At 40.1% G+C, this 144179-nt stretch overlaps 8 protein-coding genes and 2 pseudogenes across 8 annotated transcripts; 4 read left to right on the plus strand and 6 right to left on the minus strand.

Moving 5' to 3' along the window:
• Positions 1 to 4065: 4065 nt before the first annotated feature.
• On the minus strand, positions 4066 to 10456 carry LOC149985365 (uncharacterized). Its single transcript, XM_090236960.1, has 5 exons — positions 10031 to 10456; positions 9035 to 9036; positions 4654 to 8406; positions 4369 to 4439; positions 4066 to 4239 (listed from the first exon to the last, which is right to left on the minus strand). Exons 1-5 carry the CDS (start codon positions 10391 to 10393, stop codon positions 4094 to 4096), a joined length of 4335 nt encoding a protein of 1444 aa, XP_090093086.1. The 5' UTR covers positions 10394 to 10456; the 3' UTR covers positions 4066 to 4093.
• A 5578-nt stretch (positions 10457 to 16034) lies between these two features.
• On the minus strand, positions 16035 to 22555 carry LOC118936726 (uncharacterized). The gene is made up of 5 exons (XM_090182613.1): positions 22347 to 22555; positions 22076 to 22112; positions 21535 to 21956; positions 16566 to 19824; positions 16035 to 16328 (listed from the first exon to the last, which is right to left on the minus strand). The coding sequence occupies exons 1-5, from the start codon at positions 22511 to 22513 to the stop codon at positions 16035 to 16037; spliced, it is 4179 nt and encodes a 1392-aa protein (XP_090038739.1). The 5' UTR covers positions 22514 to 22555.
• Positions 22556 to 22611: 56 nt separating this feature from the next.
• On the plus strand, positions 22612 to 31885 carry LOC149985366 (protein ANKUB1-like). Its single transcript, XM_090182618.1, has 3 exons — positions 22612 to 22620; positions 27061 to 27204; positions 31658 to 31885. The coding sequence occupies exons 1-3, from the start codon at positions 22612 to 22614 to the stop codon at positions 31883 to 31885; spliced, it is 381 nt and encodes a 126-aa protein (XP_090038744.1).
• Positions 31886 to 33459: 1574 nt separating this feature from the next.
• On the minus strand, positions 33460 to 40464 carry LOC118936706 (uncharacterized). The gene is made up of 7 exons (XM_090182622.1): positions 40298 to 40464; positions 40027 to 40063; positions 39486 to 39907; positions 34727 to 37775; positions 33992 to 34279; positions 33735 to 33822; positions 33460 to 33605 (listed from the first exon to the last, which is right to left on the minus strand). Exons 1-7 carry the CDS (start codon positions 40462 to 40464, stop codon positions 33460 to 33462), a joined length of 4197 nt encoding a protein of 1398 aa, XP_090038748.1.
• Positions 40465 to 40562: 98 nt separating this feature from the next.
• LOC149985367 (protein ANKUB1-like) lies at positions 40563 to 49920 on the plus strand. Its single transcript, XM_090182625.1, has 3 exons — positions 40563 to 40571; positions 45052 to 45195; positions 49693 to 49920. Exons 1-3 carry the CDS (start codon positions 40563 to 40565, stop codon positions 49918 to 49920), a joined length of 381 nt encoding a protein of 126 aa, XP_090038751.1.
• Positions 49921 to 59585: 9665 nt separating this feature from the next.
• Positions 59586 to 80959, plus strand: LOC149985368 (protein ANKUB1-like; annotated as a pseudogene).
• A 9010-nt stretch (positions 80960 to 89969) lies between these two features.
• On the minus strand, positions 89970 to 94185 carry LOC149985369 (uncharacterized). The gene is made up of 3 exons (XM_090237033.1): positions 90764 to 94185; positions 90515 to 90602; positions 89970 to 90166 (listed from the first exon to the last, which is right to left on the minus strand). Exons 1-3 carry the CDS (start codon positions 94097 to 94099, stop codon positions 89991 to 89993), a joined length of 3600 nt encoding a protein of 1199 aa, XP_090093159.1. The 5' UTR covers positions 94100 to 94185; the 3' UTR covers positions 89970 to 89990.
• An 18703-nt stretch (positions 94186 to 112888) lies between these two features.
• On the minus strand, positions 112889 to 119680 carry LOC118965988 (uncharacterized). Its single transcript, XM_036987289.2, has 6 exons — positions 119568 to 119680; positions 119302 to 119338; positions 118773 to 119173; positions 113671 to 117310; positions 113423 to 113510; positions 112889 to 113081 (listed from the first exon to the last, which is right to left on the minus strand). The coding sequence occupies exons 1-6, from the start codon at positions 119645 to 119647 to the stop codon at positions 112903 to 112905; spliced, it is 4425 nt and encodes a 1474-aa protein (XP_036843184.2). The 5' UTR covers positions 119648 to 119680; the 3' UTR covers positions 112889 to 112902.
• Positions 119681 to 121073: 1393 nt separating this feature from the next.
• LOC110513387 (protein ANKUB1-like) lies at positions 121074 to 129876 on the plus strand (annotated as a pseudogene).
• A 2971-nt stretch (positions 129877 to 132847) lies between these two features.
• On the minus strand, positions 132848 to 139940 carry LOC110514907 (uncharacterized). Its single transcript, XM_090237162.1, has 7 exons — positions 139869 to 139940; positions 139521 to 139639; positions 139261 to 139297; positions 138723 to 139129; positions 133640 to 137264; positions 133385 to 133478; positions 132848 to 133043 (listed from the first exon to the last, which is right to left on the minus strand). The coding sequence occupies exons 1-7, from the start codon at positions 139905 to 139907 to the stop codon at positions 132865 to 132867; spliced, it is 4500 nt and encodes a 1499-aa protein (XP_090093288.1). The 5' UTR covers positions 139908 to 139940; the 3' UTR covers positions 132848 to 132864.
• Positions 139941 to 144179: the final 4239 nt, after the last annotated feature.

The raw sequence follows: 144179 nt of genomic DNA on the forward strand, positions 1-144179 counted from the left end.
CCCAATGGCAGAATCTAACCACTGTCTTCATGTCAAAGACTCACTTAGTAGTTAATACATGGCCACAAATAATGAGGGGTTCAAATAGATCGGCTGGGGACTTGACCCTACAAATGACTCCATGAATGACGCCTGACCTGCCCCATAACAAGTTCTTTCTTAGTAGTCTCTCTCTCTTAATCTCCACACAAATATCTAACTGGACAGAGTGTAAGTGGCCTTACCTGACTCTCTCAGTGTCAGAAACATCATAGTCTTGTTGCTCTATGTCATCCAGGGACATCTCAGCTACAGCAGACGGGGCAAAGCCCGGGATGATCTCTCAAACTGAAAATAATGACTGTTTATGTGAACTGAACCATTTACAGTGGCTTGCGAAAGTATTCACCCCCCTTGGCATTTTCCCTATTTTGTTGCCTTATAATGATTTTTGCACTGTCAACTGTGGGACCTTAGGTATGTGCCTTTCCAAATCATGTCCAATCAATTGAATTTACCACAGGTGGACTCCAATCATGTTGTAGAAATACCTCAAGGATGATCAAGGGAAACAGGATGCACCGGAGCTCAATTTCGAGTCTCATAGCAAAGGGTTTGAATACTTATGTAAATAAGGTATTTCTGTTTTTTTCCGTTTTAAATTGCAAAAATGTCTAAAAAACTGTTTTTGCTTTGTCATTATAGGATATTGTGTGTAGATTGATGAGGAAAATGTTGTATGTAATCCATTTTAGAATAAGGCTGTAATGTAAAAAATGAAATGTGTAAAAAGTCAAGGGGTCTGAATACTTTCCAAATGCACTGAAGCAGTCTATAAGATATATCTTATTACAGTTTAGGCCTACCTTGTTATTTTATTCCATCTGGCAATATCATATTAATGGATTAAATCTATTTAGTTTGTTTTGTTGCTAGTATTTTTATTAATTGTTTGAAAATACAAGTATTATCTACTTTCTGAAGGACAGCCAAGTTGATAGGCAACATAGAACCTACAGACAATTATGACATCATTGGAACACATGCACGTGTCACAAACACCTTTAGCCCAAAAAAGCAGTGTAGCAGTGCTGCCCAAGCTGGGGGCGATACACTTTTATTAGGCTTTTATTCAGATTCACAAACAATGCTCTACTTGAAGTCAATGAGTAAACATTTAGCAACATGGCTGAGCTTTAACGTGTAAGTAGAAGTTGACACTAACCATATGTATAATCCTAAAATGCTTGCCCTAAATACCAGTCTAGAACCCAGGTATGTCTCCTGCTATTTATAGTATCTTTCAAGTACATCTTATTACAGTTTAGGCCTATCTTATTATTTTCTTCCATCTAGCAATATCATTTTAAGGGCAAATACACACACGTGTTGTAGGCCAATGAACTCCATAGTTTTAATCAGAGTTTATAATAAGGAAGGGGAATTCTGTAACAGTAAAGGTATGGCAGCTATGGAGAATCATTTTCAAAACAATGTCCAAAGCGGGAAATCATTGGATGTGATTCATTCGATTCTATGCAATTTCATGTTTGAGGACTGACATGGAAGCAACCATTACACAACCCTGAACTCAATAACCCCACCCCAGTTTCAGAAGAGATATCAAACCATATCTTGTCATTCTGTATTACATCCACTGTGCCTGGACAGTGATGGATGGCTATATGGAGCATCCTTGTCCATCATGTTCAGTGTGTTAGTGCTCTCACCACAGCGAGGCAGCAGAGTACCAGTTGAGGTAGGTGCAGGCAGAGCGTAGTAATTAAAGGCAGTGGTAGCCTATCCATCCCCATATCAACACCTGCAGCATCTCATGACACGCGCTCACACTCCCCCATTTACCACAACTTCCAAACTAACTGGACTTAAAACAATGTGTAACTTCGTGGCCATTCCAAGTCAGGATCACACCTAATACCAAATAGCTAAAGAGGATAAACCACAAATAAATTCATGTTTCCTAAAACAATGTGTAACTTCGTGGCCATTCCAAGTCAGGATCACACCTAATACCAAATAGCTAAAGAGGATAAACCACAAATAAATTCATGTTTTGTAGGGGGGAGTTGACGATTATGTGGTGGTTGTTTCACTATCGATGATGAAATTGCATTAAATCAAGAGTCAGACCCAATGATTTACTGTTCGTAAGGACAGAGTGACTAGTAATATTGAACATTAAGTCGAAATGTAGCTAGGGGAGTTCAAGATCCAAGATCACATTTTCTTTCTATGGATTAGCCCATCTGTCAAGTGTTGGTTGTCCAGTAAAAAACTCAAACTTCGAATTAAGATTATCAGTCCGATTCTGTGATCAATGTGAATCTGTGAACAGTCTTGTGAATCTTTACTAGAGTCCCCATTAGCTAACGCTATAACGTTTGCTAATCTTCCTGTGGTCCAACACCAATTGATAAGACATTACAAACAATTACAAATGAAGACTTTACAAACATTTAACAAGTAGACAATACAGACAATTAAAATACCTGACATTCAACATTCAGTTGATGCTTTGTAGGTGATGCAATAGCTGTAAACTATAGAGCTCGTGGCCAAGGTGAGTTAAGTGGCTAGAGTGGTTTCCTGTATGCCCATGCTGCACATAGCCCACCCCAATGCACTAGTTAGCCTAGTAAACAAGCCTATACACCGCGGGTAAATTGCCACTATTCACTGTTACAGTGGTCAGAGATCACAGTCAGAAGCCCACCACTACCAACGGGCTACAACTGTTCAGTATTGTTGTCTAATTTATGGACATCGTCTATGTGACTTTTTTTTAAATTATCAAGTAGGCCCAACACAGCTTCAGAAGATGTAGGTACATTTGACCAATATTCATGTATCCATTTTTCAGTTAGCATGGTCATGTTTCCTTTCACGTGAGAAATATTAACCAAAGCATCATTTTCCCTTGCTTATCTCCTTCAAAATACTGCAAGCTACAGAGCTATATAAATAATGACTGTATTGGCATGAGTCCATACCTTATTATTGACTTCAATTGGAGGTGCAATTCACTCCTTTTGACGAGTAGGTTTGGTCCTCATTTCCAGAGAAAATGTGCAACAGTTCTACACACACATATTTAACTGTCTGTTTTCATTACATCATCAGCTACCTTTGTTACATCACAAAGCCAGCTGGCTAAATCTGGCACATTTACAGAAATACAGTAGATTGTCCCTGTCAAATACATTTGATAAAAAATAAATGTCCAAAACAAACAGTGGTGGAAAAAGTCCTCAATCAGTCAGTTGTAAACAGTATGACTCAAGTAAATGTGAAAGTTGTGTGAAAATTAAGCAAAGCAGACAACACAATTGTATTGCTTTTTTTTGAATGTAAGAATAGCCAGGGGCACACTCCAACACTTAGATATAATTTATAAACTAAGCATTTGTGTTTATTGAGTCTGCCAGATCAGAGGTAGGGGATGTTCTCTTGATAAGTGTGTGAATTGGACCATTTTCCTGTCATACAAAGCATTCAAAATGTACTTTTGGGTATCAGGGAAAGTGGATGGAGTCAAAAGTACATTTTTGTCCTTTATGAATGTACTGAAGTTGTCAAAAATATAAATAGTTAAAGTACAGATACCCCCAAAACGGTTTAAATCATTTTTACTTAAGTACTTTGCACCACTGAAAACAAACCTTTTCTAATGTCTCTATATCACTGGCTTATCATCACCTAGATTGCCCACCCTAGTCACACCCTGACCTAACCAAATAGAGAATTAAAAAGATCTCTACGGTCAGGGCGTGACACTTTGCCTGTTTGATGGTTAGTCTGAGGGCATAGCAGGATTTCATATAAGTGTCTGGATTAGTGTCCCGCTCCTTGAAAGAAGCAGCTCTAGCCTTTAGCGCGGTGTGGATGTTGCCTGTAATCCATGGCTTCTGTCGGGGATATGTACATACGGTCACTGTGGACACGACATTGTCGATCCACTTATTGATGTAGCCTGTAACTGAGGTGGTATACTCCTCAATGCATGTGGATGAATCGCAGAACATATTACAGTCTGTGCTAGCAAAACAGTCAACATATGACAACAAATGAATGCAATCTCATTTAATGAGGAAAATTATCTTGGGTTGGAGAAGCTTCTAGTGATGGCTCTATACATTCTGGTGAAAAGGGAGGGTTTGCGACTCTTCTCTTCAGGTGGGAAGAAATATGCGATGTCATTTCCCTCTGGAGCAAAGGAGCCATGAGAATTTGTCCTCGACTCTGCAAAGAAAGACCATCCAGTATGTCATGGGTAACAATTCAGAGCAGAGTGCAATGTCTTTCCAAATGAATTAGTTGAACGCTAAAGTAATAATATCTTAGGCTTGAATGAGCAGCAGCAGGGCTTACCTGTAAAGTACACAGTAGGGGAAGTGTTCTGAGGCTGGTACTCCAGAGACTTTTGAGGACAGTGGTCCTTTCTAACTTTCTTGGAACCCTGGTTGGTGGGAAAAGGCACATTAAAACAAACTGTTATATATCTTAAAGTACAGTATATCAACTGGAAAAAGGCAATACAATGCTAAAATACTGAATTATATAAACAAATAATATCTCATACATTCAAAAGCAGTGTTATTCATGAAAAATCTGTACTTGTACTATACCTTTATGTTAAAGCATATCTTGCTGAACATGGTTTTCTTGCTTTTCTTGGACTTGAAGATGGGGATCTGCTCTCCAGTACTGCTGGTGCTATCCCTTACCAAATCCAACATCCCTTCTACAATGTCACTGGTGGCCATGCTGGTACCGGACTCAAAATAACATTTGGCATTGGCTTTGGTGATCATTTGATGACTTGAGCCAACTGATAAGGCATCCATAATTTTGTTGACCATGACCTTCGTGAGCTGATTCATTGTGTCACTATCATCTGGCTTGCTCTGATTGAGCTGAATAGGAAAGACCATGCAAGTAGAGGTGCTTGGTTCATTCTGGACTGAAACATCAATGTTGATATTTTCAGACTCATCTAACCACTGTTTTAGGAAGCCCTTCACTGTCTCTTCAGCAAATATCTGGAGAAACTGAGAGGAGAGCTTCCTGGATATGGCACATTGTTCCTTTCCCCATTTCAGCCTTGAAAGAATGGAGTCTGAAGCACTTCTGGCTGCTGCCAATGTTAAGACCTGTGGAGTGCTGTGGCTGTCCTGAAGGGCTATCACTTTATCCACAAATTCATGACTGAAAAGGTGGATGGTCCCAGTGGAAATTATTTTTCTCAATTTCCTAACAGCAGATCGGAGGTTGTCAGGATGAGAAGCACCCTGTCCATCTTCCTGTGTGTTCTCAACACTTTCCACCATTTCGTCCACTACCACCCCAGCAGCTTGCCTGACTTTGTCCACAAAGGATGGGGGAAGTAAGTTCTCTGTGTGAAACAAGTCCTGAATGATCATGTTTCTTACAATGGGAAAGTCACTCTGAGCAGATAATTCAGTGGGGGTGGGAGTACCGGGCAAGGTGAAGTCCCATTCTGACTGCTTTGATTTTGAAGTAGGTGTTAGAGAGATGGAGGAGCGTGAAGAAGAGGTATTTCTTGTATTTTGGCTGTCAGCACTCCTACAACGGATCGTGTCAATATCCTCCAGCATGGATCCTGAGAGCTTAGTGGTTTTAGGTAGTAATTTGTGCGGAATGTCCACACAGGCATTGTTTCCACCAGGTGTAACACTGCTCTGGTTGACCTCAAGATGGCAGAGACTTGCTCTTTGTGAAGCAGGACTGCTTTGATATGTAAATATTTGGATTGAACCAAGTGTTGTGTCTGACATTTGAAGATCTTTTCTGAGAAACTCCGTAATCTTACTTTGCAGACTGTAGTAGATGTTACGAGCAACAGACCAGATTCTTTTCTCAGAAACCTGTCCAGTGGTGAGCAGGGAGGTTCCAGATACCATGTCAGATGATTGGGTGGTCTGGGTGAGCTCCTGCAGATCTTTCACTATGGTTTGTATAATATCAGTAGATGTGGTGGATGTAGATACAGACTGGAGGTACTTATCTGTTGTACCTTCCTCCACAATGTTAAATGATCTAGAGAGGACCTCACTCACTCCTTTCTCAGCTTTGGTTTGGAACTCATGACTAGAGAGTTTTTGGAGGCTCTTTGTTGAAAGACTGTGGGAAGATGCAATGCCTTTGGAGGCAGCCGTGCTGCAATCTAGACTTACTGGAGAGGTTCGCTCAGGAGAACCTTGGAGACGTTCAAACATGTCTTCACATGGTGTTGGGGACCTTGACAAGGAGATGTCCTTCAGCTGAGACAGAACACCACCTACCAACATGTTGACCTCAAGGGACATATCAGATATTTTCTTTCCTACTGTGGAGAAGCAAGGTGCATTTGATGTCTGATCCTCGCATGAGGTCAAGATTGTTGAAATGACCTGTTTGGTACTATTGTTCATTAGACCCTCGTCTGTTTCAGTCCAGAGAAGTTTTGAACTCTCGCTGACACCCATGTGTAGAGTCACTTCCTGGTTCAAACTGGGCAAGTGAGGCACACTCTTACTAGCTTGCGTCAAGTTCTGGCTTGCCAAACCAAGGTACTCCTTAGTCCCAAGATGTCCAGAGTCCTCTGTGGGTGTACGGCTAGACATTCTTCTCTGCACGTCTGACCTCCGCCGGTGAATGGTGAAGCCCTTTAATGTCTTCTTAATATTTTTATATAAACTAGTGGTAGCAGACCAGATCCTGTTCTTTCGCTTTTGTCCATTTTCCTGGAGGTCAGGTTCTCTCTCCTCTACTTCTGCAGGTTGCGCCAAGCTCTGCAGGTCTTCCACAAATGTGTCAATGATGCCAAAGGCAGCAGAATCCGCACAAATATCCTTTGACAAGGTTCTCTGGTTTTGAACGGAACAAGACTTGGATGCTACAGAATAAGCAGGCTGTGCACTAGTTAAGCTACTGTTGGACTTTTTAACTAGGAACTCACTCACTGCTTGAGTGGTGTCTCTCTTGAATTCCTCACTTGAGAGTTTTTTCATGCAATCTAATAGACTGGTCAAAGCTGTGGCCTTACTTCTGCTCTCCTCAATTTGACAGGGGAACTCATATACTATTGGTGATGAGGCCCTGGAATGGGAGATATCCCCAAGCTGAGCCAGAACGCCCTCTACAAATTGTTGTCTCTCAATAGAGAAGTCTGATCCTTTTTCTCCAACAGTGTACAGGGGGTCCTCCTTTGACATCTCAGTGTTGTACAAGACCAGAAGCTCTGAGACGACTTCTTTGGTGCAAGTTGTCAGAAGGAGCTTGCTTTCTTCTGACTCAGTTTGTGCCCAAAGAAGTTTTGAGCACTCACTTAGGCCTCTTTGTAAAGTAACTTCACCAGTGGACTCTGGCAACTGAGGCTCACTCTTACTGGGCCTATATTTCATGTCTAAGCAAGGAAGTGGAACTGTCTCCTTAAACTCAGAATTTGTGATGTTGTCATCAGATGTGACAATGCTCTTTAGGGCAAATCTCTGAAGCTTGCCGAAATAATCTTTCAAGTTGTTTTGGATGCTGTGGTAAATGTGAACAGCAGCAGACCAGGCACTCTTCTGTTGGGGACTCTCTTCAGATTCAGCCAAGGACTTCATATCTGACACGAAAGTCTTAACAACTACTGACGCTGCTGAGCCCACTGGGTGAATTGCCTCTGTCTTTACAATGCCAGACAATGTTTGACCTGATACAGCAGCTGTTAACTCAGACTGAACGACTGAACTAGGAAAGCTCAAACTACTGACTTTTTTGGCAAGAACTCCACTCACTGCTTGTATTGCTGATGTTTGAAACTCCCGGCTGGAGAGTTTTTGGATGCTCTTAGATGTGAGCGTGCAGGAGGAACCAGATTCACCAATATTGTAGCTGCTCTCGTATTTCCTTATCAGGGCATCAAGATCGTCAATGAAGCCAACATGCGATGCCAAAAACGTGATCTTGTCCTTCAGATCTTTCAGCAAATTATGTTGGTTCTCGTCAACAAAAGCCACCATTGTGTCAGAGATCATGGTCATGACTTGCCCTGTTAGACTCTTGCTCTCTTGGTCAACTTTTTCAAGTTTAGCAGCCAGCTCTCTCACCATGCTCTCAGTCACCTTGGTCTGTGAGTCTCCCCTTACCGGTGTCACTTGAGAGGTTTGGCTAGCGGAGGCACTCTTAACGACCACTGATAAGGCCGACTTGACATCTTTAATCACTTCTGCCATTACAGCAGGGGTCATCTTCGGAGAGCCTGCACTTCCAGATGGAGAATTGGACATGCATGCAAGTTTGGAGAGAGAACCTTGCAGGCTGTCCTGCACACAGGTGACGAGGGTGTCCTCTGAGACACCTAAGAGGACTTGTAGCGAGTCAGAGTTGGTTGTCTTCTTCTGCACATCAGACAGAGAGGTTCTTGAAAAAAAAAAACAGAAATCATCACAGTCAAACAAATAATATGTAATGCTGTGAGGAACGTTGCTCTGGTGGAGGTGTGTCAACCACATCTAATGATAAAAAATAATAATTTATTCAACTTCTATAGTTCTTTTCATTACAGAAAGATAAATGAGAAAAGCCTTTAAAGCCTTTAAACAGCTTGGAAAATTCCAGAAAACGATGTCATGGCTTTAGAAGCTTATGTTAGGCTAATTGACATTATTTGAGTCTGTGGATGTATTTCAAGGCCAACCTTCAAACTCAGTGCCTCTTCGCTTGACATCATGAGAAAATCAAAAGAAATCAGCCAAGACCTCAGAAAAATAATTGGTTCATCCTTGGGAGCAATTTCCAAATGGCTGAAGGTACCACGTTCATCTGTACAAACAATACCACGCAGCCGTCATACACTCAGGAAGGAGACGCGTTCTGTCTCCTAGAGATGAACGTACTTGGGTGCGAAAAGTGCAAATCAAACCCAGAACAACAGCAATGGACCGTGTGAAGATGCTGGAGGAAACAGGTACAAAAGTATCTATATCCACAGTAAAACGAGTCCTATATCGACATTACCTGAAAGGCCGCTCAGCAGGGAAGAAGCCACTGCTCCGGAAGCCGCCATAAAAAACCCAGACTACGGTTTGCAACTGCACATGGGGACAAAGATCGTACTTTTTGGAGAAATGTCCTCTGGTCTGATGAAACCAAAATAGAACTGTTTGGGCATAATGACCATCATTATGTTTGGAGGAAAAGGGTGAGGCTTGCAAGCCAAAGAACACCATCCCAACCGTGAAGCACGGGGGTAGCAGAATCATGTTGTGGGGGTGCTTTGCTGCAGGAGGGTCTAGTGCACTTCACAAAATAGATAGCATAATGAGGATGGAAAATAATGTGGATATATTGAAGCAACATCTCAAGACTTCAGTCAGGAAGTTAAAGCTTGGTCGCAAATGGGTCTTCCAAATGGACATGACCCCAAGCATACTTCCAAAGTTGTGGCAAAATGACTTAAGAACAACAAAGTCAAGGTATTGGAGTGACCATCACAAAGCCCTGACCTCAATCCTATAGAACATTTGTGGGCAGAACTGAAAAAGCTTGTGCGAGGAAGGAGGCCTACAAACCTGACTCAGTCATACCAGCTCTGTCAGGAGGAATGGGCCAAAATTCTCCCAACTTATTGTGGGAAGCTTGTGGAAGGCTACCCAAAACATTTGACCCAAGTTAAACAATTTAAAGGCAATGCTACCAAATACTATTTGAGTGTATGTAAACTTCTGACCCACTGGGAATGTGAAGAAAGAAATAAAAGCTGAAATAAATTATTATTTCTTCTTCTATTATTCTGACATTTCACATTCTTAAAATAAAGTGCTGATTTTAACTGACCTAAAACAGGGAAATTTTACTAGGATTAAATGTCAGGAATTGTGAAAAACTGAGTTTAAATGTACTTGGCTAAGGTGTATGTAAACTCCGAATTCAACTTTATATGGCCATATCTATACTCTAAAAAAAATGTGAAATTGCTATAAACATCAAATACTGTTTAAGGACAATCATAAATAAAAGGCAGTATTGAAGAATGGTTACAGACATACCTCATGGCTGGCTTGGGCAATGGTTTTGGGCAGTAGCTTCCACTGCCCAGACTGCCCATCTCCTTAGTCAGGTAAATCTCCTTGAACTTAAGTTGTTGTGATTCCTGCTCTTCTTCCTCTTCCTGATCCATACAGTTGGAGGAAGGGTAGGGAGTCGGGATGCGAAAGCTATTGTAAGACTTTCGACTGCCTGGCCTCTTAGATACACCAGCCTCAGTAAATCTCACGTGGGACTTGGTGTTAACCTTATCGTCTAACAGACTGGTGAGTGACGCTGTGAGAGATCTCTGTGACAATGGAGAGGAGGCAGCATCTTGGATGCCCAGTAGTTCGTAAAGACCTGGGATGATGATCTGCATCAGCTTGTCCGATAAAAACTGGACAATCCTCAGACACAAGCCGGCAAGCTGTTGTTTTGTCAGCTGTATTCCAGAAACAGAAGAAGTGTTTTAAAATGTTGCATAGTGCGTCTTTCAAAAGCTTATGAACAAGGCTAAACATTCAGTGATCATTGTATTCTAAAGAAGCTTTCAGATCTTACCGGGTCAGAAATGCCATTACGAATCCTACTCCATTGCCTGAAAATTATGCATATGAATCATTCATATTAATAGTATTAATATTGTCAGAAATGTCGGTCAGTAGAGTCATCAGATTAAACAGTATTTTACACATGCTTTGTAGCAATTGTTTTGACAACATTGTGGTGTGATGTAACTTTTTCCGCAATGGAAATGTAGTTGATGAATCTGCTTTCATACAATCCTTTACAGGTTTGATAGTAGTACTGTACCAAAGAAAATAGAACATACTCCTCAGTTAGGTTCTGCAGGAAGTTGATAATCAGTGAAAAAGACTCAAGATTTTTCGCACTGTTGAGGCTCTCTTCTTCTGTGGTTTCCACAGTGCTGCTTTGCTTCTGGTAGAAATAAACATTATGAGTCTCAAATAATGGCACCAACAGAGTCAAACTTAACATATACAACAAATATCATACTGAAAGAACTTATGAACCGTTAGAGAGTGGAGGAGCATTGGCAACGTTGGACAAATTTAAACAACTGAAACACAACAGAGATGGTTGTGGTACGTCAACATTGCCAATGATAGCATCACTACAACATTTTATTGGATTAATGTTGTAATATGAAATGACAAGGTCAACTTACCATCTCATTGACAGCTTCAGAGGTCAGGTGGTCATCCATCACACAGACAGGCAGGTCTAGAGACTGGGACAAGGCTCTATGGTCATAACCAGGAGAGAATGGAAACATCAGAGCAGTCCCAATGGCAGAATCTAACCACTGTCTTCATGTCAAAGACTCACTTAGTAGTTAATACATGGCCACAAATAATGAGCGGTTCAAATAGATCGGCTGGGGACTTGACCCTACAAATGACTCCATGAATGACGCCTGACCTGCCCCATAACAAGTTATTTCTTATTAGTCTCTCTCTCTTAATCTCCACACAAATATCTAACTGGACAGAGTGTAAGTGGCAATACCTGACTGTCTCAGTGTCAGAAACATCATAGTCTTGTTGTTCTATGTCCTCCAGGGACATCTCAGCTACAGCAGACGGGGCAAAGCCCGGGATGATCTCTCAAACTGAAAATAATGACTGTTTATGTGAACTGAACCATATACAGTGGCTTGCGAAAGTATTCACCCCCCTTGGCATTTTCCCTATTTTGTTGCCTTATAACCTGGAATTAAAATAGATTTTTGCACTGTCAACTGTGGGACCTTAGGTATGTGCCTTTCCAAATCATGTCCAATCAATTGAATTTACCACAGGTGGACTCCAATCATGTTGTAGAAATACCTCAAGGATGATCAAGGGAAACAGGATGCACCGGTGCTCAATTTCGAGTCTCATAGCTAAGGGTTTGAATGCTTATGTAAATAAGGTATTTCTGTTTTTTTCCGTTTTAAATTGCAAAAATGTCTAAAAAACTGTTTTTGCTTTGTCATTATAGGATATTGTGTGTAGATTGATGAGGAAAATGTTGTATGTAATCCATTTTAGAATAAGGCTATAACGTAAAAAATGAAATGTGTAAAAAGTCAAGGGGTCTGAATACTTTCCAAATGCACTGAAGCAGTCTATAAGATATATCTTATTACAGTTTAGGCCTACCTTGTTATTTACTTCCATCTGGCAATATCATATTAATGGATTAAATCTATTTAGTTTGTTTTGTTGCTAGTATTTTTATTAATTGTTTGAAAATACAAGTATTATCTACTTTCTGAAGGACAGCCAAGTTGATAGGCAACATAGAACCTACAGACAATTATGACATCATTGGAACACATGCACGTGTCACAAACACCTTTAGCCCAAAAAAGCAGTGTAGCAGTGCTGCCCAAGCTGGGGGCAATACACTTTTATTAGGCTTTTATTCAGATTCACAAACAATGCTCTACTTGAAGTCAATGAGTAAACATGTAGCAACATGGCTGAGCTTTAACGTGTAAGTAGAAGTTGACACTAACCATATGTATATTCCTAAAATGCTTGCCCTAAATACCAGTCTAGAACCCAGGTATGTCTCCTGCTATTTATAGTATCTTTCAAGTACATCTTATTACAGTTTAGGCCTACCTTATTATTTTCTTCCATCTAGCAATATCATTTTAAGGGCAAATACACACACGTGTTGTAGGCCAATGAACTCCATAGTTTTAATCAGAGTTTATAATAAGGAAGGGGAATTCTGTAACAGGTTATGACATCAAAGGTATGGCAGCTATGGAGCATCATTTTCAAAACAATGTCCAAAGCGGGAAATCATTGGATGTGATTCATTCAATTCTATGCAATTTCATCTTTGAGGACTGACATGGAAGCAACCATTACACAACCCTGAACTCAATAACCCCACCCCAGTTTCAGAAGAGATATCAAACCATATCTTGTCATTCTGTATTACATCCACTGTGCCTGGACAGTGATGGATGGCTATATGGAGCATCCTTGTCCATCATGTTCAGTGTGTTAGTGCTCTCACCACAGCGAGGCAGCAGAGTACCAGTTGAGGTAGGTGCAGGCAGAGCGTAGTAATTAAAGGCAGTGGTAGCCTATCCATCCCCATATCAACACCTGCAGCATCTCATGACACGCGCTCACACTCCCCCATTTACCACAACTTCCAAACTAACTGGACTTAAAACAATGTGTAACTTCGTGGCCATTCCAAGTCAGGATCACACCTAATACCAAATAGCTAAAGAGGATAAACCACAAATAAATTCATGTTTCCTAAAACAATGTGTAACTTCGTGGCCATTCCAAGTCAGGATCACACCTAATACCAAATAGCTAAAGAGGATAAACCACAAATAAATTCATGTTTTGTAGGGGGGAGTTGACGATTATGTGGTGGTTGTTTCACTATCGATGATGAAATTGCATTAAATCAAAAGAGTCAGACCCAATGATTTACTGTTCGTAAGGACAGAGTGCCACTAGTAATATTGAACATTAAGTTGAAATGTAGCTAGGGGAGTTCAAGATCCAAGATCCAAGATCACATTTTCTTTCTATGGATTAGCCCATCTGTCATGTGTTGGTTGTCCAGTAAAAAACTTCGAATTAAGATTATCAGTCCGATTCTGTGATCAATGTGAATCTGTGAACAGTCTTGTGAATCTTTACTAGAGTCCCCATTAGCTAACGCTATAACGTTAGCTAATCTTCCTGTGGTCCAACACCAATTGATAAGACATTACAAACAATTACAAATGAAGACTTTACAAACATTTAACAAGTAGACAATACAGACAATTAAAATACCTGACATTCAACATTCAGTTGATGCTTTGTAGGTGATGCAATAGCTGTAAACTATAGAGCTCGTGGCCAAGGTGAGTTAAGTGGCTAGAGTGGTTTCCTGTATGCCCATGCTGCACATAGCCCACCCCAATGCACTAGTTAGCCTAGTAAACAAGCCTATACACCGCGGGTAAATTGACACTATTCACTGTTACAGTGGTCAGAGATCACAGCCAGAAGCCTACCACTACCAACGGGCTACAACTGTTCAGTATTGTTGTCTAATTTATGGACATCGTCTATGTGACTTTTTTTTAAATTATCAAGTAGGCCCAACACAGCTTCAGAAGATGTAGGTACATTTGACCAATATTCATGTATCCATTTTTCAGTTAGCATGGTCATGTTACCTTTCACGTGAGAAATATTAACCAAAGCATCATTTTCCCTTGCTTATCTCCTTCAAAATACTGCAAGCTACAGAGCTATATAAATAATGACTGTATTGGCATGATTCCATACCTTATTATTGACTTAAATTGGAGGTGCAATTCACTCCTTTTGACGAGTAGGTTTGGTCCTCATTTCCAGGGCAAATGTGCAACAGTTCTACACACACATATTTAACTGTCTGTTTTCATTACATCATCAGCTACCTTTGTTACATCACAAAGCCAGCTGGCTAAATCTGGCACATTTACAGAAATACAGTAGATTGTCCCTGTCAAATACATTTGATAAAAAATAAATGTCCAAAACAAACAGTGGTGGAAAAAGTCCTCAATCAGTCAGTTGTAAACAGTATGACTCAAGTAAATGTGAAAGTTGCCCAGTAAAATACTACTTGGGAAGTATTTGGTTTGAAATATTCTCAAGTATCAAAAGTAAAAATAATTTTAAAAATTAAGCAAAGCAGACAACACAATTGTATTGCTTTTTTTGAATGTAAGAATAGCCAGGGGCACACACCAACACTTAGACATAATTTATAAACTAAGCATTTGTGTTTATTGAGTCTGCCAGATCAGAGGTAGGGGATGTTCTCTTGATAAGTGTGTGAATTGGACCATTTTCCTGTCATACAAAGCATTCAAAATGTACTTTTGGGTATCAGGGAAAGTGGATGGAGTCAAAAGTACATTTTTGTCCTTTATGAATGTACTGAAGTTGTCAAAAATATAAATAGTTAAAGTACAGATACCCCCAAAACGGTTTAAATCATTTTTACTTAAGTACTTTGCACCACTGAAAACAAACCTTTTCTAATGTCTCTATATCACTGGCTTATCATCACCTAGATTGCCCACCCTAGTCACACCCTGACCTAACCAAATAGAGAATTAAAAAGATCTCTACGGTCAGGGCGTGACACTTTGCCTGTTTGATGGTTAGTCTGAGGGCATAGCAGGATTTCATATAAGTGTCTGGATTAGTGTCCCGCTCTTTGAAAGAAGCAGCTCTAGCCTTTAGCGCGGTGTGGATGTTGCCTGTAATCCATGGCTTCTGTCGGGGATATGTACATACGGTCACTGTGGACACGACGTTGTCGATCCACTTATTGATGTAGCCTGTGACTGAGGTGGTATACTCCTCAATGCATGTGGATGAATCGCAGAACATATTACAGTCTGTGCTAGCAAAACAGTCAACATATGACAACAAATGAATGCAATCTCATTTAATGAGGAAAATTATCTTGGGTTGGAGAGGCTTCTAGTGATGGCTCTATACATTCTGGTGAAAAGGGAGGGTTTGCGACTCTTCTCTTCAGGTGGGAAGAAATATGCGATGTCATTTCCCTCTGGAGCAAAGGAGCAATGAGAATTTGTCCTCGACTCTGCAAAGAAAGACCATCCAGTATGTCATGGGTAACAATTCAGAGCAGAGTGCAATGTCTTTCCAAATGAATTAGTTGAACGCTAAAGTAATAATATCTTAGTCTTGAATGAGCAGCAGCAGGGCTTACCTGTAAAGTACACAGTAGGGGAAGTGTTCTGAGGCTGGTACTCCATAGACTTTTGAGGACAGTGGTCCTTTCTAACTTTCTTGGAACCCTGGTTGGTGGGAAAAGGCACATTAAAACAAACTGTTATATATCTTAAAGTACAGTATATCAACTGGAAAAAGGCAATACAATGCTAAAATACTGAATTATATAAACAAATAATATCTCATACATTCAAAAGCAGTGTTATTCATGAACAATCTGCACTTGTACTATACCTTTATGTTAAAGCATATCTTGCTGAACATGGTTTTCTTGCTTTTCTTGGACTTGAAGATGGGGATCTGCTCTCCAGTACTGCTGGTGCTATCCCTTACCAAATCCAACATCCCTTCTACAATGTCTCTGGTGGCCATGCTGGTACCGGACTCAAAAGAACATTTGGCATTGGCTTTGGTGATCATTTGATGACTTGAGCCAACTGATAAGGCATCCATCATTTGGTTGACCATGACTTTCGTGAGCTGATTCATTGTGTCACTATCCTCTGGCTTGCTCGGATTGAGCTGGATAGGAAAGACCATGCAAGTAGAGGTGCTTGGTTCATTCTGGACTGAAACATCAATGTTGATATTTTCAGACTCATCTAACCACTGTTTTAGGAAGCCCTTCACTGTCTCTTCGGCAAATATCTGGAGAAGCTGAGAGGAGAGCTTCCTGGATATGGCACATTGTTCCTTTCCCCATTTCAGCCTTGAAAGAATGGAGTCTGAAGCACTTCTGGCTGCTGCCAATGTTAAGACCTGTGGAGTGCTGTGGCTGTCCTGAAGGGCTATCACTTTATCCACAAATTCATGACTGAACATGTGGATGGTCCCAGTGGAAATTATTTTTCTCAATTTCCTAACAGCAGATCGGAGGTTGTCAGGATGAAAAGCACCCTGTCCATCTTCCTGTGTGTTCTCAACACTTTCCACCATTTCGTCCACTACCACCCCAGCAGCTTGCCTGACTTTGTCCACAAAGGATGGGGGAAGTAAGTTCTCTGTGTGAAACAAGTCCTGAATGATCATGTTTCTTACAATGGGAAAGTCACTCTGAGCAGATAATTCAGTGGGGATGGGAGTACCGGGCAAGGTGAAGTCCCATTCTGACTGCTTTAATTTTGAAGTAGGTGTTAGAGAGATGGAGGAGCATGAAGAAGAGGTATTTCTTGTATTTTGGCTGTCAGCACTCCTACAACGGATCGTGCCAATATCCTCCAGCATGGATCCTGAGAGCTCAGTGGTTTTAGGTAGTAATTTGTGCGGAATGTCCACACAGGCATCGTTTCCACAAGGTGTAACACTGCTCTGGTTGACCTCAAGATGGCAGAGACTTGCTCTTTGTGAAGCAGGACTGCTTTGATATGTAAATATTGGGATTGAACCAAGTGTTGTGTCTGACATTTGAAGATCTTTTCCGAGAAACTCCGTAATCTTACTTTGCAGACTGTAGTAGATGTTACGAGCAACAGACCAGATCCTTTTCTCAGAAACCTGTCCAGTGGTGAGCAGGGAGGTTCCAGATACCATGTCAGATGACTGGGTGGTCTGGGTGAGCTCCTGCAGATCTTTCACTATGGTTTGTATAATATCAGTAGATGTGGTGGATGTAGATACAGACTGGAGGTACTTATCTGTTGTACCTTCCTCCACAATGTTAAATGATCTAGAGAGGACCTCACTCACTCCTTTCTCAGCTTTGGTTTGGAACTCATGACTAGAAAGTTTTTGGAGGCTCTTTGTTGAAAGACTGTGGGAAGATGCAATGCCTTTGGAGGCAGCCGTGCTGCAATCTAGACTTACTGGAGAGGTTCGCTCAGGAGAACCTTGGAGACGTTCAAACATGTCTTCACATGGTGTTGGGGACCTTGACAAGGAGATGTCATTCAGCTGAGACAGAACACCACCTACCAATATGTTGACCTCAAGGGACATATCAGATATTTTCTTTCCTACTGTGGAGAAGCAAGGTGCATTTGATGTCTGATCCTCGCATGAGGTCAAGATTGTTGAAATGACCTGTTTGGTACTATTGTTCATTAGACCCTCGTCTGTTTCAGTCCAGAGAAGTTTTGAACTCTTGCTGACACCCATGTGTAGAGTCACTTCCTGGTTCAAACTGGGCAAGTGAGGCACACTCTTACTAGCTTGCGTCAAGTTCTGGCTTGCCAAACCAAGGTACTCCTTAGTCACAAGATGTCCAGAGTCCTCTGTGGGTGTATGGCTAGACATTCTTCTCTGCACGTCTGACCTCCGCTGGTGAATGATGAAGTCCTTTAATGTCTTCTTAATATTGTTATATAAACTAGTGGTAGCAGACCAGATCCTGCTCTTTCGCTTTTGTGCATTTTCCTGGAGGTCAGGTTCTCTCTCCTCTACTTCTGCAGGTTGCGCCGAGCTCTGCAGGTCTTCCACAAATGTGTCAATGATGCCAAAGGCAGCAGAATCCGCACAAATATCCTTTGACAAGGTTCTCTGGTTTTGAATGGAACAAGACCTGGATGCTACAGAATAAGCAGGCTGTGCACTCGGTAAGCTACTGTTGGACTTTTTAACTAGGAACTCACTCACTGCTTGAGTGGTGTCTCTCTTGAATTCCTCACTTGAGAGTTGTTTCATGCAATCTAACAGACTGGTCAAAGAAGCTGTGGCCTTACTTCTGCTGTCCTCAATTTGACAGGGGAACTCATATACTATTGGTGATGAGGCCCTGGAATGGGAGATATCCCCAAGCTGAGCCAGAACGCCCTCTACAAATTGTTGTCTCTCAATAGAGAAGTCTGATCCTTTTTCTCCAACAGTGTACAGGGGGTCCTCCTTTGACATCTCAGTCTTGTACAAGACCAGAAGCTCTGAGATGACTTCTTTGGTGCAAGTTGTCAGAAGGAGCTTGCTTTCTTCTGACTCAGTTTGTGCCCAAAGAAGTTTTGAGCTCTCACTTAGGCCTCTTTGTAAAGTAACTTCACCAGTGGACTCTGGCAACTGAGGCTCACTCTTACTGGGCCTATATTTCATGTCTAAGCAAGGAAGTGGAACTGCCTCCTTAAACTCAGCATTTGTGATGTTGTCATCAGATGTGACAATGCTCTTTAGGGCAAATCTCTGAAGCTTGCCGAAATAATCTTTCAAGTTGTTTTGGATGCTGTGGTAAATGTGAACAGCAGCAGACCAGGCACTCTTCTGTTGGGGACTCTCTTCAGATTCAGCCAAGGACTTCATATCTGACACGAAAGTCTTAACAACTACTGACGCTGCTGAGCCCACTGGGTGAATTGACTCCGTCTTTACAATGCCAGACAATGTTTGACCTGATACAGCACCTGTTAACTCAGACTGAACGACTGAACTAGGAAATCTCAAACTACTGACTTTTTTGTCAAGAACTCCACTCACTGCTTGTATTGCTGATGTTTGAAACTCCCGGCTGGAGAGTTTTTGGATGCTCTTAGATGTGAGCGTGCAGGAGGAACCAGATTCACCAATATTGTAGCTGCTCTCGTATTTCCTTATCAGGGCATCAAGATCGTCAATGAAGCCAACATGCGATGCCAAAAACGTGATCTTGTCCTTCAGATCTTCCAGCAAATTCTGTTCGTTCTCGTCAACAAAAGCCACCATTGTGTCAGAGATCATGGTCATGACTTGCCCTGTTAGACTCTTGCTCTCTTGGTCAACTTTTTCAAGTTTAGCAGCCAGCTCTCTCACCATGCTCTCAGTCACCTTGGTCTGTGAGTCTCCCCTTACCGGTGTCACTTGAGAGGTTTGGCTAGCGGAGGCACTCTTAACGACCACTGATACGGCCGACTTGACATCTTTAATCACTTTTGCCATTACAGCAGGGGTCATCTTCGGAGAGCCTGCACTTCCAGATGGAGAATTGGACATGCATGCAAGTTTGGAGAGAGAACCTTGCAGGCTGTCCTGCACACAGGTGACGAGGGTGTCCTCTGAGATACCTAAGAGGACTTGTAGCGAGTCAGAGTTGGTTGTCTTCTTCTGCACATCAGACAGAGAGGTTCTTGAAAAAAAAACAGAAATCATCACAGTCAAACAGATAATATGTACGGCTGTGAGGAACGTTGCTCTGGTGGAGGAGTGTCAAACACATCTGCACCATTGAAAATAGTGGGGGAATCGTTGCTTTTGCTCTGGGAAAACACCTTAGTGTGGTGGAGGTGTGTCAACCACATCTAATAATAAAAAATAATAATTTATTCAACTTCTATAGTTCTTTTCATTACAGAAAGATAAGAGAAAAGCTTCTGTCGGTTTGGAGAAGAAAAAAAAAGACTAAATTATTCTGTTTTAAAGTCAAATAATATGATACATTAGAGTACTTTTTTTGTATAAGTAATTTGTATTTGTAAGTCGGAAGTTTACGTACACTTAGGTTGGAGTCATTAAAAGTCGTTTTTCAACCACTCCACAAATTCCTTGTTAACAAACTCTAGTTTTGGCAAGTCGGTTAGGACATCTACTTTGTGCATGACACAAGTAATTTTTCCAACAATTGTTTACAGACAGATTAGTTAACTTATAATTCACTGTATCTTAATTCCAGTGGGTCAGAAGTTTACATGCACTAAGTTGACTGTGCCTTTAAACAGCTTGGAAAATTCCAGAAAATGATGTCATGGCTTTAGAAGCTTATGTTAGGCTAATTGACATCATTTGAGTCTGTGGATGTATTTCAAGGCCAACCTTCAAACTCAGTGCCTCTTCGCTTGACATCATGAGAAAATCAAAAGAAATCAGCCAAGACCTCAGAAAAATAATTGGTTCATCCTTGGGAGCAATTTCCAAATGGCTGAAGGTACCACGTTCATCTGTACAAACAATAGTACGCAAGTATAAACACCATGGGACCACACAGCCGTGGGTGGGTGAGGATTGCAAGCCAAAGAACACCATCCCAACCGTGAAGCACGGGGTAGCAGAATCATGTTGTGGGGGTGCTTTGCAGCAGGAGGGTCTAGTGCACTTCACAAAATAGATAGCATCATGAGGCTGGAAAATTATGTGGATATATTGAAGCAACATCTCAAGACTTCAGTCAGGAAGTTAAAGCTTGGTCGCAAATGGGTCTTCCAAATGGACATGACCCCAAGCATACTTCCAAAGTTGTGGCAAAATGACTTAAGAACAACAAAGTCAAGGTATTGGAGTGGCAATCACAAAGCCCTGACCTCAATCCTATAGAACATTTGTGGGCAGAACTGAAAAAGCTTGTGCGAGCAAGGAGGCCTACAAACCTGACTCAGTCATACCAGCTCTGTCAGGAGGAATGGGCCAAAATTCTCCCAACTTATTGTGGGAAGCTTGTGGAAGGCTACCCAAAACAGTTGACCCAAGTTAAACAATTTAAAGGCAATGCAACCAAATACTATTTGAGTGTATGTAAACTTCTGACCCACTGGGAATGTGAAGAAAGAAATAAAAGCTGAAATAAATGATTCTTTCTTCTTCTATTATTCTGACATTTCACATTCTTAAAATAAAGTGGTGATTTTAACTGACCTAAAACAGGGAATTTTTATTAGGATTAAATGTCAGGAATTGTGAAAAACTGAGTTTAAATGTACTTGGCTAAGGTGTATGTAAACTCAGAATTCAACTTTATATGGCCATATCTATACTCTAAAAAAAAGGGAAATTGCTATAAACATCAAATACTGTTTAAGGACAATCATAAATAAAAGGCAGTATTGAAGAATGGTTACAGACATACCTCATGGCTGGCTTGGGCAATGGTTTTGGGCAGTAGCTTCCACTGCCCAGACTGCCCATCTCCTTAGTCAGGTACATCTCCTTGAACTTAAGTTGTTGTGATTCCTGCTCTTCTTCCTCTTCCTGATCCATACAGTTGGAGGAAGGGTAGGGAGTCGGGATGCGAAAGCTATTGTAAGACTTTCGACTGCCTGGCCTCTTAGGTACACCAGCCTCAGTAAATCTCACGCGGGGCTTGGTGTTAACCTTATCGTCTAACAGACTGGTGAGTGACGCTGTGAGAGATCTCTGTGACAATGGAGAGGAGGCAGCATCTTGGATGCCAAGTAGTTCGTAAAGACCTGGGATGATGATCTGCATCAGCTTGTCCGATAAAAACTGGACAATCCTCAGACACAAGCCGGCAAGCTGTTGTTTTGTCAGCTGTATTCCAGAAACAGAAGAAGTGTTTTAAAATGTTGCATAGTGCGTCTTTCAAAAGCTTATGAACAAGGCTAAACATTCAGTGATCATTGTATTCTAAAGAAGCTTTCAGATCTTACCGGGTCAGAAATGCCATTACGAATCCTACTCCATTGCCTGAAAATGATTCATATGAATTATTCATATTAATAGTATTAATATTGTCAGAAATGTCGGTCAGTAGAGTCATCAGATTAAACAGTATTTTACACATGCTTTGTAGCAATTGTTTTGACAACATTGTGGTGTGATGTAACTTTTTCCGCAATGGAAATGTAGTTGATGAATCTGCTTTCATACAATCCTTTACAGGTTTGATAGTAGTACTGTACCAAAGAAAATAGAACATACTCCTCAGTTAGGTTCTGCAGGAAGTTGATAATCAGTGAAAAAGACTCAAGATTTTTCGCACTGTTGAGGCTCTCTTCTTCTGTGGTTTCCACAGTGCTGCTTTGCTTCTGGTAGAAATAAACATTATGAGTCTCAAATAATGGCACCAACAGAGTCAAACTTAACATATACAACAAATATCATACTGAAAGAACTTATGAACCGTTAGAGAGTGGAGGAGCATTGGCAACGTTGGACAAATTTAAACAACTGAAACACAACAGAGATGGTTGTGGTACGTCAACATTGCCAATGATAGCATCACTATAACATTTTATTGGATTAATGTTGTAATATGAAATGACAAGGTCAATTTACCATCTCATGGACAGCTTCAGAGGTCAGGTGGTCATCCATCACACAGACAGGCAGGTCTAGAGACTGGGACAAGGCTCTATGGTCATAACCAGGAGAGAATGGAAACAACATCAGAGCAGTCCCAATGGCAGAATCTAACCACTGTCTTCATGTCAAAGACTCACTCACTCATTTGCTTTGTCAAACCTACCCCTTAGAATGACTTCGATATTAACACTGAATATATTTTGTTATTAAGAGATCTCTCAATAATAATTCTCACAATAGCATATTGGTAGTAGTCAGTGACATATTAAAGCTAAGCAGGGCTGGGTGTAGTTAAAACCCTGGATGGGGTTCGATCCCGGGCTGAGGTGCTGCCTATAGTTTTTTTCTGAAAGTGTATATAATGTTGAAAATCTGACATGGTTTCAAAGGTACAAATTCAACCTATTTTATACAAGGTTTGGCTATGCTGAATTTAGTTTACAATGATGACATCATCCTGTGGTTGAAATTTCACCCTTAAAACAACAGTTAGGCCTATACCCCATTATATCCACTACGCCCCTCCCCTCCCCCCCACACACACACACTTTATATTTTACCAATATATATGCAGCCCACCAGCCCTAAAGCATGAACATGTTTTTTTGCTAGAAAATGTGGATTAAGAGAAGAAAAATGATCCTTTTCGCTAGTTTCATCTAAATAGAAGGGCAACATGACATTGACAAACTTTGACATATCTGCTTTCACCGGGATTTAAAAACCAAGGCTTTCCGAAAATGTTTACCTCAGCCAGTTTAGAACCCAGGTGTGTCTACAAAACACATGTACTCCTCCATAAGGTTCATGGGTTCCCTATTGTTTTATCCCAGTACAAGAGGGGCAACTGGATTCAGGATTACACACATGCAGTCTTTAAGGTATATCTTATTACAGTTTAGCCTACCTTATTATTTTCTTCCATCTGGCAAAATCATTTTAAGGAATGAAATCTGTTTTGTTGCTAGTATTATTAGTAACTGTAGGAAAATACAGCTGTAGAGTACAAGAATCAGCTACTTTCTGAAGGGCAGCCAAGCTCATAAGCAATTTAGAACCTACAGACAATTATGACAAAATTGGAACGCATGAATGCGTCACAAACGCCTTGTGGTCACATGTTATTTTAGGGCGTGGCTCCGCATTCGTGACCGGGTGTCTTATTTCTGTTTCCCCGGTATCCGTTAGTGCTGGAATTTGCGATTAATACTTTTCTCATGCCGAAACCGGTAGTTAAATGTCAAAAATGATTATATTCGCAATGTCATTAAACAACAACAACATAAATAGCTACTACAGTACCATTTGTTTGATTTTGTGGACCCACGACTAGACTTTATCCATGTTAGCTAGTTGCTAGCGATGCTAGTCAGCATAGGCTGCTACGTGATAAACAGTTCGCGTTAGCGAATTAGCTACCTACCTAGCCAGCCTAACAAGCTGTCAAATCCAGTGGAAACCGATGCAACCCTGCAGCCAAATAAGGGCTAGCTCGATGACCCGTGGTAACAGTGGGGTCCCCATGAGTTTCAAGGCTTTAATAAGTGCTATCGTGCAGAAAGATAATAAAATACTGGTTGATGAGCTAGCTAAGTTAGCTAGCAAGACGGGTATGACCGTTAACAGCGTGCATGCACAAATGCATGACGACACATTGTATCTCAGTGAAGCAGGCATGCAGAACGAGATCGCCCCACCAAGCCAGATAGTAGAGGGGTACAACAACGCCGGGACACAGAGGCATAGCTCATACAATTATATTTTGTTCCAGTCAATGACAATACATGTTGAAAAATAAATACCTGCGTCAAATATATGGCATCGCATGCTAGTGCAAAGATAGCTTGAATGAATTTTAAAATAAATCCGGTGACCACTAGATGGCCTCGTATATCCACATTTAGATCAACTGTACTTGATTTTTCATCAGTACTGTGAATGACAAGCCCACTGAATCTAGTTTAATAATCTTTATACTCAGGTAGAGGCATAGGTACTTCAATGCTTCAGTGCTTAATTTGAGCAGGATCATGCCAGAACAGGATCCGGCACCGTTCCGTTCTGGACTGTTTTGTTCCGGAACCTACTTGGCCGAATCCGGTACCTCTCGTGCCATGAAAAATAATTTTCACTTTTTGCTATGTAACAATTATAATAAAAGCGATCAAAGTTCATTCGAGTTGCCTCTTCGTCAATTATCCTGCCCCCTCATCTCTCCAGAGTTGCACTTCATCATGTGTTTCCTTATAGAATCATAGCTGCATGAAGGGTTCTGGAGGAATTTTCTAAAGTTACGGAATTACTGCTGTCTGTTCAGAAATAAATTAAATCATTCAGAATAGCCTAATACGTCATGAGAAGCACTATAATTTAGCTACAGAGGACCAATAGCTTATTTTTTAAATAGCCTAGCTGCGGTTTGTAGCCCAATAACAAAGAATAGCCTACAGTCGGGAACGCGAGGCAAATCTGTCAGTGAAAAAACAGCACGCAGACAAAACAGGCCTTTTGCAATATTTCAAATACAATCGAGGGAAAACACAGATTGAAAAGCAATGACTCTCGCTGAAAAGATAAGACTATGCTGTAGACTACCAAAATATTTGATCAACTCCCAAACATTGTTTTACAAAACAGAGAGAGGGAGAGATAGGCTTTTGACACGAGCGCATCGACAATCTCCAGCGAGTGAGCTGCGCATCATTGGGTGAGTCAGTGAAACTGTAAAGCATTTTTAGGACTAATTTCCTCCTCATATTGTAGCCTACTATATGTTTCTCCACAAACCTAGGCCTATAGGCTATTGATGGATTCAAGACAAGGTTGTTTTTATTGATCTCAGATACTAAGTTTGTCAGTGTCAAAGTAGCCTGCCATTTCGATCATTTGTGCTGATTAAAAAAGATAATGCCAAAGTCTCCAGTCATGTAAAAGGATGTAGAATTGCACGAAATGCGGTTTTAAAAAGGCCAACACTTTCCCGGACCCTAGGCTACTAAAAATGTTCCCCATGTGTGCACCTTCTATAAGTGGCTCTACCCAAATGTGATGATATGCGTTCAATGCTCTATTATAATAGGTGATCTTTTTTCTCATGAGTTCTGGTACCACAGAACCCCCCCTCTGGCACCTCCCAATTTACAAATTAAGCTCTGCTTCAAATTTTTATTTTACAAGGCAAGTCAGTTAAAAACAAATTCTTATTTTCATTAAAGGCCTAGGAATAGTGGGTTAACTGCCTGTTCAGGGGCAGAACAACAGATTTGTACCTTCTCAGTTCAGGGATTTGAACTTGCAACCTTTCGGTTACTAGTCCAACACTCTAACCACTAGGCTACTTGTCTTCATGAAGAATTTCATGTGAGCCTGGTTGCATCCCTCTCAGCTGCCCACTGCATTGAGGCTAGGTAACACAGTCACCACAGATAAATCCATGATAACCAAAAACTTCAACAAGCATTTCTCAACGGCTGGCCATGCCTTCCTCCTGGCTACTCCAACCTCGGCCAACAGCTCCATGGGAAAGGAAGATGAATCTAAGAAGCAATTTGTTTATTTGGCTGGTGTCAAGTAAAGTATGTGACTAGTACCTACAATAGGAGACATGTGATGGGGCAATAGTACTTACAGTAGGAGACATGTGATGGGGCGATAGTACTTACAGTAGGAGACATGTGATAGGGCGATAGTACTTACAGTAGGAGACATGTGATAGGGCGATAGTACTTACAGTAGGACACAGCCACGCCAGCAGTGCTTTGTCACCATTGTCCCATCACGCACTAGTGACTCCTGTGGCGGGCCAGGCGCAGTGCACGCTGACACGGTCGACACGGCTGGCTTCCAGGTTAAGCAGGCATGGTGTCATGAAGCAGTGTGGCTTGGCTGGTTTGTGTTTCGGAGGACGCACGGCTCTTGGCTCTCGCCTCTCCCAAGTCCATATGGGAGTTGTAGCAATGGGACAAGACTGTAACTACCAATTGGATACCACTAAATTGGAGAAGAAAAAAAAAGAAGTCACCTTGGGGGTTTGTGGTATATGGCCAATATACCTCCGCGTTGCGCTGTGCCTAAGAACAGCCCTTGGCCGTGGTATATTGGCCATATACCACACCTCCTTGGGCCTTATTTCTTAATTGTACACAATTGGACACTTTTACAATTATTGTATGGTAAACATTGACATCTGCCTGGGTGGAACACCCTCCATAATGGGTGTCTGTGTGGGACACCCTCCATTACGGCTCCATCAGTGCTGAGCCCTCTCACTCTGATTGTATGGGACACTCAATTACGGCTCCTTGTGTTTCCAATCTTCTTCCTCTGGCAGGATTACTTCCACGTGCAACTGTCAGACGACAAGCAGGTGAGGTACTTCCTGGAGCTGAGCTATGCTGGTGCCATCCTTCGGGACAGCTGGGTCCTGACAGACGTTGGCATCACCCCTAGCAGTGCCATCTGCTGCCTGCTGAAGGTACCAGCCGAACACCTAGCTGTTTCTACCCGTGCTTGAAAATGCATATCAAAGTGAGCTGGCTATTGCTTGAAACAGCTTCATACCAACATTAACATAAAGTGTTTCAGATATAGTGTGGTGATATATAGTATGGTTATATAGTATGGTTAAATAGTATGGTTATATAGTATGGTTATATAGTATGATTATATAGTATGATTATATATATATTATGGTGATATAGAGTGTGGTAATATATAGTATGGTGATATATAGTGTGGTGATATATAGTATGATTAAATAGTATGGTTATATAGTATGGTTATATAGTATGATTATATATATATTATGGTGATATAGAGTGTGGTAATATATAGTATGGTGATATATAGTGTGGTGATATAGTATGGTGATATATAGTATGGTGATATATATATAGTATGGTGATATATAGTATGGTTATATAGTATGGTTATATAGTATGATTATATATATATTATGGTGATATAGAGTGTGGTGATATATAGTATGGTTATATAGTATGGTTATATAGTATGATTATATATATATTATGGTGATATAGAGTGTGGTAATATATAGTATGGTGATATATAGTGTGGTGATATATAGTATGATTAAATAGTATGGTTATATAGTATGGTTATATAGTATGATTATATATATATTATGGTGATATAGAGTGTGGTAATATATAGTATGGTGATATATAGTGTGGTGATATATAGTATGATTAAATAGTATGGTTATATAGTATGGTTATATAGTATGATTATATATATATTATGGTGATATAGAGTGTGGTAATATATAGTATGGTGATATATAGTATGGTGATATATAGTATGGTGATATAGTATGGTTATATATAGTATGGTGATATATAGTATGGTTATATATATATTATGGTTATATATAGTATGGTTATATATAGTATGGTTATATATAGTATGGTGATATATAGTATGGTGATATATAGTATGGTGATATAGTATGGTTATATATAGTATGGTGATATATAGTATGGTTATATATATATTATGGTTATATATAGTATGGTTATATATAGTATGGTGATATATAGTATGGTGATATATAGTGTGGTGATATAGTATGGTGATATATAGTATGGTGATATATAGTATGGTGATATAGTATGGTTATATATAGTATGGTGATATATAGTATGGTTATATATATATTATGGTTATATATAGTATGGTTATATATAGTATGGTGATATATAGTATGGTTATATATATATTATGGCTATATATAGCATGGTTATATATAGTATGGTGATATATATTATGATTATATATATATTATGGTTATATATAGTATGGTTATATATATTATGGTGATATATAGTATGGTGATATATAGTATGTTGATATATAGTGTGGTTATATAGTATGATTATATATATTATGGTGATATATAGTATGGTGATATATAGTATGTTGATATATAGTGTGGTTATATAGTATGATTATATATATTATGGTGATATATAGTATGGTGATATATAGTATGGTGATATATAGTATGGTGATATAGAGTGTGGTGATATAGAGTGTGGTAATATATAGTACGGTGATATAGTATGGTTATATAGTATGGTTATATCGTATTATTATATAGTATGATTATATATATTATGGTGATATAGAGTGTGGTAATATATAGTGTGGTTATATAGTATGATTATATAGTATGGTTATATAGTATGATAATATATAGTGTGGTGATATAGTATGATTATATATATTATGGTGATATATAGTATGGTGATATATAGTATGGTGATATAGAGTGTGGTGATATAGAGTGTGGTAATATATAGTATGGTGATATAGTATGGTTATATAGTATGGTGATATAGTATGGTTATATAGTATTATTAAATAGTATGATTATATATATTATGGTGATATAGAGTGTGGTAATATATAGTGTGGTTATATAGTATGATTATATAGTATGGTTATATAGTATGATAATATATAGTGTGGTAATATATAGTATGGTTATATAGTATGATTATACAGTATGATTATATAGTATGATTATATAGTATGGTAATATATAGTATGGTGATAAAGTATGAATATATAGTATGGTGATATATAGTATGGTGATATAGTATGATTATATATATTATGGTGATATAGAGTGTGGTAATATATAGTATGGTGATATAGTATGGTTATATAGTATGATTATATAGTATGGTTATATAGTATGATTATATAGTATGGTTATATAGTATGATTATATATATGATGGTGAAATAGAGTGTGGTAATATATAGTATGGTGATATAGTATGGTTATATAGTATGATTATATAGTATGGTTATATAGTATGATTATATAGTATGATTATATAGTATGATTAGGTATGATTAGGTGATTTAGTTAATTCAAACAGGTGCCATTAATACAGGTAACGAGTGGAGGACAGAGGAGCCTCTTAAAGAAGAAGTTACAGGTCTGTGAGAGCCAGACATCTTGCTTGTTTGTAGGTGACCAAATACTTATTTTCCACCATAATTTGCAAATCAATTCATTAAAAATCCTACAATGTGATTTTTCTGGATTTTTTTTCTCATTTTGTCTGTCATAGTTGAAGTGTACCTATGATGAAAATTACAGGCCTCACTCTGTCCCACAAAGTTCTGTGGAAGATTTGCTAACAGAGGAGAGTGGTTATGTATCTAAGTACAAATGTAACCATCAGAATAATGTTTATTTGTGTTCCTTACTCCTTACTTACACATCCCATCATTGACATAGTCAAAGCCAGACCTTCTGTCTGTCTCTCCTTCTTGCTGGTTGACTATAGAGTGGAAATCTATAGTATTGTATGGTTGACCTGGGATAGAGCTGAAATGTGGCCCGATGTAGTGTTGCCTTTGTACCAAACACCCTTACAGTCATAAACCTTTTCCCCATGTAATCGCCTCGACCTCAGTCTGGTGTTCGCTAACAGTATCTGAAGAGTCTGTATACCCAGTGGTGTATAGTACAGTAGAGCACAGCAGAGTACAGTAAAGTACAGCAGACAGAGTACAGCAGACTACAGCAGACTACAGTAGAGTACAGCAGACAGAGTACAGCAGAGTACAGCAGACAGAGCACAGTAGAGCACAGCAGAGTACAGCAGAGTACAGCAGACAAAGTACAGCAGAGTACAGCAGACAGAGTACAGCAGAGTACAGCAGACAGAGTACAGTAGAGTACAGAAGACAGAGTACAGCAGAGTACAGCAGACAGAGTACAGTAGAGTACAGTAGAGCACAGCAGGCCGTATAGTAGGAGAAGAAGAGGCCCTTTGGGTTCATTGAAATACATATTCATAATATTTCTGTTAACAATTTAATTTTCACCCAGATTAGTCTTCAATTTAATTTTCACCCAGATTAGTGTTCAATTTAATTTTCACCCAGATTAGTGTTCAATTTAATCTGCACCCAGATTAGTCTTCAATTTAATTTACACCCAGATTAGTGTTCAATTTAATCTGCACCCAGATTAGTGTTCAATTTAATCTGCACCCAGATTAGTGTTCAATGTGATAGAACAAAACTCAGTACAGCACATGAATTAGAAAATGTTGTTACAAGTTTGAGCCACGACATGGTGGTAGATTACAAATTTAAATAGCATGGACCTTTGATTTGTCTCTGGATAGAAATTGCCCTTGGGCACAGATCAGTTTACTCTCACCAAATCCTAACCTTTACCATTAGCAGTAAAAACACAAACCAGACCTAAGATCAGTGCAAAGGAGCCACTTCATCTTACCCCTGTAATTATATGACTCCTAACTTATATATACTGAGTGTACCAAACATTAGAAACACCTTCCTAATATTGAGTTGCACCCCGCCTTTTGCCATCAGAACAGCCTCAATTCGTTGGGGCATGGACTCTACAAGGTGTTTGAAAGCGTTCCCCAGGGATGCTGGCCCATGTTGACTCCAATGCTTCCAACAGTTGTGCCAAGTTGGCTGGATGTTCTTTGGGTGGTGGACCATTCATGATACACACAGGAAACTGTTGAGTGTGAAAAACCCCAGCAGCATTGCAGTTCTTGACACAAACCGGTGCACCTGGCACCTACTACCCCGTTCAAAGGCACTTAAATATTTTGTCTTGCCCATTCACCCTCTGAATGGCACACATACACAATCTATGCCTCAATTGTCTCAAGGCTTAAAAATCCTTCTTTAACCTGTCCGCTCCCCTTCATCTACACTGAAGTGGATTTAACAAGTGACATCATTAAGGGATCATAGCTTTCACCTGGATTCACCTGGTCAGTCTTTATCATGGAAAGAACAGGTGTTCATAATGTTTTGTTTACTCAGTGTATAAACACAACATAAGGTATTTATGTAAAACAAGTGAATTTACTGTATGTCCATGGTCTTATACTTCAACGGGAGCCGGTGGTGCGTGTGTTCAGTGCCGTGACGGAGGAGACCCTCTCAGTCTTGGGCACTGTGTTTCTCCTGAGTACGTCTGTGGCCAGGCTCATGACCCTGGTGTCCCAGCAGTGTGGGCTTCCCGTCAGCTCCTTCAGACTGAGCTCTCCCACCGGCCTGCAACTCTACGACTGCAACCGGCTGCACGACTACGCCATTGACCTGGGTATGGCCTTCCTTGTGCAGTAGATCAATGGTCCTCTGGCTCAACACCTTATGGATCTAACACAGAGACAAATGGACTGTATGGAACACATTCTTGGTTCATGGCAACCAGGAGGACAACCTGCATGTGTCTCTGTCTCCCAGGGGCTACTCTACGGTTGGACACCTGGGATGGGTGGGCGGAGTTCCTCAGAGGCTGCTTCCTGGGACACAGACTGACAGTCCAACGACACCTGTCTAGGGAGAGACCTGTGAGGAGGTCAGAATACACATCTACACACTGAACTGTATGATAGACTTACTATCAACAGTGATGGTACTGAACCTTTATATAGCTTACAATGATGGTACTGACCCTGTATATAGCTTACAATGATAGTACTGACCCTGTATATAGCTTACAATGATAGTACTGACCCTGTATATAGCTTACAATGATAGTACTGACCCTGTATATAGCTTACAATGATAGTACTGACCCTGTATATAGCTTACAATGATAGTACTGACCCTGTATATAGCTTACAATGATAGTACTGACCCTGTATATAGCTTACAATGATAGTACTGACCCTGTATATAGCTCACAATGATAGTACTGACCCTGTATATAGCTTACAATGATGGTACTGACCCTGTATATAGCTTACAATGATAGTACTGACCCTGTATATAGCTTATATTCTCGTGTTTTTTTCCTTCATACGTTTTTCTCTTACCCTGATATTTAATACTGCATTGTGGGAAAGAGCTTGCAAGTGCCATTTTACTGTACTGTTTTATAACCCACTGTATCTTGTGAACTTGACAAAAACAACTTGAAACGTGTTATAAATACATTGATTCTGTATTATTCCAGGTTCCAGCTCCGGGTGGCACTCTACATCGCTGCTTCTCTGGGCCACCTGGACCTGGCCGGCTGGCTGCTGGAGAGGGGGGTGCGTGTCATTGAGCCGGTGGGGGTTCACCCTTACCGTGAGTGGTGCCACCAGACGGCCCACCCCGACGTCGCCAAGTCTCCCGCTGTCGCCTACATCGAGCGCGGCCAGCTCACCACCCTCAAACTCTTTATCGCCAGCAGCGTTCTGACCCTTGCCTGTCGGGATCCCCAGGGTCGTGACCCCCTGAGGATCGCCCTTCAGTACGGCCACAGGGAGTGTGTGAGTCACCTGGCCACCAAGCTGTGCTCTGTGGTGGTGAGACTTTGGAACGGATGATGCCTGAAACAATGCGGACGACTTAGAATTCCGTTCCTTTTGATGAGGCTTATAGATATAGTATTGTCTGTTTGATGGTTAGTCTGAGGGCATAGCAGGATTTCATATAAGTGTCTGGATTAGTGTCCCGCTCCTTGAAAGAAGCAGCTCTAGCCTTTAGCGTGGTGTGGATGTTGCCTGTAATCCATGGCTTCTGTCGGGGATATGTACATACGGTCACTGTGGACACGACGTTGTCGATCCACTTATTGATGTAGCCTGTGACTGAGGTGGTATACTCCTCAATGCATGTGGATGAATCGCAGAACATATTACAGTCTGTGCTAGCAAAACAGTCAACATATGACAACAAATGAATGCAATCTCATTTAATGAGGAAAATTATCTTGGGTTGGAGAAGCTTCTAGTGATGGCTCTATGCATTCTGGTGAAAAGGGAGGGTTTGCGACTCTTCTCTTCAGGTGGGAAGGAATATGCGAAGTCATTTCCCTCTGGAGCAAAGGAGCCATGAGAATTTGTCCTCGACTCTGCAAAGAAAGACCATCCAGTATGTCATGGGTAACAATTCAGAGCAGAGTGCAATGTCTTTCCAAATGAATTAGTTGAACGCTAAAGTAATAATATCTTAGTCTTGAATGAGCAGCAGCAGGGCTTACCTGTAAAGTACACAGTAGGGGAAGTGTTCTGAGGCTGGTACTCCAGAGACTTTTGAGGACAGTGGTCCTTTCTAACTTTCTTGGAACCCTGGTTGGTGGGAAAAGGCACATTAAAACAAACTGTTATATATCTTAAAGTACAGTATATCAACTGGAAAAAGGCAATACAATGCTAAAATACTGAATTATATAAACAAATAATATCTCATACATTCAAAAGCAGTGTTATTCATGAAAAATCTGTACTTGTACTATACCTTTATGTTAAAGCATATCTTGCTGAACATGGTTTTCTTGCTTTTCTTGGACTTGAAGATGGGGATCTGCTCTCCAGTACTGCTGGTGCTATCCCTTACCAAATCCAACATCCCTTCTACAATGTCTCTGGTGGCCATGCTGGTACCGGACTCAAAAGAACATTTGGCATTGGCTTTGGTGATCATTTGATGACTTGAGCCAACTGATAAGGCATCCATCATTTGGTTGACCATGACTTTCGTGAGCTGATTCATTGTGTCACTATCCTCTGGCTTGCTCGGATTGAGCTGGATAGGAAAGACCATGCAAGTAGAGGTGCTTGGTTCATTCTGGACTGAAACATCAATGTTGATATTTTCAGACTCATCTAACCACTGTTTTAGGAAGCCCTTCACTGTCTCTTCGGCAAATATCTGGAGAAGCTGAGAGGAGAGCTTCCTGGATATGGCACATTGTTCCTTTCCCCATTTCAGCCTTGAAAGAATGGAGTCTGAAGCACTTCTGGCTGCTGCCAATGTTAAGACCTGTGGAGTGCTGTGGCTGTCCTGAAGGGCTATCACTTTATCCACAAATTCATGACTGAACATGTGGATGGTCCCAGTGGAAATTATTTTTCTCAATTTCCTAACAGCAGATCGGAGGTTGTCAGGATGAAAAGCACCCTGTCCATCTTCCTGTGTGTTCTCAACACTTTCCACCATTTCGTCCACTACCACCCCAGCAGCTTGCCTTACTTTGTCCACAAAGGATGGGGGAAGTAAGTTCTCTGTGTGAAACAAGTCCTGAATGATCATGTTTCTTACAATGGGAAAGTCACTCTGAGCAGATAATTCAGTGGGGATGGGAGTACCGGGCAAGGTGAAGTCCCATTCTGACTGCTTTAATTTTGAAGTAGGTGTTAGAGAGATGGAGGAGCATGAAGAAGAGGTATTTCTTGTATTTTGGCTGTCAGCACTCCTACAACGGATCGTGCCAATATCCTCCAGCATGGATCCTGAGAGCTCAGTGGTTTTAGGTAGTAATTTGTGCGGAATGTCCACACAGGCATCGTTTCCACAAGGTGTAACACTGCTCTGGTTGACCTCAAGATGGCAGAGACTTGCTCTTTGTGAAGCAGGACTGCTTTGATATGTAAATATTGGGATTGAACCAAGTGTTGTGTCTGACATTTGAAGATCTTTTCTGAGAAACTCCGTAATCTTACTTTGCAGACTGTAGTAGATGTTACGAGCAACAGACCAGATCCTTTTCTCAGAAACCTGTCCAGTGGTGAGCAGGGAGGTTCCAGATACCATGTCAGATGACTGGGTGGTCTGGGTGAGCTCCTGCAGATCTTTCACTATGGTTTGTATAATATCAGTAGATGTGGTGGATGTAGATACAGACTGGAGGTACTTATCTGTTGTACCTTCCTCCACAATGTTAAATGATCTAGAGAGGACCTCACTCACTCCTTTCTCAGCTTTGGTTTGGAACTCATGACTAGAAAGTTTTTGGAGGCTCTTTGTTGAAAGACTGTGGGAAGATGCAATGCCTTTGGAGGCAGCCGTGCTGCAATCTAGACTTACTGGAGAGGTTCGCTCAGGAGAACCTTGGAGACGTTCAAACATGTCTTCACATGGTGTTGGGGACCTTGACAAGGAGATGTCATTCAGCTGAGACAGAACACCACCTACCAATATGTTGACCTCAAGGGACATATCAGATATTTTCTTTCCTACTGTGGAGAAGCAAGGTGCATTTGATGTCTGATCCTCGCATGAGGTCAAGATTGTTGAAATGACCTGTTTGGTACTATTGTTCATTAGACCCTCGTCTGTTTCAGTCCAGAGAAGTTTTGAACTCTCGCTGACACCCATGTGTAGAGTCACTTCCTGGTTCAAACTGGGCAAGTGAGGCACACTCTTACTAGCTTGCGTCAAGTTCTGGCTTGCCAAACCAAGGTACTCCTTAGTCACAAGATGTCCAGAGTCCTCTGTGGGTGTATGGCTAGACATTCTTCTCTGCACGTCTGACCTCCGCTGGTGAATGATGAAGTCCTTTAATGTCTTCTTAATATTGTTACATAAACTAGTAGTAGCAGACCAGATCCTGCTCTTTCGCTTTTGTGCATTTTCCTGGAGGTCAGGTTCTCTCTCCTCTACTTCTGCAGGTTGCGCCGAGCTCTGCAGGTCTTCCACAAATGTGTCAATGATGCCAAAGGCAGCAGAATCCGCACAAATATCCTTTGACAAGGTTCTCTGGTTTTGAATGGAACAAGACCTGGATGCTACAGAATAAGCAGGCTGTGCACTCGGTAAGCTACTGTTGGACTTTTTAACTAGGAACTCACTCACTGCTTGAGTGGTGTCTCTCTTGAATTCCTCACTTGAGAGTTGTTTCATGCAATCTAACAGACTGGTCAAAGAAGCTGTGGCCTTACTTCTGCTGTCCTCAATTTGACAGGGGAACTCATATACTATTGGTGATGAGGCCCTGGAATGGGAGATATCCCCAAGCTGAGCCAGAACGCCCTCTACAAATTGTTGTCTCTCAATAGAGAAGTCTGATCCTTTTTCTCCAACAGTGTACAGGGGGTCCTCCTTTGACATCTCAGTCTTGTACAAGACCAGAAGCTCTGAGATGACTTCTTTGGTGCAAGTTGTCAGAAGGAGCTTGCTTTCTTCTGACTCAGTTTGTGCCCAAAGAAGTTTTGAGCTCTCACTTAGGCCTCTTTGTAAAGTAACTTCACCAGTGGACTCTGGCAACTGAGGCTCACTCTTACTGGGCCTATATTTCATGTCTAAGCAAGGAAGTGGAACTGCCTCCTTAAACTCAGCATTTGTGATGTTGTCATCAGATGTGACAATGCTCTTTAGGGCAAATCTCTGAAGCTTGCCGAAATAATCTTTCAAGTTGTTTTGGATGCTGTGGTAAATGTGAACAGCAGCAGACCAGGCACTCTTCTGTTGGGGACTCTCTTCAGATTCAGCCAAGGACTTCATATCTGACACGAAAGTCTTAACAACTACTGACGCTGCTGAGCCCACTGGGTGAATTGACTCCGTCTTTACAATGCCAGACAATGTTTGACCTGATACAGCACCTGTTAACTCAGACTGAACGACTGAACTAGGAAATCTCAAACTACTGACTTTTTTGGCAAGAACTCCACTCACTGCTTGTATTGCTGATGTTTGAAACTCCCGGCTGGAGAGTTTTTGGATGCTCTTAGATGTGAGCGTGCAGGAGGAACCAGATTCACCAATATTGTAGCTGCTCTCGTATTTCCTTATCAGGGCATCAAGATCGTCAATGAAGCCAACATGCGATGCCAAAAACGTGATCTTGTCCTTCAGATCTTCCAGCAAATTATGTTCGTTCTCGTCAACAAAAGCCACCATTGTGTCAGAGATCATGGTCATGACTTGCCCTGTTAGACTCTTGCTCTCTTGGTCAACTTTTTCAAGTTTAGCAGCCAGCTCTCTCACCATGCTCTCAGTCACCTTGGTCTGTGAGTCTCCCCTTACCGGTGTCACTTGAGAGGTTTGGCTAGCGGAGGCACTCTTAACGACCACTGATACGGCCGACTTGACATCTTTAATCACTTCTGCCATTACAGCAGGGGTCATCTTCGGAGAGCCTGCACTTCCAGATGGAGAATTGGACATGCATGCAAGTTTGGAGAGAGAACCTTGCAGGCTGTCCTGCACACAGGTGACGAGGGTGTCCTCTGAGATACCTAAGAGGACTTGTAGCGAGTCAGCGTTGGTTGTCTTCTTCTGCACATCAGACAGAGAGGTTCTTGAAAAAAAAACAGAAATCATCACAGTCAAACAGATAATATGTACGGCTGTGAGGAACGTTGCTCTGGTGGAGGAGTGTCAAACACATCTGCACCATTGAAAATAGTGGGGGAATCGTTGCTTTTGCTCTGGGAAAACACCTTAGTGTGGTGGAGGTGTGTCAACCACATCTAATAATAAAAAATAATAATTTATTCAACTTCTATAGTTCTTTTCATTACAGAAAGATAAGAGAAAAGCTTCTGTCGGTTTGGAGAAGAAAAAAAAAGACTAAATTATTCTGTTTTAAAGTCAAATAATATGATACATTAGAGTACTTTTTTTGTATAAGTAATTTGTATTTGTAAGTCGGAAGTTTACGTACACTTAGGTTGGAGTCATTAAAAGTCGTTTTTCAACCACTCCACAAATTCCTTGTTAACAAACTCTAGTTTTGGCAAGTCGGTTAGGACATCTACTTTGTGCATGACACAAGTAATTTTTCCAACAATTGTTTACAGACAGATTAGTTAACTTATAATTCACTGTATCTTAATTCCAGTGGGTCAGAAGTTTACATGCACTAAGTTGACAGTGCCTTTAAACAGCTTGGAAAATTCCAGAAAATGATGTCATGGCTTTAGAAGCTTATGTTAGGCTAATTGACATCATTTGAGTCTGTGGATGTATTTCAAGGCCAACCTTCAAACTCAGTGCCTCTTCGCTTGACATCATGAGAAAATCAAAAGAAATCAGCCAAGACCTCAGAAAAATAATTGGTTCATCCTTGGGAGCAATTTCCAAATGGCTGAAGGTACCACGTTCATCTGTACAAACAATAGTACGCAAGTATAAACACCATGGGACCACACAGCCGTGGGTGGGTGAGGATTGCAAGCCAAAGAACACCATCCCAACCGTGAAGCACGGGGTAGCAGAATCATGTTGTGGGGGTGCTTTGCAGCAGGAGGGTCTAGTGCACTTCACAAAATAGATAGCATCATGAGGCTGGAAAATTATGTGGATATATTGAAGCAACATCTCAAGACTTCAGTCAGGAAGTTAAAGCTTGGTCGCAAATGGGTCTTCCAAATGGACATGACCCCAAGCATACTTCCAAAGTTGTGGCAAAATGACTTAAGAACAACAAAGTCAAGGTATTGGAGTGGCAATCACAAAGCCCTGACCTCAATCCTATAGAACATTTGTGGGCAGAACTGAAAAAGCTTGTGCGAGCAAGGAGGCCTACAAACCTGACTCAGTCATACCAGCTCTGTCAGGAGGAATGGGCCAAAATTCTCCCAACTTATTGTGGGAAGCTTGTGGAAGGCTACCCAAAACAGTTGACCCAAGTTAAACAATTTAAAGGCAATGCAACCAAATACTATTTGAGTGTATGTAAACTTCTGACCCACTGGGAATGTGAAGAAAGAAATAAAAGCTGAAATAAATGATTCTTTCTTCTTCTATTATTCTGACATTTCACATTCTTAAAATAAAGTGGTGATTTTAACTGACCTAAAACAGGGAATTTTTATTAGGATTAAATGTCAGGAATTGTGAAAAACTGAGTTTAAATGTACTTGGCTAAGGTGTATGTAAACTCAGAATTCAACTTTATATGGCCATATCTATACTCTAAAAAAAAGGGAAATTGCTATAAACATCAAATACTGTTTAAGGACAATCATAAATAAAAGGCAGTATTGAAGAATGGTTACAGACATACCTCATGGCTGGCTTGGGCAATGGTTTTGGGCAGTAGCTTCCACTGCCCAGACTGCCCATCTCCTTAGTCAGGTACATCTCCTTGAACTTAAGTTGTTGTGATTCCTGCTCTTCTTCCTCTTCCTGATCCATACAGTTGGAGGAAGGGTAGGGAGTCGGGATGCGAAAGCTATTGTAAGACTTTCGACTGCCTGGCCTCTTAGGTACACCAGCCTCAGTAAATCTCACGCGGGGCTTGGTGTTAACCTTATCGTCTAACAGACTGGTGAGTGACGCTGTGAGAGATCTCTGTGACAATGGAGAGGAGGCAGCATCTTGGATGCCAAGTAGTTCGTAAAGACCTGGGATGATGATCTGCATCAGCTTGTCCGATAAAAACTGGACAATCCTCAGACACAAGCTGGCAAGCTGTTGTTTTGTCAGCTGTATTCCAGAAACAGAAGAAGTGTTTTAAAATGTTGCATAGTGCGTCTTTCAAAAGCTTATGAACAAGGCTAAACATTCAGTGATCATTGTATTCTAAAGAAGCTTTCAGATCTTACCGGGTCAGAAATGCCATTACGAATCCTACTCCATTGCCTGAAAATTATTCATATGAATTATTCATATTAATAGTATTAATATTGTCAGAAATGTCGGTCAGTAGAGTCATCAGATTAAACAGTATTTTACACATGCTTTGTAGCAATTGTTTTGACAACATTGTGGTGTGATGTAACTTTTTCCGCAATGGAAATGTAGTTGATGAATCTGCTTTCATACAATCCTTTACAGGTTTGATAGTAGTACTGTACCAAAGAAAATAGAACATACTCCTCAGTTAGGTTCTGCAGGAAGTTGATAATCAGTGAAAAAGACTCAAGATTTTTCACACTGTTGAGGCTCTCTTCTTCTGTGGTTTCCACAGTGCTGCTTTGCTTCTGGTAGAAATAAACATTATGAGTCTCAAATAATGGCACCAACAGAGTCAAACTTAACATATACAACAAATATCATACTGAAAGAACTTATGAACCGTTAGAGAGTGGAGGAGCATTGGCAACGTTGGACAAATTTAAACAACTGAAACACAACAGAGATGGTTGTGGTACGTCAACATTGCCAATGATAGCATCACTATAACATTTTATTGGATTAATGTTGTAATATGAAATGACAAGGTCAATTTACCATCTCATTGACAGCTTCAGAGGTCAGGTGGTCATCCATCACACAGACAGGCAGGTCTAGAGACTGGGACAAGGCTCTATGGTCATAACCAGGAGAGAATGGAAACATCAGAGCAGTCCCAATGGCAGAATCTAACCACTGTCTTCATGTCAAAGACTCACTCACTCATTTGCTTTGTCAAACCTACCCCTTAGAATGACTTCGATATTAACACTGAATATATTTTGTTATTAAGAGATCTCTCAATAATAATTCTCACAATAGCATATTGGTAGTAGTCAGTGACATATTAAAGCTAAGCAGGGCTGGGTGTAGTTAAAACCCTGGATGGGGTTCGATCCCGGGCTGAGGTGCTGCCTATAGTTTTTTTCTGAAAGTGTATATAATGTTGAAAATCTGACATGGTTTCAAAGGTACAAATTCAACCTATTTTATACAAGGTTTGGCTATGCTGAATTTAGTTTACAATGATGACATCATCCTGTGGTTGAAATTTCACCCTTAAAACAACAGTTAGGCCTATACCCCATTATATCCACTACGCCCCTCCCCTCTCCCCCACACACACACACTTTATATTTTACCAATATATATGCAGCCCACCAGCCCTAAAGCATGAACATGTTTTTTTGCTAGAAAATGTGGATTAAGAGAAGAAAAATGATCCTTTTCGCTAGTTTCATCTAAATAGAAGGGCAACATGACATTGACAAACTTTGACATATCTGCTTTCACCGGGATTTAAAAACCAAGGCTTTCCGAAAATGTTTACCTCAGCCAGTTTAGAACCCAGGTGTGTCTACAAAACACATGTACTCCTCCATAAGGTTCATGGGTTCCCTATTGTTTTATCCCAGTACAAGAGGGGCAACTGGATTCAGGATTACACACATGCAGTCTTTAAGGTATATCTTATTACAGTTTAGCCTACCTTATTATTTTCTTCCATCTGGCAAAATCATTTTAAGGAATGAAATCTGTTTTGTTGCTAGTATTATTAGTAACTGTAGGAAAATACAGCTGTAGAGTACAAGAATCAGCTACTTTCTGAAGGGAAGCCAAGCTCATAAGCAATTTAGAAGCTACAGACAATTATGACAAAATTGGAACGCATGAATGCGTCACAAACGCCTTGTGGTCACATGTTATTTTAGGGCGTGGCTCCGCATTCGTGACCGGGTGTCTTATTTCTGTTTCCCCGGTATCCGTTAGTGCTGGAATTTGCGATTAATACTTTTCTCATGCCGAAACCGGTAGTTAAATGTCAAAAATGATTATATTCGCAATGTCATTAAACAACAACAACATAAATAGCTACTACATTTTCGAAACATGATTTTGTCATCAGTTCAGTACCATTTGTTTGATTTTGTGGACCCACGACTAGACTTTATCCATGTTAGCTAGTTGCTAGCGATGCTAGTCAGCATAGGCTGCTACGTGATAAACAGTTCGCGTTAGCGAATTAGCTACCTACCTAGCCAGCCTAACAAGCTGTCAAATCCAGTGGAAACCGATGCAACCCTGCAGCCAAATAAGGGCTAGCTCGATGACCCGTGGTAACAGTGGGGTCCCCATGAGTTTCAAGGCTTTAATAAGTGCTATCGTGCAGAAAGATAATAAAATACTGGTTGATGAGCTAGCTAAGTTAGCTAGCAAGACGGGTATGACCGTTAACAGCGTGCATGCACAAATGCATGACGACACATTGTATCTCAGTGAAGCAGGCATGCAGAACGAGATCGCCCCACCAAGCCAGATAGTAGAGGGGTACAACAACGCCGGGACACAGAGGCATAGCTCATACAATTATATTTTGTTCCAGTCAATGACAATACATGTTGAAAAATAAATACCTGCGTCAAATATATGGCATCGCATGCTAGTGCAAAGATAGCTTGAATGAATTTTAAAATAAATCCGGTGACCACTAGATGGCCTCGTATATCCACATTTAGATCAACTGTACTTGATTTTTCATCAGTACTGTGAATGACAAGCCCACTGAATCTAGTTTAATAATCTTTATACTCAGGTAGAGGCATAGGTACTTCAATGCTTCAGTGCTTAATTTGAGCAGGATCATGCCAGAACAGGATCCGGCACCGTTCCGTTCTGGACTGTTTTGTTCCGGAACCTACTTGGCCGAATCCGGTACCTCTCGTGCCATGAAAAATAATTTTCACTTTTTGCTATGTAACAATTATAATAAAAGCGATCAAAGTTCATTCGAGTTGCCTCTTCGTCAATTATCCTGCCCCCTCATCTCTCCAGAGTTGCACTTCATCATGTGTTTCCTTATAGAATCATAGCTGCATGAAGGGTTCTGGAGGAATTTTCTAAAGTTACGGAATTACTGCTGTCTGTTCAGAAATAAATTAAATCATTCAGAATAGCCTAATACGTCATGAGAAGCACTATAATTTAGCTACAGAGGACCAATAGCTTATTTTTTAAATAGCCTAGCTGCGGTTTGTAGCCCAATAACAAAGAATAGCCTACAGTCGGGAACGCGAGGCAAATCTGTCAGTGAAAAAACAGCACGCAGACAAAACAGGCCTTTTGCAATATTTCAAATACAATCGAGGGAAAACACAGATTGAAAAGCAATGACTCTCGCTGAAAAGATAAGACTATGCTGTAGACTACCAAAATATTTGATCAACTCCCAAACATTGTTTTACAAAACAGAGAGAGGGAGAGATAGGCTTTTGACACGAGCGCATCGACAATCTCCAGCGAGTGAGCTGCGCATCATTGGGTGAGTCAGTGAAACTGTAAAGCATTTTTAGGACTAATTTCCTCCTCATATTGTAGCCTACTATATGTTTCTCCACAAACCTAGGCCTATAGGCTATTGATGGATTCAAGACAAGGTCGTTTTTATTGATCTCAGATACTAAGTTTGTCAGTGTCAAAGTAGCCTGCCATTTCGATCATTTGTGCGGATTAAAAAAAGATAATGCCAAAGTCTCCAGTCATGTAAAAGGATGTAGAATTGCACGAAATGCGGTTTTAAAAAGGCCAACACTTTCCCGGACCCTAGGCTACTAAAAATGTTCCCCATGTGTGCACCTTCTATAAGTGGCTCTACCCAAATGTGATGATATGCGTTCAATGCTCTATTATAATAGGTGATCTTTTTTCTCATGAGTTCTGGTACCACAGAAGTTCTGGTACCACCCCCCCTCTGGCACCTCCCAATTTACAAATTAAGCTCTGCTTCAAATTTTTATTTTACAAGGCAAGTCAGTTAAAAACAAATTCTTATTTTCATTAAAGGCCTAGGAATAGTGGGTTAACTGCCTGTTCAGGGGCAGAACAACAGATTTGTACCTTCTCAGTTCAGGGATTTGAACTTGCAACCTTTCGGTTACTAGTCCAACACTCTAACCACTAGGCTACTTGTCTTCATGAAGAATTTCATGTGAGCCTGGTTGCATCCCTCTCAGCTGCCCACTGCATTGAGGCTAGGTAACACAGTCACCACAGATAAATCCATGATAACCAAAAACTTCAACAAGCATTTCTCAACGGCTGGCCATGCCTTCCTCCTGGCTACTCCAACCTCGGCCAACAGCTCCATGGGAAAGGAAGATGAATCTAAGAAGCAATTTGTTTATTTGGCTGGTGTCAAGTAAAGTATGTGACTAGTACCTACAATAGGAGACATGTGATGGGGCAATAGTACTTACAGTAGGAGACATGTGATGGGGCGATAGTACTTACAGTAGGAGACATGTGATAGGGCGATAGTACTTACAGTAGGAGACATGTGATAGGGCGATAGTACTTACAGTAGGACACAGCCACGCCAGCAGTGCTTTGTCACCATTGTCCCATCACGCACTAGTGACTCCTGTGGCGGGCCAGGCGCAGTGCACGCTGACACGGTCGACACGGCTGGCTTCCAGGTTAAGCAGGCATGGTGTCATGAAGCAGTGTGGCTTGGCTGGTTTGTGTTTCGGAGGACGCACGGCTCTTGGCTCTCGCCTCTCCCAAGTCCATATGGGAGTTGTAGCAATGGGACAAGACTGTAACTACCAATTGGATACCACTAAATTGGAGAAGAAAAAAAAAGAAGTCACCTTGGGGGTTTGTGGTATATGGCCAATATACCTCCGCGTTGCGCTGTGCCTAAGAACAGCCCTTGGCCGTGGTATATTGGCCATATACCACACCTCCTTGGGCCTTATTTCTTAATTGTACACAATTGGACACTTTTACAATTATTGTATGGTAAACATTGACATCTGCCTGGGTGGAGCACCCTCCATAATGGGTGTCTGTGTGGGACACCCTCCATTACGGCTCCATCAGTGCTGAGCCCTCTCACTCTGATTGTATGGGACACTCAATTACGGCTCCTTGTGTTTCCAATCTTCTTCCTCTGGCAGGATTACTTCCACGTGCAACTGTCAGACGACAAGCAGGTGAGGTACTTCCTGGAGCTGAGCTATGCTGGTGCCATCCTTCGGGACAGCTGGGTCCTGACAGACGTTGGCATCACCCCTAGCAGTGCCATCTGCTGCCTGCTGAAGGTACCAGCCGAACACCTAGCTGTTTCTACCCGTGCTTGAAAATGCATATCAAAGTGAGCTGGCTATTGCTTGAAACAGCTTCATACCAACATTAACATAAAGTGTTTCAGATATAGTGTGGTGATATATAGTATGGTTATATAGTATGGTTAAATAGTATGGTTATATAGTATGGTTATATAGTATGATTATATAGTATGATTATATATATATTATGGTGATATAGAGTGTGGTAATATATAGTATGGTGATATATAGTGTGGTGATATATAGTATGATTAAATAGTATGGTTATATAGTATGGTTATATAGTATGATTATATATATATTATGGTGATATAGAGTGTGGTAATATATAGTATGGTGATATATAGTGTGGTGATATAGTATGGTGATATATAGTATGGTGATATATAGTATGGTGATATAGTATGGTTATATATAGTATGGTGATATATAGTATGGTTATATAGTATGGTTATATAGTATGATTATATATATATTATGGTGATATAGAGTGTGGTGATATATAGTATGGTTATATAGTATGGTTATATAGTATGATTATATATATATTATGGTGATATAGAGTGTGGTAATATATAGTATGGTGATATATAGTGTGGTGATATAGTATGGTGATATATAGTATGGTGATATATAGTATGGTGATATAGTATGGTTATATATAGTATGGTGATATATAGTATGGTTATATATATATTATGGTTATATATAGTATGGTTATATATAGTATGGTTATATGGGGCGGCAGGGTAGCCTAGTGGTTAGAGCGTTGGGCTAGTAACCGGAAGGTTGTGAGTTCAAACCCCCGAGCTGACAAGGTACAAATCTGTCGTTCTGCCTCTGAACAGGCAGTTAACCCACTGTTCCCAGGCCGTCATTGAAAAATAAGAATTTGTTCTTAACTGACTTGCCTGGTTAAATAAAGGTAAAAAAAAAAAAAAAATATATATATATATATAGTATGGTGATATATAGTATGGTGATATATAGTGTGATATATAGTATGGTGATATAGTATGGTTATATATAGTATGGTTATATATATATTATGGTTATATATAGTATGGTTATATATAGTATGGTGATATAGTATGGTTATATATAGTATGGTGATATATAGTATGGTTATATATATATTGTATGTATATATTGTATGTATGGTTATATATATATTATATATATATTATGGCTATATGGCTATATATAGCATGGTTATATATAGTATGGTGATATATATTATGATTATATATATATTATGGTTATATATAGTATGGTTATATATATTATGGTGATATATAGTATGGTGATATATAGTATGTTGATATATAGTGTGGTTATATAGTATGATTATATATATTATGGTGATATATAGTATGGTGATATATAGTATGGTGATATATAGTGTGGTTATATAGTATGATTATATATATTATGGTGATATATAGTATGGTGATATATAGTATGTTGATATATAGTGTGGTTATATAGTATGATTATATATATTATGGTGATATATAGTATGGTGATATATAGTATGGTGATATATAGTATGGTGATATAGAGTGTGGTGATATAGAGTGTGGTAATATATAGTACGGTGATATAGTATGGTTATATAGTATGGTTATATAGTATTATTATATAGTATGATTATATAGTATGGTGATATAGTATGGTTATATAGTATGGTTATATAGTATTATTATATAGTATGATTATATAGTATGGTGATATAGTATGGTTATATAGTATTATTAAATAGTATGATTATATATATTATGGTGATATAGAGTGTGGTAATATATAGTGTGGTTATATAGTATGATTATATAGTATGGTTATATAGTATGATAATATATAGTGTGGTGATATAGTATGGTTATATATAGTATGGTGATATATAGTATGGTGATATAGTATGGTTATATAGTATGGTGATATATAGTATGGTGATATATAGTATGGTGATATATAGTATGGTAATATATAGTATGGTTATATAGTATGGTTATATAGTATGATTATACAGTATGATTATATAGTATGATTATATAGTATGGTAATATATAGTATGGTGATAAAGTATGAATATATAGTATGGTGATATAGTATGATTATATATATTATGGTGATATAGAGTGTGGTAATATATAGTATGGTGATATAGTATGGTTATATAGTATGATTATATAGTATGGTTATATAGTATGATTATATAGTATGGTTATATAGTATGATTATATATATTATGGTGAAATAGAGTGTGGTAATATATAGTATGGTGATATAGTATGGTTATATAGTATGATTATATAGTATGGTTATATAGTATGATTATATAGTATGATTATATAGTATGATTAGGTATGATTAGGTGATTTAGTTAATTCAAACAGGTGCCATTAATACAGGTAACGAGTGGAGGACAGAGGAGCCTCTTAAAGAAGAAGTTACAGGTCTGTGAGAGCCAGACATCTTGCTTGTTTGTAGGTGACCAAATACTTATTTTCCACCATAATTTGCAAATCAATTCATTAAAAATCATACAATGTGATTTTTCTGGATTTTTTTTCTCATTTTGTCTGTCATAGTTGAAGTGTACCTATGATGAAAATTACAGGCCTCACTCTGTCCCACAAAGTTCTGTGGAAGATTTGCTAACAGAGGAGAGTGGTTATGTATCTAAGTACAAATGTAACCATCAGAATAATGTTTATTTGTGTTCCTTACTCCTTACTTACACATCCCATCATTGACATAGTCAAAGCCAGACCTTCTGTCTGTCTCTCCTTCTTGCTGGTTGACTAGAGTGGAAATCTATAGTATTGTATGGTTGACCTGGGATAGAGCTGAAATGTGGCCCGATGTAGTGTTGCCTTTGTACCAAACACCCTTACAGTCATAAACCTTTTCCCCATGTAATCGCCTCGACCTCAGTCTGGTGTTCGCTAACAGTATCTGAAGAGTCTGTATACCCAGTGGTGTATAGTACAGTAGAGCACAGCAGAGTACAGTAAAGTACAGCAGACAGAGTACAGCAGACTACAGCAGACTACAGTAGAGTACAGCAGACAGAGTACAGCAGAGTACAGCAGACAGAGCACAGTAGAGCACAGCAGAGTACAGCAGAGTACAGCAGACAAAGTACAGCAGAGTACAGCAGACAGAGTACAGCAGAGTACAGCAGACAGAGTACAGTAGAGTACAGCAGACAGAGTACAGCAGAGTACAGCAGACAGAGTACAGTAGAGTACAGTAGAGCACAGCAGGCCGTATAGTAGGAGAAGAAGAGGCCCTTTGGGTTCATTGAAATACATATTCATAATATTTCTGTTAACAATTTAATTTTCACCCAGATTAGTGTTCAATTTAATTTTCACCCAGATTAGTGTTCAATTTAATTTTCACCCAGATTAGTGTTCAATTTAATCTGCACCCAGATTAGTCTTCAATTTAATTTTCACCCAGATTAGTGTTCAATTTAATCTGCACCCAGATTAGTCTTCAATTTAATTTACACCCAGATTAGTGTTCAATTTAATCTGCACCCAGATTAGTGTTCAATTTAATCTGCACCCAGATTAGTGTTCAATGTGATAGAACAAAACTCAGTACAGCACATGAATTAGAAAATGTTGTTACAAGTTTGAGCCACGACATGGTGGTAGATTACAAATTTAAATAGCATGGACCTTTGATTTGTCTCTGGATAGAAATTGCCCTTGGGCACAGATCAGTTTACTCTCACCAAATCCTAACCTTTACCATTAGCAGTAAAAACACAAACCAGACCTAAGATCAGTGCAAAGGAGCCACTTCATCTTACCCCTGTAATTATATGACTCCTAACTTATATATACTGAGTGTACCAAACATTAGAAACACCTTCCTAATATTGAGTTGCACCCCGCCTTTTGCCATCAGAACAGCCTCAATTCGTTGGGGCATGGACTCTACAAGGTGTTTGAAAGCGTTCCCCAGGGATGCTGGCCCATGTTGACTCCAATGCTTCCAACAGTTGTGCCAAGTTGGCTGGATGTTCTTTGGGTGGTGGACCATTCATGATACACACAGGAAACTGTTGAGTGTGAAAAACCCCAGCAGCATTGCAGTTCTTGACACAAACCGGTGCACCTGGCACCTACTACCCCGTTCAAAGGCACTTAAATATTTTGTCTTGCCCATTCACCCTCTGAATGGCACACATACACAATCTATGCCTCAATTGTCTCAAGGCTTAAAAATCCTTCTTTAACCTGTCCGCTCCCCTTCATCTACACTGAAGTGGATTTAACAAGTGACATCATTAAGGGATCATAGCTTTCACCTGGATTCACCTGGTCAGTCTTTATCATGGAAAGAACAGGTGTTCATAATGTTTTGTTTACTCAGTGTATAAACACAACATAAGGTATTTATGTAAAACAAGTGAATTTACTGTATGTCCATGGTCTTATACTTCAACGGGAGCCGGTGGTGCGTGTGTTCAGTGCCGTGACGGAGGAGACCCTCTCAGTCTTGGGCACTGTGTTTCTCCTGAGTACGTCTGTGGCCAGGCTCATGACCCTGGTGTCCCAGCAGTGTGGGCTTCCCGTCAGCTCCTTCAGACTGAGCTCTCCCACCGGCCTGCAACTCTACGACTGCAACCGGCTGCACGACTACGCCATTGACCTGGGTATGGCCTTCCTTGTGCAGTAGATCAATGGTCCTCTGGCTCAACACCTTATGGATCTAACACAGAGACAAATGGACTGTATGGAACACATTCTTGGTTCATGGCAACCAGGAGGACAACCTGCATGTGTCTCTGTCTCCCAGGGGCTACTCTACGGTTGGACACCTGGGATGGGTGGGCGGAGTTCCTCAGAGGCTGCTTCCTGGGACACAGACTGACAGTCCAACGACACCTGTCTAGGGAGAGACCTGTGAGGAGGTCAGAATACACATCTACACACTGAACTGTATGATAGACTTACTATCAACAGTGATGGTACTGAACCTTTATATAGCTTACAATGATGGTACTGACCCTGTATATAGCTTACAATGATAGTACTGACCCTGTATATAGCTTACAATGATAGTACTGACCCTGTATATAGCTTACAATGATAGTACTGACCCTGTATATAGCTTACAATGATAGTACTGACCCTGTATATAGCTTACAATGATAGTACTGACCCTGTATATAGCTTACAATGATAGTACTGACCCTGTATATAGCTTACAATGATAGTACTGACCCTGTATATAGCTCACAATGATAGTACTGACCCTGTATATAGCTTACAATGATGGTACTGACCCTGTATATAGCTTACAATGATAGTACTGACCCTGTATATAGCTTATATTCTCGTGTTTTTTTCCTTCATACGTTTTTCTCTTACCCTGATATTTAATACTGCATTGTGGGAAAGAGCTTGCAAGTGCCATTTTACTGTACTGTTTTATAACCCACTGTATCTTGTGAACTTGACAAAAACAACTTGAAACGTGTTATAAATACATTGATTCTGTATTATTCCAGGTTCCAGCTCCGGGTGGCACTCTACATCGCTGCTTCTCTGGGCCACCTGGACCTGGCCGGCTGGCTGCTGGAGAGGGGGGTGCGTGTCATTGAGCCGGTGGGGGTTCACCCTTACCGTGAGTGGTGCCACCAGACGGCCCACCCCGACGTCGCCAAGTCTCCCGCTGTCGCCTACATCGAGCGCGGCCAGCTCACCACCCTCAAACTCTTTATCGCCAGCAGCGTTCTGACCCTTGCCTGTCGGGATCCCCAGGGTCGTGACCCCCTGAGGATCGCCCTTCAGTACGGCCACAGGGAGTGTGTGAGTCACCTGGCCACCAAGCTGTGCTCTGTGGTGGTGAGACTTTGGAACGGATGATGCCTGAAACAATGCGGACGACTTAGAATTCCGTTCCTTTTGATGAGGCTTATAGATATAGTATTGTCTGTTTGATGGTTAGTCTGAGGGCATAGCAGGATTTCATATAAGTGTCTGGATTAGTGTCCCGCTCCTTGAAAGAAGCAGCTCTAGCCTTTAGCGTGGTGTGGATGTTGCCTGTAATCCATGGCTTCTGTCGGGGATATGTACATACGGTCACTGTGGACACGACGTTGTCGATCCACTTATTGATGTAGCCTGTGACTGAGGTGGTATACTCCTCAATGCATGTGGATGAATCGCAGAACATATTACAGTCTGTGCTAGCAAAACAGTCAACATATGACAACAAATGAATGCAATCTCATTTAATGAGGAAAATTATCTTGGGTTGGAGAAGCTTCTAGTGATGGCTCTATACATTCTGGTGAAAAGGGAGGGTTTGCGACTCTTCTCTTCAGGTGGGAAGGAATATGCGAAGTCATTTCCCTCTGGAGCAAAGGAGCCATGAGAATTTGTCCTCGACTCTGCAAAGAAAGACCATCCAGTATGTCATGGGTAACAATTCAGAGCAGAGTGCAATGTCTTTCCAAATGAATTAGTTGAACGCTAAAGTAATAATATCTTAGTCTTGAATGAGCAGCAGCAGGGCTTACCTGTAAAGTACACAGTAGGGGAAGTGTTCTGAGGCTGGTACTCCAGAGACTTTTGAGGACAGTGGTCCTTTCTAACTTTCTTGGAACCCTGGTTGGTGGGAAAAGGCACATTAAAACAAACTGTTATATATCTTAAAGTACAGTATATCAACTGGAAAAAGGCAATACAATGCTAAAATACTGAATTATATAAACAAATAATATCTCATACATTCAAAAGCAGTGTTATTCATGAAAAATCTGTACTTGTACTATACCTTTATGTTAAAGCATATCTTGCTGAACATGGTTTTCTTGCTTTTCTTGGACTTGAAGATGGGGATCTGCTCTCCAGTACTGCTGGTGCTATCCCTTACCAAATCCAACATCCCTTCTACAATGTCTCTGGTGGCCATGCTGGTACCGGACTCAAAAGAACATTTGGCATTGGCTTTGGTGATCATTTGATGACTTGAGCCAACTGATAAGGCATCCATCATTTGGTTGACCATGACTTTCGTGAGCTGATTCATTGTGTCACTATCCTCTGGCTTGCTCGGATTGAGCTGGATAGGAAAGACCATGCAAGTAGAGGTGCTTGGTTCATTCTGGACTGAAACATCAATGTTGATATTTTCAGACTCATCTAACCACTGTTTTAGGAAGCCCTTCACTGTCTCTTCGGCAAATATCTGGAGAAGCTGAGAGGAGAGCTTCCTGGATATGGCACATTGTTCCTTTCCCCATTTCAGCCTTGAAAGAATGGAGTCTGAAGCACTTCTGGCTGCTGCCAATGTTAAGACCTGTGGAGTGCTGTGGCTGTCCTGAAGGGCTATCACTTTATCCACAAATTCATGACTGAACATGTGGATGGTCCCAGTGGAAATTATTTTTCTCAATTTCCTAACAGCAGATCGGAGGTTGTCAGGATGAAAAGCACCCTGTCCATCTTCCTGTGTGTTCTCAACACTTTCCACCATTTCGTCCACTACCACCCCAGCAGCTTGCCTTACTTTGTCCACAAAGGATGGGGGAAGTAAGTTCTCTGTGTGAAACAAGTCCTGAATGATCATGTTTCTTACAATGGGAAAGTCACTCTGAGCAGATAATTCAGTGGGGATGGGAGTACCGGGCAAGGTGAAGTCCCATTCTGACTGCTTTAATTTTGAAGTAGGTGTTAGAGAGATGGAGGAGCATGAAGAAGAGGTATTTCTTGTATTTTGGCTGTCAGCACTCCTACAACGGATCGTGCCAATATCCTCCAGCATGGATCCTGAGAGCTCAGTGGTTTTAGGTAGTAATTTGTGCGGAATGTCCACACAGGCATCGTTTCCACAAGGTGTAACACTGCTCTGGTTGACCTCAAGATGGCAGAGACTTGCTCTTTGTGAAGCAGGACTGCTTTGATATGTAAATATTGGGATTGAACCAAGTGTTGTGTCTGACATTTGAAGATCTTTTCTGAGAAACTCCGTAATCTTACTTTGCAGACTGTAGTAGATGTTACGAGCAACAGACCAGATCCTTTTCTCAGAAACCTGTCCAGTGGTGAGCAGGGAGGTTCCAGATACCATGTCAGATGACTGGGTGGTCTGGGTGAGCTCCTGCAGATCTTTCACTATGGTTTGTATAATATCAGTAGATGTGGTGGATGTAGATACAGACTGGAGGTACTTATCTGTTGTACCTTCCTCCACAATGTTAAATGATCTAGAGAGGACCTCACTCACTCCTTTCTCAGCTTTGGTTTGGAACTCATGACTAGAAAGTTTTTGGAGGCTCTTTGTTGAAAGACTGTGGGAAGATGCAATGCCTTTGGAGGCAGCCGTGCTGCAATCTAGACTTACTGGAGAGGTTCGCTCAGGAGAACCTTGGAGACGTTCAAACATGTCTTCACATGGTGTTGGGGACCTTGACAAGGAGATGTCATTCAGCTGAGACAGAACACCACCTACCAATATGTTGACCTCAAGGGACATATCAGATATTTTCTTTCCTACTGTGGAGAAGCAAGGTGCATTTGATGTCTGATCCTCGCATGAGGTCAAGATTGTTGAAATGACCTGTTTGGTACTATTGTTCATTAGACCCTCGTCTGTTTCAGTCCAGAGAAGTTTTGAACTCTCGCTGACACCCATGTGTAGAGTCACTTCCTGGTTCAAACTGGGCAAGTGAGGCACACTCTTACTAGCTTGCGTCAAGTTCTGGCTTGCCAAACCAAGGTACTCCTTAGTCACAAGATGTCCAGAGTCCTCTGTGGGTGTATGGCTAGACATTCTTCTCTGCACGTCTGACCTCCGCTGGTGAATGATGAAGTCCTTTAATGTCTTCTTAATATTGTTATATAAACTAGTGGTAGCAGACCAGATCCTGCTCTTTCGCTTTTGTGCATTTTCCTGGAGGTCAGGTTCTCTCTCCTCTACTTCTGCAGGTTGCGCCGAGCTCTGCAGGTCTTCCACAAATGTGTCAATGATGCCAAAGGCAGCAGAATCCGCACAAATATCCTTTGACAAGGTTCTCTGGTTTTGAATGGAACAAGACCTGGATGCTACAGAATAAGCAGGCTGTGCACTCGGTAAGCTACTGTTGGACTTTTTAACTAGGAACTCACTCACTGCTTGAGTGGTGTCTCTCTTGAATTCCTCACTTGAGAGTTGTTTCATGCAATCTAACAGACTGGTCAAAGAAGCTGTGGCCTTACTTCTGCTGTCCTCAATTTGACAGGGGAACTCATATACTATTGGTGATGAGGCCCTGGAATGGGAGATATCCCCAAGCTGAGCCAGAACGCCCTCTACAAATTGTTGTCTCTCAATAGAGAAGTCTGATCCTTTTTCTCCAACAGTGTACAGGGGGTCCTCCTTTGACATCTCAGTCTTGTACAAGACCAGAAGCTCTGAGATGACTTCTTTGGTGCAAGTTGTCAGAAGGAGCTTGCTTTCTTCTGACTCAGTTTGTGCCCAAAGAAGTTTTGAGCTCTCACTTAGGCCTCTTTGTAAAGTAACTTCACCAGTGGACTCTGGCAACTGAGGCTCACTCTTACTGGGCCTATATTTCATGTCTAAGCAAGGAAGTGGAACTGCCTCCTTAAACTCAGCATTTGTGATGTTGTCATCAGATGTGACAATGCTCTTTAGGGCAAATCTCTGAAGCTTGCCGAAATAATCTTTCAAGTTGTTTTGGATGCTGTGGTAAATGTGAACAGCAGCAGACCAGGCACTCTTCTGTTGGGGACTCTCTTCAGATTCAGCCAAGGACTTCATATCTGACACGAAAGTCTTAACAACTACTGACGCTGCTGAGCCCACTGGGTGAATTGACTCCGTCTTTACAATGCCAGACAATGTTTGACCTGATACAGCACCTGTTAACTCAGACTGAACGACTGAACTAGGAAATCTCAAACTACTGACTTTTTTGGCAAGAACTCCACTCACTGCTTGTATTGCTGATGTTTGAAACTCCCGGCTGGAGAGTTTTTGGATGCTCTTAGATGTGAGCGTGCAGGAGGAACCAGATTCACCAATATTGTAGCTGCTCTCGTATTTCCTTATCAGGGCATCAAGATCGTCAATGAAGCCAACATGCGATGCCAAAAACGTGATCTTGTCCTTCAGATCTTCCAGCAAATTCTGTTCGTTCTCGTCAACAAAAGCCACCATTGTGTCAGAGATCATGGTCATGACTTGCCCTGTTAGACTCTTGCTCTCTTGGTCAACTTTTTCAAGTTTAGCAGCCAGCTCGCTCACCATGCTCTCAGTCACCTTGGTCTGTGAGTCTCCCCTTACCGGTGTCACTACAGAGGTTTGGCTAGCGGAGGCACTCTTAACGACCACTGATAAGGCCGACTTGACATCTTTAGCCAACTCTGCCATTACAGCAGGGGTTAGCATCATAGAGCCTGCACTTCCAGATGGAGAATTGGACATGCATGCAAGTTTGGATAGAGAACCTTGCAGGCTGTCCTGCACACAGGTGACAAGGGTGTCCTCTGAGACACCTAAGAGGACTTGTAGCGTCTCAGAGTTGGTTGTTTTCTTCTGCACATCAGACAGAGAGGTTAGAGTCCTTGGGAAAAAAAACGCAGAAATCATCAAAGTCAAACAAATAATATGTAAGGCTGTGATGCACATGCAGTGTGTCAAATACATCTGCACCATTGAAAACAATGAGGAAAACGCTGCTGTTTCTCTGAGAAAAAACCTTAGTGTGATGTCAGCCTAACTGCTTAATTTCTAAAGCCCAATAAAATGTATTTTGTACAAGTCATTTGTATTGAAACTGGCCTGTAGATATCTATCTATCCTGGCAATATCTATCCTCTACAAAAATCCAAATTGCTATAAACTTCAAATACTGTAACTTCTAATAACTTCAAGGACAATCATAAATACAAGGCAGTTTGAAGAATGTTAAAGGGAAATTTCTAAATGTTTCAACTTCATATTCATCATCTCCAGCACCACCCCAACATCAGCATATGTGAAAAACGGTCATTTCTATGTTTTGTAGTAAAAAAGAAAGAGGAAGATAAGTGTTTTCTATGACATCATCAACCAATTAGCAGGCAATGCCTACTCATAATTGGTTAAAATCACATGATGCACACTGATGATGTCATTAGAATCTAGAGCTGAGCATTTAACCAACATTTTTGTTATTTTTCGTTTTTTAAACAACTAATTGACCGACGTCGGCTCAATTATTTGAATTCCATATAGTTAATTTTTTTCTTCTTCTGTGAGCTCGATGCTCAGTTTCTGTAGAGATAAATCAGATCAAGCACGAACTATGCAATGTAGTAGGGAGTTGTAGTTTCCAACAGGCCAATATTCTACATAGTTTAGCACAGAAAATACGGCAATTAATTCCCATAATCCATTGCACGCCCACTTGCTTGTCCACTCTGTGTGGAGCAGATACGGAAACCTCATTGACTGAGACGGAGAGACGAGAGAATGCATGAGAGAGATAAAAAGCAGTTGCGTTGCGAGGATCCTCTACCTGGAAATACATGATCTAAGTGATTGACAGTTGGTGTTCAGCGGTCATAAAAGTAGGTCTTATTTACTTAGAAGAACTACTAAAATTGTGATTTTGTCAGACAGGATAAGCAGCAGCTCTATAGAGATGAGTTGATGACTTGGAATGAAATAATAAAGTCATCAAATAAATATTTTATATGAGAAAGTAAATGATGGCTGATAAGTCATAAACAGTAATGGACAGTCACTACCATCATGGGACTTTTATTCATTGTTTTATTATGTGTTGTTACAGCATTCAACACACATAATCCATAGTGCATTCAATGTCTAAAAAAAGTATTGAAATCCAAAACCGTGATTATTTTTTAAATATTTGAATGGAAACCAAACCAACCTCAAAAAGCACTAATTTCTCAGCACTATTGGAAACAGTTACGTCCCTCTATATTTTTTTTACTACAAAGCATGGAAATGTGTAATTTTCACATATGGTGATGCTGGAGATGAATATGAAGTTGTTAAATTTCCCTTTAAGAACATACCTCATGGCCCCCTTGGGCAGGTAGCTTCCACTGCCCAGACTGCCCTTAGTCAGGTAAATCTCCTTGAACTTAAGTTGTGATTCCTGTTCTTCTTCCTCTTCCTGCTCCATACAGTTGGAGGAAGGGTAGGGAGTCGGGATGCGAAAGCTATTGTAAGACTTTCGACTGCCTGGCCTCTTAGGTACACCAGCCTCAGTAAATCTCACGCGGGACTTGGTGTTAACCTTATCGTCTAACAGACTGGTGAGTGACGCTGTGAGAGATCTCTGTGACAATGGAGAGGAGGCAGTATCTTGGATGCCCAGTAGTTCGTAAAGACCTGGGATGATGATCTGCATCAGCTTGTCCGATAAAAACTGGACAATTCTCAGACACAAGCCGGCAAGCTGTTGTTTTGTCAGCTGTATTACAGAAACGGAAGTAGTGTTTTAAAATGTTGCATAGTGCGTCTTTCAAAAGCTTATGAACAAGGTTAAACATTAGGCAGAGTTTTCATGGTAATCTGATTAAATTGTCAGTAACATGATCTTACCGGGTCAAACATGCCCTCACGAATCCCCTTCCATTGCCTGAAAACAATATTGTTATAAATGTTGTCATATCAGGATGCGTGACAGAATTGTTTTTATTTAATTATTTGCCTGATCGTGAAGTTATACTTGCTTTGTGTCAGTTGTTTTGGCAAAATTGCAATGTGACAATTTTTCTAGCACTGAACATTTTTTTCAGATTGATCAGTTTCTAATTTGATCCTATTTCCTTGAAGGTGTGATAGTACCAAAGAAAACAGAACATACTTCTCAGTTAGGTTTTGAAGGAAGTCCATGAGTGTCAGATGTTCCACATTGTTGAGCTTCCCCTCTTCTGTGGTTTCCATCACTGAGGTTGCTCTGCTCCTGGTAGAATTGCTCTGCTCCTGGTAGAAATGTAATTATATTGCAAATAATCAAACTTAATAAACAACAAATATCATACTGAAATAATTATTAACTGTTAAAGAGTGGAGGAGCATTGGCAACGTTGGGCCAATTAAACAACTGCAACACAACAGAGATGGTTGTGGTACGTCAACATTGCCAATGATAGCATCACTATAACATTTTATTGGATTAATGTTGTAAAATGAAATGACAAGGTCAACTTACCATCTCATTGACAGCTTCAGAGGTCAGGTGGTCATCCATCACACAGACAGGCAGGTCTAGAGACTGGGACAAGGCTCTATGGTCATAACCAGGAGAGAATGGAAACATCAGAGCAGTCCCAATGGCAGAACCTAACCACTGTCTTCATGTCAAACACTCACTCACTCATTTGCTTTGTCAAACCTACCCCTTAGAATGACTTCGATATTAAAAACCCAGGCTTTCCTAAAATGTTTACCTCAGCCAGTCTAGAACCCAGGTGTGTCTACAAAACACATGCACTCCTCCATAAGGTTCATGGCTTGCCTATTGTTTTATCCCAGTACAAGAGGGGCAACTGGATTCAGGATTAAACACAAGCAGTCTTTAAGGTATATCTTATTACAGTTTAGGCCTACCTTATAATTTTCTTCCATCTGGCAATATCATTTTAAGGAATGAAATCTGTTTTGTTGCTAGTATTATTAGTAACTGTAGGAAAATACAGCTGTAGAGTACAATAATCAGCTACTTTCTGAAGGGCAGCCAAGCTCATAAGCAATTTAGAACCTACAGACAATTATGACAAAATTGGAACGCATGAATGCGTCACAAACGCCTTGTGGTCACATGTTATTTTAGGGCGTGGCTCCGCATTCGTGACCGGTTCTCTTATTTCTATTTCCCGGTATCCGTTTTGTGCTGGAATTTGCGATTAATACCTTTCTCATGCCGAAACCGCATTAAATACATCCCGGTAGTTAAATGACAAAAAATATGATTTCGCAATGTCATTAAGCAACGATAACAACAAAAAAAACATAAATAGCTACAACAATTTCGAAACATGATTTTGTCATCAGTTCAGTACCATTTGTTTGATTTTGTGGACCCACGACTAGACTTTATCCATGTTAGCTAGTTGCTAGCGATGCTAGTCAGCATAGGCTGCTACGTGATAAACAGTTTGCGTTAGCGAATTAGCTACCTAGCTAGCCAGCCTAACAAGCTGTCAAATCCAATGGAAACCGATGCAACCCTGCAGCCAAATAAGGGCTAGCTCGATGACCCGTGGTAACAGTGAGGTCCCCATGAGTTTCAAGGCTTTAATAAGTGCTATCGTGCAGAAAACGCGAATAAAATACTGGTTGATGAGCTAGCTAAATTAGCTAGCAAGACGGATATGACCGTTAACAGCGTGCATGCACAAATGCATGACGACACATTGTATCTCAGTGAAGCAGGCATGCAGAACGAGATCGCCCCACCAAGCCAGATAGTAGAGGGGTACAACAACGCCGGGACACAGAGGCATAGCTCATACAATTATATTTTGTTCCAGTCAATGACAATACATGTTGAATAATAAATACCTTCGTCAAATATATGGCATCACATGCTAGTGCAAAGATAGCTTGCATGAATTTTTAAATAAATCCGGTGACCACTAGATGGCCTCGTATATCCACATTTAGATCAACTGTACTTGATTTTTCATCAGTACTGTGAATGACAAGCCCACTGAATCTATTGGCTGGGTTGCGTAGCTGCTTACGAGGGGGGATGTTCCAGTTAAAATTGTCTCAGTGAACAAGCACCAAACCAGCGGTAAATTATTGGTTGCAAAGCACTGTACATCAAAAGTGATTTTTATACTCTCAAGTGATGTTTTAAATGTTCAATTTATATAAAATAGTTTGTAAATGTTATTCGAAAATCACACATAAGATGCAGTGGTTTTTGGAGAATATTTGTTGTACATTTTGTTGTAGAGAATTCCCGCCAGTACTAGCTAGCAACTTACTGTGTCTGGTGGGGGGGTCATATATTTTGTACAGTGCGTGAGTGCAGAGTTGGATGGTGAGACGTGCATTGCATGACGTGCAATTTTGTGCCGTTCCTATCAGGTACATTGTTAAATATATTATATTGTATATTGTAATTGTATTATTTTGGTAACTACCCCCAGTGAACAACCAAACCAGCGTGCGTGAGTGCAGAGTTGGATGGTGAGACGTGCATTGCATGACGTGCAATTTTGTGCAGTTCCTATCAGAATAAATCTACATGACTGGTGCTACATGTTGGAGTTCCGTGTCGATGACTGATTGTACACAACGCAAGAAGAGTACTGTTACACCTCTTCGTCAATTATCCTGCCCCCTCATCTCTCCAGAGTTGCACTTCATCATTTGTTTCCTTATAGAATCATAGCTGCATGAAGGGTTCTGGAGGAATTTTCTAAAGTTACGGAATTACTGATGTCTGTTCAGAAATAAATGAAATCATTCAGAATAGCCTAATACGTAATGATAAACCCTATAATTTAGCTACATAGGACCAATAGCTTCTTATTTTTTTAAATAGCCTAGCTGCGGATTGTAGCCCAATAACAAAGAATAGCCTACAGTCGGGAACGCGAGGCAAATCTGTCAGTGAAAAAACAGCAGGCAGACAAAACAGGCCTTTTGCAATATTTCAAATACAATCGAGGGAAAACACAGATTGAAAAGCAATGACTCTTGCTGAAAAGATAAGACTATGCTGTAGACTACCAAAATATTTGATCAACTCCCAAACATTGTTTTACAAAACAGAGAGAGGGAGAGATAGGCTTTTGACACGAGCGCATCGACAATCTCCAGCGAGTGAGCTGCGCATCATTGGGTGAGTCAGTGAAACTGGAAAGCATTTTTAGGACTAATTTCCTCCTCATATTGTAGCCTACTATATGTTTCTCCACAAACCTAGGCCTATAGGCTATTGATGGATTCAAGACAAGGTCGTTTTTATTGATCTCAGATACTAAGTTTGTCAGTGTCAAAGTAGCCTGCCATTTCGATCATTTGTGCGGATTAAAAAAAGATAATGCCAAAGTCTCCAGTCATGTAAAAGGATGTAGAATTGCACGAAATGCGGTTTTAAAAAGGCCAACACTTTCCCGGACCCTAGGCTACTAAAAATGTTCCCCATGTGTTCACCTACTGTAAATGGCTCTACTCTACTGCTCTACCCAAATGTGATGATATGCGTTCAATGCTCTATTATAATAGGTGATCTTTTTTCTCATGAGTTCTGGTACCACAGAGCCCCCCTCTGGCACCTCCCAACTTACAAATTAAGCTCTGCTTCAAATTTTTATTTTACAAGGCAAGTCAGTTAAAAACAAATTCTTATTTTCATTAAAGGCCTAGGAACAGTGGGTTAACTGCCTGTTCAGGGGCAGAATGACAGATTTGTACCTTCTCAGTTCAGGGATTTGAACTTGCAACCTTTCGGTTACCAGTCCAACACTCTAACCACTAGGCTACTTGTCTTCATGAAGGGTTTCATGTGAGCCTGTTTGCATCCCTCCCAGCTGCCCACTGCATTGAGGCTAGGTAACACAGTCACCACAGATAAATCCATGATAACCAAAAACTTCAACAAGCATTTCTCAACGGCTGGCCATGCCTTCCTCCTGGCTTCTCCAACCTCGGCCAACAGCTCCATGGGAAAGGAAGATGATTCTAAGAAGCAATTTGTTCATTTGGCTGGTGTCAAGTAAAGTATGTGACTAGTACTTACAATAGGAGACATGGTTATGTGATGGGGTGATAGTACTTACAATAGGAGACATGGTTATGTGATGGGGTGATAGTACTTACAGTAGGAGACATGTGATGGGGCGATCGTACTTACAGTAGGAGACGTGATGGGGCGATGGTACTTACAGTAGGAGACATGTGATGGGGCGATAGTACTTACAGTAGGAGACATGGTTATGTGATGGGGTGATAGTACCTACAGTAGGAGATATGGTTATGTGATGGGGCGATAGTACTTACAGTAGGAGACATGTGATGGGGCGATAGTACTTACAGTAGGAGACATGTGATGGGGCGATAGTACTTACAGTAGGAGACATGTGATGGGGCGATAGTACTTACAGTAGGAGACATGTGATGGGGCGATAGTACTTACAGTAGGAGACATGTGATGGGGTGATAGTACTTACAGTAGGAGACATGGTTATGTGATGGGGCGATAGTACTTACAGTAGGAGACATGTGATGGGGCGATAGTACTTACAGTAGGAGACATGTGATAGGGCGATAGTACTTACAGTAGGAGACAGCCACGCCAGCAGTGCTTTGTCAACATTGTCCCATCACGCACTAGTGACTCCTGTGGCGGGCCAGGCGCAGTGCACGCAGCAGTGCACGCTGACACGGTCGACACGGCTGGCTTCCAGGTTAAGCGGGCATGGTGTCATGAAGCAGTGTGGCTTGGCTGGGTTGTGTTTCGGAGGACGCACGGCTCTTGGCTCTCGCCTCTCCCAAGACTGTAACTACCAATTGGATACCACTAAATTGGAGAAGAAAAAAAAAGAAGTCACCTTGGGGGTTTGTGGTATGGCCAATATACCTCCACGTTGCGTTGTGCCTAAGAACAGCCCTTGGCCGTGGTATATTGGCCATATACCACACCTCCTTGGGCCTTATTTCTTAATTGTACACATTTGGACACTTTTACAATTATTGTATGGTAAACATTGACATCTGCCTGGGTGGAACACCCTCCATAATGGGTGTCTGTGTGGGACACCCTCCATTACGGCTCCATCAGTGCTGAGCCCTCTCACTCTGATTGTATGGGACACTCAATTACGGCTCCTTGTGTTTCCAATCTTCTTCCTCTGGCAGGATTACTTCCACGTGCAACTGTCAGACGACAAGCAGGTGAGGCACTTCCTGGAGCTGAGCTATGTTGGTGCCATCCTTCGGGACAGCTGGGTCCTGACAGACGTTGGCATCACCCCTAGCAGTGCCATCTGCTGCCTGCTGAAGGTACCAGCCGAACACCTAGCTGTTTCTACCCGTGCTTGAAAATGCATATCAAAGTGAGCTGGCTATTGCTTGAAACAGCTTCATACTATCATTAACATAAAGTGTTTCAGATATAGTGTGGTGATATATAGTATGGTTATATAGTATGGTTAAATAGTATGGTTATATAGTATGGTTATATAGTATGATTATATAGTATCATTATATATATTATGGTGATATAGAGTGTGGTAATATATAGTATGGTTATATAGTATGATTATATAGTATGATTATATATATAATGGTGATATAGAGTGTGGTAATATATAGTATGGTGATATAGTATGGTTATATAGTATGGTGATATATATAGTATGGTTAAATAGTTTGATTATATATATTGTGGTAATATATAGTATGGTGATATAGTATGATTATATAGTATGATTATATAGTATGGTTATATAGTATGATTATATAGTATGATTATATAGTATGGTTATATAGTATGATTATATAGTATGGTTATATTGTATGATTATGTAGTATGGTTAAATTGTATGATTATATAGTATGGTTATAATAACATATATATAGTATGATTATATATATTATGGTTATATATAGTAAGGTGATATATAGTGTGGTGATAAATAGTATGGTGATATATAGAATGGTGATATATAGTATGGTGATATAGTATGGTGATATAGTATGGTTATATAGTATGGTTATATAGTATGGTTATATAGTATGATTATATAGTATGGTTATATATATAGCATGGTGATATATAGTATGGTGATATAGTATGGTGATATAGTATGGTTATATAGTATGGTTATATAGTATGGTGATATATAGTATGGTGATATAGTATGGTGATATAGTATGGTGATATAGTATGGTTATATAGTATGGTGATATATAGTATGGTGATATATAGTATGGTGATATATAGTATGGTGATATATAGTATGGTAATATATAGTATGGTGATATATAGAATGGTGATATATAGTATGGTAATATATAGTATGGTGATAAATAGAATGGTAATATATAGTATGGTGATATATAGTATGGTTAAATAGTATGATTATATAGTATGTTGATATAGTATGGTGATATAGTGTGATTATATAGTATGGTGATATGATTATATATATTATGGTGATATATAGTATGGTGATATATAGTATGGTGATATATAGTATGGTAATATATAGTATAGTGATATATAGTATGGTGATATATAGTATGGTGATATATAGTATGGTAATATATAGTATGGTGATATATAGAATGGTGATATATAGTATGGTGATATATAGTATGGTGATATATAGTATGGTGATATATAGTATGGTGATATGATTATATATAGTATGGTGATATATAGTATGGTAATATATAGTATGGTGATATATAGTATGGTAATATATAGTATGGTGATATGATTATATATATTATGGTGATATATAGTATGGTAATATATAGTATGGTGATATATAGTATGGTGATATGATTATATATATTATGGTGATATATAGTATGGTAATATATAGTATGGTGATATATAGTATGGTGATATATAGTATGGTGATATATAGTATGGTAATATATAGTATGGTGATATATAGTATGGTAATATATAGTATGGTGATATATAGTATGGTAATATATAGTATGGTGATATATAGTATGGTAATATATAGTATGGTGATATATAGTATGGTAATATATAGTATGGTGATATATAGTATGGCAATATATAGTATGGTGATATATAGTATGGTAATATATAGTATGGTGATATATAGTATGGTAATATATAGTATGGTGATATATAGTATGGTAATATATAGTATGGTGATATGATTATATATAGTATGGTGATATATAGTATGGTAATATATAGTATGGTGATATATAGTATGGTAATATATAGTATGGTGATATATAGTATGGTAATATATAGTATGGTGATATATAGTATGGTAATATATAGTATGGTGATATATAGTATGGTGATATATAGTATGGTAATATATAGTATGGTGATATATAGTATGGTAATATATAGTATGGTGATATATAGTATGGTAATATATAGTATGGTGATATATAGTATGGTGATATATAGTATGGTGATATATAGTATGGTAATATATAGTATGGTGATATATAGTATGGTAATATATAGTATGGTGATATATAGTATGGTAATATATAGTATGGTGATATATAGTGTGGTAATATATAGTATGGTGATATATAGTATGGTGATATATAGTATGGTTATATGATTATATATAGTATGGTGATATGATTATATATAGTATGGTGATATGATTATATATAGTATGGTGATATGATTATATATAGTATGGTGATATATAGTATGGTGATATATAGTATGGTGATATATAGTATGGTGATATATAGTATGGTGATATATAGTGTGGTGATATAGTATGGTGATATGATTATATATAGTATGGTGATATGATTATATATAGTATGGTGATATGATTATATATAGTATGGTGATATATAGTATGGTGATATGATTATATATAGTATGGTGATATATAGTATGGTGATATATAGTATGGTGATATATAGTATGATTATATATAGTATGGTGATATATAGTATGGTGATATATAGTATGGTGATATATAGTATGGTGATATATAGTATGATTATATATAGTATGGTGATATATAGTATGGTGATATAGTATGGTGATATATAGTATGGTGATATATAGTATGGTGATATATAGTGTGGTGATATAGTATGGTGATATATAGTATGGTGATATATAGTATGGTAATATATAGTATGGTGATATATAGTATGGTAATATATAGTATGGTGATATATAGTATGGTGATATATAGTATGGTGATATATAGTATGGTAATATATAGTATGGTGATATATAGTATGGTAATATATAGTATGGTGATATATAGTATGGTAATATATAGTATGGTGATATATAGTATGGTAATATATAGTATGGTGATATATAGTATGGTGATATGATTATATATAGTATGGTGATATATAGTATGGTGATATATAGTATGGTAATATATAGTATAGTGATATATAGTATGGTGATATATAGTATGGTGATATATAGTATGGTAATATATAGTATGGTGATATATAGAATGGTGACATATAGTATGGTAATATACAGTATGTTGATAAATAGAATGGTAATATATAGTATGGTGATATATAGTATGGTTAAATAGTATGATTATATAGTATGGTGATATAGTATGGTGATATATATTATGGTTAAATAGTATGATTATATAGTATGGTGATATAGTATGGTGATATATAGTATGGTGATATAGTATGGTTATATATAGCATGGTTATATATAGTATGGTAATATATAGAATGGTGATATATAGTGTGGTGATATATAGTGTGGTAATATATAGTATGGTTATATAGTATGATTATATATATTATGGTTATATATAGTATGGTGATATATAGTATGGTGATTTATAGTGTGGTAATATATAGTATGGTGATATACTATGGTGATATAGTATGGTTATATATCTAGCATGGTGATATTTAGTATGGTGATATATAGTGTGGTAATATATAGTATAGTGATATATAGTATGGTGATATATAGTGTGGTAATATATAGTATAGTGATATATAGTATGGTGATATATAGTATGGTTATATATAGTATGGTTAAATAGTATGATTATATATATTATGGTTATATATAGCATGGTGATATAGTATGGTTATATAGTATGATTATATAGTATGGTGATATATAGCGTGGTGATATATAGTATGGTTAAATAGTATGATTATATATAGTATGGTGATATATAGCATGGTGATATATAGTATGGTGATATAGTATGGTTATATAGTATGATTATATAGTATGGTGATATATAGCGTGGTGATATATAGTATGGTGATATATAGTATGGTGATATATAGTATGGTGATATAGTATGGTTATATAGTATGGTTATATAGTATGGTGATATATAGCGTGGTGATATATAGTGTGGTGATATATAGTATGGTGATATATAGTATGGTAATATATAGTATGGTGATATATAGTATGGTGATATATAGTATGGTGATATATAGTATGGTAATATATAGTATGGTGATATATAGTATGGTAATATATAGTATGGTGATATATAGTATGGTAATATATAGTATGGTGATATATAGTGTGGTAATATATAGTATGATGATATATAGTATGGTGATATGATTATATATAGTATGGTGATATATAGCGTGGTGATATATAGTGTGGTGATATATAGTATGGTGATATATAGTATGGTAATATATAGTATGGTGATATATAGTATGGTGATATATAGTATGGTGATATATAGTATGGTAATATATAGTATGGTGATATATATGGTAATATATAGTATGGTGATATATAGTATGGTAATATATAGTATGGTGATATAGTATGGTTATATAGTATGGTAATATATAGTATGGTGATATATAGTATGGTTATATAGTATGATTATATAGTATGGTGATATATAGCGTGGTGATATGTAGTATGGTTATATAGTATGATTATATAGTATGGTTATATAGTATGATTATATAGCATGGTGATATATTCTGTGGTGATATATAGTATGGTGATATATAGTATGGTGATATATAGTATGGTGATATAGTATGGTTATATAGTATGATTTTATATAGTATGGTGATATATAGTATGGTGAAATATAGTATGATTATATAGTATGGTGATATATAGCATGGTGATATATAGTATGGTTATATAGTATGATTATATAGTATGGTTATATAGTATGATTATATAGTATGGTTATATATATAGTATGGTGATATATAGTGTGGTAATATATAGTATGGTTATATAGTATGATTATGTAGTATGGTGATATATATATATAGTATGGTGATATAGGATGTGGTGACATAGAGTGTGGTGATATAGAGTGTGGTAATATATAGTATGGTGATATAGTATGATTATATAGTATGGTGATATATATCATGGTGATATATAGTATGGTGATATAGTATGATTATATAGTATGGTGATATATATAGTATGGTGATATATAGTATGGTTATATATTATGGTGATATATAGTATGGTAATATATAGTATAGTGATATATAGTATGGTGATATATAGTATGGTGATATATAGCGTGGTGATATATAGTATGGTTAAATAGTATGATTATATATAGTATGGTGATATATAGCATGGTGATATATAGTATGGTGATATAGTATGGTTATATAGTATGATTATATAGTATGGTGATATATAGCGTGGTGATATATAGTATGGTGATATATAGTATGGTGATATATAGTATGGTGATATAGTATGGTTATATAGTATGGTTATATAGTATGGTGATATATAGCGTGGTGATATATAGTGTGGTGATATATAGTATGGTGATATATAGTATGGTAATATATAGTATGGTGATATATAGTATGGTGATATATAGTATGGTGATATATAGTATGGTAATATATAGTATGGTGATATATAGTATGGTAATATATAGTATGGTGATATATAGTATGGTAATATATAGTATGGTGATATATAGTGTGGTAATATATAGTATGATGATATATAGTATGGTGATATGATTATATATAGTATGGTGATATATAGCGTGGTGATATATAGTGTGGTGATATATAGTATGGTGATATATAGTATGGTAATATATAGTATGGTGATATATAGTATGGTGATATATAGTATTGTGATATATAGTATGGTAATATATAGTATGGTGATATATATGGTAATATATAGTATGGTGATATATAGTATGGTAATATATAGTATGGTGATATAGTATGGTTATATAGTATGGTAATATATAGTATGGTGATATATAGTATGGTTATATAGTATGATTATATAGTATGGTGATATATAGCGTGGTGATATGTAGTATGGTTATATAGTATGATTATATAGTATGGTTATATAGTATGATTATATAGCATGGTGATATATTCTGTGGTGATATATAGTATGGTGATATATAGTATGGTGATATATAGTATGGTGATATAGTATGGTTATATAGTATGATTTTATATAGTATGGTGATATATAGTATGGTGAAATATAGTATGATTATATAGTATGGTGATATATAGCATGGTGATATATAGTATGGTTATATAGTATGATTATATAGTATGGTTATATAGTATGATTATATAGTATGGTTATATATATAGTATGGTGATATATAGTGTGGTAATATATAGTATGGTTATATAGTATGATTATGTAGTATGGTGATATATATATATAGTATGGTGATATAGAGTGTGGTGATATAGAGTGTGGTGATATAGAGTGTGGTAATATATAGTATGGTGATATAGTATGATTATATAGTATGGTGATATATATCATGGTGATATATAGTATGGTGATATAGTATGATTATATAGTATGGTGATATATATAGTATGGTGATATATAGTATGGTTATATATTATGGTGATATATAGTATGGTAATATATAGTATAGTGATATATAGTATGGTGATATATAGTATGGTGATATATAGTATGGTAATATATAGTATGGTGATATATAGAATGGTGACATATAGTATGGTAATATACAGTATGTTGATAAATAGAATGGTAATATATAGTATGGTGATATATAGTATGGTTAAATAGTATGATTATATAGTATGGTGATATAGTATGGTGATATATATTATGGTTAAATAGTATGATTATATAGTATGGTGATATAGTATGGTTATATATAGCATGGTTATATATAGTATGGTAATATATAGAATGGTGATATATAGTGTGGTGATATATAGTGTGGTAATATATAGTATGGTGATATAGTATGATTATATAGTATGCTTATATAGTATGGTTATATAGTATGATTATATATATTATGGTTATATATAGTATGGTGATATATAGTATGGTGATTTATAGTGTGGTAATATATAGTATGGTGATATACTATGGTGATATAGTATGGTTATATATATAGCATGGTGATATTTAGTATGGTGATATATAGTATGGTTAAATAGTATGATTATATAGTATGGTGATATAGTATGGTGATATAGTATGGTGATATATAGTGTGGTAATATATAGTATAGTGATATATAGTATGGTGATATATAGTGTGGTAATATATAGTATAGTGATATATAGTATGGTGATATATAGTATGGTTATATATAGTATGGTTAAATAGTATGATTATATATATTATGGTTATATATAGCATGGTGATATAGTATGGTTATATAGTATGATTATATAGTATGGTGATATATAGCGTGGTGATATATAGTATGGTTAAATATTATGATTATATATAGTATGGTGATATATAGCATGGTGATATATAGTATGGTGATATAGTATGGTTATATAGTATGATTATATAGTATGGTGATATATAGCGTGGTGATATATAGTATGGTGATATATAGTATGGTGATATATAGTATGGTGATATAGTATGGTTATATAGTATGGTTATATAGTATGGTGATATATAGCGTGGTGATATATAGTATGGTGATATATAGCGTGGTGATATATAGTATGGTGATATATAGTATGGTGATATATAGTATGGTGATATAGAATGGTTATATAGTATGGTTATATAGTATGGTGATATATAGCGTGGTGATATATAGTGTGGTGATATATAGTATGGTGATATATAGTATGGTGATATATAGTATGGTGATATAGTATGGTTATATAGTATGATTATATAGTATGGTGATATATAGCGTGGTGATATGTAGTATGGTTATATAGTATGATTATATAGTATGGTTATATAGTATGATTATATAGCATGGTGATATATAGTGTGGTGATATATAGTATGGTGATATATAGTATGGTGATATATAGTATGGTGAAATATAGTATGATTATATAGTATGGTGATATATAGCATGGTGATATATAGTATGGTTATATAGTATGATTATATAGTATGGTTATATAGTATGATTATATAGTATGGTTATATATATAGTATGGTGATATATAGTGTGGTAATATATAGTATGGTTATATAGTATGATTATGTAGTATGGTGATATATATAAATAGTATGGTGATATAGAGTGTGGTGATATAGAGTGTGGTGATATAGAGTGTGGTAATATATAGTATGGTGATATAGTATGATTATATAGTATGGTGATATATAGCATGGTGATATATAGTATGGTGATATAGTATGATTATATAGTATGGTGATATATATAGTATGGTGATATATAGTATGGTTATATATTATGGTGATATATAGTATGGTAATATATAGTATAGTGATATATAGTATGGTGATATATAGTATGGTGATATATAGTATGGTAATATATAGTATGGTGATATATAGAATGGTGACATATAGTATGGTAATATACAGTATGTTGATAAATAGAATGGTAATATATAGTATGGTGATATATAGTATGGTTAAATAGTATGATTATATAGTATGGTGATATAGTATGGTGATATAGTATGGTGATATAGTATGGTTATATATAGCATGGTTATATATAGTATGGTAATATATAGAATGGTCATATATAGTGTGGTGATATATAGTGTGGTAATATATAGTATGGTGATATAGTATGATTATATAGTATGCTTATATAGTATGGTGATATATAGTATGGTTATATATAGTATGGTTAAATAGTATGATTATATATATTATGGTTATATATAGCATGGTGATATAGTATGGTTATATAGTATGATTATATAGTATGGTGATATATAGCGTGGTGATATATAGTATGGTTAAATAGTATGATTATATATAGTATGGTGATATATAGCATGGTGATATATAGTATGGTGATATAGTATGATTATATAGTATGGTGATATAGTATGGTGATATATAGCGTGGTGATATATAGTATGGTTAAATAGTATGATTATATATAGTATGGTGATATATAGCATGGTGATATATAGTATGGTTAAATAGTATGATTATATATATTATGGTTATATATAGCATGGTGATATAGTATGGTTATATAGTATGATTATATAGTATGGTGATATATAGCATGGTTATATATAGCATGGTGATATAGTATGGTTATATAGTATGATTATATAGTATGGTGATATATAGCGTGGTGATATATAGTATGGTTAAATAGTATGATTATATATAGTATGGTGATATATAGCATGGTGATATATAGTATGGTTAAATAGTATGATTATATATATTATGGTTATATATAGCATGGTGATATAGTATGGTTATATAGTATGATTATATAGTATGGTGATATATAGCGTGGTGATATATAGTATGGTTAAATAGTATGATTATATATAGTATGGTGATATATAGCATGGTGATATATAGTATGGTGATATAGTATGATTATATAGTATGGTGATATAGTATGGTGATATATAGCGTGGTGATATATAGTATGGTTAAATAGTATGATTATATATAGTATGGTGATATATAGCATGGTGATATATAGTATGGTTAAATAGTATGATTATATATATTATGGTTATATATAGCATGGTGATATATAGTATGGTGATTTATAGTATGGTTATATATAGTATGGTTAAATAGTATGATTATATATATTATGGTTATATATAGCATGGTGATATATAGTATGGTTATATATAGTATGGTTAAATAGTATGATTATATATATTATGGTTATATATAGCATGGTGATATATAGTATGGTGATTTATAGTATGGTTATATATAGTATGGTTAAATAGTATGATTATATATATTATGGTTATATATAGTATGGTGATATATAGTATGGTTATATATAGTATGGTTAAATAGTATGATTATATATATTATGGTTATATATAGCATGGTGATATAGTATGGTTATATAGTATGATTATATAGTATGGTGATATATAGCGTGGTGATATATAGTATGGTTAAATAGTATGATTATATATAGTATGGTGATATATAGCATGGTGATATATAGTATGGTTAAATAGTATGATTATATATATTATGGTTATATATAGCATGGTGATATAGTATGGTTATATAGTATGATTATATAGTATGGTGATATATAGCGTGGTGATATATAGTATGGTTATATAGTATGATTATATAGTATGGTGATATATAGCGTGGTGATATATAGTATGGTGATATATAGTATGGTGATATATAGTATGGTGATATAGTATGGTTATATAGTATGGTTATATAGTATGGTGATATATAGCGTGGTGATATATAGTGTGGTGATATATAGTATGGTGATATATAGTATGGTGATATATAGTATGGTGATATAGTATGGTTATATAGTATGGTGATATAGTATGATGATATATAGCGTGGTGATATGTAGTATGGTTATATAGTATGATTATATATTATGGTGATATATAGTATGGTAATATATAGTATAGTGATATATAGTATGGTGATATATAGTATGGTGATATATAGTATGGTAATATATAGTATGGTGATATATAGAATGGTGACATATAGTATGGTAATATACAGTATGTTGATAAATAGAATGGTAATATATAGTATGGTGATATATAGTATGGTTAAATAGTATGATTATATAGTATGGTGATATAGTATGGTGATATATATTATGGTTAAATAGTATGATTATATAGTATGGTGATATAGTATGGTGATATATAGTATGGTGATATAGTATGGTTATATATAGCATGGTTATATATAGTATGGTAATATATAGAATGGTGATATATAGTGTGGTGATATATAGTGTGGTAATATATAGTATGGTGATATAGTATGATTATATAGTATGCTTATATAGTATGGTTATATAGTATGATTATATATATTATGGTTATATATAGTATGGTGATTTATAGTGTGGTAATATATAGTATGGTGATATACTATGGTGATATAGTATGGTTATATATATAGCATGGTGATATTTAGTATGGTGATATATAGTATGGTTAAATGGTATGATTATATAGTATGGTGATATAGTATGGTGATATAGTATGGTGATATATAGTGTGGTAATATATAGTATAGTGATATATAGTATGGTGATATATAGTGTGGTAATATATAGTATAGTGATATATAGTATGGTGATATATAGTATGGTTATATATAGTATGGTTAAATAGTATGATTATATATATTATGGTTATATATAGCATGGTGATATAGTATGGTTATATAGTATGATTATATAGTATGGTGATATATAGCGTGGTGATATATAGTATGGTTAAATAGTATGATTATATATAGTATGGTGATATATAGCATGGTGATATATAGTATGGTGATATAGTATGGTTATATAGTATGATTATATAGTATGGTGATATATAGCGTGGTGATATATAGTATGGTGATATATAGTATGGTGATATATAGTATGGTGATATAGTATGGTTATATAGTATGGTTATATAGTATGGTGATATATAGCGTGGTGATATATAGTGTGGTGATATATAGTATGGTGATATATAGTATGGTGATATATAGTATGGTGATATAGTATGGTTATATAGTATGATTATATAGTATGGTGATATATAGCATGGTGATATGTAGTATGATTATATAGTATGGTGATATATAGTATGGTTATATAGTATGATTATATAGTATGGTTATATAGTATGATTATATAGTATGGTTATATAGTATGATTATATAGTATGGTGATATATAGTATGGTGATATGTAGTATGATTATATAGTATGGTGATATGTAGTATGGTTATATAGTATGATTATATAGTATGGTTATATAGTATGATTATATAGTATGGTTATATAGTATGATTATATAGTATGGTGATATATAGTATGGTGATATAGTATGGTTATATAGTATGATTTTATATAGTATGGTGATATATAGTATGGTGAAATATAGTATGATTATATAGTATGGTGATATATAGTATGGTGATATATAGCATGGTGATATATAGTATGGTTATATAGTATGATTATATAGTATGGTTATATAGTATGATTATATAGTATGGTTATATATATAGTATGGTGATATATAGTGTGGTAATATATAGTATGGTTATATAGTATGATTATGTAGTATGGTGATATATATATATAGTATGGTGATATAGAGTGTGGTGATATAGAGTGTGGTGATATAGAGTGTGGTAATATATAGTATGGTGATATAGTATGATTATATAGTATGGTGATATATAGCATGGTGATATATAGTATGGTGATATAGTATGATTATATAGTATGGTGATATATATAGTATGGTGATATATAGTATGGTTATATATTATGGTGATATATAGTATGGTGATATATAGTATGGTGATATAGAGTGTGGTAATATATAGTATGGTGATATATAGTATGGTTATATTGTATGATTATGTAGTATGGTTATATATATAGTATGGTGATATATAGTATGGTTATATATATAGTATGGTGATATATAGTGTGGTAATATATAGTATGGTTATATATTATGGTGATATATAGTATGGTGATATATAGTATGGTGATATAGAGTGTGGTAATATATAGTATGGTGATATAGTATGGTTATATAGTATGATTAGGTGATTTAGTTCATTCAAACAGGTGCCATTAATACAGGTAACGAGTGAAGGACAGAGGAGCCTCTTAAAGAAGAAGTTACAGGTCTGTGAGAGCCAGAAATCTTGCTTGTTTGTAGGTGACCAAATACTTATTTTCCACCATAATTTGCAAATAAATTCATTAACAATCCTACAATGTGATTTTTCTGGATTTTTTTCTCTCATTTTGTCTGTCATAGTTGAAGTGTACCTATGATGAAAATTACAGGCCTCTCTCATCTTTTTAAGTGGGAGAACTTGCACAATTGGTGGCTGACTAAATACTTTTTTTGCCCCACTGTATAGTGTGGTGATATATAGTATGTTGAGGTCACCCTGCTTGAGACTTAAAGTAATATTGCCCTTGCTCAACCAAGACCATGGTTATGGTAGAGTGAATGGTTAGTAAGGACACTGCTTTATACTGAGACCATGGTTATGGTAGAGTGATTGGTTAGTAAGAACACTGCTTCGTGAGTGTGAAGTGTTGTTGTACAGAGGTCCCTGGGTACATGTCCAGAGCCAGACAGGGACAGAACTCACTCTGTCCCACAAAGTTCTGTGGAAGATTTGCTAACAGAGGAGAGTGGTTATGTATCTAAGTACAAATTTAACCATCAGAATAATGTTTATTTGTGTTCCTTAATCCTTACTTACACATCCCATCATTGACATAGTCAAAGCCAGACCTTCTGTCTGTCTCTCCTTCTTGCTGGTTGACTAGAGTGGAAATCTATAGTATTGTATGGTTGACCTGGGATAGAGCTGAAATGTGGCCCGATGTAGTGTTGTCTTTGTACCAAACACCCTTACAGTCATAAACCTTTTCCCCATGTAATCGCCTCGACCTCAGTCTGGTGTTCGCTAACAGTATCTGAAGAGTCTGTATACCCAGTGGTTTATAGTACAGTAGAGCACAGCAGAGTACAGTAGAGCACAGCAGAGTACAGCAGAGTACAGTAGAGCACAGCAGAGTACAGTAGAGTACAGCAGACAGAGTACAGCAAAGTACAGCAGAGTACAGTAGAGCACAGCAGGCCGTATAGTAGGAGAAGAAGAGGCCCTTTGGGTTCATTGAAATACATATTCATAATATTTCTGTTAACAATTTAATCTGCACCCAGATTAGTCTTCAATTTAATTTACACCCAGATTAGTGTTCAATTTAATTAATCTGCACCCAGATTAGTGTTCAATGTGATAGAACAAAACTCAGTACAGCACATTAATTAGAAAATGTTGTTACAAGTTTGAGCCACGAGATGGTGGTAGATTATAAATTTAAATAGCATGGACCTTTGATTTGTCTCTGGATAGAAATTGCCCTTGGGCACAGATCTAGGATCAGCATACTCTCACCAAATCCTAACCTTTACCATTAACAGGAAAAACACAAACCAGACCTAAGATCAGTGCAAAGGAGCCACTTCATCTTACCCCTGTAATTATATGACTCCTAACTTATATATACTGAGTGTACCAAACATTAGAAACACCTTCCTAATATTGAGTTGCACCCTGCCTTTTGCCATCAGAACAGCCTCAATTCGTTGGGGCATGGACTCTACAAGGTGTTTGAAAGCGTTCCACAGGGATGCTGGCCCATGTTGACTCCAATGCTTCCAACAGTTGTGCCAAGTTGGCTGGATGTTCTTTGGGTGGTGGACCATTCATGATACACACAGGAAACTGTTGAGTGTGAAAAACCCCAGCAGCATTGCAGTTCTTGACACAAACCGGTGCACCTGGCACCTACTACCCCATTCAAAGGCACTTAAATATTTTGTCTTGCCCATTCACCCTCTGAATGGCACACATACACAATCCATGTCTCAATTGTCTCAAGGCTTAAAAATCCTTCTTTAACCTGTCCGCTCCCCTTCATCTACACTGAAGTGGATTTAACAAGTGACATCATTAAGGGATCACAGCTTTCACCTGGATTCACCTGGTCAGTCTTTGTCATGGAAAGAACCGGTGTTCATAATGTTTTGTTTACTCGGTGTATAAACACAACATAGGTATTTATGTAAAACAAGTGAATTTACTGAATGTCCATGGTCTTATACTTCAGCGGGAGCCGGTGGTGCGTGTGTTCAGTGCCGTGACGGGGGAGACCCTCTCAGTCTTGGGCACTGTGTTTCTCCTGAGTACGTCTGTGGCCAGGCTCATGACCCTGGTGTCCCAGCAGTGTGGGCTTCCCGTCAGCTCCTTCAGACTGAGCTCTCCCACCGGCCTGCAACTCTACGACTGCAACCGGCTGCACGACTACGCCATTGACCTGGGTATGGCCTTCCTTGTGCAGTAGATCAATGGTTCTCTGGCTCAACACCTTATGGATGTAACACAGAGACAAATGGACTGTATGGAACACATTCTTGGTTCATGGAAACCAGGAGGACAACCTGCATGTGTCTCTGTCTCTCAGGGGCTACTCTACGGTTGGACACCTGGGATGGGTGGGCGGAGTTCCTCAGAGGCTGCTTCCTGGGACACAGACTGACAGTCCAACGACACCTGTCTAGGGAGAGACCTGTGATGAGGTCAGAATACACATCTACACACTGAACTGTATGATAGACTTACTATCAACAGTGATGGTACTGAACCTTTATATAGCTTACAATAATAGTACTGACCCTGTATATAGCTTACAATGATAGTACTGACCCTGTATATAGCTTACAATGATAGTACTGACCCTGTATATAGCTTACAATAATGGTACTGACCCTGTATTTAGCTTACAATGATAGTACTGACCCTGTATATAGCTTATAATGATAGTACTGACCCTGTATATAGCTTATATTCTCGTGTTTTTTTCCTTCATATGTTTTTTCTCTTACCCTGATATTTAATACTGCATTGTGGGAAAGAGCTTGCAAGTAAGCATTTTACTGTACTGTTTTATAACCCACTGTATCTTGTGAACTTGACAAAAAAAACTTGAAACGTGTTATAAATACATTGATTCTGTATTATTCCAGGTTCCAGCTCCGGGTGGCACTCTACATCGCTGCTTCTCTGGGCCACCTGGACCTGGCCGGCTGGCTGCTGGAGAGGGGGGTGCGTGTCATTGAGCCGGTGGGGGTTCACCCTTACCGTGAGTGGTGCCACCAGACGGCCCACCCCGACGTCGCCAAGTGTCCCGCTGTCGCCTCCATCGAGCTCGGCCAGCTCACCATCCTCAAACTCTGTATCGCCAGCAGCGTTCTGACCCTTGCCTGTCAGGATCCCCAGGGTCGTGACCCCCTGAGGATCGCCCTTCAGTACGGCCACAGGGAGTGTGTGAGTCACCTGGCCACCAAGCTGTGCTCTGTGGTGGTCCTCCCAGGTATGGCCCTGCCCATGCGGACATACCTCCAGATAAAGGGCTGGGTGAGGCTGGGGCAGAGGAGGGCAGCATCCAGGCACTGCATGGGCCTCAACAGGGCTCCGTTCAGGACCAGGGTGGGCGACACGGTCCTGGTGGACGGCTTCACCCTCCCCAAGATGTCTTCCAAGCCCAGGAGGAGTGAGGCCAAGGCGGGTATCAGGGTGATGTCCACAGCCTCTCAAAGTTTGACCCCCATCAACTGCCCATCTCATGTAACCTGCCAGCTCCGCGCCCTGGCATCCCAGGATAAACCTCTTCAACTACCGAAGCTACACCCTGTGGCCACGAGGGATGAAAGAGAGAAGAAGAGGGGATGTGGAGGGAAGGGATGTGAGGAGGATGAGAGTGGGGATCAGAACAGCAACCAATGGAGGAGCAGAGTCCCGCTCCCGCCCATTTCCAGAGACACCAATCTCAGACCTGTGTTTGCCTCGCCAAACTCCGCCCAGATACTCACCACCTCACTGGAGGCCTTTTCTCTCCACTGCGACCGCACACCCAGAGAAAACGCCATATACTGTTTGGCCTTGGCCAGGTTAGTCCAAGTTTAAATGACAGCTACGGTGAATATGAATATTTCTCTGGAGGTTTCTTATGAAAGGTGTGAATACTGTCAGAAGAAGCCTCCTATAATCAGTGGTGGTGGGGGGGGGGACACATGTAAAAGCTGTTTACACACTTTTTATTTTATTTTGTTCAAGCATTTACCCACCTTTTGTGGAAGATGCATTGAAAGTAGAGGGAGCGTTACTTCTTTAATCCTGAACGGCAATCAGCATTTACCAGTCAATGGTTTTACCACTACATCACTGCCTATGATATACCCTTATCCTCCCTGAATAGATTTCAGTACAAACAAATCATGAGCCAACCATCATGCTTAGAAGGTACATAATCAAATCAACTCAAACTTTATTTGTCACATGCGCTGAATACAACAAGTGTAGATCTTTCCGTGAAATACTTTACTTACAAGCCCTTAACAAACAGTGCAGTTCAAGAAGAGTTGAAGAGAATATTTACCCAATAAACTAAAGTAACAAATAATAAAACATTTGAACTTGTCCGGTGGCCATTTTATTAATTGTTCAGCAGTCTTATGACTTTGGGTTAGAAGCTGTTATAGGTTTACCCTAACAAGTCCTGAAACAAATCATGAGCCAACTATCATGCTTAGAAGGTATATAGTGTCAGTCTTATTGGTTCACCCTAACAAGTTGTTTCAGTATGGGGAGAGGATAGGATGTAAGGGCGCTTCATTAATGTATTGAGGCCATTACATATACAGTATTTCACAATGCTAGGACACAGATTTGGTCTCCTAACCTTGTTCTGGTTGATTGACTCTCTAACAGTGCCTTCACACAGAGACCATGGTTGCAGCAGCTGAATGTAGCGCGGACTCTGTCCAGGAGGAGTGCTCAGCACATTGGGTAGACACCAGGATCCTGGTCATTAGGCAGATTAAACATACTGAAACAAGGAGGGACAACCTGGAATTGTCCAAAAAGGAACTCTTATTTGAGTTTTTATTTTATTTTTTACAGTGAACAAGATGAGACTTTGGAACGGATGATGCCTGAAACAATGCGGACAACTTAGAATTTTGTTCCTTTGGATGAGGCTTATAGATATAGTCAGTACTGTGTTTGATTTGTGTGCAGAAAGTTTACAACGGCAGGCAGTGGATTCTCAGTCATTCCTCTCAAGTAACAAAAAACGTATCATATTTCACTGGCTATTTGTAGTAGCCAAATGTGAATGGAATTATTATTATTCTAGAATCATTCAGTTGACTGAATGTGACTATGTGATTGTACTGTATGTGATTGTACTGAATGTGACTATGTGGTTGTGCTGTATGTGATTGTACTGAATGTGACTATGTGGTTGTACTGTATGTGATTGTACTGAATGTGACTATGTGGTTGTGCTGTATGTGATTGTACTGAATGTGACTATGTGATTGTACTGAATGTGACTATGCTGTATGTGATTGTACTGTACGTAATTGTAAGTGTTTGACATGGGTCTAATTGAGGCTCCAACCCCCTGCCTTAAAACTCTTTTATTAAGATGTGGATCATTATTGCTCATGGGCGACAGGGTAGCCTAGTGGTTAGAGCGTTGGACTAGTAACCGGAAGGTTGCGAGTTCAAACCCCTGAGCTGACAAGGTACCAATCTGTCGTTCTGCCCCTGAACAGGCAGTTAACCCACTGTTCCCAGGCCGTCATTGAAAATAAGAATTTGTTCTTAACTGACTTGCCTGGTTAAATAAAGGTAAAAAAAAAAATAAAAAAAAAATAAAAAAATAAAAAATATGAGTCTGTGCAGTGTCAAAATAATAAATTCTTATTTACAATGATGGCCAAACCCGGACGACGCTGGGCCAATTATGCAGCACCCTATGAAACTCCCAATCACTTGGGAGTGGGAAGGATACCAAATCCAATATCACACACTTCTTCCTTAGTATTCTGAGAACTGTCAGATAGCTGTGAGAGCTATGAGTGGATCGTGGACCCATGCATAAATGATAACTTTACTGTAACTCAGTGGGGCAAGTAGAACATCCGGGTTAGTGTATGTGCATTATCTGGACAGTTGATTGTCTTTGTCTCAAAGCCTTTCCATTTCTGGGGTATTGAAGAAGCTTCTGATCTCAACCTTGTTGACAGGTAAGAAACACTTGGTTAGTGTATGTGTCTCATCCAATGGGTTGTCAGGTGAACGTTGAAGATGCTTCTTGGAGGTGATCTAATGATGTCATTGAATCGCTGTCATTGAGTTGCTCACTGGACAAGACAATTATTCACTGAAAATTAAATCTGTCTTTCATTTCACTTATGTTGATACTTGATTGGCTATTTGCTGTCTTTTGAAAATACAAAAATAAATATAACTGTTTTATGAAGCACTTGTAGACATTCATTGTTTTCAAAATCATATTTTCAGCAAAACAGATACATACGTTTACAATATGACATCAAATCAAATAAAAATAAAGTAAGTGATATGTAAATGATTGGCAAAAGGCTCCAACCACCCAAGTCATAGACTGTTCACTCTGCTACCACACGGCAAGCGATACGAGAGCACCAAGTCTGGGACAAAAGGCTCCTTAACAGCTTCTACCCCCAAGTCATTAGACTGCTGAACAGCTTCTACCCCCAAGTCATTAGACTGCTGAACAGCTTCTACCCCCAAGTCATTAGACTGCTGAACAGCTTCTACCTCCAAGTCATTAGACTGCTGAACAGCTTCCACCCTCAAGTCATTAGACTGCTGAACAGCTTCTACCCCCAAGTCATTAGACTGCTGAACAGCTTCTACCCCCAAGTCATTAGACTGCTGAACAGCTTCCACCCCAACTCATTAGACTGCTGAACAGCTTCTACCCCCAAGTCATTAGACTGCTGAACAGCTTCTACCCCCAAGTCATTAGACTGCTGAACAGCTTCTACCCTCAAGTCATTAGACTGCTGAACAGCTTCTACCCCCAAGTCATTAGACTGCTGAACAGCTTCCACCCTCAAGTCATTAGACTGCTGAACAGCTTCTACCCCCAAGTCATTAGACTGCTGAACAGCTTCTACCCCCAAGTCATTAGACTGCTGAACAGCTTCCACCCCCAACTCATTAGACTGCTGAACAGCTTCTACCCCCAAGTCATTAGACTGTTGAACAGCTTCTACCCCCAAGTCATTAGACTGCTGAACAGCTTCTACCCTCAAGTCATTAGACTGCTGAACAGCTTCTACCCCCAAGTCATTAGACTGCTGAACAGCTTCTACCCCCAAGTCATTAGACTGCTGAACAGCTTCTACCCCCAAGTCATTAGACTGCTGAACAGCTTCCACCCCCAACTCATTAGACTGCTGAACAGCTTCTACCCCCAAGTCATTAGACTGCTGAACAGCTTCTACCCCCAAGTCATTAGACTGCTGAACAGCTTCTACCCCCAAGCCATAAGACTGCTGAACAGCTTCTACCCCCAAGCCATTAGACTGCTGAACAGCTTCTTCCCCCAAGCCATCAGACTGATGAACGTTAATTAAATGGCCACCTGCACTATTTGCATTGACCCCCTTTGTTATTGATGTATTTTTCTAATTGTTTTCCACTGACTCTCTTGAATTGGCTCGATGCACACTCACTACACTCTACCCACACATTCACTGTGACACTGACCGACTTTCACACTAGCTGCTGCTACTGTGTTTATTATCTATCCTGATTGCCTAGTCACTTTTACCCTTACCTACATGTACATACTGTATTACCTCAACTACCTCGCACCCATGCACATTGACTCGGTACTGGTACTCCTTGTATATAGCCTTGTTATTGTTATTGTGTTACTATTTAGAAAACATTTTCTTACTTTTTAACTCTGCATTGTTGGGAATGGGCTCGTAATAAAGCATCTCACAGTTGTTTTCGGCGTATGTGACCAATACGATTAGATTCTCATCTGAACAAATGAATGCTCTCGTTGTTATAATGAGGAATTTATTTAAATAAATGTGGTTTTCCTTGAAGATTTGAATGGTACCACGTTCATCTGACACAAGGTACCACGTTCGTCTGTACAAACAATAGTACGCAAGTATAAACACCATGGGACCACGCAGCCGTCATACCACTCAGGAAGGAGACGCGTTTTGTCTCCTAGAGATGAACGTACTTGGGTGCGAAAAGTGCAAATCAATCCAGCAATGGACCGTGTGAAGATGCTGGAGGAAACAGGTACAAAAGTATCTATATCCACAGTAAAACGAGTCCTATATCGACATTACCTGAAAGGCTGCTCAGCTACCCAAAACATTTGACCCAAGTTAAACAATTTATAGGCAATGCTACCAAATACTATTTGAGTGTATGTAAACTTCTGACCCACTGGGAATGTGAAGAAAGAAATAAAAGCTGAAATAAATTATTCTTTCTTCTTCTATTATTCTGACATTTCACATTCTTAAAATAAAGTGGTGATTTTAACTGACCTAAAACAGGGACATTTTACTAGGATTAAATGTCAGGAATTGTGAAAAACTGAGTTTAAATGTACTTGGCTAAGGTGTATGTAAACTCCGAATTCAACTTTATATGGCCATATCTATCCTCTAAAAAAAATGTGAAATTGCTATAAACATCAAATACTGTTTAAGGACAATCATAAATAAAAGGCAGTATTGAAGAATGGTTACAGACATACCTCATGGCTGGCTTGGGCAATGGTTTTGGGCAGTAGCTTCCACTGCCCAGACTGCCCATCTCCTTAGTCAGGTACATCTCCTTGAACTTAGGTTGTTGTGATTCCTGCTCTTCTTCCTCTTCCTGATCCATACAGTTGGAGGAAGGGTAGGGAGTCGGGATGCGAAAGCTATTGTAAGACTTTCGACTGCCTGGCCTCTTAGGTACACCAGCCTCAGTAAATCTCACGCGGGACTTGGTGTTAACCTTATCGTCTAACAGACTGGTGAGTGACGCTGTGAGAGATCTCTGTGACAATGGAGAGGAGGCAGCATCTTGGATGCCCAGTAGTTCGTAAAGACCTGGGATGATGATCTGCATCAGCTTGTCCGATAAAAACTGGACAATCCTCAGACACAAGCCGGCAAGCTGTTGTTTTGTCAGCTGTATTCCAGAAACAGAAGAAGTGTTTTAAAATGTTGCATAGTGCGTCTTTCAAAAGCTTATGAACAAGGCTAAACATTCAGTGATCATTGTATTCTAAATAAGCTTTCAGATCTTACCGGGTCAGAAATGCCATTACGAATCCTACTCCATTGCCTGAAAATGATTAATATGAATTATTCATATTAATAGTATTAATATTGTCAGAAATGTCGGTCAGTAGAGTCATCAGATTAAACAGTATTTTACACATGCTTTGTAGCAATTGTTTTGACAACATTGTAGTGTGATGTAACTTTTTCCGCAATGGAAATGTAGTTGATGAATCTGCTTTCATACAATCCTTTACAGGTTTGATAGTAGTACTGTACCAAAGAAAATAGAACATACTCCTCAGTTAGGTTCTGCAGGAAGTTGATAATCAGTGAAAAAGACTCGCACTGTTGAGGCTCTCTTCTTCTGTGGTTTCCACAGTGCTGGTTTGCTTCTGGTAGAAATAAACATTATGAGTCTCAAATAATGGCACCAACAGAGTCAAACTTAACATATACAACAAATATCATACTGAAAGAACTTATGAACCGTTAGAGTGTGGAGGAGCATTGGCAACGTTGGACAAATTTAAACAACTGAAACACAACAGAGATGGTTGTGGTACGTCAACATTGCCAACGATAGCATCACTATAACATTTTATTGGATGAATGTTGTAATATGAAATGACAAGGTCAATTTACCATCTCATTGACAGCTTCAGAGGTCAGGTGGTCATCCATCACACAGACAGGCAGGTCTAGAGACTGGGACAAGGCTCTATGGTCATAAGCAGGAGAGAATGGAAACAACATCAGAGCAGTCCCAATGGCAGAATCTAACCACTGTCTTCATGTCAAAGACTCACTTAGTAGTTAATACATGGCCACAAATAATGAGCGGTTCAAATAGATCGGCTGGGGACTTGACACTACAAATGACTCCATGAATGACGCCTGACCTGCCCCATAACAAGTTCTTTCTTAGTAGTCTCTCTCTCTCTTAAACTCCACACAAATATCTAACTGGACAGAGTGTAAGTGGCCTTACCTGACTCTCTCAGTGTCAGAAACATCATAGTCTTGTTGTTCTATGTCCTCCAGGGACATCTCAGCTACAGCAGACGGGGCAAAGCCCGGGATGATCTCTCAAACTGAAAATAATGACTGTTTATGTGAACTGAACCATTTACAGTGGCTTGCGAAAGTATTCACCCCCCTTGGCATTTTCCCTATTTTGTTGCCTTATAACCTGGAATTAAAATAGATTTTTGCACTGTCAACTGTGGGACCTTAGGTATGTGCCTTTCCAAATCATGTCCAATCAATTGAATTTACCCCAGGTGGACTCCAATCATGTTGTAGAAATACCTCAAGGATGATCAAGGGAAACAGGATGCACCGGTGCTCAATTTCGAGTCTCATAGCAAAGGGTTTGAATACTTATGTAAATAAGGTATTTCTGTTTTTTTCCGTTTTAAATTGCAAAAATGTCTAAAAAACTGTTTTTGCTTTGTCATTATAGGATATTGTGTGTAGATTGATGAGGAAAATGTTGTATGTAATCCATTTTAGAATAAGGCTGTAACGTAAAAAATGAAATGTGTAAAAAGTCAAGGGGTCTGAATACTTTCCAAATGCACTGAAGCAGTCTATAAGATATATCTTATTACAGTTTAGGCCTACCTTGTTATTTACTTCCATCTGGCAATATCATATTAATGGATTAAATCTATTTAGTTTGTTTTGTTGCTAGTATTTTTATTAATTGTTTGAAAACACAAGTATTATCTACTTTCTGAAGGACAGCCAAGTTGATAGGCAACATAGAACCTACAGACAATTATGACATCATTGGAACACATGCACGTGTCACAAACACCTTTAGCCCAAAAAAGCAGTGTAGCAGTGCTGCCCAAGCTGGGGGCAATACACTTTTATTAGGCTTTTATTCAGATTCACAAACAATGCTCTACTTGAAGTCAATGAGTAAACATGTAGCAACATGGCTGAGCTTTAACGTGTAAGTAGAAGTTGACACTAACCATATGTATATTCCTAAAATGCTTGCCCTAAATACCAGTCTAGAACCCAGGTATGTCTCCTGCTATTTATAGTATCTTTAAAGTACATCTTATTACAGTTTAGGCCTACCTTATTATTTTATTCCATCTAGCAATATCATTTTAAGGGCAAATACACACACGTGTTGTAGGCCAATGAACTCCATAGTTTTAATCAGAGTTTATAATAAGGAAGGGGAATTCTGTAACAGGTTATGACATCAAAGGTATGGCAGCTATGGAGAATCATTTTCAAAACAATGTCCAAAACGGGAAATCATTGGATGTGATTCATTCGATTCTATGCAATTTCATCTTTGAGGACTGACATGGAAGCAACCATTACACAACCCTGAACTCAATAACCCCACCCCAGTTTCAGAAGAGATATCAAACCATATCTGGTCATATTGTATTACATACACCCAGGCTGTGCCTGGACAGTGATGGATGGCTATATGGAGCATCCTTGTCCATCATGTTCAGTGTGTTAGTGCTCTCACCACAGAGAGGCAGCAGCCTCCACTGAGCAGCTCAGCAGCCTCAGCAGCCTCCATTGATATATACTTATACTGTATTGCAATGCTTCTGGTCTCTTGCACACTGTGATTTGTCTATTTGTTTTGGGATTTGTGTGTTGGCCTGTTTTGAAATAGTTTGATAATAACCTACTACTTTGACCTAATGCACTTCATCAATGATGGTGGTTGTATTGTTTTGGATTTGTACTGATAAGCATCATGTTGTCTTACTCTAGGGAACTTTCCAGCAAATGTGGATCTCAAAACAGGAGTACGAAGAGGGCGGGAAGCAGTGCGTAGACAGGAAGTGCCCTTGATCGACCACCAACAGCATCTGCTCCCTCCAGAACTCACAATAACATGTCTTTACTGTGAGCTCAGGAACACCCAAGGACGGTAGTTCTGTCGATTAAAAAAAAAATGTTTTTTTATAAACTGGATAATGGAATCTGCCTTTATCATTTTTTGTAGAAAACATGAACTATAACGAATCGTGTCACATATTCCATTGCTATGAAAAGGGTGAAAGGCTGAGTTCCTTTTGACTCCATCTTCAGTATGCCATTTTCAGTTTGTTTATGGACCTTATATTCTGATCTCAACCTTCTTGACAGGTAAGAAACACTTGGTTAGTGTATGTGTCTTATCCAATGGGTTGTCAGGTGAACGTTGAAGATGCTTCTTGGAGGTGATCTAATGATGTCATTGAATCGCTGTCATTGAGTTGCTCACTGGACAAGACAATTATTCACTGAAAATTAAATCTGTCTTTCATTTCACTTATGTTGATACTTGATTGGCTATTTGCTGTCTTTTGAAAATACAAAAATAAATATAACTGTTTTATGAAGCACTTGTAGACATTCATTGTTTTCAAAATCATATTTTCAGCAAAACAGATACATACGTTTACAATATGACATCAAATCAAATAAAAATAAGTGATATGTAAATTATTGGCAAAAGGCTCCAACCACCCAAGTCATAGACTGTTCACTCTGCTACCACACGGCAAGCGATACGAGAGAACCAAGTCTGGGACAAAAGGCTCCTTAACAGCTTCTACCCCCAAGTCATTAGACTGCTGAACAGCTTCTACCCCCAAGTCATTAGACTGCTGAACAGCTTCCACCCCCAAGTCATTAGACTGCTGAACAGCTTCCACCCCCAAGTCATTAGACTGCTGAACAGCTTCTACCCCCAAGTCATTAGACTGCTGAACAGCTTCTACCCCCAAGTCATTAGACTGCTGAACAGCTTCTACCCCAAAGCCATTAGACTGCTGAACAGCTTCCACCCCAAGTCATTAGACTGCTGAACAGCTTCTACCCCCAAGCCATTAGACTGCTGAACAGCTTCCACCCCAAGTCATTAGACTGCTGAACAGCTTCTACCCCCAAGTCATTAGACTGCTGAACAGCTTCTACCCCCAAGTCATTCGACTGCTGAACAGCTTCTACCCCCAAGTCATTAGACTGCTGAACAGCTTCCACCCCCAAGTCATTAGACTGCTGAACAGCTTCTACCCCCAAGTCATTAGACTGCTGAACAGCTTCTACCCCCAAGTCATTAGACTGCTGAACAGCTTCTACCCCAAAGCCATTAGACTGCTGAACAGCTTCCACCCCAAGTCATTAGACTGCTGAACAGCTTCTACCCCCAAGCCATTAGACTGCTGAACAGCTTCCACCCCAAGTCATTAGACTGCTGAACAGCTTCTACCCCCAAGTCATTAGACTGCTGAACAGCTTCTACCCCCAAGTCATTCGACTGCTGAACAGCTTCTACCCCCAAGCCATAAGACTGCTGAACAGCTTCTACCCCCAAGCCATTAGACTGCTGAACAGCTTCTATCCCCAAGTCATTAGACTGCTGAACAGCTTCTACCCCCAAGCCATCAGACTGATGAACGTTAATTAAATGGCCACCTGCACTATTTGCATTGACCCCCTTTGTTATTGATGTATTTTTCTAATTGTTTTCCACTGACTCTCTTGAATTGGCTCGATGCACACTCACTACACTCTACCCACACATTCACTGTGACACTGACCGACTTTCACACTAGCTGCTGCTACTGTGTTTATTATCTATCCTGATTGCCTAGTCACTTTTACCCTTACCTACATGTACATACTGTATTACCTCAACTACCTCGCACCCATGCACATTGACTCGGTACTGGTACTCCTTGTATATAGCCTTGTTATTGTTATTGTGTTACTATTTAGAAAACATTTTCTTACTTTTTAACTCTGCATTGTTGGGAATGGGCTCGTAATAAAGCATCTCACAGTTGTTTTCGGCGTATGTGACCAATACGATTAGATTCTCATCTGAACAAATGAATGCTCTCGTTGTTATAATGAGGAATTTATTTAAATAAATGTGGTTTTCCTTGAAGATTTGAATGGGCTGAGAAAGCCTTTCGTGATGGATCTAGACAATCTGGTGAAAAGGGAGGGTTTGCGACTCTTCTCTTCAAGTGGGAAGGACGATGCGATATCATAAATTCCCTCTGGAGAAAAGGAGCCATGAGATTTTGTCATCGTCTCTGCAACGAAAGACCATCCAGCATGCCATCAATTTACATTTTTTCTCATTTATCAGACATCAGACAGACTTATCCAGAGAGACTTACAAGGAGCAATTAGGATTAAGTGCCTTGCTCAAGAGCACATTGACAGATTTTGCCTCGTGAACTCAGGGATTCTGAACCAGCAACCTATCGGTTACTGGCCCAACCTCTTAACCCACTAGGCTACCACCCAGCCCACAGTACAGTATGTCATAGGTAACAACTCAGAGGAGTACAACGTCTTTCCAAATGAATTAGTGGAATGGTAAAGGAATAATGTCTCAGTCTTGACTGAGCAGCAGCCTAAACAGCAGCAGGGCTTACCTGTAAAGTACACAGTAGGGGAAATGTTCTGAGGCTGGTACTCCAGAGACTCTTGAGGACAGAGGTTCTTACTAACATTCTTGGAACCCTGGTTGGTGGGAAAAGGCACATTAAAACAAACTGAAATGTTTTCGATATCTTAAAAGTACAGCATATCAACTGCAAAGAACCAGTGCAATGCCATGACACAAAGAATCATATAAAAGGTCAACAGCAGTGTTATTCATGAAAGATGTATGTGTACTATACCTTTGTATTGAAGGTGAGGACCTGCTCTCCAGTACTGCTGATGGTATCCCTTTCCAAATCAAACACGCCTTCTACAATGTCACTGGTGGCCACGCTGGTAGCGGACTCAAAATAACATTTAGCAGTGGCTTTGGTGATCATTTGAAGAATGACCATGCAAGTAGAAGTCTTTGGATCGTTCTGGACTGAAACATCAAAGTTTATGTTTTCATACTCATCTGACCACTGTCTCAGGAAGCACTTCAATGTCTCTTCAGCAAATATCTGGAGAAGCTGAGAGGAGAGCTCCTTGGATATGGCACATTGTTCATTTCCCCATTTCAGCCTTGAAAGAATGGAGTCTGAAGCACTTTTGGCTGCTTCCAATGTTAAGACCTGTGGAGTGCTGTGGCTGTCCTGAAGGGCTATCACTTTATCCACCAATTCATGACTGAAAATGTGGATGGTCCAAGTGGAAATTATTTTTCTCAATTTCCTAACAGCAGATCGGAGGTCGTCAGGATGAGAAGCACCCTGTCCATCTTCCTGTGTGTTCTCAACACTTTCCACCATAATGTCCACTACCACCCCAGCAGCTTGCCTGACTTTGTCCACAAAGGTTACAGGAAGTAAGTCCTCTGTGTGAAAGAAGTCCTCAATGATTGTGTTTCTAACAATGGGAAAGTCAATCTGAGCAGGAAACTCAGTGGGGATGGGAGTCCCGGGTAAAGCAAAGTGCCATTTCGACTGCCTTAATTTTGAAGTAGGTGTTAGAGAGATAGAAGAGCGTGAAGAAGAGGTATTTCTTGTATTTTGGCCGTCAGCACTCCTACAACGGATCGTGTCAATATCCTCCAGCATGGATCCTGAGAGCTCAGTGGTTTTAGGTAGTAATTTGTGCGGAATGTCCACACAGGCATCGTTTCCACCAGGTGTAACACTGCTCTGGTTGACCTCAAGATGGCCGAGACTTGCTCTTTGTGATGCAGGACTGCTTTGATATGTAAAGATTTGGATTGAACCAAGTGTTGTGTCTGATCTTTGAAGATCTTTTCTGAGAAACTCCGTAATCTTACTTTGCAGACTGTAGTAGATTTTACGAGCAACAGACCAGATTATTTTCTCAGAAACCTGTCCAGTGGTGAGCAGGGAGGTTCCAGATACCATGTCAGATGATTGGGTGGTCTGGGTGAGCTCCTGCTGGTCTTTCACCATGGTTTGTATAATATCAGTAGATGTGGTGGATGTAGATACAGACTGGAGGTACTTATCTGTTGTACCTTCCTCCACAATGTTAAATGATCTAGAGAGGACCTCACTCACTCCTTTCTCAGCTTTGGTTTGGAACTCATGACTAGAACGTTTTTGGAGGCTCTTTGTTGAAAGACTGTGGGAAGATGCAATGCCTTTGGAGGCAGCAGTGCTGCAATTTAGACTTACTGGAGAGGTTCGCTCAGGAGAACCTTGGAGACGTTCAAACATGTCTTCACATGGTGTTGGGGACCTTGACAAGGAGATGTCCTTCAGCTGAGACAGAACACCACCTACCAACATGTTGACCTCAAGGGACATATCAGATATTTTCTTTCCTACTGTGGAGAAGCAAGGTGCATTTGATGCCTGATCCTCGCATGAGGTCAAGATTGTTGAAATGACCTCTTTGGTACTATTGGTCAGTAGAGCCTCGTCTGTTTCAGTCGAGAGAAGTTTTGAACTCTCGCTGACACCCCTGTGTAGAGCCACTTCAAGGTTAAAACTGTGCAAGTGAGGCACACTCTTACTAGCTTGCCTCAAGTCCTGGCTTGCCAAACAAATGTGCTCCTTAGTCTCAAGATGTCCAGAGTCCTCTGTGGGTATATGACTAGACATTCTGCTCAGCATGTCTGACCTCCGCTGATGAATGATGAAGTCCTTTAATGTCTTCTGAATATTGTTATATAAACTAGAGGTAGCAGACCAGATCCTGCTCTGTAGCTTTTGTGCATTTTCCTGGAGGTCAGGTTCTCTCTCCTCTACTTCTACAGGTTGCGCCAAGCTCTGCAGGTCTTCCACAAATGTTTCAATGATGCCAAAGGCAGCAGAATCCGCACAAATATCCTTTGACCATGTGTACTGGTTTTGTATGGAACAAGACCTGGATGCTACAGAATAAGCAGGCTGTGCACTAGTTAAGCTACTGGTGGACTTTTTAACTAGGAACTCACTCACTGCTTGAGTGGCATTTCTCTTAAATTCCTCACTTGAGAGTTTTCTAATACAATCTAACAGACTGGTCAAAGAAGCTGTGGCCTTACTTCTGCTGTCCTCAATTTGACAGGGGAACTCACATACTATTGGTGATGAGGCCCTGGAATGGGCAATATCCCCAAGCTGAGCCAGAACACCCTCTACAAATTTCTCTCTCTCAATAGAGAAGCCTGATCCTTTTTCTCCAACAGTGTACAGGGGGTCCTCCTTTGACATCTCAGTGTTGTACAAGACCAGAAGCTCTGAGATGACTTCTTTGGTGCAAGTTGTCAGAAGGAGCTTGCTTTCTTCTGACTCTGTTTTTGCCCAAAGAAGTTTTGAGCTCTCACTTAGGCCTCTTTGTAAAGTAACTGCACCAGTGGACTCTGGCAACTGAGGCTCACTCTTACTGGGCCTATATTTCATGTCTAAGCAAGGAAGTGGAACTGTCTCCTTAAACTCAGCATTTGTGATGTTATCATCAGATGTGACAATGCTCTTTAAGGCACATCGCTGAAGCTTGCCGAAATAATCTTTCAAGTTGTTTTGGATGCTGTGGTAAATGTGAACAGCAGCAGACCAGGCACTCTTCTGTTGGGGACTCTCTTCAGATTCAGCCAAGGACTTCATATCTGACACGAAAGTCTTAACAACTACTGACGCTGCTGAGCCCACTGGGTGAATTGACTCTGTCTTTACAATGCCAGACAATGTTTGACCTGACACAGCACCTGTTAACTCAGACTGAACGACTGAACTAGGAAAGCTCAATCTACTGACTTTTTTGTGAAGAACTCCACTCACTGCTTGTATTGCTGATGTTTGAAACTCCCGGCTAGAGAGTTTTTGGATGCTCTTAGATGTGAGCGTGCAGGAGGAACCAGATTCACTAATATTGTAGCTGCTCTCGTATTTCCTTATCAGGGCATCAAGATCCTCAATGAAGCCAACATGCGATGCCAAAAACGTGATCTTGTCCTTCAGATCTTCCAGCAAATTCTGTTCGTTCTCGTCAACAAAAGCCACCATTGTGTCAGAGATGGTGGTCATGACTTGCCCTGTTAGACTCTTGCTCTCCTGGTCAACTTCTTCAAGTTTAGCAGCCAGCTCTCTCACCATGCTCTCAGTCATCTTGGTCTGTGAGTCTCCCCTTACCGGTGTCACTAGAGAGGTTTGACTTGCGGAGGCACTCTTAACGACCACTGATAAGGCCGACTTGACATCTTTTGTTATGGTGAGTGAATGAGGACCCAAAAGCGAACTAACTTAAACAGAGCTTCTTTAATAACCAAACATAGGTAGGCTCAGATAGACCGGCAGATTCCGACAGGACAGGACAAGGTTACAGCAAACATGACGATAGTCTGGCTCAGGCATGAAACACAAACAAACAAGAATCCGACAAGGACAGGAGCAGAAACAGAGAGAGATATAGGGACCTAATCAGAGGGAAAAAAGGGAACAGGTGGGGAACGGGGTGAATGGGTAGTTAGAGGAGACAAGGGACAGCTGGGGGAAAGCGGGGGAGAAAAGGTAACCTAACACGACCAGCAGAGGGAGACAGGGTGAAGGGAAGGGACAGAGACAAGACAACATGACATCTTTAGCCAACTCTGCCATTACAGCAGGGGTTAGCATCATAGAGCCTGCACTTCCAGATGGAGAATTGGACATGCATGCAAGTTTGGAGAGAGAACCTTGCAGGCTGTCCTGCACACAGGTGACGAGGGTGTCCTCTGAGACACCTAAGAGGACTTGTAGCAAGTCAGAGTTGGTTGTCTTCTTCTGCACATCAGACAGAGAGGTTCTTGAAAAAAAAAAACAGAAATCATCACAGTCAAACAAATAATATGTAATGCTGTGAGGAACGTTGCTCTGGTGGAGGTGTGTCAACCACATCTAATGATAAAAAATAATAATTTATTCAACTTCTATAGTTCTTTTCATTACAGAAAGATAAATGAGAAAAGCCTTTAAAGCCTTTAAACAGCTTGGAAAATTCCAGAAAAGGATGTCATGGCTTTAGAAGCTTATGTTAGGCTAATTGACATCATTTGGGTCTGTGGATGTATTTCAAGGCCAACCTTCAAACTCAGTGCCTCTTCACTTGACATCATGAGAAAATCAAAAGAAATCCGCCAAGACCTCAGAAAAAGAATTGGTTCATCCTTGGGAGCAATTTCCAAATGGCTGAAGGTACCACGTTCATCTGTACAAACAATAGTACGCAAGTATAAACACCATGGGACCACGCAGCCGTCATACCACTCAGGAAGGAGACGCGTTTTGTCTCCTAGAGATGAACGTACTTGGGTGCGAAAAGTGCAAATCAATCCAGCAATGGACCGTGTGAAGATGCTGGAGGAAACAGGTACAAAAGTATCTATATCCACAGTAAAACGAGTCCTATATCGACATTACCTGAAAGGCCGCTCAGCAGGGAAGAAGCCACTGCTCCGGAAGCCGCCATAAAAAACCCAGACTACGGTTTGCAACTGCACATGGGGACAAAGATCGTACTTTTTGGAGAAATGTCCTCTGGTCTGATGAAACCAAAATAGAACTGTTTGGGCATAATGACCATCATTATGTTTGGAGGAAAAAGGGTGACGCTTGCAAGCTAAAGAACACCATCCCAAACGTGAAGCACGGGGGTGGCAGCATCATGCTGTGGGGGTGCTTTGCTGCAGGAGGGTCTAGTGCACTTCACAAAATAGATAGCATCATGAGGCTGGAAAATTATGTGGATATATTGAAGCAACATCTCAAGACTTCAGTCAGGAAGTTAAAGCTTGGTCGCAAATGGGTCTTCCAAATGGACATGACCCCAAGCATACTTCCAAAGTTGTGGCAAAATGACTTAAGAACAACAAAGTCAAGGTATTGGAGTGGCCAACACAAAGCCCTGACCTCAATCCTATAGAACATTTGTGGGCAGAACTGAAAAAGCTTGTGCAAGCAAGGAGGCCTACAAACCTGACTCAGTCATACCAGCTCTGTCAGGAGGAATGGGCCAAAATTCTCCCAACTTATTGTGGGAAGCTTGTGGAAGGCTACCCAAAACATTTGACCCAAGTTAAACAATTTAAAGGCAATGCTACCAAATACTATTTGAGTGTATGTAAACTTCTGACCCACTGGGAATGTGAAGAAAGAAATAAAAGCTGAAATAAATTATTCTTTCTTCTTCTATTATTCTGACATTTCACATTCTTAAAATAAAGTGGTGATTTTAACTGACCTAAAACAGGGACATTTTACTAGGATTAAATGTCAGGAATTGTGAAAAACTGAGTTTAAATGTACTTGGCTAAGGTGTATGTAAACTCCGAATTCAACTTTATATGGCCATATCTATCCTCTAAAAAAAAAAGTGAAATTGCTATAAACATCAAATACTGTTGAAGGACAATCATAAATAAAAGGCAGTATTGAAGAATGGTTACAGACATACCTCATGGCTGGCTTGGGCAATGGTTTTGGGCAGTAGCTTCCACTGCCCAGACTGCCCATCTCCTTAGTCAGGTACATCTCCTTGAACTTAGGTTGTTGTGATTCCTGCTCTTCTTCCTCTTCCTGATCCATACAGTTGGAGGAAGGGTAGGGAGTCGGGATGCGAAAGCTATTGTAAGACTTTCGACTGCCTGGCCTCTTAGGTACACCAGCCTCAGTAAATCTCACGCGGGACTTGGTGTTAACCTTATCGTCTAACAGACTGGTGAGTGACGCTGCGAGAGATCTCTGTGACAATGGAGAGGAGGCAGCATCTTGGATGCCCAGTAGTTCGTAAAGACCTGGGATGATGATCTGCATCAGCTTGTCCGATAAAAACTGGACAATCCTCAGACACAAGCCGACAAGCTGTTGTTTTGTCAGCTGTATTCCAGAAACAGAAGAAGTGTTTTAAAATGTTGCATAGTGCGTCTTTCAAAAGCTTATGAACAAGGCTAAACATTCAGTGATCATTGTATTCTAAATAAGCTTTCAGATCTTACCGGGTCAGAAATGCCATTACGAATCCTACTCCATTGCCTGAAAATGATTCATATGAATTATTCATATTAATAGTATTAATATTGTCAGAAATGTCGGTCAGTAGAGTCATCAGATTAAACAGTATTTTACACATGCTTTGTAGCAATTGTTTTGACAACATTGTGGTGTGATGTAACTTTTTCTGCAATGGAAATGTAGTTGATGAATCTGCTTTCCTACAATCCTTTACAGGTTTGATAGTAGTACTGTACCAAAGAAAATAGAACATACTCCTCAGTTAGGTTCTGCAGGAAGTTGATAATCAGTGAAAAAGACTCAAGATTTTTCGCACTGTTGAGGCTCTCTTCTTCTGTGGTTTCCACAGTGCTGCTTTGCTTCTGGTAGAAATAAACATTATGAGTCTCAAATAATGGCACCAACAGAGTCAAACTTAACATATACAACAAATATCATACTGAAAGAACTTATGAACCGTTAGAGAGTGGAGGAGCATTGGCAACGTTGGACAAATTTAAACAACTGAAACACAACAGAGATGGTTGTGGTACGTCAACATTGCCAACGATAGCATCACTATAACATTTTATTGGATTAATGTTGTAATATGAAATGACAAGGTCAATTTACCATCTCATTGACAGCTTCAGAGGTCAGGTGGTCATCCATCACACAGACAGGCAGGTCTAGAGACTGGGACAAGGCTCTATGGTCATAAGCAGGAGAGAATGGAAACAACATCAGAGCAGTCCCAATGGCAGAATCTAACCACTGTCTTCATGTCAAAGACTCACTTAGTAGTTAATACATGGCCACAAATAATGAGCGGTTCAAATAGATCGGCTGGGGACTTGACACTACAAATGACTCCATGAATGACGCCTGACCTGCCCCATAACAAGTTCTTTCTTAGTAGTCTCTCTCTCTCTTAAACTCCACACAAATATCTAACTGGACAGAGTGTAAGTGGCCTTACCTGACTCTCTCAGTGTCAGAAACATCATAGTCTTGTTGTTCTATGTCCTCCAGGGACATCTCAGCTACAGCAGACGGGGCAAAGCCCGGGATGATCTCTCAAACTGAAAATAATGACTGTTTATATGAACTGAACCATTTACAGTGGCTTGCGAAAGTATTCACCCCCCTTGGCATTTTCCCTATTTTGTTGCCTTATAACCTGGAATTAAAATAGATTTTTGCACTGTCAACTGTGGGACCTTAGGTATGTGCCTTTCCAAATCATGTCCAATCAATTGAATTTACCCCAGGTGGACTCCAATCATGTTGTAGAAATACCTCAAGGATGATCAAGGGAAACAGGACGCACCGGTGCTCAATTTCGAGTCTCATAGCAAAGGGTTTGAATACTTATGTAAATAAGGTATTTCTGTTTTTTTCTGTTTTAAATTGCAAAAATGTCTAAAAAACTGTTTTTGCTTTGTCATTATGGGATATTGTGTGTAGATTGATGAGGAAAATGTTGTATGTAATCCATTTTAGAATAAGGCTGTAATGTAAAAAATGAAATGTGTAAAAAGTCAAGGGGTCTGAATACTTTCCAAATGCACTGAAGCAGTCTATAAGATATATCTTATTACAGTTTAGGCCTACCTTGTTATTTTATTCCATCTGGCAATATCATATTAATGGATTAAATCTATTTAGTTTGTTTTGTTGCTAGTATTTTTATGAATTGTTTGAAAACACAAGTATTATCTACTTTCTGAAGGACAGCCAAGTTGATAGGCAACATAGAACCTACAAACAATTATGACATCATTGGAACACATGCACGTGTCACAAACACCTTTAGCCCAAAAAAGCAGTGTAGCAGTGCTGCCCAAGCTGGGGGCAATACACTTTTATTAGGCTTTTATTCAGATTCACAAACAATGCTCTACTTGAAGTCAATGAGTAAACATGTAGCAACATGGCTGAGCTTTAACGTGTAAGTAGAAGTTGACACTAACCATATGTATATTCCTAAAATGCTTGCCCTAAATACCAGTCTAGAACCCAGGTATGTCTCCTGCTATTTATAGTATCTTTAAAGTACATCTTATTACAGTTTAGGCCTATCTTATTATTTTATTCCATCTAGCAATATCATTTTAAGGGCAAATACACACACGTGTTGTAGGCCAATGAACTCCATAGTTTTAATCAGAGTTTATAATAAGGAAGGGGAATTCTGTAACACTTTATGACATCAAAGGTATGGCAGCTATGGAGAATCATTTTCAAAACAATGTCCAAAACGGGAAATCATTGGATGTGATTCATTCGATTCTACGCAATTTCATCTTTGAGGACTGACATGGAAGCAACCATTACACAACCCTGAACTCAATAACCCCACCCCAGTTTCAGAAGAGATATCAAACCATATCTGGTCATATTGTATTACATACACCCAGGCTGTGCCTCGACACGGATGGATGGCTATATGGAGCATCCTTGTCCATCATGTTCAGTGTGTTAGTGCTCTCACCACAGAGAGGCAGCAGCCTCCACTGAGCAGCTCAGCAGCCTCCACTGAGCAGCTCAGCAGCCTCCACTGAGCAGCTCAGCAGCCTCCACTGAGCAGCTCAGCAGCCTCAGCAGCCTCCATTGATATATACTTATACTGTATTGCAATGCTTCTGGTCACTTCCACACTATGATTTGTCTATTTGTTTTGGGATTTGTGTGTTGGCCTGTTTTGAAATAGTTTGATAATAACCTACTACTTTGACCTAATGCACTTCATCAATGATGGTGGTTGTATTGTTTTGGATTTGTACTGATAAGCATCATGTTGTCTTACTCTAGGGAACTTTCCAGCAAATGTGGATCTCAAAACAGGAGTTCGAAGAGGGCGGGAAGCAGTGCGTAGACAGGAAGTGCCCTTGATCGACCACCAACAGCATCTGCTGCCTCCAGAACTCACAATAACATGTCTAGTTTAACCTTTTACTGTGAGCTCAGGAACACCCAAGGACGGTAGTTCTGTCGATTTAAAAAAATGTTTTTTTAAAAACTGGATAATGGAATCTGCCTTTATCATTTTTTGTAGAAAACATGAACTATAACGAACCGTGTCACATATTCCATTGCTATGAAAAGGGTGAAAGGCTGAGTTCCTTTTGACTCCATCTTCAGTATGCCATTTTCAGTTTGTTTATGGACCTTATATTCTGATCTCAACCTTCTTGACAGGTAAGAAACACTTGGTTAGTGTATGTGTCTTATCCAATGGGTTGTCAGGTGAACGTTGAAGATGCTTCTTGGAGGTGATCTAATGATGTCATTGAATCGCTGTCATTGAGTTGCTCACTGGACAAGACAATTATTCACTGAAAATTAAATCTGTCTTTCATTTCACTTATGTTGATACTTGATTGGCTATTTGCTGTCTTTTGAAAATACAAAAATAAATATAACTGTTTTATGAAGCACTTGTAGACATTCATTGTTTTCAAAATCATATTTTCAGCAAAACAGATACATACGTTTACAATATGACATCAAATCAAATAAAAATAAGTGATATGTAAATTATTGGCAAAAGGCTCCAACCACCCAAGTCATAGACTGTTCACTCTGCTACCACACGGCAAGCGATACGAGAGCACCAAGTCTGGGACAAAAGGCTCCTTAACAGCTTCTACCCCCAAGTCATTAGACTGCTGAACAGCTTCTACCCCCAAGTCATTAGACTGCTGAACAGCTTCCACCCCCAAGTCATTAGACTGCTGAACAGCTTCCACCCCCAAGTCATTAGACTGCTGAACAGCTTCTACCCCCAAGTCATTAGACTGCTGAACAGCTTCTACCCCCAAGTCATTAGACTGCTGAACAGCTTCTACCCCAAAGCCATTAGACTGCTGAACAGCTTCCACCCCAAGTCATTAGACTGCTGAACAGCTTCTACCCCCAAGCCATTAGACTGCTGAACAGCTTCCACCCCAAGTCATTAGACTGCTGAACAGCTTCTACCCCCAAGTCATTAGACTGCTGAACAGCTTCTACCCCCAAGTCATTCGACTGCTTAACAGCTTCTACCCCCAAGCCATAAGACTGCTGAACAGCTTCTACCCCCAAGCCATTAGACTGCTGAACAGCTTTTACCCCCAAGTCATTAGACTGCTGAACAGCTTCTACCCCCAAGCCATAAGACTGATGAACGTTAATTAAATGGCCACCTGCACTATTTGCATTGACCCCCTTTGTTATTGATGTATTTTTCTAATTGTTTTCCACTGACTCTCTTGAATTGGCTCGATGCACACTCACTACACTCTACCCACACATTCACTGTGACACTGACCGACTTTCACACTAGCTGCTGCTACTGTGTTTATTATCTATCCTGATTGCCTAGTCACTTTTACCCTTACCTACATGTACATACTGTATTACCTCAACTACCTCGCACCCATGCACATTGACTCGGTACTGGTACTCCTTGTATATAGCCTTGTTATTGTTATTGTGTTACTATTTAGAAAACATTTTCTTACTTTTTAACTCTGCATTGTTGGGAATGGGCTCGTAATAAAGCATCTCACAGTTGTTTTCGGCGTATGTGACCAATACGATTAGATTCTCATCTGAACAAATGAATGCTCTCGTTGTTATAATGAGGAATTTATTTAAATAAATGTGGTTTTCCTTGAAGATTTGAATGGGCTGAGAAAGCCTTTCGTGATGGATCTAGACAATCTGGTGAAAAGGGAGGGTTTGCGACTCTTCTCTTCAAGTGGGAAGGACGATGCGATATCATAAATTCCCTCTGGAGAAAAGGAGCCATGAGATTTTGTCATCGTCTCTGCAACGAAAGACCATCCAGCATGCCATCAATTTACATTTTTTCTCATTTATCAGACATCAGACAGACTTATCCAGAGAGACTTACAAGGAGCAATTAGGATTAAGTGCCTTGCTCAAGAGCACATTGACAGATTTTGCCTCGTGAACTCAGGGATTCTGAACCAGCAACCTATCGGTTACTGGCCCAACCTCTTAACCCACTAGGCTACCACCCAGCCCACAGTACAGTATGTCATAGGTAACAACTCAGAGGAGTACAACGTCTTTCCAAATGAATTAGTGGAATGGTAAAGGAATAATGTCTCAGTCTTGACTGAGCAGCAGCCTAAACAGCAGCAGGGCTTACCTGTAAAGTACACAGTAGAGGAAATGTTCTGAGGCTGGTACTCCAGAGACTCTTGAGGACAGAGGTTCTTACTAACATTCTTGGAACCCTGGTTGGTGGGAAAAGGCACATTAAAACAAACTGAAATGTTTTCGATATCTTAAAAGTACAGCATATCAACTGCAAAGAACCAGTGCAATGCCATGACACAAAGAATCATATAAAAGGTCAACAGCAGTGTTATTCATGAAAGATGTATGTGTACTATACCTTTGTATTGAAGGTGAGGACCTGCTCTCCAGTACTGCTGATGGTATCCCTTTCCAAATCAAACACGCCTTCTACAATGTCACTGGTGGCCACGCTGGTAGCGGACTCAAAATAACATTTAGCAGTGGCTTTGGTGATCATTTGAAGAATGACCATGCAAGTAGAAGTCTTTGGATCGTTCTGGACTGAAACATCAAAGTTTATGTTTTCATACTCATCTGACCACTGTCTCAGGAAGCACTTCACTGTCTCTTCAGCAAATATCTGGAGAAGCTGAGAGGAGAGCTCCTTGGATGTGGCACATTGTTCATTTCCCCATTTCAGCCTTGAAAGAATGGAGTCTGAAGCACTTTTGGCTGCTTCCAATGTTAAGACCTGTGGAGTGCTGTGGCTGTCCTGAAGGGCTATCACTTTATCCACCAATTCATGACTGAAAATGTGGATGGTCCAAGTGGAAATTATTTTTCTCAATTTCCTAACAGCAGATCGGAGGTCGTCAGGATGAGAAGCACCCTGTCCATCTTCCTGTGTGTTCTCAACACTTTCCACCATAATGTCCACTACCACCCCAGCAGCTTGCCTGACTTTGTCCACAAAGGTTACAGGAAGTAAGTCCTCTGTGTGAAAGAAGTCCTCAATGATTGTGTTTCTAACAATGGGAAAGTCAATCTGAGCAGGAAACTCAGTGGGGATGGGAGTCCCGGGTAAAGCAAAGTGCCATTTCGACTGCCTTAATTTTGAAGTAGGTGTTAGAGAGATAGAAGAGCGTGAAGAAGAGGTATTTCTTGTATTTTGGCACTCCTACAACGGATCGTGTCAATATCCTCCAGCATGGATCCTGAGAGCTCAGTGGTTTTAGGTAGTAATTTGTGCGGAATGTCCACACAGGCATCGTTTCCACCAGGTGTAACACTGCTCTGGTTGACCTCAAGATGGCCGAGACATGCTCTTTGTGATGCAGGACTGCTTTGATATGTAAAGATTTGGATTGAACCAAGTGTTGTGTCTGATCTTTGAAGATCTTTTCTGAGAAACTCCGTAATCTTACTTTGCAGACTGTAGTAGATTTTACGAGCAACAGACCAGATTCTTTTCTCAGAAACCTGTCCAGTGGTGAGCAGGGAGGTTCCAGATACCATGTCAGATGATTGGGTGGTCTGGGTGAGCTCCTGCTGGTCTTTCACCATGGTTTGTATAATATCAGTAGATGTGGTGGATGTAGATACAGACTGGAGGTACTTATCTGTTGTACCTTCCTCCACAATGTTAAATGATCTAGAGAGGACCTCACTCACTCCTTTCTCAGCTTTGGTTTGGAACTCATGACTAGAACGTTTTTGGAGGCTCTTTGTTGAAAGACTGTGGGAAGATGCAATGCCTTTGGAGGCAGCAGTGCTGCAATTTAGACTTACTGGAGAGGTTCGCTCAGGAGAACCTTGGAGACGTTCAAACATGTCTTCACATGGTGTTGGGGACCTTGACAAGGAGATGTCCTTCAGCTGAGACAGAACACCACCTACCAACATGTTGACCTCAAGGGACATATCAGATATTTTCTTTCCTACTGTGGAGAAGCAAGGTGCATTTGATGCCTGATCCTCGCATGAGGTCAAGATTGTTGAAATGACCTCTTTGGTACTATTGGTCAGTAGAGCCTCGTCTGTTTCAGTCGAGAGAAGTTTTGAACTCTCGCTGACACCCCTGTGTAGAGCCACTTCAAGGTTAAAACTGTGCAAGTGAGGCACACTCTTACTAGCTTGCCTCAAGTCCTGGCTTGCCAAACAAATGTGCTCCTTAGTCTCAAGATGTCCAGAGTCCTCTGTGGGTATATGACTAGACATTCTGCTCAGCATGTCTGACCTCCGCTGATGAATGATGAAGTCCTTTAATGTCTTCTGAATATTGTTATATAAACTAGAGGTAGCAGACCAGATCCTGCTCTGTAGCTTTTGTGCATTTTCCTGGAGGTCAGGTTCTCTCTCCTCTACTTCTACAGGTTGCGCCAAGCTCTGCAGGTCTTCCACAAATGTTTCAATGATGCCAAAGGCAGCAGAATCCGCACAAATATCCTTTGACCATGTGTACTGGTTTTGTATGGAACAAGACCTGGATGCTACAGAATAAGCAGGCTGTGCACTAGTTAAGCTACTGGTGGACTTTTTAACTAGGAACTCACTCACTGCTTGAGTGGCATTTCTCTTAAATTCCTCACTTGAGAGTTTTCTAATACAATCTAACAGACTGGTCAAAGAAGCTGTGGCCTTACTTCTGCTGTCCTCAATTTGACAGGGGAACTCACATACTATTGGTGATGAGGCCCTGGAATGGGCAATATCCCCAAGCTGAGCCAGAACACCCTCTACAAATTTCTCTCTCTCAATAGAGAAGCCTGATCCTTTTTCTCCAACAGTGTACAGGGGGTCCTCCTTTGACATCTCAGTGTTGTACAAGACCAGAAGCTCTGAGATGACTTCTTTGGTGCAAGTTGTCAGAAGGAGCTTGCTTTCTTCTGACTCTGTTTTTGCCCAAAGAAGTTTTGAGCTCTCACTTAGGCCTCTTTGTAAAGTAACTGCACCAGTGGACTCTGGCAACTGAGGCTCACTCTTACTGGGCCTATATTTCATGTCTAAGCAAGGAAGTGGAACTGTCTCCTTAAACTCAGCATTTGTGATGTTATCATCAGATGTGACAATGCTCTTTAAGGCACATCGCTGAAGCTTGCCGAAATAATCTTTCAAGTTGTTTTGGATGCTGTGGTAAATGTGAACAGCAGCAGACCAGGCACTCTTCTGTTGGGGACTCTCTTCAGATTCAGCCAAGGACTTCATATCTGACACGAAAGTCTTAACAACTACTGACGCTGCTGAGCCCACTGGGTGAATTGACTCTGTCTTTACAATGCCAGACAATGTTTGACCTGACACAGCACCTGTTAACTCAGACTGAACGACTGAACTAGGAAAGCTCAAACTACTGACTTTTTTGTGAAGAACTCCACTCACTGCTTGTATTGCTGATGTTTGAAACTCCCGGCTAGAGAGTTTTTGGATGCTCTTAGATGTGAGCGTGCAGGAGGAACCAGATTCACTAATATTGTAGCTGCTCTCGTATTTCCTTATCAGGGCATCAAGATCCTCAATGAAGCCAACATGCGATGCCAAAAACGTGATCTTGTCCTTCAGATCTTCCAGCAAATTCTGTTCGTTCTCGTCAACAAAAGCCACCATTGTGTCAGAGATGGTGGTCATGACTTGCCCTGTTAGACTCTTGCTCTCCTGGTCAACTTTTTCAAGTTTAGCAGCCAGCTCTCTCACCATGCTCTCAGTCATCTTGGTCTGTGAGTCTCCCCTTACCGGTGTCACTAGAGAGGTTTGACTTGCGGAGGCACTCTTAACGACCACTGATAAGGCCGACTTGACATCTTTAGCCAACTCTGCCATTACAGCAGGGGTTAGCATCATAGAGCCTGCACTTCCAGATGGAGAATTGGACATGCATGCAAGTTTGGAGAGAGAACCTTGCAGGCTGTCCTGCACACAGGTGACGAGGGTGTCCTCTGAGACACCTAAGAGGACTTGTAGCAAGTCAGAGTTGGTTGTCTTCTTCTGCACATCAGACAGAGAGGTTCTTGAAAAAAAAAAACAGAAATCATCACAGTCAAACAAATAATATGTAATGCTGTGAGGAACGTTGCTCTGGTGGAGGTGTGTCAACCACATCTAATGATAAAAAATAATAATTTATTCAACTTCTATAGTTCTTTTCATTACAGAAAGATAAATGAGAAAAGCCTTTAAAGCCTTTAAACAGCTTGGAAAATTCCAGAAAAGGATGTCATGGCTTTAGAAGCTTATGTTAGGCTAATTGACATCATTTGGGTCTGTGGATGTATTTCAAGGCCAACCTTCAAACTCAGTGCCTCTTCACTTGACATCATGAGAAAATCAAAAGAAATCCGCCAAGACCTCAGAAAAAGAATTGGTTCATCCTTGGGAGCAATTTCCAAATGGCTGAAGGTACCACGTTCATCTGTACAAACAATAGTACGCAAGTATAAACACCATGGGACCACGCAGCCGTCATACCACTCAGGAAGGAGACGCGTTTTGTCTCCTAGAGATGAACGTACTTGGGTGCGAAAAGTGCAAATCAATCCAGCAATGGACCGTGTGAAGATGCTGGAGGAAACAGGTACAAAAGTATCTATATCCACAGTAAAACGAGTCCTATATCGACATTACCTGAAAGGCCGCTCAGCAGGGAAGAAGCCACTGCTCCGGAAGCCGCCATAAAAAACCCAGACTACGGTTTGCAACTGCACATGGGGACAAAGATCGTACTTTTTGGAGAAATGTCCTCTGGTCTGATGAAACCAAAATAGAACTGTTTGGGCATAATGACCATCATTATGTTTGGAGGAAAAAGGGTGACGCTTGCAAGCTAAAGAACACCATCCCAAACGTGAAGCACGGGGGTGGCAGCATCATGCTGTGGGGGTGCTTTGCTGCAGGAGGGTCTAGTGCACTTCACAAAATAGATAGCATCATGAGGCTGGAAAATTATGTGGATATATTGAAGCAACATCTCAAGACTTCAGTCAGGAAGTTAAAGCTTGGTCGCAAATGGGTCTTCCAAATGGACATGACCCCAAGCATACTTCCAAAGTTGTGGCAAAATGACTTAAGAACAACAAAGTCAAGGTATTGGAGTGGCCAACACAAAGCCCTGACCTCAATCCTATAGAACATTTGTGGGCAGAACTGAAAAAGCTTGTGCAAGCAAGGAGGCCTACAAACCTGACTCAGTCATACCAGCTCTGTCAGGAGGAATGGGCCAAAATTCTCCCAACTTATTGTGGGAAGCTTGTGGAAGGCTACCCAAAACATTTGACCCAAGTTAAACAATTTAAAGGCAATGCTACCAAATACTATTTGAGTGTATGTAAACTTCTGACCCACTGGGAATGTGAAGAAAGAAATAAAAGCTGAAATAAATTATTCTTTCTTCTTCTATTATTCTGACATTTCACATTCTTAAAATAAAGTGGTGATTTTAACTGACCTAAAACAGGGACATTTTACTAGGATTAAATGTCAGGAATTGTGAAAAACTGAGTTTAAATGTACTTGGCTAAGGTGTATGTAAACTCCGAATTCAACTTTATATGGCCATATCTATCCTCTAAAAAAAAAAGTGAAATTGCTATAAACATCAAATACTGTTGAAGGACAATCATAAATAAAAGGCAGTATTGAAGAATGGTTACAGACATACCTCATGGCTGGCTTGGGCAATGGTTTTGGGCAGTAGCTTCCACTGCCCAGACTGCCCATCTCCTTAGTCAGGTACATCTCCTTGAACTTAGGTTGTTGTGATTCCTGCTCTTCTTCCTCTTCCTGATCCATACAGTTGGAGGAAGGGTAGGGAGTCGGGATGCGAAAGCTATTGTAAGACTTTCGACTGCCTGGCCTCTTAGGTACACCAGCCTCAGTAAATCTCACGCGGGACTTGGTGTTAACCTTATCGTCTAACAGACTGGTGAGTGACGCTGCGAGAGATCTCTGTGACAATGGAGAGGAGGCAGCATCTTGGATGCCCAGTAGTTCGTAAAGACCTGGGATGATGATCTGCATCAGCTTGTCCGATAAAAACTGGACAATCCTCAGACACAAGCCGACAAGCTGTTGTTTTGTCAGCTGTATTCCAGAAACAGAAGAAGTGTTTTAAAATGTTGCATAGTGCGTCTTTCAAAAGCTTATGAACAAGGCTAAACATTCAGTGATCATTGTATTCTAAATAAGCTTTCAGATCTTACCGGGTCAGAAATGCCATTACGAATCCTAATCCATTGCCTGAAAATGATTCATATGAATTATTCATATTAATAGTATTAATATTGTCAGAAATGTCGGTCAGTAGAGTCATCAGATTAAACAGTATTTTACACATGCTTTGTAGCAATTGTTTTGACAACATTGTGGTGTGATGTAACTTTTTCTGCAATGGAAATGTAGTTGATGAATCTGCTTTCATACAATCCTTTACAGGTTTGATAGTAGTACTGTACCAAAGAAAATAGAACATACTCCTCAGTTAGGTTCTGCAGGAAGTTGATAATCAGTGAAAAAGACTCAAGATTTTTCGCACTGTTGAGGCTCTCTTCTTCTGTGGTTTCCACAGTGCTGCTTTGCTTCTGGTAGAAATAAACATTATGAGTCTCAAATAATGGCACCAACAGAGTCAAACTTAACATATACAACAAATATCATACTGAAAGAACTTATGAACCGTTAGAGAGTGGAGGAGCATTGGCAACGTTGGACAAATTTAAACAACTGAAACACAACAGAGATGGTTGTGGTACGTCAACATTGCCAACGATAGCATCACTATAACATTTTATTGGATTAATGTTGTAATATGAAATGACAAGGTCAATTTACCATCTCATTGACAGCTTCAGAGGTCAGGTGGTCATCCATCACACAGACAGGCAGGTCTAGAGACTGGGACAAGGCTCTATGGTCATAAGCAGGAGAGAATGGAAACAACATCAGAGCAGTCCCAATGGCAGAATCTAACCACTGTCTTCATGTCAAAGACTCACTTAGTAGTTAATACATGGCCACAAATAATGAGCGGTTCAAATAGATCGGCTGGGGACTTGACACTACAAATGACTCCATGAATGACGCCTGACCTGCCCCATAACAAGTTCTTTCTTAGTAGTCTCTCTCTCTCTTAAACTCCACACAAATATCTAACTGGACAGAGTGTAAGTGGCCTTACCTGACTCTCTCAGTGTCAGAAACATCATAGTCTTGTTGTTCTATGTCCTCCAGGGACATCTCAGCTACAGCAGACGGGGCAAAGCCCGGGATGATCTCTCAAACTGAAAATAATGACTGTTTATATGAACTGAACCATTTACAGTGGCTTGCGAAAGTATTCACCCCCCTTGGCATTTTCCCTATTTTGTTGCCTTATAACCTGGAATTAAAATAGATTTTTGCACTGTCAACTGTGGGACCTTAGGTATGTGCCTTTCCAAATCATGTCCAATCAATTGAATTTACCCCAGGTGGACTCCAATCATGTTGTAGAAATACCTCAAGGATGATCAAGGGAAACAGGATGCACCGGAGCTCAATTTCGAGTCTCATAGCAAAGGGTTTGAATACTTATGTAAATAAGGTATTTCTGTTTTTTCTGTTTTAAATTGCAAAAATGTCTAAAAAACTGTTTTTGCTTTGTCATTATGGGATATTGTGTGTAGATTGATGAGGAAAATGTTGTATGTAATCCATTTTAGAATAAGGCTGTAATGTAAAAAATGAAATGTGTAAAAAGTCAAGGGGTCTGAATACTTTCCAAATGCACTGAAGCAGTCTATAAGATATATCTTATTACAGTTTAGGCCTACCTTGTTATTTTATTCCATCTGGCAATATCATATTAATGGATTAAATCTATTTAGTTTGTTTTGTTGCTAGTATTTTTATTAATTGTTTGAAAATACAAGTATTATCTACTTTCTGAAGGACAGCCAAGTTGATAGGCAACATAGAACCTACAGACAATTATGACATCATTGGAACACATGCACGTGTCACAAACACCTTTAGCCCAAAAAAGCAGTGTAGCAGTGCTGCCCAAGCTGGGGGCAATACACTTTTATTAGGCTTTTATTCAGATTCACAAACAATGCTCTACTTGAAGTCAATGAGTAAACATGTAGCAACATGGCTGAGCTTTAACGTGTAAGTAGAAGTTGACACTAACCATATGTATATTCCTAAAATGCTTGCCCTAAATACCAGTCTAGAACCCAGGTATGTCTCCTGCTATTTATAGTATCTTTAAAGTACATCTTATTACAGTTTAGGCCTACCTTATTATTTTATTCCATGTAGCAATATCATTTTAAGGGCAAATACACACACGTGTTGTAGGCCAATGAACTCCATAGTTTTAATCAGAGTTTATAATAAGGAAGGGGAATTCTGTAACAGGTTATGACATCAAAGGTATGGCAGCTATGGAGAATCATTTTCAAAACAATGTCCAAAACGGGAAATCATTGGATGTGATTCATTCGATTCTACGCAATTTCATCTTTGAGGACTGACATGGAAGCAACCATTACACAACCCTGAACTCAATAACCCCACCCCAGTTTCAGAAGAGATATCAAACCATATCTGGTCACATTGTATTACATACACCCAGGCTGTGCCTGGACACTGATGGATGGCTATATGGAGCATCCTTGTCCATCATGTTCAGTGTGTTAGTGCTCTCACCACAGAGAGGCAGCAGCCTCCACTGAGCAGCTCAGCAGCCTCCACTGAGCAGCTCAGCAGCCTCAGCAGCCTCCATTGATATATACTTATACTGTATTGCAATGCTTCTGGTCACTTCCACACTATGATTTGTCTATTTGTTTTGGGATTTGTGTGTTGGCCTGTTTTGAAATAGTTTGATAATAACCTACTACTTTGACCTAATGCACTTCATCAATGATGGTGGTTGTATTGTTTTGGATTTGTACTGATAAGCATCATGTTGTCTTACTCTAGGGAACTTTCCAGCAAATGTGGATCTCAAAACAGGAGTTCGAAGAGGGCGGGAAGCAGTGCGTAGACAGGAAGTGCCCTTGATCGACCACCAACAGCATCTGCTGCCTCCAGAACTCACAATAACATGTCTAGTTTAACCTTTTACTGTGAGCTCAGGAACACCCAAGGACGGTAGTTCTGTCGATTTAAAAAAATGTTTTTTTAAAAACTGGATAATGGAATCTGCCTTTATCATTTTTTGTAGAAAACATGAACTATAACGAACCGTGTCACATATTCCATTGCTATGAAAAGGGTGAAAGGCTGAGTTCCTTTTGACTCCATCTTCAGTATGCCATTTTCAGTTTGTTTATGGACCTTATATTCTGATCTCAACCTTCTTGACAGGTAAGAAACACTTGGTTAGTGTATGTGTCTTATCCAATGGGTTGTCAGGTGAACGTTGAAGATGCTTCTTGGAGGTGATCTAATGATGTCATTGAATCGCTGTCATTGAGTTGCTCACTGGACAAGACAATTATTCACTGAAAATTAAATCTGTCTTTCATTTCACTTATGTTGATACTTGATTGGCTATTTGCTGTCTTTTGAAAATACAAAAATAAATATAACTGTTTTATGAAGCACTTGTAGACATTCATTGTTTTCAAAATCATATTTTCAGCAAAACAGATACATACGTTTACAATATGACATCAAATCAAATAAAAATAAAATAAGTGATATGTAAATGATTGTCAAAAGGCTCCAACCACCCAAGTCATAGACTGTTCACTCTGCTACCACACGGCAAGCGATACGAGAGCACCAAGTCTGGGACAAAAGGCTCCTTAACAGCTTCTACCCCCAAGTCATTAGACTGCTGAACAGCTTCTACCCCCAAGTCATTAGACTGCTGAACAGCTTCCACCCCCAAGTCATTAGACTGCTGAACAGCTTCTACCCCCAAGTCATTAGACTGCTGAACAGCTTCTACCCCCAAGTCATTAGACTGCTGAACAGCTTCTACCCCCAAGCCATTAGACTGCTGAACAGCTTCTACCCCAAAACCATTAGACTACTGAACAGCTTCTACCCCAAAGCCATTAGACTGCTGAACAGCTTCTACCCCCAAGCCATTAGACTGCTGAACAGCTTCTACCCCCAAGCCATTAGACTGCTGAACAGCTTCTACCCCAAAGCCATTAGACTGCTGAACAGCTTCTACCCCCAAGCCATTAGACTGCTCAACAGCTTCTACCCCCAAGTCATTAGACTGCTGAACAGCTTCCACCCCCAAGTCATTAGACTGCTGAACAGCTTCTACCCCCAAGTCATTAGACTGCTGAACAGCTTCTACCCCCAAGTCATTAGACTGCTGAACAGCTTCTACACCCAAGCCATAAGACTGCTGAACAGCTTCTACCCCCAAGTCATTAGACTGCTGAACAGCTTCTACCCCCAAGCCATTAGACTGCTGAACAGCTTCTACCCCCAAGTCAGACTGATGAACGTTAATTAAATGGCCACCTGCACTATTTGCATTGACCCCCTTTGTTATTGATGTATTTTTCTAATTGTTTTCCACTGACTCTCTTGAATTGGCTCGATGCACACTCACTACACTCTACCCACACATTCACTGTGACACTGACCGACTTTCACACTAGCTGCTGCTACTGTGTTTATTATCTATCCTGATTGCCTAGTCACTTTTACCCTTACCTACATGTACATACTGTATTACCTCAACTACCTCGCACCCATGCACATTGACTCGGTACTGGTACTCCTTGTATATAGCCTTGTTATTGTTATTGTGTTACTATTTAGAAAATATGTTCTTACTTTTTAACTCTGCATTGTTGGGAATGGGCTCGTAATAAAGCATCTCACAGTTGTTTTCGGCGTATGTGACCAATACGATTAGATTTTCATCTGAACAAATGAATGCTCTCGTTGTTATAATGAGGAATTTATTTAAATAATTTGGTTTTCCTTGAAGATTTGAATGGGCTGAGAAAGCCTTTCATGATGGATCTAGACAATCTGGTGAAAAGGGAGGGTTTGCGACTCTTCTCTTCAAGTGGGAAGGACGATGCGATATCATAAATTCCCTCTGGAGAAAAGGAGCCATGAGATGTTGTCATCGTCTCTGCAACGAAAGACCATCCAGCATACCATCAATTTACATTTTTACTCATTTATCAGACACTCTTATCTAGAGAGACTTACAAGGAGCAATTAGGATTTGGTGCCTTGCTCAAGAGCACATTGACAGATTTTGCCTCGTGAACTCAGGGATTCTGAACCAGCAACCTATCGGTTACTGGCCCAACCTCTTAACCCACTAGGCTACCACCCAGCCCACAGTACAGTATGTCATAGGTAACAACTCAGAGGAGTACAATGTCTTTCCAAATGAATTAGTGGAATGGTAAAGGGATAATGTCTCAGTCTTGACTGAGCAGCAGCCTAAACAGCAGCAGGGCTTACCTGTAAAGTACACAGTAGGGGAAATGTTCTGAGGCTGGTACTCCAGAGACTCTTGAGGACAGAGGTTCTTACTAACATTCTTGGAACCCTGGTTGGTGGGAAAAGGCACATTAAAACAAACTGAAATGTTTTCGATATCTTAAAGTACAGCATATCAACTGCAAAGAAGCAGTGCAATGCCATGACACAAAGAATCATATAAAAGGTCAACAGCAGTGTTATTCATGAAAGATGTATGTGTCCTATACCTTTGTATTGAAGGTGAGGACCTGCTCTCCAGTACTGCTGATGGTATCCCTTTCCAAATCAAACACGCCTTCTACAATGTCACTGGTGGCCACGCTGGTAGCGGACTCAAAATAACATTTAGCAGTGGCTTTGGTGATCATTTGAAGAATGACCATGCAAGTAGAAGTCTTTGGATCGTTCTGGACTGAAACATCAAAGTTTATGTTTTCATACTCATCTGACCACTGTCTCAGGAAGCACTTCACTGTCTCTTCAGCAAATATCTGGAGAAGCTGAGAGGAGAGCTCCTTGGATATGGCACATTGTTCATTTCCCCATTTCAGCCTTGAAAGAATGGAGTCTGAAGCACTTTTGGCTGCTTCCAATGTTAAGACCTGTGGAGTGCTGTGGCTGTCCTGAAGGGCTATCACTTTATCCACCAATTCATGACTGAAAATGTGGATGGTCCAAGTGGAAATGATTTTTCTCAATTTCCTAACAGCAGATCGGAGGTCGTCAAGATGAGAACCAACTTTTCCATCTTCCTGTGTGTTCTCAACACTTTCCACCATAATGTCCACTACCACCCCAGCAGCTTGCCTGACTTTGTCCACAAAGGTTACAGGAAGTAAGTCCTCTGTGTGAAATAAGTCCTCAATGATTGTGTTTCTAACAATGGGAAAGTCAATCTGAGCAGGAAACTCAGTGGGGATGGGAGTCCCGGGTAAGGCAAAGTGCCATTTCGACTGCCTTAATTTTGAAGTAGGTGTTAGAGAGATGGAGGAGCGTGAAGAAGAGGTATTTCTTGTATTTTGTCTGTCAGCACTCCTACAACGGATCGTGTCAATATCCTCCAGCACTGATCCTGAGAGCTTAGTGGTTTTAGGTAGTAATTTGTGCGGAATGTCCACACAGGCATCGTTTCTACCAGGTGTAACACTGCTCTGGTTGACCTCAAGATGGCAGAGACTTGCTCTTTGTGAAGCAGGACTGCTTTGATATGTAAATATTTGGATTGAACCAAGTGTTGTGTCTGACGTTTGAAGATCTTTTCTGAGAAACTCCGTAATCTTACTTTGCAGACTGTAGTAGATGTTACGAGCAACAGACCAGATTCTTTTCTCAGAAACCTGTCCAGTGGTGAGCAGGGAGGTTCCAGATACCATGTCAGATGATTGGGTGGTCTGGGTGAGCTCCTGCTGGTCTTTCACCATGGTTTGTATAATATCAGTAGATGTGGTGGATGTAGATACAGACTGGAGGTACTTATCTGTTGTACCTTCCTCCACAATGTTAAATGATCTAGAGAGAACCTCACTCACTCCTTTCTCAGCTTTGGTTTGGAACTCATGACTAGAGAGTTTTTGGAGGCTCTTTGTTGAAAGACTGTGGGAAGATGCAATGCCTTTGGAGGCAGCCGTGCTGCAATCTAGACTTACTGGAGAGGTTCGCTCAGGAGAACCTTGGAGACGTTCAAACATGTCTTCACATGGTGTTGGGGACCTTGACAAGGAGATGTCCTTCAGCTGAGACAGAACACCACCTACCAACATGTTGACCTCAAGGGACATATCAGATATTTTCTTTCCTACTGTGGAGAAGGAAGGTGCATTTGATGCCTGATCCTCGCATGAGGTCAAGATTGTTGAAATGACCTCTTTGGTACTATTGGTCAGTAGAGCCTCGTCTGTATCAGTCCAGAGAAGTTTTGAACTCTCGCTGACACCCCTGTGTAGAGCCACTTCAAGGTTCAAACTGTGCAAGTGAGGCACACTCTTACTAGCTTGCCTCAAGTCCTGGCTTGCCAAACAAATGTGCTCCTTAGTCCCAAAATGTCCAGAGTCCTCTGTGGGTATATGACTAGACATTCTGCTCAGCATGTCTGACCTCCGCTGATGAATGATGAAGTCCTTTAATGTCTTCTGAATATTGTTATATAAACTAGTGGTAGCAGACCAGATCCTGCTCTGTAGCTTTTGTGCATTTTCCTGGAGGTCAGGTTCTCTCTCCTCTACTTCTGCAGGTTGCGCCGAGCTCTGCAGGTCTTCCACAAATGTTTCAATGATGCCAAAGGCAGCAGAATCCGCACAAATATCCTTTGACCATGTGTACTGGTTTTGAATGGAACAAGACCTGGATGCTACAGAATAAGCAGGCTGTGCACTAGTTAAGCTACTGGTGGACTTTTTAACTAGGAACTCACTCACTGCTTGAGTGGCATTTCTCTTAAATTCCTCACTTGAGAGTTTTCTAATACAATCTAACAGACTGGTCAAAGAAGCTGTGGCCTTACTTCTGCTGTCCTCAATTTGACAGGGGAACTCACATACTATTGGTGATGAGGCCCTGGAATGGGCAATATCCCCAAGCTGAGCCAGAACACCCTCTACAAATTTCTCTCTCTCAATAGAGAAGCCTGATCCTTTTTCTCCAACAGTGTACAGGGGGTCCTCCTTTGACACCTCAGCGTTGTACAAGACCAGAAGCTCTGAGATGACTTCTTTGGTGCAAGTTGTCAGAAGGAGGTTGCTTTCTTCTGACTCTGTTTTTGCCCAAAGAAGTTTTGAGCTCTCACGTAGGCCTCTTTGTAAAGTAACTGCACCAGTGGACTCTGGAAACTGAGGCTCACTCTTACTGGGCCTATATTTCATGTTTAAGCAAGGAAGTGGAACTGTCTCCTTAAACTCAGCATTTGTGATGTTATCATCAGATGTGACAATGCTCTTTAAGGCACATCGCTGAAGCTTGCTGAAATAATCTTTCAAGTTGTTTTGGATGCTGTGGTAAATGTGAACAGCAGCAGACCAGGCACTCTTCTGTTGGGGACTCTCTTCAGATTCAGCCAAGGACTTCATATCTGACACGAAAGTCTTAACAACTACTGACGCTGCTGAGCCCACTGGGTGAATTGACTCTGTCTTTACAATGCCAGACAATGTTTGACCTGATACAGCACCTGTTAACTCAGACTGAATGACTGAACTAGGAAAGCTCAAACTACTGACTTTTTTGTCAAGAACTCCACTCACTGCTTGTATTGCTGATGTTTGAAACTCCCGGCTAGAGAGTTTTTGGATGCTCTTAGATGTGAGCGTGCAGGAGGAACCAGATTCACCAATATTGTAGCTACTCTCGTATTTCCTTATCAGGGCATCAAGATCGTCAATGAAGCCAACATGCGATGCCAAAAACGTGATCTTGTCCTTCAGATCTTCCAGCAAATTCTGTTCGTTCTCGTCAACAAAAGCCACCATTGTGTCAGAGATCATGGCCATGACTTGCCCTGTTAGACTTTTGCTCTCTTGGTCAACTTTTTCAAGTTTAGCAGCCAGCTCTCTCACCATGCTCTCAGTCACCTTGGTCTGTGAGTCTCCCCTTACCGGTGTCACTACAGAGGTTTGGCTAGCGGAGGCACTCTTAACGACCACTGATAAGGCCGACTTGACATCTTTAGCCAACTCTGACATTACAGCAGGGGTTAGCATCATAGAGCCTGCACTTCCAGATGAAGAATTGGACATGCATGCAAGTTTGGAGAGAGAACCTTGCAGGCTGTCCTGCACACAGGTGACAAGGGTGTCCTCTGAGACACCTAAGAGGACTTGTAGCGTCTCAGAGTTGGTTGTTTTCTTCTGCACATCAGACAGAGAGGTTAGAGTCCTTGGGGAAAAAAACGCAGAAATCATCAAAGTCAAACAAATAATATGTAAGGCTGTGATGCACATTCAGTGTGTCAAATACATCTGCACCATTGAAAACAATGAGGAAAACGCTGCTGTTTCTCTGAGAAAAAACCTTAGTGTGATGTCAGCCTAACTGCTTAATTTCTAAAGCCCAATAAAATGTATTTTGTACAAGTCATTTGTATTGAAACTGGCCTGTAGATATCTATCTATCCTGGCAATATCTATCCTCTACAAAAATCCAAATTGCTATAAACTTCAAATACTGTAACTTCTAATAACTTCAAGGACAATCATAAATACAAGGCAGTTTGAAGAATGTTAAAGGGAAATTTCTAAATGTTTCAACTTCATATTCATCATCTCCAGCACCACCCCAACATCAGCATATGTGAAAAATGGGCATTTCTATGTTTTGTAGTAAAAAAGAAAGAGGAAGATAAGTGTTTTCTATGACATCATCAACCAATTAGCAGGCAATGCCTACTCATAATTGGTTAAAATCACACGATGCACACTGATGATGTCATTAGAATCTAGAGCTGAGCATTTAACCAACATTTTTGTTATTTTTCGTTTTTTAAACAACTAATTGACCGACGTCGGCTCAATTATTTGAATTCCATATAGTTAATTTTTTTCTTCTTCTGTGAGCTCGATGCTCAGTTTCTGTAGAGATAAATCAGATCAAGCAGGAACTATGCAATGTAGTAGGGAGTTTTAGTTTCCAACAGGCCAATATTCTACATAGTTTAGCACAGAAAATACGGCAATTAATTCCCATAATCCATTGCACGCCCACTTGCTTGTCCACTCTGTGTGGAGCAGATACGGAAACCTCATTGACTGAGACGGAGAGACGAGAGAATGCATGAGAGAGATAAAAAGCAGTTGCGTTGCGAGGATCCTCTACCTGGAAATACATGATCTAAGTGATTGACAGTTGGTGTTCAGCGGTCATAAAAGTAGGTCTTATTTACTTAGAAGAACTACTAAAATTGTGATTTTGTCAGACAGGATAAGCAGCAGCTCTATAGAGATGAGTTGATGACTTGGAATGAAATAATAAAGTCATCAAATAAATATTTTATATGAGAAAGTAAATGATGGTTGATAAGTCATAAACAGTAATGGACAGTCACTACCATCATGGGACTTTTATTCATTGTTTTATTATGTGTTGTTACAGCATTCAACACACATAATCCATAGTGCATTCAATGTCTAAAAAAAGTATTGAAATCCAAAACCGTGATTATTTTTTAAATATTTGAATCGAAACCAAACCAACCTCAAAAAGCACTAATTTCTCAGCACTATTGGAAACAGTTACGTCCCTCTATATTTTTTTTACTACAAAGCATGGAAATGTGTAATTTTCACATATGGTGATGCTGGAGATGAATATGAAGTTGTTAAATTTCCCTTTAAGAACATACCTCATGGCCCCCTTGGGCAGGTAGCTTCCACTGCCCAGACTGCCCTTAGTCAGGTAAATCTCCTTGAATTTAAGTTGTGATTCCTGTTCTTCTTCCTCTTCCTGCTCCATACAGTTGGAGGAAGGGTAGGGAGTCGGGATGCGAAAGCTATTGTAAGACTTTCGACTGCCTGGCCTCTTAGGTACACCAGCCTCAGTAAATCTCACGCGGGACTTAGTGTTAACCTTATCGTCTAACAGACTGGTGAGTGACGCTTTGAGAGATCTCTGTGACAATGGAGAGGAGGCAGTATCTTGGATGCCCAGTAGTTCGTAAAGACCTGGGATGATGATCTGCATCAGCTTGTCCGATAAAAACTGGACAATTCTCAGACACAAGCCGGCAAGCTGTTGTTTTGTCAGCTGTCCAGAAACGGAAGAAGTGTTTTAAAATGTTGCATAGTGCGTCTTTCAAAAGCTTATGAACAAGGTTAAACATTAGGCAGAGTTTTCATGGTAATCTGATTAAATTGTCAGTAACATGATCTTACCGGGTCAAACATGCCCTCACGAATCCCCTTCCATTGCCTGAAAACAATATTGTTATAAATGTTGTCATATCAGGATGCGTGACAGAATTGTTTTTATTTAATTATTTGCCTGATCGTGAAGTTATACTTGCTTTGTGTCAGTTGTTTTGGCAAAATTGCAATGTGACAATTTTTCTAGCACTTTACATTTTTTTTCCGATTGATCAGTTTCTAATTTGATCCTATTTCCTTGAAGGTGTGATAGTACCAAAGAAAACAGAACATACTTCTCAGTTAGGTTTTGAAGGAAGTCCATAAGTGTCAGATGTTCCACATTGTTGAGCTTCCCCTCTTCTGTGGTTTCCATCACTGAGGTTGCTCTGCTCCTGGTATAATTGCTCTGCTCCTGGTAGAAATGTAATTATATTGCAAATAATCAAACTTAATAAACAACAAATATCATACTGAAATAATTATTAACTGTTAAAGAGTGGAGGAGCATTGGCAACGTTGGGCCAATTAAACAACTGACACACAACAGAGATGGTTGTGGTACGTCAACATTGCCAATGATAGCATCACTATAACATTTTATAGGATTCATGTTGTAAAATGAAATGACAAGGTCAACTTACCATCTCATTGACAGCTTCAGAGGTCAGGTGGTCATCCATCACACAGACAGGCAGGTCTAGAGACTGGGACAAGGCTCTATGGTCATAACCAGGAGAGAATGGAAACATCAGAGCAGTCCCAATGGCAGAACCTAACCACTGTCTTCATGTCAAACACTCACTCACTCATTTGCTTTGTCAAACCTACCCCTTAGAATGACTTCGATATTAAAAACCCAGGCTTTCCTAAAATGTTTACCTCAGCCAGTCTAGAACCCAGGTGTGTCTACAAAACACATGCACTCCTCCATAAGGTTCATGGCTTGCCTATTGTTTTATCCCAGTACAAGAGGGGCAACTGGATTCAGGATTAAACACAAGCAGTCTTTAAGGTATATCTTATTACAGTTTAGGCCTACCTTATTATTTTCTTCCATCTGGCAATATCATTTTAAGGAATGAAATCTGTTTTGTTGCTAGTATTATTAGTAACTGTAGGAAAATACAGCTGTAGAGTACAAGAATCAGCTACTTTCTGAAGGGCAGCCAAGCTCATAAGCAATTTAGAAGCTACAGACAATTATGACAAAGTTGGAACGCATCATTGCGTCACAAACGCCTTGTGGTCACATGTTATTTTAGGGCGTGGCTCCGCATTCGTGACCGGTTCTCTTATTTCTATTTCCCGGTATCCGTTAGTGCTGCAATTTGCGATTAATACCTTTCTCATGCCGAAACCGCATTAAATACATACATAGTTAAATGACAAAAAATATGATATTCGCAATGTCATTAAGCAACGATAACAACAAAAAAAACATAAATAGCTACAACAATTTCTAAACATGATTTTGTCATCAGTTCAGTACCATTTGTTTGATTTTGTGGACCCACGACTAGACTTTATCCATGTTAGCTAGTTGCTAGCGATGCTAGTGATAAACAGTTCGCGTTAGCGAATTAGCTACCTAGCTAGCCAGCCTAACAAGCTGTCAAATCCAATGGAAACCGATGCAACCCTGCTGCCAAATAAGGGCTAGCTCGATGACCCGTGGTAACAGTGAGGTCCCCATGAGTTTCAAGGCTTTAATAAGTGCTATCGTGCAGAAAAAGCGAATAAAATACTGGTTGATGAGCTAGCTAAGTTAGCAAGACGGGTATGACAGCGTGCATGCACAAATGCATGACGACACATTGTATCTCAGTGAAGCAGGCATGCAGAACGAGATCGCCCCACCAAGCCAGATAGTAGAGGGGTACAACAACGCCGGGACACAGAGGCATAGCTCATACAATTATATTTTGTCCGGGTCAATGACTATCCTTGTCGAATAATAAATACCTGCGTCAAATATATGGCATCGCATGCTAGTGCAAAGATAGCTTGCATGGATTTGTTTTAAATCCGGTGACCACTAGATGTCCTCGTATATCCACATTTAGATCAAATATACTTGATTTTTCATCAGCACTGTGAATGACAAGCCCACTGAATCTAGTTTAATAATCTTTACACTCAGCAGGTAGAGGCCTAGGTACTTCAAATCAGTGCTTAATTTGAGCAGGATCATGCCAGAACAGGATCCGGCGCCGTTCCGTTCTGGACTGTTTTGTTCCGGAACCTATTTGTCCGAATCCGTTACCTCTCGTGCCATGAAAAATAATTTTCACTTTTTGCTATGTAACAATTATAATAAAAGCGATCAAAGTTCATTGCCTCTTCGTCAATTATCCTGCCCCCTCATCTCTCCAGAGTTGCACTTCATCATTTGTTTCCTTATAGAATCATAGCTGCATGAAGGGTTCTGGAGGAATTTTCTAAAGTTACGGAATTACTGCTGTCTGTTCAGAAATAAATGAAATCATTCAGAATAGCATAATACGTCATGAGAAGCCCTATAATTTAGCTACAGAGGACCAATAGCTTCTTTTTTAAATAGCCTAGCTGCGGATTGTAGCCCAATAACAAAGAATACAGTCGGGAACGCGAGGCAAATCTGTCAGTGAAAAAACAGCAGGCAGACAAAACAGGCCTTTTGCAATATTTCAAATACAATCGAGGGAAAACACAGATTGAAAAGCAATGACTCTTGCTGAAAAGATAAGACTATGCTGTAGACTACCAAAATATTTGATCAACTCCCAAACATTGTTTTACAAAACAGAGAGAGGGAGAGATAGGCTTTTGACACGAGCGCATCGACAATCTCCAGCGAGTGAGCTGCGCATCATTGGGTGAGTCAGTGAAACTGGAAAGCATTTTTAGGACTAATTTCCTCCTCATATTGTAGCCTACTATATGTTTCTCCACAAACCTAGGCCTATAGGCTATTGATGGATTCAAGACAAGGTCGTTTTTATTGATCTCAGATACTAAGTTTGTCAGTGTCAAAGTAGCCTGCCATTTCGATCATTTGTGCGGATTAAAAAAAGATAATGCCAAAGTCTCCAGTCATGTAAAAGGATGTAGAATTGCACGAAATGCGGTTTTAAAAAGGCCAACACTTTCCCGGACCCTAGGCTACTAAAAATGTTCCCCATGTGTTCACCTACTGTAAATGGCTCTACTCTACTGCTCTACCCAAATGTGATGATATGCGTTCAATGCTCTATTATAATAGGTGATCTTTTTTCTCATGAGTTCTGGTACCACAGAGCCCCCCCTCTGGCACCTCCCAATTTACAAATTAAGCTCTGCTTCAAATTTTTATTTTACAAGGCAAGTCAGTTAAAAACAAATTCTTATTTTCATTAAAGGCCTAGGAACAGTGGGTTAACTGCCTGTTCAGAGGCAGAATGACAGATTTGTACCTTGTCAGTTCAGGGATTTGAACTTGCAACCTTTCGGTTACCAGTCCAACACTCTAACCACTAGGCTACTTGTCTTCATGAAGGGTTTCATGTGAGCCTGTTTGCATCCCTCCCAGCTGCCCACTGCATTGAGGCTAGGTAACACAGTCACCACAGATAAATCCATGATAACCAAAAACTTCAACAAGCATTTCTCAACGGCTGGCCATGCCTTCCTCCTGACTTCTCCAACCTCGGCCAACAGCTCCATGGGAAAGGAAGATGATTCTAAGAAGCAATTTGTTCATTTGGCTGGTGTCAAGTAAAGTATGTGACTAGTACTTACAATAGGAGACATGGTTATGTGATGGGGTGATAGTACTTACAGTAGGAGACATGTGATGGGGCGATCGTACTTACAGTAGGAGACGTGATGGGGCGATGGTACTTACAGTAGGAGACATGTGATGGGGCGATAGTACCTACAGTAGGAGACATGGTTATGTGATGGGGTGATAGTACCTTCAGTAGGAGATATGGTTATGTGATGGGGCGATAGTACTTACAGTAGGAGATATGTGATGGGGCGATAGTACTTACAGTAGGAGACATGTGATGGGGCGATAGTACTTACAGTAGGAGACGTGATGGGGCGATAGTACTTACAGTAGGAGACATGTGATAGGGCGATAGTACTTACAGTAGGAGACAGCCACGCCAGCAGTGCTTTGTCAACATTGTCCCATCACGCACTAGTGACTCCTGTGGCGGGCCAGGCGCCGTGCACGCAGCAGTGCACGCTGACACGGTCGACACGGCTGGCTTCCAGGTTAAGCGGGCATGGTGTCATGAAGCAGTGTGGCTTGGCTGGGTTGTGTTTCGGAGGACGCACGGCTCTTGGCTCTCGCCTCTCCCAAGTCCATATGGGAGTTGTAGCAGTGGGACAAGACTGTAACTACCAATTGGATACCACTAAATTGGAAGAAAAAATAAGTCACCTTGGGGGTTTGTGGTATATAGCCAATATACCTCCATGTTGCGTTGTGCCTAAGAACAGCCCTTGGCCGTGGTATATTGGCCATATACCACACCTCCTTGGGCCTTATTTCTTAATTGTACACAATTGGACACTTTTACAATTATTGTATGGTAAACATTGACATCTGTCTGTGTGGGACACCCTCCATTACGGCTCCATCAGTGTTGAGCCCTCTCACTCTGATTGTATGGGACACTCAATTACGGCTCCTTGTGTTTCCAATCTTCTTCCTCTGGCAGGATTACTTCCACGTGCAACTGTCAGACGACAAGCAGGTGAGGTACTTCCTGGAGCTGAGCTATGCTGGTGCCATCCTTCGGGACAGCTGGGTCCTGACAGACGTTGGCATCACCCCTAGCAGTGCCATCTGCTGCCTGCTGAAGGTACCAGCCGAACACCTAGCTGTTTCTACCCGTGCTTGAAAATGCATATCAAAGTGAGCTGGCTATTGCTTGAAACAGCTTCATACTATCATTAACATAAAGTGTTTCAGATATAGTGTGGTGATATATATAGCATGGTGATATATAGTATGGTTAAATAGTATGATTATATAGTATTGTTATATAGTATGATTATATAGTATGGTTATATAGTATGATTATATAGTATGGTTATATAGTATGATTATATAGTATGGTTATATTGTATGATTATATAGTATGATTATATATAGTATGGTGATATATAGTATGATTATATAGTATGGTTATATAGTATGATTATATAGTATGATTATATAGTATGGTGATATATAGTATGGTGATATAGTATGGTGATATATAGTATGGTGATATATAGTATGGTTATATAGTATGGTTATATAGTATGGTGATATATAGTATGGGTTAGGGTTAGGGTTATATAGTATGATTATATATATTATGGTGATATAGAGTGTGGTAATATATAGTATGGTGATATAGTATGGTTATTTAGTATGATTATATAGTATGGTTATATAGTATGATTATATAGTATGGTTATATTGTATGATTCGGTGATTTAGTTCATTCAAACAGGTGCCATTAATACAGGTAACGAGTGGAGGACAGAGGAGCCTCTTAAAGAAGTTGTTACAGGTCTGTGAGAGCCAGAAATCTTTCTTGTTTGTAGGTGACCAAATACTTATTTTCCACCATAATTTGCAAATAAATTCATTAAAAATCCTACAATGTGATTTTTCTGGATTGTTGAAGTGTACCTATGATGAAAATTACAGGCCTCTCTCATCTTTTTAAGTGGGAGAACTTGCACAATTGGTGGCTGACTAAATACTTTTTTGCCCCACTGTATAGTGTGGTGATATATAGTATGTTGAGGTCACCCTGCTTGAGACTTAAAGTAATATTGCCCTTGCTCAACCAAGACCATGGTTATGGTAGAGTGATTGGTTAGTAAGGACACTGCTTTATACTGAGACCATGGTTATGGTAGAGTGATTGGTTAGTAAGAACACTGCTTCGTGAGTGTGAAGTGTTGTTGTACAGAGGTCCCTGGGTACATGTCCAGAGCCAGACAGGGACAGAACTCACTCTGTCCCACAAAGTTCTGTGGACGATTTGCTAACAGAGGAGAGTGGTTATGTATCTAAGTACAAATTTAACCATCAGAATAATGTTTATTTGTGTTCCTTACTCCTTACTTACACATCCCATCATTGATATAGTCAAAGCCAGACCTTCTGTCTGTCTCTCCTTCTTGCTGGTTGACTAGAGTGGAAATCTATAGTATTGTATGGTTGACCTGGGATAGAGCTGAAATGTGGCCCGATATAGTGTTGCCTTTGTACCAAACACCCTTACAGTCATAAACCTTTTCCCCATGTAATCGCCTCGACCTCAGTCTGGTGTTCGCTAACAGTATCTGAAGAGTCTGTATACACAGTGGTGTATAGTACAGTAGAGCACAGCAGAGTACAGCAGACTACAGTAGAGCACAGCAGACTACAGCAGACTACAGTAGAGTACAGCAGACAGAGTACAGTAGAGTACAGTAGAGCACAGCAGAGTACAGTAGAGTAAAGTAGAGCACAGCAGGCCATATAGTAGGAGAAGAAGAGGCCCTTTGGGTTCATTGAAATACATATTCATAATATTTCTGTTAACAATTTAATTTTCACCCAGATTAGTGTTCAATGTGATAGAACAAAACTCAGTACAGCACATGAATTAGAAAATGTTGTTACAAATTTGAGCCACGAGATGGTGGTAGATTATACATTTAAATAGCATGGACCTTTGATTTGTCTCTGGATAGAAATTGCCCTTGGGCACAGATCTAGGATCAGTTTACTCTCACCAAATCCTAACCTTTACCATTAGCAGTAAAAACACAAACCAGACCTAAGATCAGTGCAAAGGAGCCACTTCATCTTACCCCTGTAATTATATGACTCCTAACTTATATATACTGAGTGTACCAAACATTAGAAACACCTTCCTAATATTGAGTTGCACCCCGCCTTTTGCCATCAGAACAGCCTCAATTTGTTGGGGCATGGACTCTACAAGGTGTTTGAAAGCGTTCCCCAGGGATGCTGGCCCATGTTGACTCCAATGCTTCCAACAGTTGTGCCAAGTTGGCTGGATGTTCTTTGGGTGGTGGACCACACAGGAAACTGTTGAGTGTGAAAAACCCCAGCAGCATTGCAGGTCTTGACACAAACCGGTTCACCTGGCACCTACTACCCCCGTTCAAAGGCACTTAAATATTTTGTCTTGCCCATTCACCCTCTGAATGGCACACATACACAATCTACGCCTCAATTGTCTCAAGGCTTAAAAATCCTTCTTTAACCTGTCCGCTCCCCTTCATCTACACTGAATTGGATTTAACAAGTGACATCATTAAGGGTTCATAGCTTTCACCTGGATTCACCTGGTCAGTCTTTGTCATGGAAAGAACAGGTGTTCATAATGTTTTGTTTACTCGGTGTATAAACACAACATAGGTATTTATGTAAAACAAGTGAATTTACTGTATGTCCATGGTCTTATACTTCAGCGGGAGCCGGTGGTGCGTGTGTTAAGTGCCGTGACGGGGGAGACCCTCTCAGTCTTGGGCACTGTGTTTCTCCTGAGTACGTCTGTGGCCAGGCTCATGACCCTGGTGTCCCAGCAGTGTGTGCTTCCCGTCAGCTCCTTCAGACTGAGCTCTCCCACCGGCCTGCAACTCTACGACTGCAACCGGCTGCACGACTACGCCATTGACCTGGGTATGGCCTTCCTTGTGCAGTAGATCAATGGTCCTCTGGCTCAACACCTTATGGATGTAACACAGAGACAAATGGACTGTATGGAACACATTCTTGGTTCATGGAAACCAGGAGGACAACCTGCATGTGTCTCTGTCTCCCAGGGGCTACTCTACGGTTGGACACCTGGGATGGGTGGGCGGAGTTCCTCAGAGGCTGCTTCCTGGGACACAGACTGACCGTCCAACGACACCTGTCTAGGGAGAGACCTGTGATGTCAGAATACACATCTACACACTGAACTGTATGATATACTTACTATCAACAGTGATGGTACTGAACCTTTATATAGCTTACAATTATGGTACTGACCCTGTATATAGCTTACAATGATGGTACTGACCCTTTATATAGCTTACAATGATGGTACTGACCCTGTATATAGCTTACAATGATAGTACTGACCCTGTATATAGCTTACAATGATGGTACTGAACCTTTATATAGCTTACAATTATGGTACTGACCCTGTATATAGCTTACAATGATGGTACTGACCCTTTATATAGCTTACAATGATGGTACTGACCCTGTATATAGCTTACAATGATAGTACTGACCCTGTATATAGCTTACAATGATGGTACTGACCCTGTATATAGCTTACAATGATAGTACTGACCCTGTATATAGCTTACAATGATGGTACTGACCCTGTATATAGCTTACAATGATAGTACTGACCCTGTATATAGCTTACAATGATAGTACTGACCCTGTATATAGCTTATATTCTCGTGTTTTTTTCCTTCATATTTTTTTTCTCTTACCCTGATATTTAATACTGCATTGTGGGAAAGAGCTTGCAAGTAAGCATTTTACTGTACTGTTTTATAACCCACTGTATCTTGTGAACTTGACAAAAAAAACTTGAAACTTGTTATAAATACATTGATTCTGTATTATTCCAGGTTCCAGCTCCGGGTGGCACTCTACATCGCTGCTTCTCTGGGCCACCTGGACTTGGCCGGCTGGCTGCTGGAGAGGGGGGTGCGTGTCATTGAGCCGGTGGGGGTTCACCCTTACCGTGAGTGGTGCCACCAGACGGCCCACCCCGACGTCGCCAAGGTTCCCGCTGTCGCCTCCATCGAGCGCGGCCAGCTCACCATCCTCAAACTCTTTATCGCCAGCAGCGTTCTGACCCTTGCCTGTCGGGATCCCCAGGGTCGTGACCCCCTGAGGATCGCCCTTCAGTACAGCCACAGGGAGTGTGTGAGTCACCTGGCCACCAAGTTGTGCTCTGTGGTGGTCCTCCCAGGTATGGCCCTGCCCATGCGGACATACCTCCAGATAAAGGGCTGGGTGAGGCTGGGGCAGAGGAGGGCAGCATCCAGGCACTGCATGGGCCTCAACAGGGCTCCGTTCAGGACCAGGGTGGGCGACACGGTCCTGGTGGACGGCTTCACCCTCCCCAAGATGTCCTCCAAGCCCAGGAGGAGTGAGGCCAAGGCAGGTATCAGGGTGATGTCCACAGCCTCTCGACGTTTGACCCCCATCAACTGCCCATCTCATGTAACCTGCCCGCTCCGCGCCCTGGCATCCCAGGATAAACCTCTTCAACTACCGAAGCAACACCCTGTGGCCACGAGGGATGAAAGAGAGAAGAAGAGGGGATGTGGAGGGAAGGGATGTGAGGAGGATGAGAGTGGGGATCAGAACAGCAACCAATGGAGGAGCAGAGTCCCGCTCCCGCCCATTTCCAGAGACACCAATCTCAGACCTGTGTTTGCCTCACCAAACTCCGCCCAGATCCTCACCACCTCACTGGAGGCCTTTTCTCTCCACTGCGACCTCACACCCAGAGAAAACGCCATATACTGTTTGGCCTTGGCCAGGTTAGTCCAAGTTTAAATGACAGCTACGGTGAATATGAATATTTCTCTGGAGGTTTCTTATGAAAGGTGTGAATACTGTCAGAAGAAGCCTCCTATAATCAGTGTGGGGGGAACACATGTAAAAGCTGTTTACACACTTATTTTATTTTGTTCAAGCATTTACCCACCTTTTGTGGAAGATGCATTGAAAGTAGAGGGAGCGTTACTTCTTTAATCCTGAACGGCAATCAGCATTTACCAGTCAATGGTTTTACCACTACATCACTGCCTATGATATACCCTTATCCTCCCTGAATAGATTTCAGTACAAACAAATCATGAGCCAACCATCATGCTTAGAAGGTACATAGTCAAATCAAATCAAATCAAACTTTATTTGTCACATGCGCTGAATACAACAAGTGTAGATCTTTCCGTGAAATACTTTACTTACAAGCCCTTAACAAACAGTGCAGTTCAAGAAGAGTTAAGAGAATATTTACCCAATAAACTAAAGTAACAAATAATAAAACAGTTGAACTTGTCCAGTGGCCATTTGATTAATTGTTCAGCAGTCTTATGACTTGGGGTTAGAAGCTGTTATAGGTTTACCCTAACAAGTCCTGAAACAAATCATGAGCCAACCATCATGCTTAGAAGGTATATAGTGTCAGTCTTCTTGGTTCACCCTAACAAGTTGTTTCAGTATGGGGAGAGGATAGAATGTAAGGGCGTTTCATTAATGTATTGAGGCCATTACATATACAGTATTTCACAATGCTAGGACACAGATTTGGTCTCCTAACCTTGTTCTGGTTGATTGACTCTCTAACAGTGCCTTCACACAGAGACCATGGTTGCAGCAGCTGAATGTAGCGCGGACTCTGTCCAGGAGGAGTGCTCAGCACATTGGGTAGACACCAGGATCCTGGTCATTAGGCAGATTAAACATACTGAAACAAGGAGGGACAACCTGGAATTGTCCAAAAAGGAACTCTTATTTGAGTTTTTATTTTTATTTTTTACAGTGAACAAGATGAGACTTTGGAACGGATGATGCCTGAAACAATGCGGACAACTTAGAATTTCGTTCCTTTGGATGAGGCTTATAGATATAGTCAGTACTGTGTTTGATTTGTGTGCAGAAAGTTTACAACGGCAGGCAGTGGATTCTCAGTCATTCCTCTCAAGTAACAAAAAATGTATCATATTTCACTGGCTATTTGTAGTAGCCAAATGTGAATGGAATTATTATTATTCTAGAATCATTCAGTTGACTGAATGTGACTATGTGGTTGTACTGTATGTGATTGTACTGAATGTGACTATGTGGTTGTGCTGTATGTGATTGTACTGAATGTGACTATGTGATTGTACTGAATGTGACTATGTGGTTGTGCTGTATGTGATTGTACTGTACGTAATTGTTTGACATGGGTCTAATTGAGGCTCCAACCCCCTGCCTTAAAACTCTTTTATTAAGATGTGGATCATTATTGCTCATGGGCGACAGGGTAGCCTAGTGGTTAGAGCGTTGGACTAGTAACCGGAAGGTTGCGAGTTCAAACCCCTGAGCTGACAAGGTACCAATCTGTCGTTCTGCCCCTGAACAGGCAGTTAACCCACTGTTCCCAGGCCGTCATTGAAAATAAGAATTTGTTCTTAACTGACTTGCCTGGTTAAATAAAGGTAAAAAAATAAATAAAAAAATAAAAAAATATGAGTCTGTGCAGTGTCAAAATAATAAATTCTTATTTACAATGATGGCCAAACCCAGACGACGCTGGGCCAATTATGCAGCACCCTATGAAACTCCCAATCACTTGGGAGTGGGAAGGATACCAAATCCAATATCACACACTTCTTCCTTAGTATTCTGAGAACTGTCAGATAGCTGTGAGAGCTATGAGTGGATCGTGGACCCATGCATAAATGATAACTTTACTGTAACTCAGTGGGGCAAGTAGAACATCCGGGTTAGTGTATGTGCATTATCTGGACAGTTGATTGTCTTTGTCTCAAAGCCTTTCCATTTCTGGGGTATTGAAGAAGCTTCTGATCTCAACCTTCTTGACAGGTAAGAAACACTTGGTTAGTGTATGTGTCTTATCCAATGGGTTGTCAGGTGAACGTTGAAGATGCTTCTTGGAGGTGATCTAATGATGTCATTGAATCGCTGTCATTGAGTTGCTCACTGGACAAGACAATTATTCACTGAAAATTAAATCTGTCTTTCATTTCACTTATGTTGATACTTGATTGGCTATTTGCTGTCTTTTGAAAATACAAAAATAAATATAACTGTTTTATGAAGCACTTGTAGACATTCATTGTTTTCAAAATCATATTTTCAGCAAAACAGATACATACGTTTACAATATGACATCAAATCAAATAAAAATAAAGTAAGTGATATGTAAATGATTGGCAAAAGGCTCCAACCACCCAAGTCATAGACTGTTCACTCTGCTACCACATGGCAAGCGATACGAGAGCACCAAGTCTGGGACAAAAGGCTCCTTAACAGCTTCTACACCCAAGTCATTAGACTGCTGAACAGCTTCTACCCCCAAGTCATTAGACTGCTGAACAGCTTCCACCCTCAAGCCATTAGACTGCTGAACAGCTTCTACCTCCAAGCCATTAGACTGCTGAACAGCTTCTACCCCCAAGCCATTAGACTGCTGAACAGCTTCTACCCCCAAGCCACCAGACTGATGAAAAGCTTCTACCCCCAAGTCATTAGACTGCTGAACAGCTTCTACCCCAAAGCCATCAGACTGCTGAACAGCTTCTACCCCCAAGTCATTAGACTGCTGAACAGCTTCCACCCAAGTCATTAGACTGCTGAACAGCTTCTACCCCAAAGCCATCAGACTGCTGAACAGCTTCTACCCCCAAGTCATTAGACTGCTGAACAGCTTCTACCCCCAAGTCATTAGACTGCTGAACAGCTTCCACCCAAGTCATTAGACTGCTGAACAGCTTTTACCCCAAAGTCATTAGACTGCTGAACAGCTTCTACCCCAAAGTCATTAGACTGCTGAACAGCTTCTACCCCAAAGTCATTAGACTGCTGAACAGCTTCGACCCCCAAATCATTAGACTGCTGAACAGCTTCTACCCCCAAGTCATTAGACTGCTGAACAGCTTCTACCCCCAAGTCATTAGACTGCTGAACAGCTTCTACCCCCAAGTCATTAGACTGCTGAACAGCTTCTACCCCCAAGTCATTAGACTGCTGAACAGCTTCTACCCCCAAGCCATTAGACTGCTGAACAGCTTCTACCCCAAGCCATTAGACTGCTGAACAGCTTCTACCCCCAAGCCATAAGACTGCTGAACAGCTTCTACCCCCAAGTCATTAGACTGCTGAACAGCTTCTACCCCCAAGCCATTAGACTGCTGAACAGCTTCTACCCCAAGCCATTAGACTGCTGAACAGCTTCTACCCCCAAGCCATAAGACTGCTGAACAGCTTCTACCCCCAAGCCATAAGACTGCTGAACAGCTTCTACCCCCAAGTCATTAGACTGCTGAACAGCTTCTACCCCCAAGTCATTAGACTGCTGAACAGCTTCTACCCCCAAGTCATCAGACTGATGAACGTTAATTAAATGGCCACCTGCACTATTTGCATTGACCCCCTTTGTTATTGATGTATTTTTCTAATTGTTTTCCACTGACTCTCTTGAATTGGCTCGATGCACACTCACTACACTCTACCCACACATTCACTGTGACACTGACCGACTTTCACACTAGCTGCTGCTACTGTGTTTATTATCTATCCTGATTGCCTAGTCACTTTTACCCTTACCTACATGTACATACTGTATTACCTCAACTACCTCGCACCCATGCACATTGACTCGGTACTGGTACTCCTTGTATATAGCCTTGTTATTGTTATTGTGTTACTATTTAGAAAATATTTTCTTACTTTTTAACTCTGCATTGTTGGGAATGGGCTCGTAATAAAGCATCTCACAGTTGTTTTCGGCGTATGTGACCAATACGATTAGATTCTCATCTGAACAAATGAATGCTCTCGTTGTTATAATGAGGAATTTATTTAAATAATTTGGTTTTCCTTGAAGATTTGAATGTGCTGAGAAAGCCTTTCGTGATGGATCTAGACAATCTGGTGAAAAGGGAGGGTTTGCGACTCTTCTCTTCAATTGGGAAGGACAATGCGATATCATAAATTCCCTCTGGAGAAAAGGAGCCATGAGATGTTGTCATCGTCTCTGCAACGAAAGACCATCCAGCATGCCATCAATTTACATTTTTACTCATTTATCAGACACTCTTATCCAGAGAGACTTACAAGGAGCAATTAGGATTAAGTGCCTTGCTCAAGAGCACATTGACAGATTTTGCCTCGTGAACTCAGGGATTCTGAACCAGCAACCTATCGGTTACTGGCCCAACCTCTTAACCCACTAGGCTACCACCCAGCCCACAGTACAGTATGTCATAGGTAACAACTCAGAGGAGTACAACGTCTTTCCAAATGAATTAGTGGAATGGTAAAGGGATAATGTCTCAGTCTTGACTGAGCAGCAGCCTAAACAGCAGCAGGGCTTACCTGTAAAGTACACAGTAGGGGAAATGTTCTGAGGCTGGTACTCCAGAGAGAGAGACTCTTGAGGACAAAGGTTCTTACTAACTTTCTTGGAACCCTGGTTGGTGGGAAAAGGCACATTAAAACAAACTGAAATGTTTTCGATATCTTAAAAGTACAGCATATCAACTGCAAAGAAGCAGTGCAATGCCATGACACAAAGAATCATATAAAAGGTCAACAGCAGTGTTATTCATGAAAGATGTATGTGTACTATACCTTTGTATTGAAGGTGAGGACCTGCTGTCCAGTACTGCTGATGGTATCCCTTTCCAAATCAAACACGCCTTCTACAATGTCACTGGTGGCCACGCTGGTAGCGGACTCAAAATAACATTTAGCAGTGGCTTTGGTGATCATTTGAAGAATGACCATGCAAGTAGAAGTCTTTGGATCGTTCTGGACTGAAACATCAAAGTTTATGTTTTCATACTCATCTGACCACTGTCTCAGGAAGCACTTCACTGTCTCTTCAGCAAATATCTGAAGAAGCTGAGAGGAGAGCTCCTTGGATATGGCACATTGTTCCTTTCCCCATTTCAGCCTTGAAAGAATGGAGTCTGAAGCACTTCTGGCTGCTGCCAATGTTAAGACCTGTGGAGTGCTGTGGCTGTCCTGAAGGGCTATCACTTTATCCACCAATTCATGGCTGAAAATGTGGATGGTCCAAGTGGAAATGATTTTTCTCAATTTCCTAACAGCAGATCGGAGGTCGTCAAGATGAGAAGCACCCTGTCCATTTTCCTGTGTGTTCTCAACACTTTCCACCATAATGTCCACTACCACCCCAGCAGCTTGCCTGACTTTGTCCACAAAGGTTACAGGAAGTAAGTCCTCTGTGTGAAAGAAGTCCTCAATGATTGTGTTTCTAACAATGGGAAAGTCAATCTGAGCAGGATCTTCAGTGGGGATGGGAGTCCCGGGTAAGGCAAAGTGCCATTTCGACTGCCTTAATTTTGAAGTAGGTGTTAGAGAGATGGAGGAGCGTGAAGAAGAGGTATTTCTTGTATTTTGGCTGTCAGCACTCCTACAACGGATCGTGTCAATATCCTCCAGCATGGATCCTGAGAGCTCAGTGGTTTTAGGTAGTAATTTGTGCGGAATGTCCACACAGGCATCGTTTCCACCAGGTCTAACACTGCTCTGGTTGACCTCAAGATGGCCGAGACTTGCTCTTTGTGATGCAGGACTGCTTTGATATGTAAAGATTTGGATTGAACCAAGTGTTGTGTCTGATCTTTGAAGATCTTTTCTGAGAAACTCCGTAATCTTACTTTGCAGACTGTTGTAGATGTTACGAGCAACAGACCAGATTCTTTTCTCAGAAACCTGTCCAGTGGTGAGCAGGGAGGTTCCAGATACCATGTCAGATGATTGGGTGGTCTGGGTGAGCTCCTGCTGGTCTTTCACCATGGTTTGTATAATATCAGTAGATGTGGTGGATGTAGATACAGACTGAAGGTCTGTTGTACCTTCCTCCACAATGTTAAATGATCTAGAGAGGACCTCACTCACTCCTTTCTCAGCTTTAGTTTGGAACTCATGACTAGAGAGTTTTTGGAGGCTCTTTGTTGAAAGACTGTGGGAAGATGCAATGCCTTTGGAGGCAGCCGTGCTACAATCTACACTTACTGGAGAGGTTCGCTCAGGAGAACCTTGGAGACGTTCAAACATGTCTTCACATGGTGTTGGGGACCTTGACAAGGAGATGTCCTTCAGCTGAGACAGAACACCACCTACCAACATGTTGACCTCAAGGGACATATCAGATATTTTCTTTCCTACTGTGGAGAAGCAAGGTGCATTTGATGCCTGATCCTCGCATGAGGTCAAGATTGTTGAAATGACCTCTTTGGTACTATTGGTCAGTAGAGCCTTGTCTGTTTCAGTCCAGAGAAGTTTTGAACTCTCGCTGACACCCCTGTTTAGAGCCACTTCAAGGTTCAAACTGTGCAAGTGAGGCACACTCTTACTAGCTTGCCTCAAGTCCTGGCTTGCCAAACAAATGTGCTCCTTAGTCCCAAGATGTCCAGAGTCCTCTGTGGGTATATGACTAGACATTCTGCTCAGCATGTCTGACCTCCGCTGATGAATGATGAAGTCCTTTAATGTCTTCTGAATATTGTTATATAAACTAGTGGTAGCAGACCAGATCCTGCTCTGAAGCTTTTGTGCATTTTCCTGGAGGTCAGGTTCTCTCTCCTCTACTTCTGCAGGTTGCGCCGAGCTCTGCAGGTCTTCCACAAATGTTTCAATGATGCCAAAGGCAGCAGAATCCGCACAAATATCCTTTGACCATGTGTACTGGTTTTGAATGGAACAAGACCTGGATGCTACAGAATAAGCAGGCTTTGCACTAGTTAAGCTACTGGTGGACTTTTTAACTAGGAACTCACTCACTGCTTGAGTGGCATTTCTCTTAAATTCCTCACTTGAGAGTTTTCTAATACAATCTAACAGACTGGTCAAAGAAGCTGTGGCCTTACTTCTGCTGTCCTCAATTTGACAGGGGAACTCACATACTATTGGTGAAGAGGCCCTGGAATGGGCAATATCCCCAAGCTGAGCCAGAACACCCTCTACAAAGTTCTCTCTCTCAATAGAGAAGCCTGATCCTTTTTCTCCAACAGTGTACAGGGGGTCCTCCTTTGACATCTCAGTGTTGTACAAGACCAGAAGCTCTGAGATGACTTCTTTGGTGCAAGTTGTCAGAAGGAGCTTGCTTTCAGTTATTGCCCAAAGAAGTTTTGAGCTCTTACTTAGGCCTCTTTGTAAAGTAACTGCACCAGTGGACTCTGGCAACTGAGGCTCACTCTTACTGGGCCTATATTTCATGTCTAAGCAAGGAAGTGGAACTGTCTCCTTGAACTCAGCATTTGTGATGTTGTCATCAGATGTGACAATGCTCTTTAGGGCAAATCTCTGAAGCTTATCGAAATAATCTTTCAAGTTGTTTTGGATGCTGTGGTAAATGTGAACAGCAGCAGACCAGGCACTCTTCTGTTGGGGACTCTCTTCAGATTCAGCCAAGGACTTCATATCTGACACGAAAGTCTTAACAACTACTGACGCTGCTGAGCCCACTGGGTGAATGGAGTCTGTCTTTACAATGCCAGACAATGTTTGACCTGATACAGCACCTGTTAACTCAGACTGAATGACTGAACTAGGAAAGCTCAAACTACTGACTTTTTTGGCAAGAACTCCACTCACTGCTTGTATTGCTGATGTTTGAAACTCCCGGCTAGAGAGTTTTTGGATGCTCTTAGATGTGAGCGTGCAGGAGGAACCAGATTCACTAATATTGTAGCTGCTCTCGTATTTCCTTATCAGGGCATCAAGATCCTCAATGAAGCCAACATGCGATGCCAAAAACGTGATCTTGTCCTTCAGATCTTCCAGCAAATTCTGTTTGTTCTCGTCAACAAAAGCCACCATTGTGTCAGAGATCATGGTCATGACTTGCCCTGTTAGACTCTTGCTCTCTTGGTCAACTTTTTCAAGTTTAGCAGCCAGCTCTCTCACCATGCTCTCAGTCACCTTGGTCTGTGAGTCTCCCCTTACCGGTGTCACTAGAGAGGTTTGACTTGCGGAGGCACTCTTAACGACCACTGACAAGGCCGACTTGACATCTTTAGCCAACTCTGACATTACAGCAGGGGTTAGCATCATAGAGCCTGCACTTCCAGATGGAGAATTGGACATGCATGCAAGTTTGGAGAGAGAACCTTGCAGGCTCTCCTGCACACAGGTGACAAGGGTGTCCTCTGAGACACCTAAGAGGACTTGTAGCGTCTCAGAGTTGGTTGTTTTCTTCTGCACATCAGACAGAGAGGTTAGAGTCCTTGGGAAAAAAACCTGCAGAAATCATCAAAGTCAAACAAATAATATGTAAGGCTGTGATGCACATTCAGTGTGTCAAATACATCTGCACCATTGAAAACAATGAGGAAAACGCTGCTGTTTCTCTGAGAAAAAACCTTAGTGTGATGTCAGCCTAACTGCTTAATTTCTAAAGCCCAATAAAATGTATTTTGTATAAGTCATTTGTATTGAAACTGGCCTGTAGATATCTATCTATCCTGGCAATATCTATCCTCTACAAAAATCCAAATTGCTATAAACTTCAAATACTGTAACTTCTAATAACTTCAAGGACAATCATAAATACAAGGCAGTTTGAAGAAATGTTAAAGGGAAATTTCTAAATGTTTCAACTTCATATTCATCATCTCCAGCACCACCCCAACATCAGCATATGTGAAAAACGGGCATTTCTATGTTTTGTAGTAAAAAAAGAAAGAGGAAGATAAGTGTTTTCTATGACATCATCAACCAATTAGTAGGCAATGCCTACTCATAATTGGTTAAAATCACACGATGCACACTGATGATGTCATTAGAATCTAGAGCTGAGCATTTAACCAACATTTTTGTTATTTTTTGGTTTTTAAACAACTAATTGACCGACGTCGGCTCAATTATTTGAATTCCATATAGTTATTTTTTTTCTTCTTCTGTGAGCTCGATGCTCAGTTTCTGTAGAGAGAAATCAGATCAAGCACGAACTATGCAATGTAGTAGGGAGTTGTAGTTTCCAACAGGCCAATATTCTACATAGTTTAGCACAGAAAATATGGCAATTAATTCCCATAATCCATTGCACGCCCACTTGCTTGTCCACTCTGTGTGGAGCAGATACGGAAACCTCATTGACTGAGACGGAGAGAATGCATGAGAGAGATAAAAAGCAGTTGCGTTGCGAGGATTCTCTACCTGGAAATACATGATCTAAGTGATTGACAGTCGGTGTTCAGCGGTCATAAAAGTAGGTCTTATTTACTTAGAAGAACTACTAAAATAGTGATTTTGTCAGACAGAATAAGCAGCAGCTCTATAGAGATGAGTTGATGACTTGGAATGAAATAATAAAGTCATCAAATAAATATTTTATATGAGAAAGTAAATGATGGTTGATAAGTCATAAACACTAATGGACAGTCACTACCATCATGGGACTTTTATTCATTGTTTTATTATGTGTTGTTACAGCATTCAACACACATAATCCATAGTGCATTCAATGTCTAAAAAAAGTATTGAAATCCAAAACCGTGATTATTTTTTAAATATTTGAATGGAAACCAAACCAACCTCAAAAAGCACTAATTTCTCAGCACTATTGGAAACAGTTACGTCCCTCTATATTTTTTTTACTACAAAGCATGGAAATATGTAATTTTCACATATGGTGATGCTGGAGATGAATATGAAGTTGTTAAATTTCCCTTTAAGAACATACCTCATGGCCCCCTTGGGCAGGTAGCTTCCACTGCCCAGACTGCCCTTAGTCAGGTAAATCTCCTTGAATTTAAGTTGTGATTCCTGCACTTCTTCCTCTTCCTCTTCCTGCTCCATACAGTTGGAGGAAGGGTAGGGAGTCGGGATGCGAAAGCTATTGTAAGACTTTCGACTGCCTGGCCTCTTAGGTACACCAGCCTCAGTAAATCTCACGCGGGACTTGGTGTTAGTCTTATCGTCTAACAGACTGGTGAGTGACGCTGTGAGAGATCTCTGTGACAATGGAGAAGAGGCAGCATCTTGGATGCCCAGTAGTTCGTAAAGACCTGGGATGATGATCTGCATCAGCTTGTCCGATAAAAACTGGACAATCCTCAGACACAAGCCGGCAAGCTGTTGTTTTGTCAGCTGTATTCCAGAAACAGAAGAAGTGTTTTAAAATGTTGCATAGTGAGTCTTTCAAAAGCTTATGAACAAGGTTAAACATTAGGCAGAGTTTTCATGGTAATCTGATTAAATTGTCAGTAACATGATCTTACCGGGTCAAACATGCCCTCACGAATCCCCCTCCATTGCCTGAAAACAATATTGTTATAAATGTTGTCATATCAGGATGCGTGGCAGAATAGTTTTTATTTAATTATTTGCCTGATCGTGAAGTTATACTTGCTTTGTGTCAGTTGGCAAAATTGCAATGTGACAACTTTTCTAGCACTGAACATTTTTTTCAGATTGATCAGTTTCTAATTTAATCATATTTCCTTGAAGGTGTGATAGTACCAAAGAAAACAGAACATACTTCTCAGTTAGGTTTTGAAGGAAGTCCATAAGTGTCAGATGTTCCACATTGTTGAGCTTTCCCTCTTCTGTGGTTTCCATCACTGAGGTTGCTCTGCTCCTGGTACAATTGCTCTGCTCCTGGTAGAAATGTAATTATATTGCAAATAATCAAACTTAATAAACAACAAATATCATACTGAAATAATTATTAACTGTTAAAGAGGGGAGGAGCATTGGCAACGTTGGGCCAATTAAACAACTGCAACACAACAGAGATGGTTGTGGTACGTCAACATTGCCAATGATAGCATCACTATAACATTTTATTGGATTAATGTTGTAATATGAAATGACAAGGTCAACTTACCATCTCATTGACAGCTTCAGAGGTCAGGTGGTCATCCATCACACAGACAGGCAGGTCTAGAGACTGGGACAAGGCTCTATGGTCATAACCAGGAGAGAATGGAAACATCAGAGCAGTCCCAATGGCAGAATCTAACCACTGTCTTCATGTCAAAAGCCTCACTCACTCATTTGCTTTGTCAAACCTACCCCTTAGAATGACTTCGATATTAAAAACCCAGGCTTTCCTAAAATGTTTACCTCAGCCAGTCTAGAACCCAGGTGTGTCTACAAAACACATGTACTCCTCCATAAGGTTCATGGCTTGCCTATTGTTTTATCCCAGTACAAGAGGGGCAACTGGATTCAGGATTAAACACAAGCAGTCTTTAAGGTATATCTTATTACAGTTTAGGCCTACCTTATTATTTTCTTCCATCTGGCAATATCATTTTAAGGAATGAAATCTGTTTTGTTGCTAGTATTATTAGTAACTGTAGGAAAATACAGCTGTAGAGTACAAGAATCAGCTACTTTCTGAAGGGAAGGCAAGCTCATAAGCAATTTAGAAGCTACAGACAATTATGACAAAATTGGAACACATGAATGCGTCACAAACGCCTTGTGGTCACATGTTATTTTAGGGCGTGGCTCCGCATTCGTGACCGGTTCTCTTATTTCTATTTCCCGGTATCCGTTAGTGCTGGAATTTGCCATTAATACTTTTCTCATGCCGAAACCGGATTAAATACATACCGGTAGTTAAATGACAAAAAATATGATATTCGCAATGTCATTAAGCAACAACAACAACAAAAACATAAATAGCTACTACAATTTCTAAACATGATTTTGTCATCAGTTCAGTACCATTTGTTTGATTTTGTGGACCCACGACTAGACTTTATCCATGTTAGCTAGTTGCTAGCGATGCTAGTCAGCATAGGCTGCTACGTGATAAACAGTTCGCGTTAGCGAATTAGCTACCTAGTTAGCCAGCCTAACAAGCTGTCAAATCCAATGGAAACCGATGCAACCCTGCTGCCAAATAAGGGCTAGCTCGATGACCCGTGGTAACAGTGAGGTCCCCATGAGTTTCAAGGCTTTAATAAGTGCTATCGTGCAGAAAAAGCGAATAAAATACTGGTTGATGAGCTAGCTAAGTTAGCAAGACGGGTATGACCGTTAACAGCGTGCATGCACAAATGCATGACGACACATTGTATCTCAGTGAAGCAGGCATGCAGAACGAGATCGCCCCACCAAGCCAGATAGTAGAGGGGTACAACAACGCCGGGACACAGAGGCATAGCTCATACAATTATATTTTGTTCCAGTCAATGACAATACATGTTGAAAAATAAATACCTGCGTCAAATATATGGCATCGCATGCTAGTGCAAAGATAGCTTGCATGATTTTTTTTTTAAATCCGGTGACCACTAGATGTCCTCGTATACCCACATTTAGATCAAATATACTTGATTTTTCATCAGTACTGTGAATGACAAGCCCACTGAATCTAGTTTAATAATCTTTATACTCAGCAGGTAGAGGCATAGGTACTTCAAATCAGTGCTTAATTTGAGCAGGATCATGCCAGAACAGGATCCGGCACCGTTCCGTTCTGGACTGTTTTGTTCCGGAACCTACTTGGCCGAATCCGGTACCTCTCGTGCCATGAAAAATAATTTTCACTTTTTGCTATGTAACAATTATAATAAAAGCGATCAAAGTTCATTCGAGTTGCCTCTTCGTCAATTATCCTGCCCCCTCATCTCTCCAGAGTTGCACTTCATCATTTGTTTCCTTATAGAATCATAGCTGCATGAAGGGTTCTGGAGGAATTTTCTAAAGTTACGGAATTACTGCTGTCTGTTCAGAAATAAATTAAATCATTCAGAATAGCCTAATACGTCATGAGAAGCCCTATAATTTAGCTACAGAGGACCAATGGCCCCTTTTTTAAATAGCCTAGCTGCGGATTGTAGCCCAATAACAAAGAATAGCCTACAGTCGGGAACGCGAGGCAAATCTGTCAGTGAAAAAACAGCAGGCAGACAAAACAGGCCTTTTGCAATATTTCAAATACAATCGAGGGAAAACACAGATTGAAAAGCAATGACTCTTGCTGAAAAGATAAGACTATGCTGTAGACTACCAAAATATTTGATCAAAACCCAAACATTGTTTTACAAAACAGAGAGAGGGAGAGATAGGCTTTTGACACGAGCGCATCGACAATCTCCAGCGAGTGAGCTGCGCATCATTGGGTGAGTCAGTGAAACTGGAAAGCATTTTTAGGACTAATTTCCTCCTCATATTGTAGCCTACTATATGTTTCTCCACAAACCTAGGCCTATAGGCTATTGATGGATTCAAGACAAGGTCGTTTTTATTGATCTCAGATACTAAGTTTGTCAGTGTCAAAGTAGCCTGCCATTTCGATCATTTGTGCGGATTAAAAAAAGATAATGCCAAAGTCTCCAGTCATGTAAAAGGATGTAGAATTGCACGAAATGCGGTTTTAAAAAGGCCAACACTTTCCCGGACCCTAGGCTACTAAAAATGTTCCCCATGTGTTCACCTTCTGTAAATGGCTCTACCCAAATGTGATGATATGCGTGAGTTCTCATATCTCATGAGTTCTGGTACCACAGAACCCCCCTCTAGCACCCATCCATCCTTCGGGACAGCTGGGTCCTGACAGACGTTGGCATCACCCCTAGCAGTGCCATCTGCTGCCTGCTGAAGGTACCAGCCGAACACCTAGCTGTTTCTACCCGTGCTTGAAAATGCATATCAAAGTGAGCTGGCTATTGCTTGAAACAGCATCATACTATCATTAACATAAAGTGTTTCAGATATAGTGTGGTAATATATAGTATGGTTATATAGTATGGTTAAATAGTATGGTTATATAGTATGATTATATATATTATGGTGATATAGAGTGTGGTAATATATAGTATGGTTATATAGTATGGTTAAATAGTATGGTTATATAGTATGATTATATAGTATGGTTATATAGTATGATTATATAGTATGATTATATAGTATGATTAGGTATGATTAGGTGATTTAGTTCATTCAAACAGGTGCCATTAATACAGGTAACGAGTGGAGGACAGAGGAGCCTCTTAAAGAAGAAGTTACAGGTCTGTGAGAGCCAGAAATGTTGCTTGTTTGTAGGTGACCAAATATTTATTTTCCACCATAATTTGCAAATAAATTAATTAAAAATCCTACAATGTGATTTTTCTGGATTTTTTTTCTTTCTCATTTTGTCTGTCATAGTTGAAGTGTACCTATGATGAAAATTACAGGCCTCTCTCATCTTTTTAAGTGGGAGAACTTGCACAATTGGTGGCTGACTAAATACTTTTTTGCCCCACTGTATAGTGTGGTGGTATATAGTATGGCGATATATAGTATGTTGAGGTCACCCTGCTTGAGACTTAAAGTAATATTGCCCTTGCTCAACCAAGACCATGGTTATGGTAGAGTGATTGATTAGTAAGAACACTGCTTCGTGAGTGTGAAGTGTTGTTGTACAGAGGTCCCTGGGTACATGTCCAGAGCCAGACAGGGACAGAACTCACTCTGTTCCACAAAGTTATGTGGAAGATTTGCTAACAGAGGAGAGTGGTTATGTATCTAAGTACAAATTTAACCATCAGAATAATGTTTATTTGTGTTCCTTACTCCTTACTTACACATCCCATCATTGACATAGTCAAAGCCAGACCTTCTGTCTGTCTCTCCTTCTTGCTGGTTGACTAGAGTGGAAATCTATAGTATTGTATGGTTGACCTGGGATAGAGCTGAAATGTGGCCCGATGTAGTGTTGCCTTTGTACCAAACACCCTTACAGTCATAAACCTTTTCCCCATGTAATCGCCTCGACCTCAGTCTGGTGTTCGCTAACAGTATCTGAAGAGTCTGTATACCCAGTGGTGTATAGTACAGTAGAGCACAGCAGACTACAGTAAAGTACAGCAGACAGAGTACAGCAGAGTACAGTATAGTACAGTAGAGCACAGCAGAGTACAGTAGAGTACAGTAGAGCACAGCAGACTACAGTAGAGTACAGTAGAGCACAGCAGAGTACAGTAGAGTACAGTAGAGCACAGCAGAGTACAGCAGAGTACAGCAGAAAGAGTACAGCAGAGTACAGTAGAGCACAGCAGAGTACAGTAGAGTACAGTAGAGCACAGCAGAGTACAGCAGACAGAGTGCAGTAGAGTACAGTAGAGCACAGCAGAGTACAGCAGACAGAGCACAGCAGAGAACAGTAGAGTACAGCAGAGTACAGTAGAGCACAGCAGGC

The sequence above is a fragment of the Oncorhynchus mykiss genome, chromosome 1, assembly GCF_057628025.1.
Source record: "Oncorhynchus mykiss isolate SJ-2025 chromosome 1, ASM5762802v1, whole genome shotgun sequence".
In the NCBI taxonomy this organism is placed as follows: Eukaryota; Metazoa; Chordata; class Actinopteri; order Salmoniformes; family Salmonidae; genus Oncorhynchus; species Oncorhynchus mykiss.

Bases quoted from the DNA above. Each gene is read 5' to 3' on its own strand.
- LOC149985365 (XM_090236960.1), bottom strand. From the start codon at position 10,393: ATGCAGATCATCATCCCAGGTCTTTACGAACTACTGGGCATCCAAGAT. The intron at 4,440-4,653 runs GTTCAGCAAGAT...CAAGAAAGTTAG, and splicing joins AAGAAAAGCAAGAAAACCAT to AAAGGACCACTGTCCTCAAA. The intron at 4,240-4,368 runs GTAAGCCCTGCT...CTTTCTTTGCAG, and splicing joins CCCTACTGTGTACTTTACAG to AGTCGAGGACAAATTCTCAT.
- LOC118936726 (XM_090182613.1), bottom strand. From the start codon at position 22,513: ATGTTAAGTTTGACTCTGTTGGTGCCATTATTTGAGACTCATAATGTT. The intron at 22,113-22,346 runs GTATGTTCTATT...AATCATTTTCAG, and splicing joins CTGCAGAACCTAACTGAGGA to GCAATGGAGTAGGATTCGTA. The intron at 21,957-22,075 runs GTAAGATCTGAA...TCTGGAATACAG, and splicing joins GTAATGGCATTTCTGACCCG to CTGACAAAACAACAGCTTGC.
- LOC149985366 (XM_090182618.1), top strand. The intron at 27,205-31,657 runs GTACCAGCCGAA...CTTCAACGGGAG, and splicing joins CCATCTGCTGCCTGCTGAAG to CCGGTGGTGCGTGTGTTCAG.
- LOC118936706 (XM_090182622.1), bottom strand. From the start codon at position 40,464: ATGTTAAGTTTGACTCTGTTGGTGCCATTATTTGAGACTCATAATGTT. The intron at 34,280-34,726 runs GTAAGGCAAGCT...TTTCCTATCCAG, and splicing joins CCCCATCCTTTGTGGACAAA to CTCAATCCGAGCAAGCCAGA. The intron at 33,823-33,991 runs GTATAGTACAAG...CCCACCAACCAG, and splicing joins AGATATGCTTTAACATAAAG to GGTTCCAAGAAAGTTAGAAA.
- LOC149985367 (XM_090182625.1), top strand. The intron at 45,196-49,692 runs GTACCAGCCGAA...CTTCAACGGGAG, and splicing joins CCATCTGCTGCCTGCTGAAG to CCGGTGGTGCGTGTGTTCAG.
- LOC149985369 (XM_090237033.1), bottom strand. From the start codon at position 94,099: ATGACTGAGAGCATGGTGAGAGAGCTGGCTGCTAAACTTGAAGAAGTT. The intron at 90,603-90,763 runs GTATAGTACACA...CCCACCAACCAG, and splicing joins TCCTCACCTTCAATACAAAG to GGTTCCAAGAATGTTAGTAA. The intron at 90,167-90,514 runs GTAAGCCCTGCT...CTTTCGTTGCAG, and splicing joins CCCTACTGTGTACTTTACAG to AGACGATGACAAAATCTCAT.
- LOC118965988 (XM_036987289.2), bottom strand. From the start codon at position 119,647: ATGGAAACCACAGAAGAGGGGAAGCTCAACAATGTGGAACATCTGACA. The intron at 117,311-118,772 runs GTATGTTCTTAA...TTTTTCCCCAAG, and splicing joins CTGCCCAAGGGGGCCATGAG to GACTCTAACCTCTCTGTCTG. The intron at 113,511-113,670 runs GTATAGGACACA...CCCACCAACCAG, and splicing joins TCCTCACCTTCAATACAAAG to GGTTCCAAGAATGTTAGTAA.
- LOC110514907 (XM_090237162.1), bottom strand. From the start codon at position 139,907: ATGGATGACCACCTGACCTCTGAAGCTGTCAATGAGATG. The intron at 139,640-139,868 runs GTAAGTTGACCT...CATTTCTACCAG, and splicing joins CTGAAGCTGTCAATGAGATG to GAGCAGAGCAATTGTACCAG. The intron at 133,479-133,639 runs GTATAGTACACA...CCCACCAACCAG, and splicing joins TCCTCACCTTCAATACAAAG to GGTTCCAAGAAAGTTAGTAA.